General features: G+C 46.4%; 1 protein-coding gene across 1 annotated transcript; it reads right to left on the bottom strand.

The window, feature by feature from the left end:
- Nucleotides 1-8,255: 8,255 nt before the first annotated feature.
- On the bottom strand, nt 8,256-92,127 carry SYT17 (synaptotagmin 17). The gene is made up of 8 exons (XM_040257043.1): nt 91,849-92,127; nt 88,274-88,291; nt 87,497-87,645; nt 81,157-81,305; nt 77,400-78,019; nt 41,192-41,312; nt 39,340-39,495; nt 8,256-9,692 (listed from the first exon to the last, which is right to left on the bottom strand). Exons 1-8 carry the CDS (start codon nt 91,861-91,863, stop codon nt 9,496-9,498), a joined length of 1,425 nt encoding a protein of 474 aa, XP_040112977.1. The 5' UTR covers nt 91,864-92,127; the 3' UTR covers nt 8,256-9,495.
- Between the last annotated feature and the right edge of the window lie 52,052 nt (nt 92,128-144,179).

Consider the following 144,179-nt stretch of genomic DNA (forward strand, 5'->3'; position numbering starts at 1 on the left):
GTATTAGTTCTATTTTAATAGAGACAGAAATAGTATCTATGCCATAGAGTTATTGTGAGGATTAAATAATTCCATATATAAAAAGTGCTTAAAACAGTGCCTGGCATATAGTGAGGGCTACACAAGCATCAGTTGTTGTTATTGGTATTATTAATAGTTTTAAAACAATGTTTGGAAAGCACCCTCCTGGTAGAGGTGACAGGCAAGATCCTCTGCCTTGAAGGGATTAAAGGACTCAGGACTCTTCCTACCCCAGAGTCAGCACCCTGACTTCCCTATTGAGTTGAAGCCCAGTATCCTTCAAGTGGGACACTGGGAGGCCACATGCCTGCGTCTGATGGGTCCCAATCCCAGGAGATCCAGAAAATTTGCAGAGCTGAGTGTCATTAGGCCAGGCGCCAGGGAGGTCACTAGAGGGACCCCTATGTCCTCCTCTGTGCCCAACGCTATGGCACAGCAGCAAGTCTGAAAGCTCCCTGGGAACAGCTATCACAGCCAAGGTGAGGGTGGGTAGCTCAGATGCCAAATCCCTAACAAAAACATCATTTTCAGATCTTCTTATAGTGCCAGGCATTTTCCTCACATTATCTCATCTTCCTTGCATAGAGGGGGCCATTGTGGCCACTGTTTTCTAAAGGCAACCAAGGCTCAGAGAGGTCAAGAAACTTGTGCCAGGTCACCCAGCTTTCAAGATGCAATGCTGGGCTTTATCACCAGGTCTCTTTGGGTCTGGCCCTAGGACAATGTCCATCAGCTGGAGGGAGAGGAGCTGGAGGGGGGCTGTCAGGAAGCTCTGCTTGGCCCCCCAACATTCCTCGGGTCAGGCAGGCCTGCAGCCTAGTCAGTGAGGCCTCAGTGACAACTCAAGTATTTGCAGACGTCCTCCTCTCCACCTGCTCCCGGCCCTGGCCCCAGTACTCACCTGGGCTGATGTTGATGTCCGTCTGCGGAAAGGCCTGCGCGGAGAGAAGGGTTAGGACGGACACGATCAACAGCCCCCACTTCTGCATCCTGGGCCCCGAGAAAGCCACCTCCCGGCTTGAGCAGGGGAAAGAGGCCCTGCCGGGTCCGATGGTTCTCCCGCTCGGAACTCAGGAGGACTGGGTAGAGAGACCCCAGTCTCCGCCCTCTCCCCTCCCCTCCTTCTCCCACCTCCCTCCTTCCCACACACCGAGGTCAGCTCAGAGTGACAGCCCGAAGGCTGCCCCTGGCCGGCCCGCTTCGGAGAACTAAGAGGAAGCACAGTCCTGCTTCCAAGCCACGAGTGACCTTGGGCCTGGGTTTGCATCCCTTGGGACAATAGCAACATACACATCCCAGCCTGGAACAGGAGACAAAGCATCTTGGTACCCTCGGACAAAGTGAAAATATAAACTAGCATCTAGAGCTGAGGTCTCCTGGGGCAACTCACCCCTGGATGTGATTTGTTGGGTCCGTGCTGCGTGGGCAGCGCTAGTTGTAAAGAACCCGCCTGCCAATGCAGGAGACATAAGAGACGAGATTTGATCCCTGGGTCGGGAAGGAAGATCCCCTGGAGGAGGGCATGGCAACCCTCTCCAGTATTCTTGTCTGGAGAATCCCATGGACAGAGGAGCCTGGTGGGCTATAGTCCATGGGGTTGCAAAGGGCGGGACACGACTGGATCGACTTAGCATGCACACATGTGTGGTGTTTTAAAATTTCTAAAAATTTGTTGTCGGGGTATACAATCAGGAGATTTTAAGTGTAAGTCCAGATTTCTGCACTTTGTTGAGAATCTGAAGATCTGACAAGACTTAAGCCTCATTTGCTCACGGAACAATTTCGAGGAAGTCGCTTTAGTTGTGTCTGACTCTTCGTGACCCCATGGGCTGCAGCCCACCAGGCTCCTCTGTCCGTGGGATTTTCCAAGCAAGAGTACTGGAGCGGGTTGCCATTGCCTTCCCCACAATGGACATGAGTTTGAGTAAACTCTGGGAGTTGGTGCTGGACAGGGAGGGCTGGAGTGCTGCAGTCCATGGGGTCTCAAAGAGTGGGACATGACTGAGCGACTGAACTGAACTGAACTGAGAGAGGGCGCCCCTTTCAGGCAGGGCCTCAGCACTTGGGCTCAGCCAGTCCCCACCTCGTCTGTGCCTGAGCCCTGGATTCCCCACAGTGAGGAGGAAGGCCAGGCGTGGCAACTCCTCCCCGGTCTTTCAGAGGATAAAGAAGGCACTGGTAGAAGGTTCTTGATGTAGAGGAAGTGTTCAACAAAGAGAAGCAAATGTTATTGTTAGTGTACTGTTCTAGTGTGTTCAAACTTAAATGATGGTGTTTCATTGGAATCTTGTTGCATGAAAGTGAAAGTGAAGTCACTCAGTCGTGTCCGACTCTTTGCGACCCCATAGACTGTAGCCTACCAGGCTCCTCTATCCATGGGATTTTCCAGGCAATAGTACTGGAGTGGATTGCCATTTCCTTCTCCAGGGGATCTTCCCAACCCAGGGCTTGAACCCAGGTCTCCCGCATTGTAGACAGACGCTTTACCGTCTGAGCCACCAGGGAAGTCACACATTTATGAATTGATACCTCTAAAAATCGGAGTCTTCCTGTATCCTCAGGCAAGTCACTCTGCCTCTCTGAGCCTCTCTTTCCTCCTTTATAAAATAGAGGATAATAACAGTACCTGAAAGTGTTAGTTGCTCAGTCGTGTCTGACTCCTTGCCACCCTATGGACTGTAGCCCCCAGGCTCCCCGTCCATGGGATTATCCAGGCAAAAATACTGGAGTGGGTTGCCATTTTCTTCTCCAGGGCATCTTCCCGACCCAGAGATCGAACCCAGGTCTCCTGCACTGCAGGCAGATAATCTTGACTGTCTGAGCCACCAGGGAAGCCCCCAATAACAGTGCCTACCTCACCAAGTTTAAATGTAATCATTTGTCTGAAATACTCAGCATAGAAGCTGGCAAATAGCAGGTGTTGAACGCATGACAGCAAATTTTGCTGTGATTGTCATTGATCCTGTGCAGGTCTTTACCTGGCCTTCTTTGAACTCTCCCCCCTTTCTCTCCTGAAATGCTCAGCCAGGTGCCCTGACACTTCGTGTGGCTGGCATTCACGGGGCACAAACGTGTCCCAATCACTCACTTTCTTTCTGCAACACCCGGCTGTGCCTGCGAGGAATAACTTAACTCATGCCCACATAGCGTGCTTTGCCAGCCCACGCAGGGCTGAAAGCCTGCCAAGGCCTGACTCACGCTAGGAGCACAGCCCAGGCCCGTTTTCAGCCACAGCAGAACTCTTGTCTACCCCTGTCTCCAAGCTTTGTGGGGGTGTGCCCTGGAGCATGCACATTTATTCATTTATAAATGACATGTTTATTATATGTGACATGTACATACAACTTACTGTACTGATATACCCTGTTATAAAACAGCCCTCCCTGAAATTGACTTATTTTAAAAGTTGATACAAAGACATAAACACGGAAGACAGTTGGGATGCTTTCTCCCCACTCTCCATCATCTGGTGTGCTGACTGTCCTTCGGGGCCCCTGTTGTCGTGTCAAACACGCTCTGTGTGAATGCACCAGGTGGACAAGGAGGGTCATTAGACACAGGCCACTGGAAATGCTTTTGAAAAGTGGAGAGTCCTTTGATTTGGCAAATAAACCTCCTAAATGATCCATGTTGATAATATGTGGTGGCTGGAGATTTTGGTAAATGGGATCATGACCCTGCTCATGGAAGGAAACACGACAAGTATTTGTGACATGCTCAGCCCAGCATGTGGTTCATGGACGCACAGCGGCGGCATCTCCTGGGAGCTCATTAAAAGTGCGTAATCTCAGGCCCCAGCCCTGACCTGCTGAATTGGAACCTGCATTTTGACTAGATCCCTGAGGAGTCATATGTACATTCACGTTACCTTGCTCTAGACAGGGGCAAACAAACTTTCTTAAAAATTCCATTTTTTAAGAAGTATGAAGAATTCTTTTAAGAAGAATATATTTAAGGTGTACAACATGATGATGTGATATATATATATATATATATATATATATAGTGAAATGATACAGCAAACTAATTAACATATCATCTCCTTTTGTGTGTGCTGAGTGCACCTGAAATCTACTCTTTGCAAATTTCCAGCATTCAGTACTGTGTTGTTAATTATAACTATCATGCTGTACCTTTGATTTCTAGACTTATTCATCCTACATAACTGCAACTTAATTTTTTTTTGTAAAGAGCCAGATAGTAGTGGCTTTGCAAGCCACAACTCTGAATCTTAGGAATGAGCCTGACTGGGTTCCAGTAAAACTTTATTTACAAAAAAGAACAGTGGGCTAGATTTGGCCTGTAGGCCATAGTTTGCACCCCCCACTCCAAACATATAGGATCTTTGCTGCCATTTGGAGGTGGCAATGGCAGCCCACTCCAGGACTCTTACCTGGAAAATCCCATGGACGGAGGAGCCTGGTGGGCTGCAGTCCATGGTGTCGCTGAGAGTCGAATATGACTGAGTGACTTCACTTTCACTTTTCACTTTCATGAATTGGAGAAGGAAATGGCAACCCACTCCATTGTTCTTGCCTGGAGAATCCCAGGGATGGGGGAGCCTGGTGGGCTGCCGTCTATGGGGTCGCACAGAATTGGACACGACTGAAGTGACTTAGCAGCAGCAGCAGCAGAGGTCTCTTTGTAACACAAAATATATTTTCTGGTTTCTTAAAGACATTACTCTCCCGTCGACCCTAAACATGCACACATACACCCATTGTGCTCACGGTGGCCTGCGGGTTCAGCAAAGATCTATTTCTTTCTCCCTATCATCTACCTGTCATCTCCTTTAATTTCTTACCTTTTAAAAATTGTCATTTATTTACTAGTAAGTAAAATAAATTTCCCTGCCCCCCACCACCATTATAAAAGGGACAATAGAGGCTAGTTTATTTCATACTTTCCAATTCAGGCATATCTGTATCTGTGTTCAAATTTCAGACCTGCTTCTGTGTGACCGCACACTGATTATTTAATCCCTTTTAACTTTGGTTTCCTCATCTGAAAAATGGGAACAAATCGATACCTTCCCTCACACAAGTGCTTAGAACAATGCCTGACACTTAAGCGCTCGATATATGTTAAACTACCGTGAGATCACTATAGGACCTTCAAAAACGCTGAATTTGAAGGTATAAAATTGTAGCAAAATGACTTCCCAAAAGATAACCCCTGCGACCTTCAGGGCAATGTCTTCCAGTCTTTTTTCTAGGCATAAGTTTAAATTTTTTGCTTAGTGGTGCTCATTCCTAATTATTTTAAATGGTATTTTTGACCCTGAAAAAAAGGAAAGCGATCCCATTGGCAGTGGAAGACAGGCCACCCAGAAAGGAAAGGAATCAGGAGGCGTGGATGTCTGTGACACCTGTGCTTCACTGTTCTGTCTATAATCAGCAAACACTGCCCAATGCATGTCCCATAGGAACAGCCAGCACGTGCGGTGTGTTAAGACCTTGCCGGCATTATCCTGGCTCATCCTCATACGACCTGCAGGCTCGTGGGGTAGAAACTGTCATCCTATCTTCAGATGAGTCAGTCCAGCACAGTGATCAGCCACACCGACTCTGAGTTAAATGTGTTAAGGCTGCTGCAACAAAGGTCCAGAGATGGGGTGGCTCAAATAGCCCAGCTTCACTGCCCCTCAGTTCTGGAGGCCAGAAGTCCCAAGTCCAGGTGTTGGCAGAAGCGGTTCCTGGGAAGACGCTGTCCCCGGCCTGGGTCTCCCGGCCTCTCTCCTTGACTTGTAGATGCCGCTTTCTCCCCACGTCTCCGTACATCGTCTTCCCTCAGTGCGTGTCTGTCTCTGTGTCCTCACCTCCCCTTAATATAAGGACACCAGTTGTATTGGATCAGGGCCCACTCTGATGACTTCATTTAACCTGAATCACCTTTAAGGAGCCCCATCTCTCAACACAGTCACACGCTGAGGTCGTGGGGTGGGGGGGTTAAGGTTTCAGTACACGAGCTTGCGGGAGATACAGTTTAGCTCACATCAGGCTCTAGAGTCAGCCAGGCCTTGCCTGGCATTCTAGCTCCACTGCTTACTCACCACTTAATCTCATGAAGCCTCAGCTTCCTCATTTATAAGAGGGAACTAACAACATCTCCCATGTGGGTTGCTGCGGGAGGATGAAATGAGACCCTTAGCACTTGGCCTGGTGCTTGGTCAGCCCTCTGGTTATTGGGAACGAGGGTAGCAGGTGCTGGGGATGCCCCACTTGCAACCCTCAGTTACCCGAGTGCCCACGAGGCTGCTATGGGCTGGACCACCCATGGGGACAGCTCACCTGCTCGAGCACACCCTCCTTCTCTGCCCGGGAAGTTCTCTATGCTACCCAAGTTGGCTCAGCCCAACAGGACAGTGCTAAAGTGTCCAACACTGAATGCCAACGGGGGAACCCCTCAGGCCCTGAGCAATAAGATGCAGTAGTTAAAAAGTCCAGTCCCCCTGTAGCAGTCACTCTCAAATGTATTCTATTAATATCTGGGTCCCCACCATGACTGAGCCCTAGCTGCCCACAATGCCAGTTAAAGCAGGCTTTGATGGTCTTCTTCCTTCCCTTGACTTATCCATCCGTTTATGATTTCTGGGGTCACCTCCCAAATAAGCCATCACACCCAAGACAATCCTAAAGGAAACCAGTCCTGAATATTCATTGGAAGGACTGATGCTGAAGCTGAAACTCCAATACTTTGGTCACTTTATGGGAAGAGCTGCCTCGTTTGAAAAGACCCTGATGCTGAGGAAGATAGAAAGTGGGAGAAGGGCACAACAGAGGACGAGATGGTTGGATGGCATCACCGACTCGATGGACATGAGTCTGAGTAAGCTCCCGGAACTGGTGATGGACACTGAAGCCTGGAGTGCTGCAGTCCATGGGGTGGCAAAGAGTTGGACATGACTGAGCGACTGAACTGCACTGAACTGAACCCAAGTCCTTGCCTCAACATCAGCTTCGAAAGTGCCCCATGTAAGATAATGAGGAACCTGGGGCCCAGAGCAGCTCTAAGACTTGATGAGGGTGCAGGCAGGGAGTGCTGGGCCTGGGGTCTGAACCGTGGCTTCTCCGGCTCCAAAGCCAATCACCATGTAACCTCATCTCTAGGCCTGTCTTCCCTCATCCTGTTTATTCTCTCATATTTCTCTCCCCTTCTGTGCAACCATGGGCAGGAAGCCGTTTTATAAAGAAGGAAAAGCTTCTCCTTTTCTCTCCTTAGAAACATAACCTAAGGCAACCTCCCTGTCTTTCCCCCTTGACCTTCACGCCACCTCCACTCCAGAGCGGAAGGCACCAGAGGACCCAGGAGGGGAACCTGGAAAGCCCAGTGCGGCCAGGAGTGGACCCATCTCAGCCCACGAGGTTTACCTAGGTCAAGCCCCTTTTACTGGGCACGGCCAATAGAAAGCTAAGTAGCCGTGGCTCTTGTCCTGAACAAGTGAACAGTTTTATAGGAAAAAACTCTTCCTTTCCTCACCTGGAAAATGGGGATAATAATAGCTCCTTTGTCAAGAGGTTGTTGTGAGAATTAAATAAGGCTGTGCTGGCATTGGGCTTAGCATGCAGTAAGGCCTCAATTAGAGGCAGTTGTTGTTACAAAAGTTAAACAGAAATAAAAGCTTCTTGTGGGGAGGACAGGAAGGAGCTATCATTTCTGTCTTGGCGATTGAAGCTGGGTCTTAATGATGAGTATGAGTTGAAATCATTAAGCTGCTGGTAACCATGATGCTCCCTGAACGGGGAGAGCCTGTCCAGGAGACAGAGTGATAAACAAAGCCCTGATTACTTCATTTGAGCCCCTGGATCCAGCTATGCCTAAAGCCAGGACTTCCTCTGCGGCTTAAACAATTGGGTGTTAAGTTCCCATTGCTTGCAACAGGAGGGACCTAACATAAATCGTTGTCTTCTTTTATACAAGTTCTCCTGTCAGTTGTCAGATGAATATACCTTAACGTGTTAACTGTTCTTTCTGCCTCATCCACACACAAGTCTTACCAACAATGTCCAGCATGACTGGCTGTCTGGTTGCACCCATTGTGGCCCTCGAGTGTTCCAGCTGAGACCCTAGGTATCATGGGGCAGGGACAAGCCATCCCTGTGCCTGGTCTGAATTCTGGACCCATGAGATCTGTGAGCATGATAAACACCAGTGTTTTGAGTTTTTATACAGAGACAGTAACTGAAATACCCTCCTACCCTCCATGCCCGTGTTCATGAAAAAGATAACTCAAATGCATGGCACAAATAAATAATCTTTAATTTCAATAAACAATTCTCCATTATACCAGACAATACGCTGTGAGAAAAGATACAGAAGCATCCAACAGAGAGAGAGAGAGAGAGATCTATTCTAACTACACTAATTTCTTAGCACGAGAGAAATGACTTTGGTTCACACACAAAACACAGTGAGACCCTCAGAGTGTGACAAGGAGGGAGACTCGGGTGGGGGCATGGTGGCCTTTTTATTCCATGTCCTCTGCAGGTCTTCTGGGAGTTACAATCACCATGATTCGGTCAAAAAATGTTTCGTCTGCTCTATCATATTCTATTAACTTGCTATTCACACACGCTACTGTTACTGAAGGTGGGGTCTTGACACACAGGAGGGTGGTGGGTGAAACTTCACTGATGGGCAAGGCAGACAGAAAGAGTGCTCAGGCCTGAGGTCCCGGCCAGCACCTTGCTCACCAAGGGGACACACAGGCACACACACACACACGCTTACCTGAGGGCACACACACCAGAACATCCACACACATACCCACGGGGAGTCCCCAGGGAGAAGCTAACACAAGGACGGCTTCAGTGAAGCCAGGAGAGGCTTCTGACACTGGACTATTTTTTGTTGCCGTTTGGTTTCTTCAAATAGTCTAATCTATGTATCACACCCACAAAGAGAAGACAAAGTACTTACACGATGGGGCAAAGGTAGCAGGTTTGAGGAACCTCTGGGAACAGCAGACTGTTCAGGAGTCACCTAGTGGGTGCGCGTTTTGGGTTTGGCGGGGTCAGGCCTCCCAACACTGGCCAAAGTGAAAGTGAAGTGAAAGTGTCAGTCACTCAGTCGTGTCCGACTCTGAGACACTGGCCAGACTCTTGGAAAACTTCATCTCAGTGGAGGCTGGCACCCTCGGGGAGGTCTTTTCTCTGGCCTGAGGGTTGAAAGAGCATTTTGGGGCAGAAGGATCCACAAGAGCAAGCACTGCCCGTAAGTCTCAGGGGAGAGCCCGCTCAGCTCGTGGCTGATGGATGGATGGGGCTTCTGGAAAGTTCTCAGGCCTCGCTCCTCAAGGGCGGCCAGTGTGTGATCAATAGTCAGCGTCCTCTTGGTTCTGAGAGGAGTTGGGTGTGCATGGGTGTGTGTGTGTGGCGTGTGTGTGTGGATGGAACGGTATACACATATGGCATTTTTTTGGTCCTAAGTTTTCTTCCTTGTTTCCACGGACGACAGCTGCCGTCCCCGCGGCGCTCAGGTCACCTCCAGCGAGGCAGGGGACACGCGGTCGCACTCGGCCCGGGACCGCAGGCTGTGCCACTGCTCCACGGCCGTGCGGTGGGCGCTGAGCATCCGCCGCCAGTGGTTCGATTCCGAGGGGCCGGAGGAGTACTGGCCGATGACGATCCTCCCGATGAAGTCGTTGCTGCTCTTCACGTTGTGGCCGAACACTAACCAGAGGGGCAGGGCAGAGGTGTTAGTCTCCATACGCCTCGACAGCGGGCGCGAGTCCTTGTTTTCGGGACACTGTTTCTTTTAACCCCTGAGAATCCCCGATTCCCTCCTCATCCTCCCATAAGTCCTTTGGCTGCAGCTTTTGACCTCTGACCCGGCAGCCTCACCGCGCTGCCCTCAGGGCACAACAGCCGGGTAGTCCCGGTGGACCCGCCCAGTCATCACTGGAGTCCAGCTGAGTGCTTGAACCGGGTTCTGAAGGCCGCACTGCTGACTCCAGGGCCTGGATAGTTCTCTGTGGGGGCAGCCTGTGTGCTGTAGGCTGTCCAGCAGCACTTCAGGCCTCTACCACCAGGTGCCATTTGCACCCCCAGCCCAGCGGTCACAATCCCCAAATCTCCACACAGGGCCCAGTATCTCTAGGGGGTCAGTTCACCCCAGATAAGGACCACCTGGTTAAGCTGTAGGTCCTGAGAACAGACATCCTAGGTGAATCCTAGGGCTTCCTTCATAGCTCAGTTGGTAAAGAGTCTGCCTGCAATACAGGAGACCCTGGTTCGATTCCTGGGTCGGGAAGAGCCTTTGGAGAAGGGATAGGCTACCCACTCCAGTATTCTTGGGCTTCCCTTGTGGCTCAGCTGGTAAAGAATTCGCCTGCAATGTGGGAGACCTGGGTTCGATCCTTGGGTTGGGAAGATCCCCTGGAGAAGTTTGGAAAGGCTACCCACTCCAGTACTCTGGCCTGGAGAATTCCATGGACTATACAGTCCATGGGGTCGCAAAGAGTGAATCCTGGCTCTGTCATTCGACAGCTCTGGGACCCCTGAGATAAGCAAAGGAGCCCCTCTGACACTAAGTTTCCTCCTCGGTTACACGGGAATCTAACTACCTTAGGAGCCTGCAGTGAGATTCTGGCACTTAATGTTGTTCAGTTGCTAAGTTGTGTCCGACTCTCCATGGACTGTAGCACGCCCGACTTCCCTGTCTTTCACTGTCTCCCAGAGTTTGCTCAAATTCATGTTCATTGAGTAGGTGATGCTTTCTAACCATCTCATCCTCTGCCACCCTCTTCTTAGTAAGTGCAGCCTTGACACTTAATAAGTGCTCACCAAACACTACACTGCTCTTTCAATCCTCAATTTCTACCTGTTGACCTTTATGAAAGAGACAGGCTGCAGAGGCAAGGTTCCTGAGAGGAAGGGCTCTGGCAATTTCTTCTCCGTTTATTGTACTGTATGTCCCTTCGGAAGGCTGTTAATTCCCATGCAAGCTTAATTCGTGTCTTTCAAGCCTAATGAGATAGCTTGATTTATCTTCCCAGCCGAGTTCTGCCTAATTCCTTATCTGCATGTGGGGAGTCAGGGCATGCCATCTCGCTGACGGGAAAGCAGGCTGTGTTTGTCTGTGTTATAAATGAAAGACTACAGAATGGGGACTATCAAAGATTCACCCAGCGTGAGCAGAGCACAGGCGAGCAGATCCCAGAAGGGGTGCCCGTTATCAAACAAACCAGCTAAAATATGCAACCCAAAACAGACACTGAATGCTAACAAATCTCTGTTCTCCTCTGTGGGATTCACATCAAGAATTCCAAGTGACAAAAATAAGGGGAAACGAAGAAAAGTGGAAAAACAAAAACTCTATCCATTGTTTTAAGCCCCAAAAGACCAAGAGTTGAACTGGGCTAAGTGACATCTCTATCAACAGTGTCCCATACCTATCAGCTCCATGAACAAAAATTGGACCATGTTCATTTTTCGAACATCTGATAAAGTGGTCACTATGCATAGGTAGACCTTATTTATAGGGAAACCCCTTACAGAAGAGAAAAATTAGGACTAGAATCTTTGCTTAATAGAGGAAATTGCTGAGAAGCTCTCTGATGCATCTGAAAAAACAAACAAGCACAACTTTTTTGAATAGGCAACATGCACGACTCTTGAATCACACCTTGTAGGGAATGGAAGGTTAAACTTTCATCAAATGAAAACGAGTTACCAGAGTCTCTTTCCCTGTAGGCCTCACATCTAAAGCAAGATATCAGGAGACCATTTCAGGCCCCATTTGGACTTTTTCCCTGGGGATAAAATGTTCTATCTTCCTCTGCCTCTCCAAAACTCAAGAATGAAAATGGAGAAACAGCCTAGCGGTTTTGCTTCTTTGGGAAGTGGTTTTAAGAAAAGAAATCTCAAATGTTCTCAGGTATTGTTGGTGAAAGAGGAAGCAGTTTCATCTTTTGGGCAGAGTATCTGCTCAAAATAAGAATGTCATTGCTTAAGACCCAGCAATTCTACCTCCAGAGATCTGTCCCATAGAATTACCTGCATGAAGGGACAAAGATACACATAAAAGAATTATCCACCGTAGCAGGGACTGACAAACTGGAGCCCTCAAGCCAAACCTGGTCTGTACCTGTTTTTTGTAAATAAAGTTTTACTAGAACCCAGTCAAATCCATCTGTTCCCACAATGCCTGCAGCTGCTTTTGTGCTATAGCAGCAGAGCTGAGTAGCTCCAAGAGGGACTGTGTGGCCTTTAAAGCTGAAAACATTTACTACCTGGTCCTTTACAAAGACATTTGCCAACCCCTCCTCTAGAACATCATTTATGAGCATGAAAAATGGAAACAACAGAAACACTTCATGAGCAAGTGTAACTGAGGCTGTTGATATCCTGTCCACCCTGGAGGCTACCCCTAGCCTTTGTTGCTAGCATCCTACCATGAGTGCCTGCTGCTCTCTGCCTGGGACATGCCAGTGTATGCTGACCACGTGACTTTCGTAGGGGCCTTGGGCCACACAAGAGCAACTTGACCTCAGAAAAGGCTGGGGACTAGGGTCAGCCACCCGGACTGTCAGCCATGCTTGCACGACTGACCCCTAAGCCAAATTCTAGACACAAAGCCTTCAGTGAGCTTCCCTGGTTGGTGATCCTCCGAGCATGTTGCCGCATGTCGTTATTGGGAGAATGAAATGCTGTCCACGTGACATTTGTAGCTCATGCCTGGTCTCTCCTGGACTCTGCCTTTTGCTGGTTTGAGTCTGTATCTTTTCACTGCTATGAACTGTATCCATGAGTATAACAGCTTTTCCAGGTTCTGTGAGTCCTGGAGGATCAGTGAGCGTGACAGTGCTCCTGCCTCCCAAGCTCCAGTTACCCACTCATGGATCATCCTTCACTGGCCTGCCTCCCTTTCTGGTCTCACTTGCCCAATCTCTTATCAGTATTTCCTAGGATCACCTTCCTAGTAGCCTGCTTGCACCCAAGTCTTGTCTTAGGATCAGCTTTGGGAGCACCCAGACGAAGACTGGAGAGGACTAATTAAATAATTTCTGATGTGACAATACCATGGAAACCAGCACCATGGTTAAAAATGAGACAGACCTATATATACAAGATGGAAACGTCTCCAAGACATATTGCTAGGAGACAAAATCTAGTTGCAAAACAGTATATGTAAACACAATCTCTTTTTGCTTTAAAAAAAAAAAAAAGTGATACTGGGTTGGCCAAAAAGTTCATTCGGCTTTTTCCATAAGATCATATGGAAAAACCCAAATGAATATTTTGGTCAACCCAATATATAGATTAGAATATCTGGAAGACTATTCACAAAATTGTTAAGAGCAGCTCTCTCTAGGGAGGGGAAACGGAACTTTCTACTTTCTGTTATATAAGAATGTACAGTTGAGCTTCTAACAAGAATATATAATTTTTGGGAAAAAAAAAAACAAAGGAAAAAAATAAGCCTCTATTAGAGAATCTACATCAAAATCAGCAGAAGGGGCAGAAGTACGAACGGAAATCTGATAGCCTACGCTTCTTATCCCAACGTGCAAAGTAACTTGGCTTGGTGACTCATCCAGCTCTTGAAGGGTGGTCGCTCTTCAGCGATTCAGCCTTTCTGAAGGGAAGCAGTCATTGCTACGGCCATCTGAGCTAATTGGCAGGCTTCGGGACTTGCAAATCACTTGGAAAAGTTACGGCAATCTTAACAGTCTTTTAAAAGCCAAACATTTAAAATGCAAATTGTAATACCCTGAATAAAACTAATGACTTCTATCATAAACGTTGCCTGGGAGAACATGAAGTTTGCCATCTCTATCAATTCCAGGGATTGTGTTGGTAGAGAGCATAGGGAATGACACTGGATATTGACTGAATCCAGAGAGCGGCTCAGAGACAGGAGGCTAGATATCCCTGCCCCCCTCCACTCTGTACATAAGGAAGCCAAGTCACTGAGCGAGCTGGTGGTAACATGCAGTATTTGCGGCAAAAACAACAACAAAAAAACCCTGTATACGAAGTGAATTCCTCATAACTAGATCCCTATATTTCTCCTTTTCAAAAACAATAATATCTAGGAATTTTATTGTGAGGCACCCCAAATATCCCCACTGACTGTCATGGGGACTCATTTTACTGCCATCATTAGTATATATCTGCACAATGTATATGCTCTAATTTATCCTCATCATCTGGAGGGATTTTCCGAACAACCTGAATAATCCAGAGAGTAACAGAAAGGCACAGTTGTCAACAAGGACCATTGTATAGCACAGGGAACTATACTCAATATCTTGTAATAACCTATAATGGAAAATAATCGAAAAGAATGTGTGTGTATGTGTATAACTGAATCACTTTGCTGTACACTTGAACTTAACACAACACTGTAAATTAACTATATTCAACTTTTTAAAAGTTATAGATGTCACAATGTCTAAGCACAAAACCTATGTAGAGGGGGCCTCAAGTTTTCTCTTAGATCTTATTTACTCTTCATGAATTTAGACATAATTCAAATATACTTGGTCATCTGCTTTCCCCATCTGGAGTAATTTTAATCAATTTAGCGGACCATGACTACCAGACAGATACCAGAACTTAAAAAAATACAGTAGTACAGTCCATTCTAAAGGAGATCAGTCCTGGATGTTCATTGGAAGGACTGATGCTAAAGCTGAAACTCCAATACTTTGGCCACCTCATGCGAAGAGTTGACTCAACGGAAAAGACTCTGATGCTGGGAGGGATTGGGGGCAGGAGGAGAAGGGGACGACAGAGGATGAGATGGCTGGATGGCATCACCAATTCAATGGACATGAGTTTGAGCAAGCTTCGGGAGCTGGTGATGGACAGGGAAGCCTGGCGTGCTGCAGTCCATGGTGTTGCAAAGAGCTGGACACGATGGAAAAAACAACAACAACAAATATTCCACTGTATATATGTGCTACATCTTCCTTACCCATTCCTCTGTTGATGGACATTTAGGCTGCTTCCATGTCTTGGCTATTGTAAACAGAGCTGCAGTGAACACTGGGGTGCATGTATCCTTTCAGATCATGCTTTTCTCTGACATATGCCCAGGAGTATGGTAGCTCTGTCTTTAGTTTTTTAAGAAATCTTCATACTGTTCTCCATAGTGGCTGTACCAATTTACACTCCCACCAACAGTGTAGGAGGGTTCCCTTCTCTCCAAATCCTCTCCAGCATTTATAATTTGTGGCTTTTTTTAATGTTAGCCACTCTCGCTTGTGTGGGGTGATATCTCATTGTAGTTCTGATTTGCATTTCTCTAATAATTAGCGATGTTAACATTTTTTTCATGTGCCTATCGGTCATCAGTATCTCTTCTTTGGAGAAATATCTGTTTAGGTCTTCTGCCCACTTTCTGAGTGGGTTATTTGTTTTAATAATGTTAAGCATCACATGATCGTTTGTTTTTATAATTTAAGATTCTGATTCCGTAAGAAGGCTCAGTGTCTGGGTTAATGGGTCAAATGAAGTATAGTTTTCTATCAAACAGTTAAAACTTTAAAGCCTTTTTAAAAGTGTAAGTGGAAAGCGTTTGTGAAGTAGAAAATTTACTCAAACCCCTTTACTTCTCCTCTCTGCCTGATTACAGGAGGGTACCAGCTGTGCCAGGAACACGCTCTGAGCTGTCACACTGCTCTCCCTCCAACCTCAACAGACCTCAAACACCCTGACAGCCACAGTCTCTGAGCATCGCCCTCGGTGTGGACCAGTGAGTCACCGAAGTCCATCTCTCTCTACCCTCAGATGCAGAGTAGACACAACCGGCATGTTACACTTTCTGGAATTTTTGTCTACAGAATCACCAACATATGTGCCTCTGTGGTGCCAGTCACCACGGCCATGCAGCTAAGGAAGTCCCAACTGGCAAAACCAAAGCAGGATGAGAGGCTCAGGCTTTGAAGGAGTGTGGAGAGTACCACTTCTCTACTAAGCACCTCCTATGCATATGGCCCAGGGCTAAGCACATCACATGGATTAACTCACTTAATCTTCACACCGACCCTCTAGAGTGCACTTCCCACCCTTTGCACTGCTGACATTTGGGGCCAGATCACTCTCTGTGATGGGGGCTGTTCTGAGTACTGCAGGATGCCCTGTAGTGCCCCAGCCTCTGCCCACTGGACACCACTAACAGTCCTCTCCCAGCTGTGACAACCCAAAGCAACTCCAGACTCAGCCAAACATAATCCACCCCCTCCCCTTCCACTGAGAACCACTGCTCTAAGGCAGCTGCTGTCATCGGTCCATTTTACAGTTGGGGAGACAGAGGCCCAGAGGTGCAGGGAGATTCCTGCTCCAGTCAACATCTAGGTGCCCCGAGTGAGTCAGAGGCAAGATGAGGCTTGCACATGTTGATATTCGCTGTAAAAACGATTTTGTTCTTTCCTGAAAGAGCTAAACTCTTGGTTGCTAATTTAGTTTGCCAAGGCAGACGGTTCTGGAAGGGAAGCTAGATGACTTAAGAGTGTGGGTGTGATAAACACTGCAAATGGAAAAAAAAAAAATCTTGATCTTTTACCAGCAGGAGCAGACTTGGCTGCTCCCCACTTTGCATGCTTGGTTCACAAGGTGATGTCCCCATAAGCAGGGAGGGCCCCACTCATGGAACCCCACCTCTTGGATGCTGAGTGGAGCTGCTCCCCCATTTTTGAAAAAACTGCACTAAGCGACCAAAAACCCATCCTTGCTGTTCCACAGTCCTCCCAAACTCTTCACTGAAGAGGGATCCCCACGCTTCATCAGGCTGATGTGACTTAGCTCTTGGGGGAACCCAAAGCAGTCTTCATGTCCCTGCCTCCTCTCTTTCCCCCTCCCCACAGGTCAGCACTGACACCCCACAAATGTGGTACCCATTCAACTTCTGCAAAACCTCCTCAAACTTCAGTTGGTCCCCTGCGTTTGTGGACATGGAGGCTGAGCGTACCCCACCATTTAGTATAAGGGGCCTGAGCATCCACAGAGTTTGGGATTGGAAGTGAGCCTGGAGCCAACAGTCTGCAAATACCTCTTTTTTTCTTCTCCCTGAGACCTAGAAGCTGTTTCAGGTTTTTCTTTAAAACCAGGTAGATCATTCTTTTCCGGGGCCTTGGTTTCTCCATTTACACAATAAGTAGGGGTTAGGGTCCCGTTTAGCTTTGAGATGTCTTTGGTTCGAAGACGTTTCATCCATGACTTAAGAATGATGTTTTTTACCCTTTCTTGGCTCATTCTGTGATTCACAGCAGCTGCTCGGACAGAACTTTCTCTCCGTGTTTTCCCTTCTAACAGTCAGCATGACAATTTAGATAACAGTATTACAATAATTTAAAATCAGCAACGCTGAATCCTGACTTCTTTTTACTAGGCACTGAGTAAATATCAATACCTTACCAACATTTCTGACTTAACACCACCATCCTGTTAGGGAAGGTGCTATTTACACCCCTGTCTTACAGATGGGGAATTAGAGGTTCGCAGGGCTTAGGAAACCTCCAAGCATGGGCACAGAGGGAAGTGAAACTCAAAGCTCATTTCTTCTCCTCCCATCTCAGAAAGAAGAGACGTCTCACCCATTCCTCCCTTCCACGGACCCTGACACAAGACAAACACAAGATAAGGAGTGAAAATATTCACAACAGGTCCTCAAGCCAGCATGTCAAGGCCAGAGGTGCTGAGAGTCAGAATGGCCCTAAATCCCCTCATGATGGTGCCTGGTTGGAGACCTTCACACCACCTCTCTGAGGCCCAGCAGGGCCAGGTTCACCTCCAACATCTGAATGGATGGCTGCTTCTTCAGCGGCGCAGCAGCCAAGGGAGTTGTCTCATGTTTAGGGACTGTTGAAAAGTATAATAGCAGTTAATGCTTATATAGAGCTTATCATGTGCTAACCCTGTTCTACAGACTATTGATACACTAAATTATTTTGTCCACACAACTCTAAAGGAGAGGACTATTATTATCTGCTTGGGTCTAGAGGTCACACACTGGCATCATGGCTTGCCTCCCAGAAGATGGACCTGGAGAAAGCCTTAAGCAGGCTTGGGTCATGTGGGTGAAAAATTCTGGGATAACAGTACTCTGAATTGATCTAGAAAGGGAGATGTAGACACCAGGTGGGGACATTTCCTGGACTCCCTAGACTCCTTGCCTTCAGACCTGTCACCCCATTTAAAGTACAAGGCCTAGGAGAAAGGCTCCTCTTGCCCAGGTGTGCAGGCGATGCTGGCTTAAAGTGTTGGATTCCTTTAATGCAGCGGTTCTCAGATGAGGCCAATTCTGTCCCCCAAATTTGGCACTGTCAAGAGACAACTGGTTGTCACAAGTAGGGGTGAGGGGTAGCCACTGGCATCTAGAGGGTAGAAGCCAGGGATCCGACAATGCACAGGACAACCCCCTAGCAAAGAATTGTGGCCAGAAGCTGGCCCCAAATGCCAACAAGTGCAGGGGTTAAGAAACTCTGCCTTAAGGGAAAAGCATGTGTTTGGGGTTTCCTTTCTTTAAGACCGAATCCATTGACATCAAAGGAAAGTCACTGAGACCCAAGAAGCTACAAAGATCTGCAGGGAAAGAGAGCTGGGAGGGGAGATGGAGGGAGAGAAGCCACCTCATTGAGCTCAGGAGGGTTTGGGAGCTCAGCAGAGAAGAAATTTCAGAGTAAATTCAGGGAAAGAGGAAACTCAGGTGAAGGGGGAAGGTGCTGCTGAGAGTGTCGCCATGGCTTGTGAATCAGATCGTCCTCCTTTCCCAAGAGAAAGAAGTCAAGGTTGAGATTTGTTTGACAATTCCTTCAGACCACGGTCAGACCACTTCTTCGTGCCTATGTGGAAACTGAGCCATGTGGAGCCCGAATTTACAGGGACAACATATGGGCTGGAGAATCACATTCTGATCTGTGTGTGAATCACACCGTCTAGGAGGAAGCATTTAAAAGTGTGACTATAATGTAATGTGCTTGTTTTTACATGAACAACCAAAACTTACACATCTGAATGAGGATTATCTTTGTACATTTGTCTCAGAGATGCTGGCCCTGCTTTGGGAGAAAATGTTCACGGCAAACTGTCTTCTGAGCTGGTTACGAGACACCTGTTAAAGCTTTAGAAGATGCCCCCTTGTCTTCTAAAATAATTGAGGAAATAAAGGAGAAATACCATGAACATGATAATCACTTGGAAGACTTTTAAAGAGACCAGTGCCTGGGCCTCACCCCAAGAAATTCTGTTGACTGGTTCAGGAGTGGGAGACTGGATGCCAGTGTCCTAGAACTGCTCCCCAGAGGATTCTCACGTGTGGTCAGGTTAGACACTCTGCATCAGAAGCAGATCAAAATATCCATTGGATTGGTAGCTGAACTGGGGAAAAAAATCCCACATGTTTGGTGTCAGAAATGTGAGTATGGAAAGAAAAGACAAATTTTTATTTTCACTGTGTTCCAATAAAACTTTATTTATAAAAACAGGAAGTGGGCCAGATTTGACCCAGGGGCTGTGATTTACCTATCCCTGATCTATATGAGGCAGTGATGCTCAAAGTATGGTCCCCAGACCAGCAGCTTCATCATCACCTGGAGCCTGTTAAAAATGCAAGTTCTCAGGCCCCATCATGGATCTACTGAATCAGACCCTTGTCCTATATAATTTTTCTTATTTCCCAACAGGCATTCTTCCTTAACCTGCAATGTGGGTCAATGCTGCATGTGTCTTGAATCCTAGAGCAAGACAAGGTATCAAATCCTAGTGACAGATGGAGGCCCAGGTGGGATCCAGCCAGCATGACCGTGATAGAGCTGGGGGTGAACTCAGGGTCTGATGACCTTCTGGGTCTCTACTCTTAACTTCTCTTGGCACTTACAACATCCCAAATTATGCTTTGAAAGCCATGACACTAATTTGAATGGGCACATTCGTTTTTTTGCCACACCCTGGCATATGGGATCTTAAGTTTTCTGACCAGGGATCAAACACACTCCCCCTACATTGGAAGCACAGAGTCTTAATCACTGGACCACCAGGGAAGTCCTATGGGCACATTCTAGTATGTTTAAATATCTCTCTACTTTCAGAATAGATACATAAATTGTTGTATAGTTGCACACTGAAATACTATATTAAAAATGTGATGAAAAACTACAAGTACACATAATTATATGAATAAACTTCATAAGGATAATGTTGAGTGAAAGAAGTGGTATGATTCCATTTCCATAAAGGTCAAAAAGAAGCAAAATGAATGTATGGTAAGAGAAGTCATCACAGTGGTTCCCCTGGGGGAGGAAGCCGTAACTGAAAGGGGCCCAAGAAAATTTCTGGGAACATTCTCTTTCTTGATCTGAGTGCCAGTCACATGGGTGTGTTCATTTTATAAAAATTCATGAATTGTATGCTTAAGACTGATGCACTTTTTATATATGTATATTACACTGCAACAAAAAGTCAATTTTAAAAAACACAAAATGGGACTAACGTCTATAAGTGACCTTGAAATGCATGAAAGAAAATGAATCAAGAGACAGAGAGATGGAGGTATGTGATGATAAAGCAAGCAGAAATCTAGGTGGTGGGAATATGGGTGTTGACTGAAACATTCTTTAAAAAATTTTAAAGTTCCTTAACAAAATGTTGAGATTTAAACAAAGAACTCAGGGACTTTCCTGGTGGTCCAGTGGCTTAAGACTCCATGCTCCCGATGCAGGGAGCCTGGGTTTGATCCCAGGTCAGGGAACTAACTAAGACCTGGTACAGCCAAACAAATTCAAAAATTAATGAAAGAATTGAAAAAAAAAAAAACAAACCCAAACACATAAACAGCTCAACTGTCCTACTTTTATATTTCATAGCCTTTACTTGCTTCTTTATAGCACAGAAATATCAACTCCCAGGTCTGGATGACCACGTGGTTCGTAGGCTGGTCACAGGGCCCCTGGATCCTGCAGCAGGAAGGCAGCGTGGTGACTCACTGGGAACACAGACGGGAGCAGGACAAGACTCCCTGGGAGGCGGTGAAGACCCCCAGTGGGTCCTGCCAGCTTGTCCCAAAGACCACAGTAACCAGACCCCACTCTGCCAGAAACACTGTCCTGTACCTGAACTGAGGGGTCTCACCCCTTGAGGATCTGTCCACTCACACCACCAAATAAAATTCAGGTCGACTTTGGACCACTGACCACAGAGCACACCCCTGCCTTCAGTGTCTTCCTCCTTCCACATGAAAAGCTGATCCACACCATGAGTCACTAGGGAACTGCAAATTAAAATCACAGCCACTTGTTTCATTCAAAAAAATCACCTACGTAGAATAAAACCCATCCATTTTAAGCATATCAAGTTTTCTCCCTGGCACTTAACATCATTTCTACTTGGCATAATTCAGCCATTTTGTCTACTGCCTGTTTTTGTTTACAACATTAGAACATTCACCTGGTGAAACTTGAATTTTTGTCTGATACGTTCTTTGTTGCAAGTACAGCACCTGGCTCATAAGAGAGACTCCATGAATATTTGCTGAATGAATATATACATTAATATGGAAAATGTCCAAGATATATTATGTGAAAAGAGCAAGTTGCAGAAAAATATATTTTATATTCTGGATGCTAACAACAGAGGATGGAGATCTATACACACACACACGTGCACACATACACACACACACACACACATACACACACACACACATACGTAGGTGCACACATTCCTGGAAAGAAAGCTACAGTAAATTGTTGAGTTGTGACCTTTAAGTAGGGGGACTGAGGGATTTTTATTTTTTCTTCTACTCTCTCCTGTATGTTTGTATTATATACACATATGTATTATACATACATATATGTATATACATTTATACATACATAACAACATAAAAAACCTCCTGTATTGGCAAGGGAGAAAGGGAAAGATATACCCAAATGAATGCAGAGTTCCAGAGAAGAAAGGATAAGAAGGCCTTCTTAAATGAATGATGCAAAGAAATACAAGAAAATAATAGAATGGGAAAGACTAGAGATCTCTTCAAGAAAATTGGAGCTTTCAAGGGAGTATTTCATGTAAGGATGGGCATGATAAAGGACAGAAATGATAAGGACCTAGCAGAAGCAGAAGAGGTTAAGAAGAGGTGGCAAGAATACACAGAAGAACTATGCAGGAAGGTCTTAAAGACCCAGATAATCACAATGGTGCGGTCACTCACCTAGAGCCAGACATCCTAGAGTGCGAAGTCAAGTGGGCCTTAGGAAGCATTTTGACAAACAAAGCTATTGGAGGTGACAGAATTCTAGCTGAACTATTTCAAATCCTAAAAGATGATGCTGTTAAAGTGCTGTAGTTAATATGTCAGTAAATTTGGAAAACTCAGCAATGGCCACAGGACTGGAAAAGGTCAGTTTTCATTCCAATCCCAAAGAAAGTCCAGACTACCATACAACTGCGCTCATTTCACATGCTAGCAAGGTGTGCTCAAAATCCTTCAAGCTGGGCTAAAACAGTATATGAATAGAGAACTTCCAGATGTACAAGCTGGGTTTAGAAAAGGCAAGGGAACCAGAGATAAAATTGCCAACAGTCATTGGATCATGGAGAAAGCAGGAATTTCTAGAAAAATAGCTACTTCTGCTTCATTGACCACACTAAAGCCTTTGACTGTGTGGATCATAACAAATTCTTAAAGAGATGGGAATACCAGACACCTTACCTGCCTCCTGAGAAACCTGTATGTAAGACAAGAAGCAACAGTTAGAACCAGACATGGGACAAGTGACTGGTTCAGAATTGGGAAAGGAGTTAAGACATTGTATATTGTTACTCTGCTTATTTAACGTATATGCAGAGTATATCATAAGAAATGCTGGGCTGGATGAATTACAAGCTAGAATCAAGATTGCCCAGAGACATATCAACAACCTCAGATATGCAGATAAAAGCACTCTAATGGCAGAAAAGTGAAGAAGAACTAAACAGCTTCTTGATGAAGGTGAAAGAAGAGAGTGAAAAAGCTGGCTTGAAACTCAACGTTCAAAAAACTAAGATCATGGCCTCTGGCCCCATCACTTCATGGCAAATAGAAGGGGAAAAGTGGAAGCAGTGACAGAGTTTCCTTTCTTGGGCTCCAAAATCAGTGCAGATGGTAACTGCAGCCATGAAATTAAAAGAGGCTTGATACTTGGAAGGAAAGCTATGACAAACCTAGACAGTGTATTAAGAAGCAGAGACATCACCTTACCAACAAAGGTCTGTGTAGTCAAAGCTATGGCTTTTCCAGTAGTCATGTACGGATGTGAGAGTTGGACCATAAAGAAGGCTGAGTGCTGAAGAATTGATGCTTTTGAATTGTGGTGCTGGAGAAGACTGGAGAGTTCCTTGGACTGCACAGAGATCAAATCAGTCAATCCTAAAGGAAATCAACTCTGAATATTCATTGGAAGGACTAATGCTGAAGCTGAAGCTCTAATACTTTGGCCACCTGATACGAAGAGCTAATTCACTGGAAAAGACCCTGATATTGGGAAAGACTGAAGACAGAAGGAGAAGGGGGCAGCAGGAGATGAGACAGTGAGATAGCATCACTGACTCAATAGACATGACTTTGAGCAAACTCCAGGATATAAAGGAGCCTGGCATACTGCAGTCCATGGGGTCGCAAGGAGTTGTACTTGACTTAGTGATTGAACAACAACCGACAGCATTCCACGTCCCGTGTGACCCTGTCCCATCACCATACGAGGGTGACAGGGACCCATAAGCCACAATGTGGGGTGGAGTAGAGGCCAGAGTGAAAAGTACTGCACTCATCTCCCCAGGAGGGTCACCGGGCCCTGCCTCCCACTGAGTCAGGCCACAACACCTGTGACATGGGACTTGTTTGCAGAGTGAGATATTTCTGTCTGACCCAGTGTTGATGGGCAGAAACAGGAAAGCCGTTTGCAATTGCACAGATGAGCACGAATTCAGCCAACATGCTCTGCCTCGGAACTCTTCACACTCAGATGGCTAAAGCAAAACCTCGAAGAATGATGAGAGGCCACAACGCCATAAGGAGAGGAAACATGCCCTGAACAGGTGCATTACAGGAGCGGACCAGCTCCGAGTCCATGCCGACCTGCCCTTCACAGTTCCTGGAGGCCACAACCCCACCCACAAACCCCAAGGAGACCAGCAGAGTCACTGCCCCCCCACTCAGCGTGTCCCAGCCTCAGCACCCTGATGTCCTCCTCTGTTCTGTGCACTGTAGGATGTTGAGCAGAATCCACGGCCTCTGCCTCCTAGATGCCAATAGCTTCCCCCAAGTTGTGACCACCAAAACTGCCTCTGGACAGCGCCAGATGTCCCCTCAGTGACAAAAATTAGCTCAGCTGAGAACCACCAGTCTAACTGCTTTTCTAAGTCAGTAGGTGCCCAGGGCTAGCCAGCCAAAATGGATTTGGTGAATTCAGTGCAAGAACTGCTCTTATTAGGCTGAATTCCCCAAACCCGGAGCTTGGTGGTAGGGGATCTCCTGCTGACACTGGCCATGAACCCAGAAGTAACACGTGCTTAGGGAGGCAGAGGAGCAAGCTGGTTCAGGGTCTGGCTCGCTCTGTGCTTTGCCTCTTGGGTGCCTGTGGCAGAGATAGCCGTGTGGTCTCCAAAGCCTTTTCTTCCTGGACAAGCAACTGGACTACATTTCCCAGCCTCCTCTGCAGGGAGCTGCAGCCAAAAGAGTCTGAGTGGAAGCGGAAGTGATAGTTGTAACTTCAAGGTTCGCCTCATAAAAACTTCCCATGCAAAGCGCAATCCTCAACTCTCTCTCCCCCAACCACCAGCTGGAGATGAAACCCTCCAAGGCCTGAGAAGATGGCAGAGCCACAAGATGGAGGGGTCTGGGGTGCTGAATCACTGCATGGAAGGCCACAGGGAAGAAGACCCACAAAGGACTTGCAAGCAAGAAGTAAGGACCACAAAACCTTGGCGGCTGATCTATTGCAGCTGTTACCCTTAAGTAATAATGGCACCTTTTAAAGAGCGGGTCACTTGAGCTCTCCAAGCTTCAGTTTCCTCCTCTGTAAAATGTGGATAACACCAGTACCTTCCTCATTTGGTTGTTGTGAAGACCAACTGAGAGAGCATTTGGGACAGTGCCTGGAGCACAGTAAGCCTTGATGTGTGCGTGCTCAGTCATGTCCGATTCTTTGCAATCCCATGGACTGCAGCCTGCCAGGCTCCTCTGTTCATGGGGGTTTCCCAGGCAAGAATACCACTGGGTTGCCATGCCCTGCTCCAGGGGATATTCCCAATCCAGGGATCGAACCCAGGTCTCCCGTGGCTCCTGCACTGGCAGGTGGATTCTTTACCACTGAGCCACCTGGGAAGCCCGAGCCTAATGATTAGCGCGGAGAAGAACCACAGCTGAACTCTTGCCCCTCGCATTATCCCTTCCATGAATTCTTTTCCAAGTCACACTCAGTTACACTCCAGATCACTGGAGAATGATCGGCCCCATCTTCAAACACCTTAGGGACACTTTGGCATTTTAGGGACAATTCTTGGGCTTCCCTTGTGGCTCAGCTGGTAAAGAATCTGCCTGTAATGCCAGAGACCTGGGTTCAATCCCTGGGTTGGGAAGATCCCTGGGAGAAGAGAAAGGCTAACCACTCCCGTATCCTGGCCTGGAGAATTCCATGGACTGTATAGTCCATGGGGTCACAAAGAGTTGGACACGACTGAGTGACTTTCACTTTCACTTTTCTCGTAATGAGGCTAGGGATCCTCGTTTTATCACATGGTTGTCCAGGCATTTCTTAAGCATCTTGGCCCCTCTGTACCAAAGGGGCCACTGAGAAGTCAACGCAACCCTGAACAAATATGGAAGAGAACCCCACCCATGAACTATCCACAGCATGTCTCTCCTCTGCTTCTCCAGCCCCAACAAAACGAGGCAGAATAAAATCTGAAAGCAGACACATAACGGGATCTTTGGCACCAAGCCAATGGACACCCTTCCTGGATGTCTGTAACTTGGGATCCTAAGGGGAGTGGCTGAGAGTTAAGCCCCAGACACCCCTCCCCACCCTGCTGCTCCTCTTCTCCAGCCAGTGTAGACACCAGCTCCTGGAGACAGAGGGAAGGCTGAGCCTTTCCGCCTACTCTGCCTATTCTTCACCCACTTGTGTGCTTTTTTTTCTCCCGGTAAATCATGTCCTTGCCTAAGGCCATCTCTAGACATAATTGCCATTACAAGTCAACTACATTCTGTCCTGATTTAATGCAGCGGGTGGGGGTCAGGCAGACACCCAGGGAGGCAGTTTTCATGTCAACTTACAAACAGGGAAAGAAAATTACACCCACCATGCATCTGCTGTGTGCCAAGTGTCCTGCACTGGTGTCAGCTCACCCATCCTCCGTGAAGGCAGGAGCCATATCTGCCTTGCCCACCTCTGAGTCTCCAGTGCTGCACAGCCTTGGGCGTCCGGGAGGTGGTCAGTAAGTACTCATCCCCTAAGCCCCCTCCCTCGGCCTCTACTTACCACTGCCATCACTGCATGAGTTACCCCCCTCATTAATGTGCTCTGGTCACTTTACCTTCCTTCTTTTCTTTGAACAAGGTCAATGTTACCCCAGGGCCTTTGCATATGCCATTTCTTCTGCCTAGCATGTCTCTCTCTCCCATCTCTGCAGGGCTGGTCCTCTCTCAGCTTCCCTGGTGGGACTCTGTAGCTCCCAAAACAGGGGGTCTGGGTTCGATTCCTGGTCAGGGAGCTAGATCCCACATGGCACAACTAAAGATCCTGCGTGCTGCAACCAAGACCCAGCTCAGCCAACTAAATAAATATTTAAAAAATAATAATAAAGTAATGCTCCAGGTCCCCTCTGTTGCCTTCCTTTACTCTTCTTTCGGTGTGTGTTTGTTTCTTGTTTATCTCACCCCAACTAGGATGCCAGCCATGAAAGGATGGATTATTTCTATCTTTCTGTTATTTCTCTAGCAACTAAGCAGAGCACTGCAGCACAGGAGGGGCTTGATAAATATTTGAGGCTGTAGAACCCGGCAGTGGAGAGCCCAGATTCTGGATCCAGACAACCTGAGTCTGAATGCTGGCTCCAGGGTCTTGAACCCGGTCCCCATCCTATCAATCAGTCTCCTCACTAACCTGATAACGACACCCACATCACAGTGTTTCCGTGAGGATTAAATAAGTTAATTCATGTGAAAACAGTTGGAGTAGCTCCTGGCATATAGGAGATGCTATATGTGCTATTATCCTTGTTAAAAACTGAATGAACAGGGTTGGGGAGGGGAGGGGTGAGAAAGAAGGCAGTCAAAAGGTATAAACTTCCAGTTGTAAGATAAGTAAGTACTGGGCATGTAACGTACGTGATGACTATAGTTAACACAGTATGATACACAGGAAAGTTAAGAGTTCTCATCACAGGGGGAAATTTTTTTCTTTTATAAAATTGTATCTATAGGAGATGATAGATGTTAGAAACCTATTGTGATCATTTCACAATTTATATGTAAATCAAACCATCCTGCTGTACGTCTTAAACATGCGCACTGATGTATGTCAATTACTTCCCAATAAAACTGGGGAAAAAAAAGAAATTCAAAATAAGAAACCAGGGGGGAAAATGAACAACTCCAAGATAGTTTCCATACGTGTCTGGAAAATGAAGAATGGCAGCTCAAAGATATTAAAAGTGATACAGCGACCAAACTCTGGAATCTGGTTTTCTGATTTTGAAGACACAGCAAATAGCTCTGGAAATACCACTACAGCAAAGGCTTTCCTTGAAATATAGTGAGAGACAGCTTGTGCTCTGCAGGCCCTGGCATTTTAAAGGTTAAGCCTTCTCCAGCTGACTGGAAGCTCTGGGTTGGCAGGGCCAGGACAAGACAATGGACAGAAGGGATGTCTGAAAGGATACTCTCGATTTCTGCCTTTATTCCACACACAAGCCCGCCCCCTCTCCCAGTTGCTGGCCTCGGCTGCCGAGCCTGACTGCTTGCAGCCAGCAGTGAGGTACAGGCGAGGCCGAACCTGGCCTCCACTGGCTCCCCTTTCTCACTCCATGTAGCTCAGGCCCTGAGGGACACGGACGACTGGATAAATCCCCAGCCTCCTGATGGTAGCCCTCATGGGGACTTGTCTGGAATGAGGCTTCATCCAAAGGCACCAAAATCATTAAACAGCCATGCAAGTGGAATAAAGGTCCCCAGGAACTCAGGCAGCTGGCTTGGTCTTCAAAGGCTGCCACTGCAACTCAAAATGAATGTTTAAGATCCAGCCAAGTTATACCCCCTGAGTGGACGCTGGTAGCTTCAAGGAGCTCTCTGGAGAAGAGGTGAGGTCAGAGTGCTGCTGAGGGCTCCATGTCCTGCCAGGGGAGCCCCACTATGACAGGTCTTCATCCCCACCTCCTGATGACTTGGCCTCTACCCATGTGCAAGGTCAAAGCCACAATCCACAGAACCCCCACCAAGCACTGTGCCAAGCATGTTGCAAACACGATTTCCTTTTGTCCCTGCAACACCCTGTGAGCTGGCAGCTGAGATCCACAAATAAGGAAATCCTAGTTCAGAGTCAAGTAGCTTGCCAAGATAGAGAATTGTCCTTTACATCTAATCCGCTGGCATGTTTTGTTTTCTCTGCCAATGTAATTACATCCCATGGCATCATTTCTCTGAAACCCTTCTGCCACCTCCCTGGCCCAAGCCACCTTCACCTCTCCCCTGGATCATCAGCATACAGCCTCACACATGGACTTTTCACTCCCCTACCAGCTCCTGACAGCCCATTCTCGACTCAACAGCTGTAATGAAACTTTAGAACATTATCCAAATCCTATCATTTCCGGGTCAACACCCCCCCCGCCCCGCCCCCGCCCAAAAGTGTCGCAAAGCACCTGGAAAAAGTTGCAAGCTTCTGGCCCTACAGGTTCTATTTTATCTGTCCCCTCCTGCTTCTCCAGTACTCTTGCCTGGAAAATCCCATGGACGGAGGAGCCTGGAAGGCTGCAGTCCATGGGGTCTCTGAGGGTCGGACATGACTGACCGACTTCACTTTCACTTTTCACTTTGTAGCACTGGAGAAGGAAATGGCAACCCACCCCAGTGTTCTTGCCTGGAGAATCCCAGGGACGGGGGAGCCTGGTAGGCTGCCGTCTATGGGGTCGCACAGAGTCGGACACGACTGAAGTGACTTAGCAGCAGCAGCAGCTCCTGCTTCTCCATGTATTGGAGTAATGTGGGAGAACAGAGGAGGGTCTTCTTGCTATTTGAACTGTGGTCCTCATGCCAGCACTGATGCCATGCAACGTATTAGAAATATAGATGCTCAAATCCTATCTCAGATTGATTGGGAATCTGCATTTTAACGAGATTCCCCCAGGTGACTCATACGCACATAAGTGTATGCTGAAGAGTCAGTTGGAATCAAACAGACTGAGTGGGAAGCTTGGCTCAGCCACTCACCAGCTGGGTGACTTGGCACAAGCGACTAGTTACTGTGCAATGAAGAATTCACTTACCGAAAGCGAGGTCTGGTCTACACCCTTGGCTCCCGGGAGGTGATCTCCAAGACCCTGGAATGTCCGGCAGGCATGCCTTTGTGTGCCTGGGGGCTCTGGCCGTGGGACTAACAATGTGATTTATGAAGGGAGCTTTGAGTCACTCAGTTCAGTTCAGACCCCCGATGACTGAGGCCCAAGCTGGACCTCCAGGCGGCACTGGAGACAGAAGGTCGGCCACTGGACAGAGTGTGATCAAGCCCCAGTTAAAACGGTAGGTATCAAAGGCTCCTTGGTTGGCAATACAATGCACACTGTCACCCCCTTGTGACCAGGCGGAGGTACTGCCACCCATGACTCCACAGGAAGAGGATGACAGGACCCTCTGGACTCTGCCCTGAGCATCTCTTTCCTCAGTTCAGGTCAGTCGCTCAGTCGTGTCCGACTCTTTGCGACCTCATGATGTGCAGCCTGCCAGGCCTCCCTGTCCATCACCAACTCCCGGAGTCTACCCAAACCCATGTCCATCGAGTCAGTGGACGGATTTTAATTTGCATCCTTCAGCTATCATAAAACTAGTCATAAGTAGTGCTTTCCTGAGTCCTGTGTGTCATTCTGGTAAATTAATAAACCTGAGTCTGGTCACAGGGCTTGTGAATTTGTAGCCAACTGGCCTGAAGTGAAGGTGGTTCTGAGGATCCCTGAGCTGGGTGTCTGAATCGAGGACAGCCTTGTGGGGATGCTCTCTCAGTCTTTGCAGTTGATTCAACTCATCGCATTTCCCTTCTGTGAGCTTCAGTTTCCCCAAGCCATCAGAGAGATCATACCTTATATGGTGTTGAAAGATAAGTGAGATATAGGAGGCTCACGATAACGACAAATATTACTGTTCCCATTGTTCAGACAAGAAAACTGAGGCTCGGAGAGGTAAAGCAACTTGCCTGCAGTCACACAGAGTGTGAAGCTAGATCTAGCTGACCTTGTCCACATGGAATACTGTCTACTCATGACGTGTTGATGCTTTCTGGGAAGCGAAGGACAGTACTGGTTCTGTTGAGCTGGAGTCATTCACCCCCATCCCAATGCTCCCCACTGTTTCTCTTCTCTCCTGAGATTCATGTGAGATGAGTATTAGACTTTTTAATATTTCTCCATAGGTCTTTTTTTTCTATTCTTTCCCTCTGCCCTGCCACCACTCAGAGAATTTTTTATTCTCTGTTGTTCAGATTGCCTAATTTTTCCTGGTCTTGCTTCAGGTTCACAAACTCTTCCCTCTGTTGTTTCCATTCTGCTATTGAGTCCATCCAATGAATATTTTATTTCAGTTATTGTACTTTTCAGCTCTAAATTTTCCATTTGGTTCTTTTTTATACCTTCTCTTCTTGTACCTGCTGGTCTGCTGATCTTCTCTATCTTATCGTTCTTTTCAAGATGGTTCACCCTTACTTTCTGAAGCATGGTTATAATAGCTGTTTTAATGTCTTTGTCTGATAATTGCAACATCTGGGTCATCTTGTGGTTAATGTTTGTTGATTATATTAACTCTAGGAATTTGTCAAATTTTGCTCGGTCTTCATACATCAGGTAATTTGGGATTGCAACCTGGGTATTTCAAATCTTATGACAGTATAGGTGTTGTCCCAATTCTACTGAACATGTTGATCTGTTTTACTTGTAGCAGGCAACTGATCACAGGCTAGGCTCAGAGTACAAGTTCTAACCTGCCTTCATGTGCCATTACTCCAGTGACAGGCCAGTTTTCAAAGCCTTTGCAGTGTTATTACTACCTGCCTATCACCTGCATCCCCCAGGGGCCAGCTCAGGACCTGGGTGGTGGTCTACCCTGCGGTTCTGGGCTCAGTCTCTGACACACTGTGTGGAGTCATCTCTGCTCCTGCACAGCCTGAGGATGAGTTTAGGAGTTCACACACAAGCTCACTGGATCCCTTCTGGAGCTGTATCCTCTCTTCACCTTTCCCATTCTGGCTCCCAGGGATCCACTTTCAAGGCCCTCTGGCTAGAAAGCCGAGGCTCTAGTTTCCCCACTCTGCTGCTCACTGCCCATGACCAGGTCTGGATGGAGCCAAGTGCCCACTGCCAGCTCCTCACACGCTTCCACCCCCAAGGTACTGCAGGCAGCACAAGCTGGCCTGGTTCTGGAGCTAAGTCCACACAGCTTTAGTGTCCAGCCCTGGCTCCCGGACACTGTAGCTTCTGGCAGATGTGGGATACTGGTGTGTAGGTGAGGAGTCAGATGCTGGGCTGAGCGGCTAACCTCAAAAATGTCAGTGTTTTGATTCTCATGCACTTTGCAATGATTAGAACAGCAGATATGAATTTCCAAGTGGTCATTTCTGGATGGAAAGGTCCACAAGCTGACCTGTGTTTAATTCCCATAATAGGAATGACGTGCTGGATTTTACACAAGAGAAAGCTGGGATTCAAAGAGGTGGAGTAATTTTCTTGAAGTCACACAGCTGGTTCTAGTAGGGCCAAGGTTCAAACCCAAGTCTGGGTCATTCCAGGGTCCACTCACCATCATCATCATAATCAATCTGGTATTTACTGAGCAACAACTATGTACAAGGCATTGCCCAAAGCTTTTTACCTGAATTGTTGAGACTGGAATAAACAGAGGAGGAACCTGAGGCTCAGAAGAGAGATCTCAATCGCCCAAGGTCACACGCACTTGCTGAGTGGTAAAGGTGACATCTGAACCAAACTGCACACTTCAATCCATACTCTGAGCAACCATCTCTCTAGGAGGCAGAGATGGGCCTGCTGCCCAGTGAGTAGGTCTGGGAGGGGAGAAGTCAGAGCATGCAGGAGGCTGCAGAGAGGAGGCAGAGCATAGGTGGGCCAAGGCCAGATGTTGAGGAACATCTGTACCCTGGAACATATCCACAGCATCTTGATCTCAAGGGGGTTTCTGGCTCTCAAGGAATGGCTATGCCCCTCTCAGACTGGCTAGCTCTCCTCTCCTCCACTGGAAAACCACTGCCCCACGTCCCAAACCCTGACACCTTTCCAGCATGTCCTCTGATGCCCATTCAACTCTGAGGTCTTTCCAGGCAAGAGGGTGGCACATTGTGCTCCAGACCTCCCTCCTCATTCTCCTCCACGCCTCTCCACCCGTCTCATCTCACCAGCAGATTCAATTAACCAATTTGATGCTACAGCTGCAGAAAGCCAAGCAATTATGGAAAACAGACCAGGTGCCTTGGAACTCACTATCAGAGAGGGGTCTGGGAGGCCTCCAAGCAGATAGCGGGATGGGGAGGGAGGCAGAACAGGAAGGCAAATGCTTGCCAGTCCAGACTGCACAAGAGATCCACTTGGGGAGCTTTGAAAGATACACCCACCCCATCCAAGATACAGGGGCTCTGGCTGATGTGGTTGCTCTGGGGCCTGGGCATCAGGATATTTTTAAGACCCCATGTAATATTAACGTACAGATGGGGTTAGAAAATCTAATGATGTGCAGAGGTTAGGATCACTACTGGAGAGTTTGATTCTTTCTAACACAGGCAGAAAGACGGTCACTCACCCTAATGCACTTCCTGGGTCTCTATGGATCTGCTCCCCAAAGTGTGGTCTGCAGACCTCAGCATGTGCATCACTTGGGTGCTGTCAGAAATGCAGAATCCCAGGCCCCACCCCAGACAGAGCCAGAATCTGCATTTTAACAAACCCCTGCTGAATGCCTGTGCATGTGAAAGTTTGAGGTACCAAGTTTTCTAGTTCTCACTACAGACGCTGAGAGTTGGTAAAAAGCTAGGAGTGTCAGTCATTGCCTCGTTTCCCTTCCCGGGTGCTGTGCAGCTGCTCAGCGCTGGTTATCACTGAAGGCTCCCTTTCTAAGCCTATGCACAGGTCAATTCCTGTAGCAGCTGCCTTGAGAAACTCTAGCAGGTTTGGGGGGTCAGCAGGGCACGGGTCTTCCCTGCTGACCGCTGGCAGCCCATGAGCACCAGGCTGCAGTGTGAAGTCAGGCTCGGTTTCTCCTCCAGCCCTGCCGGACCTCGCCTCCCTCCCTACACCCTACAGTTCCCAGCCCCCACATCGCCTCCTCTCACTCCCCAGACGGACTCGGGTACTCTGCAACAGGCCCTGCTCTCCGCCTCATAACCCTCAGACCAATTCACAATGAGTTTGTTACTGCTGTGGCATTTGATTAATGTCCCTCTGCTAGAAGTAAGCTCCGTGAGAACGTGTGTCATGAACACCTGGTGGTCTACTGAGTAAGGAGCATCTAGCTGCAGAGGATGAGATGGTTGGATGGCATCACCGACTCAGTGGACATGAATTTGAGCAAACTCCAGGAGATAGTGAAAGGCAGGGAAGCCTGGCATGCTGCAGTCCAGGGGTCACAAAGAGTCGGACATGACATTCCGACTGAACAACAGCACACGGTATTTGCTCAAAAAAAAGTCATTCAGTGGGGACTGATGCCTGGTTGGCTCCTGGCCCAGGGAGCTGGACCCTGCCGGTCCCCAGCTCTGGCATCAGAGGCTACCTGTAGGCAGGGGTCCCTACCGCTGCCCCCAGGTGCTGGGAACCTTTTCTAAGCTAACTGCCTCTTGACTGCAGTCACCAGATGAGGTCGAGCTTTGAATGATTTTCAGAAGGCCGGGTCAGAGGATCAGGACATGAAACTTCAGTTACTTCTAATCTAGCAAGCGCCCCCAAACTTCACCTCCAAGCAGACAGACGGTCTTCTTCTGGAAGTGACTGGAAGAGGAGAAAATACCCCACCCAGGTAAGTCTCAGTCTACAAAATAAGTGCTTCCTTCCCTTTTTGAGATTTCCACAGAATCTCAGACTCCAAACTGACAAAGTGGCTAGAACAAAGTATTTATTTATATATAATAACCCATCTTCTTTCAGAAGCTTTAAGACGGCATCTAGCTGCATAAATTTGGTGTCTGTCTAATAGTAATAATAGTAGCCAATACTTAAGGAGCACCTTCTCTGAGCTGAGCACCATTCTAAGCCTTCATATGTATTAATTCATTTTGGGCTTGACCACAGTCTACTGAAGTCAGGACCACTGTCCCCATTTTACAGATGAGGAAGCTGAGGCAAAGAGAAGCTGAGTGAACCCTGGGAATCTTGCTCAAGGATCTGGCCCCTAACCACTGTTCTTAACCCTTCAGAGAGGACAGTCTGCGAGGGTCCGGCCTCAGCCTCCAGGAACTACTCAGAATCCCTGGGGTTCTACAGAGCTTAAGCTGCATTTCTTCTCTTTCTCTTGCTTTTTAAAATTGTGGTAAAATGCATGTAACATAAAATGTACCATTTTAACCACTTTAAGGTATGCGTGCATGCACAGTTGTTTCAGTCAAGTCTCTCTGCACCCCTATGGATCGCAGCCCAGCAGCCTCTGCTGTCCATGGGATTCTCCAGGCAAGAATACTGGAGTGGGTTGCCATGCCCTCCTCCAGGGGTTCTTCTTGACCCAGGGACTGAACTCGCCTCTCCTGCGTCTCCTGCACTGCTGGCGGACTTTTCACTGCTGAGCCATCCAGGAAGCCCCAAGGTATACAGTGGCATTAAGACAATCCACACGGTGCAGCCATCACCACCATCCATCTCCAGAATCTTTACATGCTCCCAGACTAAAATTCTCTACCCATTAAACGCTAACTTTCCATTCTCCCCTCCCCTCCACCCCTGATAACCTATGCTGCTTTCTGTCTCTTATCAGTTTGATTACTCCAAGTACCTCATATAAGGGGAATGATACAGTATTTGTCCTTTTGTATCTGGCTTATTACTTAGCATAATGTCCTCTAGGCTCATCCATGTTGGAGCATGTATCAGTTTCCCTTCTTGTAAGGCTGAGCAACATGCCATTGTATGTATACACCAGGTTCTGTTTATCCATCTATGCACCCATCAGTGGACACTTAGGTTGGCCACTCCTCAACCCCCACCCCTCCTCCTCTGCTCTTTTTAGCTGTTGTGAATAAGGCTGCTATGAACACGAGTGTGCAAATGTCTTGAATTCTGCTTTCAATTCTTTTGGGCATATACCCAGAAGCAGAAATGCTAGATCATATGGCAATTCTATTTTTAATTTTTCAAAGAGCTGTTATCAAGCTACATTTCTTTTTTTCTTTCCTTTCTTTTTAGCTCCTACTTCCAGTAACAGCCCAATAACCTCAGTGGCCAACTCCACTTTACTTTCTAGAAGGTCTCTGGACCGCATGCTGTTGTCTCAGGACTCAAAAAGCCATTTCCCCCCTCTTTTCTTTTAAACTTCAGCTGCAAAAATTACCTGATTGAAAACTGCTGAAGAACCTCATCCCACACAGTAACGAACTGCTCAGAAAGCCCAGCCCACCAGCTAATTACAGGCTTTTACCAGGATTCTCGGCAAATGCTTAAATTGCAGATCAACCTTCTCTTTGTGAGGAAGTGTTTGGAAACATGCTAATGGGCTGCGTTTCAGATCCTTAGCCTGGAGGTGACAGCTCTTTCCCCAGCTGATAAATAAAGCAAGTTAGAACCTCATGGATTTGAATTCCGGAGAGTCACAGTTTTGCTGAGATAGCTCCCAGCTCAATCCACATTTCTCTATTATTCCAGCCAGTGGTCTTTCTGCAAATGCCACCCCAGCGGGGATTTTCACTCAAAGCTGTGTGTGGTTCGGAACCCTGACTGAGCATTAGAACTATCTGGGGTGCTTTAAAATACAGATATTTCTAAAGAGCCCAGGACCCCAGCTCTGTGGTGGGATCTGGCCACTGGCAGCAGGTGAAAACTCCCAGCTGATTCCAAAGCAAAGCCAGGCTTGAGACTCCCTCGCTTAGGGGGACACTGAAGTCTGCAATCCTTCCTACTCTACAAAGAATATTTTCAATGGGCTTTTAACCTGAAAAATCTGAGCTAAGGCCTTTAAAGGAGAGAAGCAGGTCTTCCACAAATGGAGAGTACAGGCCTTGTCTGATGGCCACAGATGACAACAGCCCCCTGAAGCTGGGGTTGGGGGGTGTCAAAACAGGGATGCAGGGTGTGAGCTGGGGTGGGGGATGGGAGTGCCGCTACAGTTTGAGACTTCAGCTGTGTGGGCTTCACATATGGGATCTAAAGTGGCACAAAAAATAAGTAAACTCAGAACTGTATGCAATATTTTCTGTCCTTCTGTGTATTTTTCCGGGGAGGGTCCTCCAGAGTTCGTACACGGGCTCTGATGCTCTGTCACACACTTCCATCCCTGCTCCTTGGCTTTTTTTATCATAGTCTGCCACATGATGCTGTATGATGCAGTTATTAAAAATAAGGACTTAGATCCATCCATATCTGCATTGATCTGGAGGGACTGAACACATTCACTGCTCCTGAAACAGGAGCAAGTGTCAGAATGATGGCCACAGAATGGTCCAGAAACCTCCACAAGAGAGCAGGGATTGCTAAATACACAGTTTTGGAATTAATGAATATCTCTTTAAAAGAACTGACTCTTCCATATGTGGATGACATTTGTGTGAACAAGGAGAAAAGTGCGGAGTGGGACATACCAGGGCATTAAAGGTGGTGACTTCAGGGAGAAGGGCCTGGAAGGAGGTGAGGAAGAGAGTATAATTTCCTGAGGGCTGAGGGCTTGCTCTGTGCTTGACAGAGTGCTCAGCACTGATTATGAATGGATCTCTTTTAATCTAGGTAACAGTCCTTTGAGGTCTCCTTGTGTGGTTTCCCTGTTTTACAGACCAGAGAACTGAAGCACACAGATCTTGCCCAAGGCCATAAAGTTAGGACCCAGGCTATGCAGTGAACCCCTCTGTTCTTCTGATTCTCCATTCATACACTTCTTTTAGTTGTATCACTCACAAGCATGTGATACTTTGGTCATAAAATTTTAAGTAAAATATAAAAGTGTCAGGACTTTCCACATGGGCTCTCTCAATGCCCCCTCCCCCAATCCCTTCCTGATCTAAACATGCAATAAGTCCTTTATTCTCAGGAGGGAGGTAGGATTCGTATTCCATGCTTGGATCCAGTCTTGGTTCAATATGGCTCCCACTGCCTGCTCGCCACCTTTAAGGAGTCAATGGAATCCCTGTCTTCTATCTTGACCTGAAACACTGTGGAGAGCGGGGTCCCTGTCTGTTGGTAACTCAATCTGGACAGAAGCCATCACCGGTTCTATCAGAAATCATTACCTCTGCTAGGGCAGGCGGCCCTGATTGGATGCAGACTCTCGGGGTGACAGGTCTTGACAAATCCCAGACCAGCCTGCCTGGAGGGGTCTTGGAACACGGAATATCTGCAATTTTGTGGATGAGAAGCAATAAGGTTTCAGTGCAAGGACTGCATGCACGATTTTTCAGTTATGGCCTGCTTTCTTGGGAGACCCTAAGCCAAGGATTCTAGACTGGATCTAAACAGATGATGGTTTCCAATTACTCTGGAGCAAGACTCCTCAAACTATGAGGTCAGATCCCTAATGCCATCATGACCTTAGTGCTTGAGGAAATGCAGATCCCTTGATCTTAGGAGCTAGCACGATCAGAGCTTGAAGCCTGTCTACCAGCTGGAGCCCCTGGGTTGATTGCTCCTGTTTTAAGCCTCAGCCCCTTGCCCTGTAAATTGATGAGGATGATGTTGACTCGACAGGGTAGACTATGATGAATATTAGCAACAATACAGGTGAAGTCTGTGAAAAGGACATAGGAAATAGTAACCATTATTTCTATTCAATCTATGTGGTGGTGGTGGATGAGGGCAGTTTCTAAATGGCTTCAGTGATCCTTACCTCCCAGTACCCACACCCTTGTATAATCCCCTCCTCTTGAATGTGAGCTGGACCTAGTGAGTTGCTTCCAATGAGTGGAATATGGCAAAAGTGATAGGTTGTCACCTCTAAGACTAGGTTACAAAAGGACTATAGCTTCCCTCTTGCTCATCCTCTCTTACCCCCTCATTTGCCCACTTTAAGCCAGTTGCCATATTGTAAGTTGCCCTATGAAGCAGACCATGTGGTATGTAATTGGGCAAGGTCACTGGCCAACATCCAGGAAGGACCTGAGGCCCCAAGTCAACATTCTGCAGGGAACTGAATCCTGCAAATAACTATGTGAAGAAGATTGAAAACAGATCCACCCAATCTTCAGGTGAGTCTTCAGATGAGACTGCAGTCCCAGCCAATACCTTAACTGCAGCCTTGTCAGAGAACCTCAGCTGGAAGCACCGAGCAAAGCTATGCCTGGATTCTTGACCCAGCAAATGTGAGATAATAAATATTGATTGTTTTGAACCACTAAAGTTTGGGGTGATTTTGTAGCAATAGATAACCAATACATCCTAAAACAGTAGATTAAATTATACTTTGGAAACAATAGATTCAGCCAGAGTGTGGCACCTGAAGTCTTTACTTAAATGCCATGTCCTCTGGGAAGCCTTTCAAAATCCTCCTCTCTGAGTTAGGTGATCATATTTTCTTATGTTTCCCTATTAGACCATAAGCTACTTGAATCATCGTATCATCAAACTCACATAGTACTTAGGATTATCTCAAAGTCATAAGTCACTTCATCTTCACAACAAACCTATGAAACAAGTACTATTATTGCCCACCTTTTGTAGATAACAGAAACTGAAACTCAGAGAGGCTAAGTAACTTGCCTAAGACTTTAATAATTATGTGGAACTGCCAGGAAATCTGGCTTCAAAATTTGCATTTGTAATGATTATAGTTTGTGGTTCTATAAATCTTTTCCAAATTCACAAATGGCGAGTTCAAACCCAGGCAGTTAAATACCAGACATGAAGTTCTTAAATATCACCCTCTTGAGATCACCTTCTATCCCTAGGACAATACGTTGAATATGTCTCACCTGTAGTTCTCAATGTCTGGAACACTACCTACCTGTAAACACTAGGCTGGCATTTTCCAGTTCTTCTTGGGGAACTTTGAAGCTGAAAGATTCATTGTAAAAGGGATCGATTGTGCCTCTTAAGAAGGATGTCTTCTTTGTTTTCACAAGCTTGAGTCCATGTACCAGCTGAATTTTCACAAATGGGTCTGAGAATAGAGTGTTGGAGATCATGAAACCCAATCCATCCATTTACCTAACTTTGCAACCATTTGACCCAGTAACCTGCCCATTCTTTCATCTTTTATCAGTCCATCCATTCCAGGTTCCCACTCCTTTCATTCATCCATTTCCCCATCTATCCACATATTTTTTTTCTTTTTCCCATCCAGCTTCTTCTCTGCTCACCCTTTTCTCTCTTTCTCTAAGCCATGCAAGATTTACTGAGCTCCCCGCATGTGTCAGGCATTGTGTTCATTTTACAGATGAAGAAACCGAGAACTCAAATAGGAAATGATTTGCGTTAAGATAAAGCTAGCGGAAGAATAGCTAGACCCAGAGCCTGTCCTAGTTTTTCTGCCCTTAGAAGCCCATCACCATGTCATGAGCCCAAAGCCCATACAGGGGAAAACAGAGATGGCAGAATTATAACTATTATTCTTAGATCACTTTACAGCTTACAGAGAAATTCATGTACATTATCTAATTTTATGTTCGTCTAAACTACCCAACGAGATAAATACTGTTATCTCAATTTTTCAGACAGAGAATTGAGCTTTATAGAGGTTAAGTAACTTCCCCAAGGCCACATCATTTATAAGAAGTAGAACTAAGATTTGGTTCCAGGCAGTTTTACTCAGGAGCCCTTAATCATCCTATCATATTGACTCTCCCACTGTGGTGAATCGGAAACTCTCCAGCTTTAATACCATTCCCTCCACTGGCCCCTTCAAAATCTGTTTTTAATATGTGGTTTTTGAGAATACAAGTTGTCTTCTAAATTCAGCTGTCACTTTATAGCAAAAGTAATTTATTTTAGCTATTGCACTTAGAAAAGACTATATTTCCACCACTGAGCTGGAGAGATCCCAGCAACCATGACTACTTTCATGATAATATTCTTTGCTTTCATGGGAAAGCTACATGAGGAGGGAATGTAATCTGTTCTATTTCATTAAAAGTCACGTTCAGATTGGTGTGTTATAGACACTTGAAATACAGCAGTGTTTTTGGAGCTGGGATTTATAAAGATGTATGCTACACTTGAAATGAGCTAGAAAAAGAACCCCAGAGGGTGTCCACTGGTCTCATGGATTAGAAAGCATCGTCAGTGTACACTACGGCCACTTGGATCATGGTATCTCCACGGGCATAGCATCTGGAAGGTGAAAGTGAAAGTGACTCACCCATGTACCACTCTTTGTGACCCCATGGACTATGCAGTCCATGGAATGAATTCTCCAGGCCAGAATACTGGAGTGGGTAGCCATTCCCTTCTTCAGGGGATCTTCCAGACCCAGGAATCGAACTGGGGTATGCCGCATTGCAAGCAGATTCTATACCAGCTGAGCTACCAGGGAAGCATAGCACCTGGACAGGCAAGTAACTTCCTCCAGGCCGCATGTGTACAAGGAGGATCTAGATTTCAATAGTTATCACACCTGGTCTCGATCAAACCCCCACTTCAAATGGAATGATATCATTTACCTGCCTCATCCTAAGAGACATCTGATCATTTATTTTAATCTCTTGAACTAACAGACTAGATCTGGTTACTATTTTATCTTCAGAAGGTCCTATTAATTAACAGCATCCAAGATGCAGAAAAAGAAAATCAGGTCCCTTGTGTCAAACAAACATAGATGCCTTGTTAAAGCAATGGCAGAAGGAGGGGCCACACTGTACCTGAACCTTGGCTCACATCTGTCTGAAGAAGTTGCTTGGCTCGAATGACGTCAACATTCAGCCTCCCAGCACTCGGGAGATAATTCAGTGACAGAAGCAGCTCCCCGAGTTCTACCTCATTCTGTGGAGAAAGGATAGAATCAGGAAGTTGCATTTTTCTTGTATTTCTTTTGCACCTCTCATGCAGGAAATTGATTCCAGCAGCTCGCAAATGGACTTCTATGGGTGGATCAGCTGACAGAGGGTACATCTTTTTCTGACCTCTTTTAGCCTCTTCCCCCAATTATTTTCTTCCATCCATCTCAGAAAGTTTGTTCTGCTTTTAGAATATTTAAGGGCAGCAACAACATAGTAAGAACAAAGGCATCAATAATGATAATAAATAAATGCCACATGCCAAGTACTGTGCTGAGTACTTTACATGAAATTATTAGTTCAATCTTCACAGTTAACAGAAGAGGAAGCTGAGGCTTGGAGGAGACAGAGGCTCAGAAACATGTCCCAGGTCACACAGCTAGAAAGCAGTAGTGCTGACACTTGGACCTAGGGAGGCTGATTCCAGACTGTCTGACCACTGTGCTATTCTGCCTCCCAGCAGGATACCGGGGAGGCAGACCAGCCTGCAGGGAAACCATCCTGCAGGTTCTCATATTGTTTTGAAGTAATTCCCAGACATTATATTATTTTATCTGTAATATTTTACCAGTTGAGAAATCTGTTCTCAACCTGCAGGCTGAGCCCACAAAAAGCCTGTGCTTCTAGCCTCACCACAGCAAGCTCGGACTGGGACATCACTTGTTGAAGAGTATCCGTTCCTTTGCTGTTAATACAACCAAACTGTGGGAAGCTGTGGGAAGTTCATATACGCACCCAGTGCATGACTCCCTCCTTCCAACAGTACCAAGAAACAAGAGGCCCCTATCTCTTTATCCCTGTAAACATTTTTTTAATTGTAGAAAATTTCAAATACAAGTTAAATAGTCCAGTTTAATTAATCTCCATAGACCCATCACCCAATTATACCAGTTATCAACACGTTGCAACACGTTTCATCTTGTCTTAGTCCATACAGGCTGCAGTAATAACAAAATACCACAGACTGGGGAGCTTACAAACAACAGGAGTTTCTCTCTCACAGTTCTGGACACTGATAGATCAGGGTGCCTGCGTGGTTGGGTGAGGGCCCTCTTCAGGGTGGCAGACTCCTTAGCAGAGGGCTGGGAAGCTCTCTGGAGTTTTAATAAGGGCACTAATCCCATCCATGCGGGGCTCCACCTTCATGACCTAATCACTCCCCAAAGGCTGAGCATTCTAACACCATTACATTTCATGTTAGGATTCCAACATGTGAACTTCCCAGGGGCTGGGGGGAGTGGACCACAGACATTCAGACCACAGCACATCTATACTCTGACTTGTAAAAAACTTTAGCTGCATATTTTAAACCAAGTCCCAGACATGATGCTATTTTATCTTTTAGAGTGCTTTTCTGATAAGGACATTAAGACAAAGATTTTGAACTTCCATCGTGATTCAGTGGTTGAGAATTTGCCTGCTCATGCAGGGGACACGGGTTCGATCCCTAGTCCAGGAGGAGTCCACATGCCTCAAAGCAACTAAGCCCGAGCACCACAACTACTGAAGCCTGCACCCTAGAGCCTGGGCTCTGCAACAAAAGACATCACAATGAAAAGCCCGTGCACCGCAATGGAGAGTAGCCCCCGTTTGTCTAAACTAGAGAAAGCCCACGAGCAGCAACGAGGACCCAGCACAGCCAGAAATAAATAAAAACCCAAGAATTTTTAGTATGGGAAATTTCCAATCACATTTAAAAGAAAACAGAAGCACATAAGGGGCTTCCTCATAGCACCATCACTCCACTTCAACAATTCCATCAGATGGCCAATATTGATTCATCTAAATCCTCATCCAACTTCTCATCTTATTCTGAAGTAATTCCCAAACATCACATATTTTATCTGTAATATTCTAGCATGTATCTCTCAATGATGAGATTGATCTGTCTATCCATCCCCCCACCCTTTGTCCACCCACATACTCACTCACCCATAATCTCTATCTCTTTTGGTGTCAGTCATTTGAACAAGTCAATACCAAGTGGCAGCTCTAGAACAATGCTTGGTACACGCAGATACTCAATAAACATTTGTTGACTGGATGAAGAGTCAAACCAAGATATTTCTGAACCCACTGAGTTAGTCACCAAACATGAAACAACCTTGGAAATCAACTCAGAGGATGCTGATTGGCAGCCTGTAGATATGTTTTGTTTCGTTCACATCATGTTTAAAGAGATAATTTGGAGAAGGCAATGGCACCCCACTCCAGTACTCTTGCCTGGAAAATCCCATGGACGGAGGAGCCTGGTGGGCTGCAGTCCTTGGAGTCGCAAAGAGTCGGACACGACTGAGCGACTTCACTTTCATTTTTCACTTTCATGCATTGGAGAAGGAAATGGCAACCCACTCCAGTGTTCTTGCCTGGAGAACCCCAGGGCTGGGGGAGCCTGGTGGGCTGCCGTCTATGGGGTCGGACACGACTGAAGCGACTTAGCAGCAGCAGCAAACAGATAATAACTTGCTAACATTTATAAAATTCAAGAATCAAGATTTTTCACACACAAAAGCCTAGATTTCTTGCCTTTCTTGAAAAACAGGAAGGTCTGGCAAGGCTGAGCCCACATCCCCACCTGGCATCACCTGGGCACAATGCAGTGCCCTCCAGACGGGATCTGTCTCTTCACGTCACAAGGTTCCCACTTGTCTTCCTTCACCCTTTACATTCTTGCTGTCCAGCTCTGGGCACACAAGCTTGCAAATTTCTCAAGAAAGAAATGGCCAACTCAGTGTCTTGAGGAATCAGAGACGTTCAGAGCCCTTTACACATTTGCTAAGGGTTTCCTTCTTGTTCTCGAAGGCCTGGAATATGTATTTGTCCTCAGGCAAGGAGAGCTGTGCATTATGCTGGTGCCCAGGCCAGGGAGAAGCCATTCGGAAGTCCTGTGGGCTTGGTTTCTCCCAGGTTTGTAAGTCAGAGTGATGCCTTCCCTGCTTCTAAAATGAACCAGAATCTCATCTCATAATGCAACTGTATACACAGGGATCAGGATTTGTAATTCAGTCAGCTGAGCTGCATAAACAGGACAAAAAAAAAAAAAAAGATTCAACCAATCTAGTCATCGAGGGTAGTTTAGAGATGGGCTCAACTGAAGAACAATTTAGGATGGCAAGAAATTAGCCTATATACACAGACCAGTGGTTCTCAACTGGGGACAATTTTGGCCCCAGGGCACGTTTGCCAATGACTGAAGACATCTTGGGTTGTCACAGCTACGATGGGGGATGCTCCTGGTACCCTCCTTTGTAGAATACCCATATCTAGTGGACAGCCACCACCCCAAACAAAGAATGACCCAACCTCAAATGGCAACAGTGCTGAGGTTGAGAAATGCTGAATAGACAAGAGAAAGGGAGACAGCAGTCTCCTTTGTATTAACAAAAAGAGTAAATATTCTTTCACCCAACAGTTCCATTTCCAGCAACCTACCCTACAGACATCGTCACGCAAAATGTGTCAGGATGTGAGCACACAAGGGTAATGAGTACTTATCATGGCTTCCATTGATTGCCTGTGGGCCTACTATGTGCCTGGACTGGAATGAGAGATGATGCCTGCGTCATGGAATATACATTCTAGAAGTGGAGACGGTAAACTAAAAAAAAAGTCAGGAATGAGGTGATTTCAGGTGATAATTCTGAGTACTAGGAAGAAAACTCCAGCAGGACAAGGGAGAGGCAGGGCCTTTCTGGGGAAGATGATATTCTCTATCTTGATTGTGGTAGTTGTTTCACAGGTGCACTTGCCCCCAAATCAATAAACAATATATTTAAAATGTATGTGTTTACGGCATATGGGTTTCCCTGGTAAAGAATCTGCCTGCAGTGCAGGAGGCTGGGGTTCAGTCCCTGGGTTAGAAAGATTCCCTGGAGAAGGAAACGGCGACCTATTCTAGTATTCTAGCCTGGAGACCTGCATGCACAGGGGAGCCTGGTGGGTTACAGTCCATGGTGCCACAAAGAACTGGACACAACTGAGTAACTAACACTTCCACTTTTCATTTATTGTATATACATTATACCTCAGTAAAGTAGGGGGCAGAAATCTAAAGCAAGCACGCCGAGCAGAATATTAGCCCTTGTCAAGTCTGGGAGATGAGCAGGTGGGTATTGTTGTATTGTTGTCTGTTAGAAATATTTCATTTAAAAACACAGATAAAAATAAATAGTAAAAAAGAAAGCAAGAAAATCAGGCAGAGATGGTGACTGATGGGGCACACACGGGGGCTGCCACGTCAGCCAGGGTGGTTGGCGGGCAAGGCCTCTCTGTGAGGCGAGACTGTTCAGTTCAGTTCAGTCGCTCAGTCATGTCTGACTCTTTGCGACCCCATGAACCACAGCACACCAGGCCTCCCTGTCTATCACCAACTTCGGGAGTTTACTCAAGCTCATGTACATCGAGTCGGTGATGCCATCCAGCCATCTCATCCTCTGTCCTCCCCTTCTCCTCCCGCCTTCAACCCTTCCTAGCATCAGGGTCTTTTCCAGTGAGTCAACTCTTCGCATGAGGTGGCTAAAGTACTGGAGTTTCAGCTTTAACATCAGTCCTTCCAATGAACACCCAGGACTGATTTCCTTTAGGATGGACTGGTTGGATCTCCTTGCAGTCCAAGGGACTCTCAAAAGTCTTCTCCAACACCACAGTTCAAAACCATCAATTCTTCGGCGCTCAGCTTTCTTTCTAGTCCAACTCTCAGATCCATACATGACCACTGGAAAAACCATAGCCTTGACTAGACGGACCTTTGTTGACAAAGTAATGTCTCCGCTTTTTAATATGCTGTCTAGGTTGGTCATAACTGTCCTTCCAAGCAGTAAGCGTCTTATAATTTCATGGCTACAATCACCATCTGCAGTGATTTTGGAGCCCCCAAAAATAAAGTCAGCCACTCTTTCCACTGAGGGGAGATTGGAGGCATGTTAAATGCAGAGGGGGACGCACCAGGCAGAGAGAAGAACAAGTGAAAAGAGGGAGGAATAAAGCCAGTGGGTCTGAGGGTGAGAGGAGGTGGATTCTGGAAGGGTCCATGGAGCCAGAGAAAGCTGCCCTGTGGCTGACCCAGTGGGAGCCTGCTCATGGCCCAGCTGCCAGTGCAAAGAGATGGATGAAGAGTGTGGGACCCGAGGCCAGTTCCCAGCCCTCAGCTCCTAAGAGGCCCTCAAGCCCTCTCTAAGTAGAGTGCTTCCTGGAGAGGGCTGCTCGCCTCCTCCCTGGGGCCATTGACTGAACCCTCAACAAGGCAGTTTTCTGGTGTCATCACCTTTCTGAAAAGGTTGTTTTTCATCTAAAGGAAAAAAAAGTGAAGCTCTTTTAGCCTTCACTCCATTAGTAGGATACAAGCTGGCAGCCCTCTCCCGTGCCCCCCACCCCCACCCTACCCAAGCACATCAAGGTTTTCATGCTGTTTTTCCAGGAAAGCAGGTCCATTGATCTAGCTGTTCTTTCTCTCTGTCTCAGGAGTGATCAACTTGCAAGACAGTTGTCTGGAATTCGGGGAACAGTTGGTAGAAATAAAAAAGGAGACTGAGCAATATCAAAGGCTTGATTTATTTAACAAACATTTATTCAACAGTTACTGGGGCCTGGGCCTGGGAAGTCATGAACATGGTAATTAGAGCAAACCTTTATGAAGAAAGCACCCTGGGCCAGGCATTGATCCTGGCAGGCTAAGGCTCAATCTCATTTCTTCCCCTAATAGCCTAGAGATTTCCCTCTTGCAGATGAAGCGGTTATAGCTGAGGGACACCAATGAGGAAGGACAGGAAGCAAGCTCAGTCCCTGTATTAACTCTTACGTTGTGTTGCTGCTAACTGAAGCATGATCCCAGCCATCAACAAGTCAGTCGGCTGGGGAAGACTAGGGAGAATATGAAAAAAAGAAAAAAAAAAGAAAAGAATAAGTGTTGGCACAGATGTGGAGAAACTGGAACCCTTGTACACTGCTGCTGGGCATGTAAAATGCCATAGCCACTCTTCTACGAAGCAGTTTGGCCATTCCATGAAACATACAGATATCGTATGACCCAGCAATTTCACTCCTAGGTATATACCCAAGAGAACAGAAAAATGTGCACATGAATTTCACAGTTGCACCATTCACAGTAGCGGGAAACAGCCCAAATGTCCATCAATGGATGAATGGATTAACAAACTATGATTCATTCAATGGTGTTGTTCAGTTATGAAAATGAATGAAGTAGTGATACGTGCTTCAGTATTGTGTAGTAGGGCCTCAAAAACATGATGCTAGGTGAAAGAAGCCAGACACAAAATCACATACGTTGTGGTTCCATTTATGAGATACCCAGAATCAGTAAATCCATAGAGACAAAAATCAGATTAGTGGTTGCCAGGATCTGGGAGGAGGGGAAGATGGGAGTGACTGCTTAGTGGGTACAGAGTCTCCCCAGGAGATAGAAATGTTTTGGAAACGCGATGGTCTTACAACATCGAGAATGTACTAAGTGTCACTGGAATGTATACTTTCGGATGGTTAAACTGATGTTATGTGAATTTTACCTCAATTAAAAAATATAATATGTCCTAAGTGTTAATAAGCCATATGAACCAGACCAAGTACAAGACTGAAGCACAATCCACTCTGGGAAGGGGCGTGATCAGGGAAGGCTTCTTTACTCAGGACGCATTTGAGTTAATCCCTAACAGACAGGTAGGATGTGTTGATTCAGCTGATCAAGGCAGTCACTTCAAAATACATACAAAATACATACAAAGTTCTATATATGTCATCACATTGTATACCTTAAAGTACAGTGTTATATGTCAATTATATCTCAATAAACTTAGAAAAAAAGAAAGGGAAGTAGGATTTTGTCCATCAAATGATGCAGGAAGGGGCACCCCTTGCAGATAAAACAGAATGAAGGAATCCTTCACTGCAGCCCTGGCACCCTTTGCTGCTCCGGTCCTGAACAATCTTGATGTTACTAACACAAACTCCCGAGTTGTTGCTATTGTTTAGTTGTTAAGTCGTGTTCAACTCTTTTGTGACCCCATGGACTGTAGCCCACCAGGCTCCTCTGTCCTTGGATTTCCAAGTAACTTGCTATTAATAACAAAGTAGCCAAAGAGGATTAATAATTTATATTTCTCAAATAAATTAGTGAGGATTCTCTTTACAAATAGGGGCTTCCCGGGTGGCTCAGTGGGTAAAGAATCCACCTGCAATGCAGCAGCACAGAAGATGAGGGTTTGCTCCCTGGGTTTGGAAGCTCCCTGGAGAAGGAAACAGCAACCCACTCCAGCATTTTTGCCTAGGAACCCTCATGGACTGAGGAGCCTGGCGGGCTACAGCCCATGGGGTCACAGAGTCAGACACGACTAAAGCAAATGAGCATTTGTTAGTGCTCACTGCAGGTAATATTATCTTCACTCATTTGCATTCTTGGTTTTTGTTTGTCTGGTTTTTAAGCGGGAAAGACAATGGTGGCTGAAGAGGTGTGCTTTGAGCCCCTACAAGTGGGGGATGCCCCCCATCTCCACTCCAAGTAAAAAAAGACAGAAATATGTTTTTTGGCAAGAATTTGCTATTTCAGAAGTTATCCTGAAGTGCCCCTTGCGGGGAATTTAGACCACTGCTGGGATAAACAGTTGAGAATAACCATCTTGAACAACAAATGATGAGAGGCTCTATCATTATCTCAAGGTCAAGCCTTAACCCAGCTCTGAAAGTGGGGGCCTCTGCCTGTGACTGTGCCCACATATGGACAACACATACTGAACATCAAGCCCAAGGGCGGTTCTTGGAGGGTTCCTGGAGCCAGTGTCCCCTTAGTCTCTCTTCCCTAGAAGAAGAAGTACCTGGTGCTAAATTTAAAAGCTGAACAGCACAGCTGGTAAGGAGCTCAGAACATGGCCAAAGAAAAAGCAGGACCACCTACTTCAGTAGCTCCCCAACCTGACCCCCGCTCTGAAGGGTCATGGAATTTATAGTAATCTTTATGGACACCCATGACATACTGACTCATTAAACTTTCATCAATCTTGGGCAATTATGGCTTCCCTGCAACCTAATTCTGCCGCCTCCACAATCCCCCGAGACACTGGCAGTGTCTGGAGACATTTTTGGTTATCACAATTGGGGAAGGGGTTGCTACTGACACCTAGTGGGTGGAGGCCAGCAGTGCTGCTAAATATCCTACAAAACAGGACACCTCCCCCCTCCCCCAACCCTACAAACACACACACACACACAACACAGATTGATCTGGCCCAAAATGTCAATAGTGCTGAGGCTGAAAAATCGTAATAAAACCTACGAACCTTGTACTGGTTCAGATTCTTCTCTTATACATGATTCTAGCCTGAACAAATGTTCACAGCAACTAAAGACTTTGAATTTTACTCGAACGACTAGGAGGAAAGTCCATTCACTGTCTCCGCTGAACGTGTCTTGGGTAGTCTCTCCAGACTGGAAGACGCCACAGCACCAGCTGTAAGTCAAAGATCAAACTACAATTCCCATCCTTTTCTTCACTGCAAGCAGAAACCCAAGCACCAGACACAAACTCCTTCTGGGAGATGTGTTCAACCAGCCCAAGGAGAATGGATTGCTTACTTTGAGGGGATCTCCAATGCTATGAAGTCTTCTTTCTCCAACTCAAATTTCATCTGATAAGGTTGGCATGTCAGAGCTGGAAGAACTGGATTCAGTACTCTAGGTTTATAAAAGAAAACAGAGCCAGGCCTTTCTCTCACTTCCCTGCTTAATACCCTCCATCACTCTTAGAGTGAAATTCAAAATCCTTAGCCTAGTCTTCAACATGATTTGTCAGCCTTGGCACTACTGCCATTTGGGGAAGGATCATTCTGTGTTGCTCTCCAATACTTTGGCCACCATATGCAAAAAGCCGTCTCACTGGAAAAGACCCTGATGCTGGGAAAGACTGAGAGCAGGAGGAGAAGAGGGCAACAGAGGATGAGATAGTTGGATGGCATCATTGACTCAATGGACACTGAGTGTGAGCAAACTCCAGGAGATGGTGAAGGACAGGGAAGTCTGGCATGCGGCATCCATGAGGTCGCAAAGAGTTGGACACAACTTAGTGACTCAACAACAACAACGTTCTGTGTTGTGGGGCTGTCCTGGCCACTGTAGGATGTTTATCAGCATCCTTGGTCCCCACCCTTGGTCCCCACCCATCCTTGCCCCCACTGATGCCAGCAGCACACCACCCCTAACTGTGACAACCTGGAATGTCTCTGCTGCTGCTACTGCTAAGTCGCTTCAGTCGTGTCTGATTCTGTGCAACCCCATGGACTGCAGCCACCCAGGTTCCTCCATCCATGGGATTTTCCAGGCAAGAGTACTGCAGTGGGGTGCCATTGCCTTCTCCTGTAACTGCATAGTGATACACCAATTCAACTTACTGCTATGGGGGAAAAACACCATTTAATGAGACATGAAGACAAAGCAAAGACCCGACTAAGGGCACACACACCGTGGATCAAAAGACGGCCATGACCAGAGCAAGTGGGGGGGCGGGGGAGGGGAGATGGATGGGAAACTACAGCCTCAGGGGCGGGGGAGGGGTCTGGATTGATGACGACTAAGCAGACAACATCATGAGAAACACTGCACTGGAAGAAACACTGGAATCAAGATTGCCAGGAGAAATATCAATAACCTCAGATATGCAGATGACACCACTCTTATGGCAGAAAGTGAATAAGAACTAAAAAGCCTCTTGATGCAAGTGAAAGAGGAGAGCGAAAAAGTTGACTTAAAGCTCAACATTCAGAAAATGAAGATCATGGCATCCGGTCCCATCACTTCATGGGAAATAGATGAACAGTGGAAACAGTGTCAGACTTTATTTTTGGGGGCTCCAAGATCACCGCAGATGGTGACTGTACCTGTGAAATTAAAAGACGCTTACTCCTTGGAAGAAAAGTTATGACCAACCTAGATAGCATATTCAAAAGCAGAGACATTACTTTGCCGACTAAGGTCCGTCTAGTCAAGGCTATGGTTTTTCCAGTAGTCATGTATGGATGTGAGAGTTGGACTGTGAAGAAGGCTGAGGGCAAAGAATTGATGCTTTTGAACTGTGGTGTTGGAGAAGACTCTTGAGAGTCCCTTGGACTGCAAGGAGATCCAACCAGTCCATTCTGAAGGAGATCAACCCTGGGATTTCTTTGGAAGGAATGATGCTAAAGCTGAAACTCCAGTACTTTGGCCACCTCATGCGAAGGGTTGACTCATTGGAAAAGACTTTGATGCTGGGAGGGATTGGGGGCAGGAGAAAAAGGGGACAACAGAGGATGAGATGGCTGGATGGCATCACTGACTTGATGGACTCGAGTCTGAGTGAACTCTGGGAGTTGGTGATGGACAGGGAGGCCTGGCGTGCTGCGATTCATGGGGTTGAAAGAGTTGGGCACGACTGAGCGACTGAACTGAACTGAAGCAGACAACAGGATGAGACAGGAAATCAAAACCAATGATGAATGTCTCTAGACGTTGCCAAAGGTTCCCTCAGGGCAAAATCACCCAGTTGAGAACCACTTATCTACTGCTAAGTCACCTCAGTCGTGTCCAACTCTGCGCGACCCCATAGATGGCAGCCCACCAGGCTCCCCTGTCCCTGAGATTCTCCAGGCAAGAACACTGGAGTGGTTTGCCATTTCCTTCTCCAACGCATGAAAGTGAAAAGTGAAAGCGAAGTCGCTCAGTCGTGTCCGACTCTCAGCAACTCCATGGACTGTAGCTCATCTAAATAATCCGACCCCTGCTTCCATCTTAGACCTCATCCAGCTGCCACAACTGCCTCTGCTCTATTCCTTGAAAACACAAGGCCATTCCTACACCAAGGCTTGCTGTTCCCTCAGCCTGGGAATCTCAACTCAAATGTCACCTCCTGCTCTAGGCTTTCCGTGACCACCCAGTGGACAAGAGCCCCGCGCCCCCATCACTTTCTACCACGTCACCTTGTTCTCTTTCCTTCATGGTGCTCGTCCATGTCCATCTCGCCACCACTATCTGCAGAGCACCAGGAAGAACTTGAGGCCAGAGGCCATGAGACCCAGCTATCTGGCCCCAAGGGGGAGGCCCCCTGCACCACGTCCCGGACAAGAGGGGTCATCGTCACAATCGTAGGGTCTGTCACCAGCCCTACCCAAGAAAACTGAAGCTGACATGGGAGAAGGACCTGAGTGACTGGCACCACACCTGCCTTCTCCCGATTCAAGGCAACGTCACAAATAGGTCTCATTTCCTTTTTAAAGGGCCCGATGAACTTCATTCGGTTGAACCACGTGGGGTGGGCTTAGGAAAACGGAAATAGTCCGTCTGTAAATTACTCAAATGAATCCAGAAGCCACCCTGCCAGTCCCCCAGCAGCCCTGCTTTCCACCCAGAGAAAAACTCTGCCTGCCTGCAACCTCTGAACACAGCTAAGTCTTCATCAATAAAAGGGAAATCAAAGAAAACCATTTGGGACAAAAGACACTTTCTGGGAAAAAACAGCAGGCTCTCCTCCTGACAGACATCCTTTGAAGTGCTTTGAGGGCACCCTTGCTCTCACTCACCTAGCAGAGGGTTTCAGATGTGTGCACACACTTTTAATGATGCCCAAACACAGCTGCTGTGTGCTCATGCCTTTGTTCCCATGAGTCAGGAGAAACCTTTTGTCTCTTAATTTACTGCACGAATAATATTAAATTAGGAATGGATTTTTTTTTAAAGCAAAATTCAGCCACAATCCCAGCACATTACACATTTCATCAAAAGCTTTCTTTTCTCCACCACCACCCTTTCAGATTCTTCTTCCAGTCCCTGTCAATAATCAAAACAATATTTGCATAGCTGCATTGACAACACAGGTGAATTCTGAAATATCGTCCCTGGCCTTTTTAAGACTTAAATAGACACACACGTTTTCCAAGTTACTACCCAGACATCACAAATATCTTTGGTAATGTCTACTTAGAATATTCCATTAGGCTGAAACACTGTAATTTACTTTAACCACTTTCTATTGCTAGGTACTTAGGTTATTTTTAACGACCTAAAATAGGGCATTTTGGCACTTTTCCTCTTTTAGACTGCATCCCTCTAATAAAACCCAAGGGTGATATCACTGGGTCAAAGAATATATTAAACCATGAAAAACGTCCAGATATTTGTCTGCTGTTCAGTATGAACCACCAGACCGTTTGTCAAAAGGGCTGAACTAACTTCACAGCCACTAGGAAAGGGAGAAGGCAGAAGTGTCTCCACAGCATCACCAGCACCGGTATTAACATGTGACGGTAGGGTGTGGGATCAGTGTGGCTGCCAAAACAATTTTTGTTTGTGTTTCTTTGATTGAACATCTAGCCACATACTGAATTACATTTCCTCCTCTGCGTGGAAACACTGAGTTTCTTTCTGTGTGAGTTCAATGCTCCTCCTTGCTATGCTCATGGCATGGCCGACCACACACATTTTACACTGGATTGTATCTGTTACTGTCAAGCTTCCTAATTATTCCTGTCCAAGGGATATCTTATGATGGATTCGGTTTGTAGTTCTCTGCCTGCTAAAAGGACCGAGCATCTTTTCATGTTCATCAGCTATTCATCTTTTTTCCTCTTCTCTGAAGACTCTGTTCAATTCTTTTGGCCCATTTTTCTATTGGCCACCTACTGATTTATAAGAAGGCCTTCAAATATTTGGAAAACTCAGCAGTGGCCACAGGACTGGAAAAGGTCAGCTTTCATTCCAATCCCAAAGAAAGGCAATGACAAAGAATGCTCAAACTACCGCACAATTACACTCATCTCACATGCTTGCAAAGTAATGCTCAAAATTCTCCAAGCCAGACTTCAACAGTATGTGAACCACGAACTTCCAGATGTTCAAGCTGGATTTAGAAAAGGCAGAGGAACCAGAGATCAAATTGCCAACGTCCATTGGATCATAGAAAAAGCAAGAGTTCCAAAAAAACATCTACTTCTGCTTTATTGACTACGCCAAAGCCTTTGACTGTGTGGATCACAACAAACTGTGGAATATTCTTAAAGAGATGGGAATACAGACCACCTGACCTGCCTCCTGAGAAATCTGTATGCAGGTCAAGAAGTAACAGTTAGAATTGGACTTGAAACAATGGACTGGTTCCAAATTGGGAAAGGAGTATGTCAAGTCTATATATTGTCACCCTGCTTATTTAGCTTCTATGCAGAGTGCATCATGTGAAATGCCAGGCTGGATGAAGCACAAGCTGGAATCAAGATTGCCGGGAGAAATATCAATAACCTCAGGTGTGCAGATGACACCACCCTTTTGGCAGAAAGCAAGAGGAACTAAAGAGCTTCTTGATGAAAGTGAAAGAGGAGAGTGAAAAAGCTGGCTTAAAGCTCAACATTCAGAAAACTAAGATCATGGCATCTGGTCCCATCACTTCATGGCAAATAGATGGAGAAACAATGGAAACAGTGAGAGACTATTTTCTTGGGCTCCAAAATCACTGCAGATGGTGACTGCAGCCATGAAATTAAAAGACACTTGTTCTTTGGAAGAAAAGCTATGACCAACCTAGACAGCGTATTCAAAAGCAGAGACATTACTTTGCCGACAAAGGTCGGTCTAGTCAAAGCTATAGTTTTTCCTGTAGTCATGTACGGATATGAGAGTTTAATGATAAAAAAAGCTGAGCGCTGAAGAACTGATGCTTTTGAACTGTGGTGTTGGAGAAGACTCTTGAGAGTCCCTTGGACTGCAAGGAGATCAAACCAGTCAATCGTAAAGGAAATCAATCCTGAGTATTCATTGGAAGGACTGATGCTGAAACTGAAGCTCCAATACTTTGTTCACCTGATGAGAAGAACTGACTCATTGGAAAAGACCCTGATCCTGAGAAAGACTGAAGGCAGGAGGAAAAGGGGACGATAGAGGATGAGATGGTTGGATGGCATCACCGATTCAATGGACATGAGTTTGAACAAGCTCCTGGAGTTGGTGATGGACAGGGAGGCCTGGTGTGCTGCAGTCCATGGGGTCGCAGAGTCAGACAGGACTGAGTGATTGAACTGAACCTCAAATATTATGACTATAAAATTATTCACCAGTTATGGGTTAAACTGTGTCCTTTCCCAAATTCATATGCTTAAGTTCCACTTCTGAGAGCCTGAGAATGTGATATTATTTGAGAATAAAGTGCGAAAGTGTTAGTCTCTCAGCCATGTCCAACTCTTTGTAACCCTATGAACTGTACCCTGCCATGCTCCTCCATCCATGGAACTCTCCAGGCAAGAATACTGGAGTTGGTGGCCATTCCCTTCTCCAGAGGATCCTCCCAACCCAGAAAGTGAACCCAGGTCTCTTGCATTGTAGGCAGATTCTTTACCATCTGAGTCACAAGAGGAGAACATGGTCACTGCAGAAGTCATTAGTTAAGATGAAGTCGTACAGCAGAAGGGTGGGCCTTTAACCCAATATGACTGGTGTTCTTACAAGGAGGGGAAAGTCTGGACACTGATATGCACACAGGAAGAAGGCCACGATTCTCAAGGAACTACCATGAGCCAGGAGAGAGATCCTTCCTAGAACCTTCAGAGGGAGTGACTCTGTTGGTCTCTGGATCTTGAGAACTGTGCTCTGGTAAATTTCCATTGTTTAAGCCAGCGCGTGGTACTTTGTTAAAACAGCCTTAGCCAACTAATGCACGTTTATAGCTCTCCCAGTTTGTGGTTTGTTTTTAAATTTTTTTCTACCACGTTTTCTGATGAGTAGAAGTTCACAGCTTTAAAGTGGCAGAATGTACACCTGTGGTGGATTCATGTCAATCTATGCCAAAACCAATACAGAATTGTAAAGTAAAAATTAAAAATAAATAAATAAATTAATTAAAAAATAAAAATAAAGTGGCAGAATGCAGTCACCCTTTTCCTCTATGGTTTACACTCTAGGATCTTTTCAGATATGCTTTGCTCTACTTAGGTCATAAAGATACTTTCCTTTTTCCCTTCTACAACTTGAAGTTTGGCTTTTCAAAAAGTAAGTTCTTAGACCACCTGGTCTTGGCTTTGGTGTGTGGTGTGAGGTAAGGCTCTGTTTTCATTTCTGAGGGAGTGCCCCTCTTTCCCCCATCTCTCTTCCTATCAGGCTGTAAGTTCTTCGAAGGTAGTGATTTTTTGTTACCTCCAGCCATCTCCTCAGGTACAGAACAGACCCTGGGTGAATGCGAGCCAAGAGAAACATCTGTTTATATCCTGTGTGTGAAGCTAAACCTTTCAGGGAAGATGGGAGAGAGGCTTAATCTCTTGATGTCTGAAGAATTTAAGGCTCAATGGCCATGCAAATTAGTAACCTACTTCAGATCCATTCAAGTATCTTAAAAGAATGAGATACTGACTCTCTTCCAAATTGGGCCCCCAGTGAGCATCTTGTAGCAGGGACAGCTGTTCTAGCAGAGATGGTTCCAGAATATATAACACTATCAACCCAAACCTGAATGGCAGGCATGAGGCTACCCACTGTCTATAATGAAGGACCAACAGTGGACAGTTAGGGAGAACCGCCTCTAGTGGAAGCAGCTGGAGCAGCCAGGATACTTACAAGGAAGTGGCTAAGGGAGGACCTCCGAGTCAGCAGGGTCCAGCCCCTAGACTTTTCTGCTGTGAGCTCATCCCACTTCTGCATAGAAAGCCCCCCTTCGGCTTCTCTGCATCTTAGTCACCTGATTAGACTACCCCTTACCCAACTATCCAGTCCACAGGTACTTAAAGTGTCTACCACATGTCGGGCACAGGGCAAGCATACAGTAGGTGCTCAGTAACGATCTGTTGATTGGGCAGTCATGCTAGACACAGAGGACACAGCAGTAAGCAAGACATCAAGGTCACTGTAATGTAGTTGCTGATAGTAAACATCCTTCAATGAATTATTATGTAGAACTAATTCATTACAAGATGATTTTATTAGCAGTGTGGTGTGTGCCATGAAGAATAACAAGGTGCAGTGGGAACCAATCTTCCTAAAACTCTCTGGCAGAAGTAGATAGAGGGCCAAGGGGGCAGGCCCACTGAATAGTGGAGAAGGCCAGCATGGGCAAGTAAAGGGGGTCCAGGGGAGGGCTGGGGCTGGGGCAAAAACAGGTCAGCTCATGCCTTGCAGCCAGGTAACGAGTCTGGACTTATTCCAAGAAATAGGGAGCCACTGGAGGCTTTAGACAGTCACCGAATTAAACATGGATTTAAAAAAGATCTCTCTGGGGCGCTTCCCTGGTGATCCCAGTGGTTAAGACTCCATACTTTCACTGCAGGGCCTGGGTCCACATGCCCCATGGCGCAGTCAAAAAATAAAATAAAATAGAAGTTCTCTCTGGCTGCACTTCCTTCCTCTTCCAACTGAAGCTGTCTCTCCTTCTGACTCCCCTTTCCACTCATGTTGTAATTAGTTACTTCTCTGCATCTTGGTAACAAACTCTCTTATGAGCCTATGTTACTTTTCATCTGCTATCATTTCTCCAGGGCAAGACCACACCTTCTATGTTCTCACTTACTTCTCTTTCCTACTCCAAGTATTTGGAGGTAGGAGGGTTGTTACACGTTGAACTGTATCCCTCAAAAAGATCATGGAACCAAATCTCCCTCAAGGCTTCCAGAAGAAATATGACTCTGCCGACACCTTGACTTTGGACTTCTAGCCTCCAGAACTGGGAGAGAACACATTCCTCTTGTTCTAAGCCACACGATCTGCTGTCATTTGTCACAGCAGCCACAGGAAACTGATGCCATGGTACGCTAAGCAGGCCTGAGTCACAGCCCTACATCCCAATGCCAGCTCCATCGCAGGCCTACTGTGTGACCTTGGACATGCTGCCGAACCCCTCTGAGCCTCATTTCCTTTCCTCCTGGGGAAAACGGGGGACAAAGCACAAAGTTCTAGGGGAGACCAGCTCTTTTTTTTCTTTTTCGTATAAACTTTCTTTTTTCTTTTTTTTAAGAGAAATCAACCTGATGGAGTTAATCAGTCACTCCAATAAATTCTCATTTGAAATGTATTTTGAGTAACTGACATAAGCTTATGATCATTAAATTTCAATCTAGCTTGTTTTGGCTGTTTAAGTTCTTACAAATTGTCCTTATATTTTTAACCTTGATGACTCACATCTTTTATTTTTATTTTTTAAAGTTTCTATTCGAGTATAGAGACCAGCTCTTCTTACACTTCTGTTGCCATGCATGACAGGGCTCTCGCCTACCTTCCCTCCCAGTCTAGCTTCTGTCTCCTGGTCTCCATCATTCCGAATCCTTTTCCCTTGCCTACAAATGCAGTTTTTCCAAGAATTCAACTTGTGGTCCCCTTTCTTCTCACATTATATACACAGTGTTTCTTATATAAGAATACTGTTGATGCCTAGGGTTTCAACCATCATACTTTCCATGTGTCCCAAACATGCTGATTTCTTTTGAGCTCTAGTCTTGCCTAAGCCTTATATGTTTTCTTTCCTCCTTCTCCTTTTCTTTCTCCCTTACTTGATCCTCTTCCATAAATGCTTTTATTGAACATTTATTATGTACCAGGCACTGGAGAACCAGCAGTGAACAAGACAGAAAAAAAAAAAAGTCCCCATCCTCTTGATCTTCACATTGTAGAAGAAAGAGACAGTAAAGAAACCAGCTTGCAATGTTTGCTAGTGGGAGGTACTGTGAAGAAAAATAAAGCTGCCTAAGGGGATAGAAAGTGACAGGGCTGCCCCTAAAGAGGGAAGTCAAGGATGGCCTGTCCGAGATGGTGACACTGAGGCCAGAACTGAATGAAGACAGGAGAGAGCTATGCAGGTATCTGGAGGGACAGCATTCCAAGCAGAGACAGCAAGTGCAAAGGCCCTGAGGCAGGATCATGCTGGTGTGCTTGAGAAACCCAACAAAGTTGGTATGGCTGAAGCAGAGTGAAGGAGGCCACCAACGGGGTAAAAATGTTGGAGGGAGAAGGGATTGGGTCTTGTTTACATTTTTATCTTCAATGAGATGGGAAACCACTGGAAAGTTAGAAGCAGGAGAAAGACCTAAGCTGATACTCATTTTACTACCTTCCCCTGCTCTGTTGAGAATATATTGAGAGAGGCAAAGAGATGAAGCAGACAAACCCATAAGGAGTTATGATAACCCGGGTGAGAGGCGATGGTGGCTTGGACCAGCTGGTCAGAGTGGAGGGGACTGGAGTGGTGGGTAGGGCTGGCATGGTTTGCTGATGGGTATAAGATAAGACTTCTAGGTTTGACAGTAAATGGTGATATCACGGATGGATATGGAGAACATGTAGGCAGAGCAATTTAGTTCAATCCTGAATGTGTTCTGAGTGAGGCACCAGCCACCATCCAGGCAGGGGACAGGCCTAGGCTTATAACGTTCCATGTTTCCATAGCCAATATCCTCAGAAGCATCACTGAGGATGCTTATAAAACACAGGTTTGTGGGGCCTCCTCAAACCTACTTGACCACATTCTTCAGAGGAGGAGACTGGGAATTCATATTTTAAACAAATGCCCAAGGAAACATGATAATATGGGTATTTCTAGTGATGGGATCAGACCTAAATCAAATCTTTTATGATTATACAGTGGAGGCAACAGATCGATTCAAGGGATTAGATCTGGTAGACAGAGTACCTGAAGAAATATGGACAGAGGTTCATAAATTGTACAGGAGGCGGTGACCAAAACCATCCCAAAGGAAAAGAAATGCAAGAAGGCAAAGTGGTTGTCTATTGAGGCTTTACAAATAGCTGAGGAAATAAGAGAAGCAAAAAGCAAGAGAGAAAGGAAAAGATATACCCAACTGAAAGCAGAGTTTCAGAGAACAGCAAGGAGAGATAAGAAGGCTTTTTAAATAACAATGCAAAGAAATAGAAGAAAATGACAGAAAGGGAAAGACTAGAGATCTCTTCAAGAAAACTGGAGTATCAGGGAATATTACATGCAAGGATGGGCATAGTAAAGGACAGAAACAGAAGCAGAAGAGATTAAAAAGAGGTAGCAAGAATACACAGAAGAACTTCACAAAAAAAGGCCCTAATGACCAGGATAACCACAAAGGCATGATCACTCACCCAGAGTCAGATTTCCTGGAGTGTGAAGTCAAGTGGGCCTTAGGAAGTATTAGTATGTACAAATCTAGTGGAGGTGATGGAATTCCAGCTGAGCTATTTCAAATCCTAAAAGATGATTCTGTTAAAGTGCTGAGCTTAATATGTCAGCAAATTTGGAAAACTCAGCAGTAGTCACAGAACTGGAAAAGGTCAGTTTTCATTCCAATCCCAAAGAAGGGCAATGCCAAAGAATGTTCAATTTACTATACAATTGCACTTATTTCACGTTACTAAGGTTATGCTCAAAATTCTTCAAGATAGGCTTTAGTATGTAAACTGAGAACTTTTAGACGTACAAGCTGGGTTTAGAAAAGGCAGAGGAACTAGAAATCAAATTGCTAACACTCGCTGGATCATAGAGAAAGCAAGGGAATTCCAGAAAAACATCTACTTCTGCTTCACTGACTATGCTAAAGCCTTTGACTGTGTGGATCACAACAAACTGGAAAATTCTTCAAGAGATGGGAACACCAGACCACCTTATCTGTCTCCTGAGAAATCTGTATGCAGGTCAAGAAGCAACAGTTAGAACCGGACATGGAAGAGCAGATTGGTTCAAAATTGGGAAAGGAATATGTCAAGGCTATAAATTGTCTTCCTGTTTATTTAACTTATATGCAGAGTGCATCATGAGAAATGCCAGGCTGGATGAATCACAGGCTGGAATCAAGCCAGGAAAAATATCAACAACCTCAGATATGCAGATGATACCACCTTAAAGGCAGAAAGTGAAGAGGAACTTAAGAGCCTCCTGATATGGATAAAAGAGGAGAGTGAAAAAGCTGGCTTAAAACTCAGCATTCAAAAAACTAAGATCATGGCATCCAGTTCCATCATTTCATGGCAAATAGATGAGGAAAACTGGAAGCAGTGACAGATTTTCTTCTCTTGTTCTTCAGAATCACTGCAGATGGTGCCTGCAGCCATGAAATTAAAAGATGCTTGCTCCTTGGAAGAAAAGCTATGACAAACCTAGACAGAATATTAAAAAGCAGAGGCATTACTTTGCCAACAAAGCTGTGTATAGTCTAAGCTATGGTTTTTCCAGTAGTTATATATGGATGTGACAGTTGGACATTAAAGTAGGCTGAACACTGAAGAATTCATGTTTTTGAATTGTGGTGCTGGAAAAGACTCTTGAGAGTCCCTTGGACAGCAAGATTAAACCAGTCAATCCTAAAGGAAATCAAACCTGAGTATTCATTGGAAGGACTGATGCTGAAGGCCAATACTTTGGCCATCTGATGCGAAGAACTGACTCATCTGAAAAGACTCTGATACTGGGAAAGATTGAAGGCGGGAGGAGAAGAGGATCACAGAGAATGAGATGGTTGGACGGCATCACTGACTCAATGGACATGAGTTTGAACAAACTCCAGGAGAGACTGAAGGACTAGGAAGCCTGCGTGCTGCAGTCCACAGGGTCACAAAGAGCTGGACAGGACTTAGCAGCTGAACAACATCAACAATGGAGTAACAGAAAATGAACGCCGGGTAACAGGCTATGAGCTGGTGAGTGGTTGTCTAACAATAGTTAAGAGTCTATCTGAGTTTTGCAGAAAGTGAAAACGTGGTCCTGGATGACAAGGCTTGAGTCCTTGGATCCAGTTGTGCCTGAAGCTCAGGAAACTTCCGGGGGTCTTAGTTCCCTGAGCCAGAATCTCTCCTCTCATCTCCTGTAAAGGACACCTGAGTTGGGATTGTGTCCCTGGCGGTCCAAAGGGTCTCAACACACTTCACTAATGTCACAGCAGGCAAGTCCCAGCCCCCATTCCTGCCAGAAGATGAGGGGTGGCCGGTCTCTCTGTGCTACAGATAAGCAGCCTCCGTTCGCATTGTGTTGCCAACCAGAAACCAATTTCCCATATCATGCAAGCTTGAAGTGCAGGTTGCATGGTCACCTGGACCATCCAGGGGTAGTCAGGGCCACAGTGGGCCTGCTGCTGAAGGAGACCTCTGCCATGGGCCTTGAGAACATGGGAGGGGCCAACGAGAGAGCCCTGGATGGTGGGAGTCAGAGCTAATCTCCAGTGGGTTCCCCCCACTGGGATGTGCAGCCTTTCCTCCAGCTGTGTTTGCAAGCTGATCTGACCTTCAGCCTCCACAAACCGGCCTGTCTGCCTGGTTTAACTCCTAGGCCAGTACAGAGCCAAAAGAGCTGGAGTTATCAGCATAGGCAGAAATGCTTCAGGAAGTGAATCGTGTGTCCCATCTCTCCTTCTCCCCGCCAGCACTGGGATGACACACGTCTTGAGGCCAACGCCAGGAGTAACTTTCCAGATCAAACAGGACCATGCCTTCAGTGGGTGGCTGAGCAGCCCCTTATATCCAACGGCGCAGTACAGCTGCCTTCTGTATCCATGGCTTCTCATCCACAGGTTCAACCAAGTGGATCTGGATTCGGAATTCGTGTGTATGGAGAGTTGTCTGTATGATGAGGGAGTCTTAAAGGCAGGGACCAGGTCTCACTCACATTGGTAGCCCTAGAACCTGCCATCTGGATGTGTTCAACTAACTGGGAGAGTCATGGAAATTTTCAGCCTCTCCCTCTTTGAACAGAGCCCCAGCATCCTTGCTAATCCTCTCTGAGGCTCACCACCAGATGCCTGGACCACCCACCCTGCTGGCCACTCAGAGCAAGAGCCTCATCTTCTCACCGCCAGCTGGAGAGGATGGATTGCTTGATTGGCAACAGTTGCTTTAATTTCCTTGGTCAATCTGAGTTGCAGTCCTTCGGCTGGGAAGGTTTTAGCACAATCTTCATGGTAACAATGGACAGCGACATTCACTCAGCGTTAACCAGCAGTAAGTGCCAATTAACCGAGGCCCTGCCGTGTGTGGGCCTGGGTAGGCAGCACAGGCATTATCACATGCCACAACCTCTGAGCGCAGGGTTGCTGTTCCTGCCATTTTCCAAAAATGGAAAGGTAAACCTCAGTGAGACAGGGTGGCGGCCAAGAGCAGATGCTGGCATCAACATGGAGCCTCCTTTCTTCACTCACTGCATGGCCTTGGGCAAGTCACTCATATTTTCTGTCTTACTTTCTTTAACTGTTAAATGGGAATACTGAGAGTCTCTGGTGGTGGTTTTCAAACTTACATGGAAAGCCCTAGAATGGTATCTGGTCTATGGGAAGCACTCAGGTGGAGTCAACAATTTCATTACCAGTGACCCTGAGTAACTGCCCAATGTAACCCCACTGGAAGTGGTGGGAATGACTCCAGCCTGAAGATTCTGGGGACTGCAGGGTCATGCTCTTGACCACAACATGGCACCACTGTATACATGCGTCAGGCTCTGTGGTTTGAATCTCATGTGAACTAGCTTTATGGCTGCCCATTAAAACATAGAAGTATTACTATGATCAGTGGTATGCTGGTAAATGTTTAGTTCTTTGGGGAGGGGAGTATGAGGGGGGAGGTTCTGATTAAAATACTACAGTATTTGTCAATTTCATACATAATAGTTGATTTTCAATCTACCAACATGAAGTCAGCTGGCTTGTGAAATTCCTGAAAATTCCTCTACAAGCCAGTGCAGACTAGTTCCAGCATACCACACAATCCCCATTTTATAGACAAAGAAACTGAGGCTTAGAAATGATAAGTTAACTTTCCCAGGCCCCTATCTGTGGAAGGTGGCAAAGCTAGGACTTGAACCCAGGTCTGTATGACTTTATAGCCGGTGCTCTTAGCCACCATCCCTTCTCTTGTGGGGTAAAGCAGTATGTGCTGGTGGTAAGACCTCCCGCCTGGTGATCAGGTAACCTAACTCTAGTCTCCTTTCTGTCACTGAGGGCTGTGTGACCTTGGACAAGTCACTTAACCTCTCTGTGCTGCAGTTTTCTCATCTATAAACTAGGACTGGTTCAAACCATCTCTGGCTCCCCTTCTAGTTCACATTATAACTAGGAATCAAAAGCTTGTGTTAAGGCCTGAAATGTAACCTACATTTCTCTTTCAGGAGGAAGAAACAAGAAGGACCACATAGATAGAAACTTCTAGTTAATGCTACCTTGTAAGGCTCTGGACTGAGTCCAGCCCTGGCTACACAGTGTTGCCAAAAAACAGCTGTTCACCAAACCTGGGCAGGAAACCCTTTTAACACACACACAGAGGCCAGGATTATGCCAAGAGAATCAAGACTGACAACAGCTCCAGACAAGTTAAAGACGGATTCTCATTAAAAACCTGACATCTGCTTTGTTGAGGGCCTTGCCTGTTAAGGTATCAGGCGGTGTGTGTGGGTATACGCTCAGTCGTGTCTGAGTCTTTGCAACCCCATGGACTGTTGCCCACCAGGTTTCTCTGTCCATGGGATTCTCCAGGCAAGAACACTAGGGTGGGTTGCCATGCCCTCTTCCAGGGGATCTTTCCAACCCAGGGATCAAACTCTCATCTTTTATGTCTCCCGCACTGGCAGATGGGTTCTTTACCATAAGCACCATCTGGGAAGCCCCATCAGGGGATGAATGATCACCAAATACAGTATGCAACCAGGGGAGGCTGGGGCATGCATGGCCCCCAAGCAGATTCCAGCTACTAGGCCCAATCAACACATGACTCTGGGTGCTTCAAATCATCACCATTTTTGCTATTAAAAGATGTCCTAAATTGGCTGGAGCATGGTTAAGACCAAAGTAAATTATACACTGAAACACCAATTGGATTCTATGGCCAGTTCCTCACAGCTCAATCTCAATTGCTTCCCAACCTCTTCTCCCTCTTTTTTGGCCTCCTCCCTCCTCAGTTCCCTCTCCCAACCTTCTGGTGCCTGAGTTCCTGTCACTACTATTCACTGCAATAATATATGCCAGGTGCTTTGCCAGCCAGATCTTGGTTTATTAAGAGGCAACGTAGTAAAGTAGCTAAGAGCACAGCCTCTGAAGTGAACCAGCACGGGTTCAAATCCCATTTCTGTGGCCTTGGGCATGTTCCTTCATACATGCCTCAGTTTCCACATCCATAAAATGGGATGATGATAATAGTGACTACAACAGAAGCTTTAGCACTGTGCCTAGCACATGGTGAGTGCTCTGTAAGTCAACTCAAATTACTCTTATCTTCACATTACTCCCCCAACTCCCCTCGCAGTAGAATTATCATCCCTAATTTACTGGTGAGGAGTAGGACCCAAGTTTATGCAGCTGGTAAATGGTGAAGCCAGGACCGTAACCAGGTCAGTCTAATTCAAAAGCTAATACTCTTTACACAACGATATTTGTTCAATTAAAAAAACACCTATCAAGTTCCTTCAAGTTCCTTCCTATCAAGTTCCTTCTAAAAAGATACAAAGAGTGAATCACAAAAGCTGATGTCACAGAGGGTCTGGCCAAGCCTTTAGCTGTACATGGACAGAATGCGGTGGGGGGTGGGTGGACTTTGCCTATTGACCACAGAGCTGGCTGCCCGGGCCCAAAGCTGGGGACCAAAGAGAGGCAATAACGGGGCCAGCATCAGCTGGACCCAGTGCCTCCCTTTGGGATTTGTAAGAGGCAGAGACTGGGTCCCGCAGTTTTCAAAACCATCCCCCTTCCCCACCTCTATGAGCAGAGGGGAGACACTGGCCAGGTGGGAAGGGCTGGTGACTGTCCCTGCCCACCCACTCAAAACAGAGAGAGATGGCTGCCTGGAGGGTCACTTCCAAAGGTCAGGTGCCTCCTCAAGGAGGGGAGACCAGAGCCTTTTTCTCCACGGGTATCTGCTTAGTCAGCGGTCTTGCTCACCTGCTTCACACCTTCCCACCCAGGGAAAAGGAGAATGGAGAGGGAAGGGGGAACGTGGAAGACCCTACACTCGGAGCCCTCAACATGACAAGGTCAAGTGTGGTGATACTGTGGGTGCACCACAGCCCTCAGCCCTGGCCAGCCCTCAGACTCTCTGCTCATGGAGTCTCTGGATGCCAGGGTCCTCTTGAGACTGAGTTCCCCCTAAAACTGAGTTCCTCTGCTGAGTTTATAATTAGCCTCTCTCTCCAAAACTTTACTTCCTTTCTTTTCCTGAACCTGCTCCCCTCAAGATTGTGGAGCATCAAAGCAAAGGGGGGACTGAAACCACACAGAAGACCCTGTGTCCTTGTCCTTTGAAGTCAAAGTCTCTTGCTTAGCTCTACCAGGCCTCCCCTGAGTCTCTAATGACTGGCTCAGAAGTTGATGATTAGGAGACTGAAGATGTAGAAACAAAGAATAGCTACTGGACTCAGAAACTGGTAACAATTTAGACTATAAATCCACAGATCAAAAAACCCCCCGATTCCCTGAAAGATATGTATCAGAGAAAGACTTGACATATTCCTAAGTTGTTTTTACTGGAAGTAGACCTCTCCCCCTAGTAGATGGAAAAAGCTGACTGCAAGAACACAGATCCTAGACTGGTTGAAACCAGAAGGCCTGATGATGCTTGAAACTTCACCTTGATGCCAACCTACCTGAGAATCGTGCACAAGCTGATTATGTACCCTGAAGCCCCCTCCTTCACAACGCCTTTAAAACTTCTTCCCTGAAATTCATTGGGAAGTTTGGGTCTATTGAACATGAGCTGCCCATTCTCCTTGCTTGGTGTCCTGAAATAAAGGCTGTACTTTCCTTCACCATAACCTGATGTTAGTAGACTGGCTTTACTGCTTGAGGGCAAGTGGACCCTAGTTTGGTTCAATGACACACTCTCCTTGGGTATATGGGTTCCTGGAAGCATCCTTCAACCTGAGTCTGTTGGGCGCTGGTGAACATATGCTCCACCACCCTCACCCCAGGGGCAACCTATACCGAGAACCCAGGAGGATCATGATCCAGATGCCCATAGTGGTAACTTGCCTGATAACACTGGCTTTTCCTGACAAGACCCCTCAAATAAAATACTTGCACTTAAAATCTCGGTCTCAGGGTCTACTTCTAGGGAACCCAACCTAGCCAAGAGATGACTCTCGTAGGGGCAGTGAGCCCCAGAGAAGGTAGCTGGGATTGGACCATCTGACCCATGCCTACCCTCCAGGGCTGCCCTTCTAGAGAAGGGACCCCAACAGTAAGAGGCCATGGGAGACACTCCCAGGGCTAGGAGTCTACCCACTGCCAGGACCTTCCAAACAGCTGACAAGTGCCTGCTACCAGGGCCAGCTCTTGAACCCCAGCCTGCCAAGGTCCTTCAGTAGGGACATTGGTCAGAGAAGAGGCAACAATAACAAAGAGAAAACTGTGGCCGTGGTTGCAAAGTAAGGAGACAGTCATGCTCCTTCTCTGAAACCACAGTCCTTCTCACTTCCAGGCCTCCAAGGGCTGTGATGAGCCAGCCTCCACTGTGCATGAGGAGGGTAGGGTGAGGGGAGCCAGGCCCCTGAGAATGCTCCCTGGGACTTCTGGAACTTTACACAAGTACTGCCCAACTGGCAGGTAAGCCCGGGGCAACTTGCAGCCACTTTTGCTTCCCCAGGGGAAGCGCCTTCCTGAGAAGAAAGACAACAGAGGGCGGCAGGCTGAGGAACATTCCAGCTGAGGGCTCCCAGGACAACCAGACCCCTCAGACTCGGTGGTAGCTGGAGCTCACACAACCAGACGTTCGTCTTTGGCAGAAGGAAGTTTGAGACAGGGTTCTGTCAGTTGTAACCAAGATTTGGGGCCACATAAGAAAGTAAATTTATTTACTTCAGAGTCATGCAATTTTGCTTCTATTGCTCAACTGAAACAGAAGTCCCCACACTAATATTTCTCTTGGTTACCAAATCAGACTGTCCTTTGGCCACTTCCAAAGATCCAATCAGTTTGGTGCCCCTAAGGACGGCCACCAGCTCACTCCTTAGACTCTGAAGGCACTTAAGAGGTTCCAAGCAAACAGAATTTTTTTAAGAAAGAAGCAAGATACATACTGAGATAAAAATCTGGGTATACTTATGAGGAATACAGTCTTATCACATTCAAGTTACGCTTATCAAGTTAAGTCAGTTTTGAAAGTCCTCAGCCAGGATTTTCCCCTTTATTAGATTAATTTGTAGTGGTCATGCATGTGGGCTTGGAGTGAGTCTCAGGTTCAAGTCCATACCACAGCTGTGCAATTTTGGGTAAGTTTCTCAACCTCCCTGAGGCTCAGAAAAGTGAAAGTGAGTCACTCAGCCATGTCCAACTCTTTGTGACCCCATGGACTATACAGTCCATGGAATTCGCCAGGCCAGAATGCTGGAGTGGGTAGCCTCTCCCTTCTCCAGGGGATCTTCCCAACCCAGGGAACGATTGCAGGCAGATTCTTTACCAGCTGAGCCATAAGGGAAGCCCTCCTGAGGCTCAGGGTCCCCAACTATAACATGCAGGTGCCAATGGCATCTATCTGGAGGGGTATCATAAGAGTCACACTGAGCCCAGGGTCTGGCACGTGGTGAGAACCAGAACACAATTATTGCTACAATCTCTGACTTTTCTAAGCTCCAATACTTTGGCCACCTAATGAAACTGATTTATTGGAAAAGATCCTGATGCCGGGAAAGACAGAAGGCAGGAGGAGAAAAGGACGACAGAGGATGAGATGGCTGGATGGCATCACCAACTCGATAGACACGAATTTGAGCAAGGTCTGGGAGTTGGCGATGGACAGGGAAGCCTAGCGTGCTGCAGTTCATGGGGCTGCAAAGAGTCAGACACGACTGAGTGACTGAACTGAACTGAACTGAACTGACTTTTCTACAGCAAAGGAAACACACACAGGCTTCACTTCCAAGGCCACGGGGCTCTGAGTTATAGGCATCGAAGCTCTAAGAGGGGTTCCTTTGGATAAAACAAGTCTCATATTAAAGTAGTTTTCAAAACATAAATATCCAGCAGCCAGGTGTGCAAATATCACTTTTCACTAAGCACATTTTCTTCTAGGCTCAAAGCAAATACTCTTCCTCAGCAGGCAATCTGGCTTTCTAATAAAAGATACCACACCCCACACGAGTCAGAATTATCTCCCAAGAATGTTTAAGAGCACAACCACCCTGAGCCTGCTCGAATGGCTCCATAAAATACAATGGTAACAGCAGCCAGACTGGCTCATTAAACCATCATAGCAGCTGACCAGCGAGACCACACCTCAGACGTGTCTGTCCAGCTCTAATAGCCAAGCCCTTTCTGCCTTCCACCGGCCACCCAAGTGCTTCCCAGAATGAGGTCCACAGTTCACCTGCATCAGAATCTCCCAGCACGTTCCCTCAAGAGCAGGTTCACTCAAGTCTTAGGAAACTGGAATCTGGGAGGCTGAGATCTGGGAGCCCCATGGCCACAGCTCCTGACTGTTTCTGATTGCTGGTGAAGACAATGGTGGCATCCCCTGTTTGAAAATCCCCCCTCTGCTTGAAAGCCCTCAGGAACAGCACCCCTGAAACTGGAGTATAAAGTCTAAGGGCTGGCTCTGAGCATCAAAGACTTTGCCTTCAAATCATCTCCCAAGCCGGCCACTTGTCTACTCCTCCTCCTACCCGGGTCTAGCCAGCACCACCTCCCGCCTGGAAGCCTGCAGCATATTACTCCTCACTGGTGTTCCCCAACATTTTCTTATGAACTTTATCAAATACAGAGAAGCTAAAATAACTATACTATGGAAATGTTTAACTACATCACCAAGACCCTAAAATGAACAGTTATTAAAGTTAATTCTGCAAATCATATTTTAAAAGCATGCTGTAACTGCTTTACTGCATATCTATTGATCTTTTTTGAGTGCATTTTAAGTTAAGTTGCAGGCACTAGGGCCCTGAACACTTCAGCAGGCACATCATCAACCAAAAATGCAATGTATATGGCTCTTTCATTTTCCAGGTAAAATTTATATGCAACAAGTGTAAAACCCTTAAGTGACGAGTTCGAAAGCACATACACCTATGTATCCAATGTCCCGACACTATGAGTCCAGAAATTTCCGTTTGGCTCCTTTCCAGTCAATCCCCTTCTCCATTCACAACCACCGTTTCAATTTTTCACCATAGATTAATTTTGTGATTCTTTTTTTTTTTAAATTTTGTGATTCTTAAACTTTATATATATGTAACTTTATAGAGTTCTTAAACTTTATATATATGCAAGTCATGCTTTCTTGGGTCTGGCTTCTGTTTTGCATAATGGTTGTCAGCAGGATGTTCTACTTAGCATAATGTTTGCGACATTCATCCATGCTGTGTGTATCAATACCTGTGTGTGTCCTTTTTCCTTTATTGCTGAATAATGTTTCATTATATGAATAAACAATAAATTTGTTATCCCTTACTCTGTTGATGAGCACCTGGGCAATTTCTAGTTTGGGGCTATCTATCACATATAGAGGAGAAGGCAATGGCACCCCACTCCAGTACTCTTGCCTGGAAAATCCCATGGACGGAGGAGCCTGGTAGGCTGCAGTCCATGAGGTCGTGAAGAGTTGGACATGACTGAGCAACTTCACTTTCACTTTTCACTTTCATGCATTGGAGAAGGCAATGGCACCCCACTCCAGTGTTCTTGCCTGGAGAATCTCAGGGACGGGGGAGCCTGGTGGGCTGCCGTCTATGGGGTCGCACAGAGTCGGACACGACTGAAGCGACTTAGCAGCAGCAGCAGCAGCAGCAGCATCACATATAGAGTTTTTTTGAATGTGCATGTACAAGTTTTTGTGTAGACGTTACATTTTCATTTCTCTTCGGAGTGGCACTGCTGGTTCATGGGGTAGATTTGTTTAGTTTTACAAGCAACTACTAGAATTTCTTCCTAAGGGGTCACGTCACATGATACGCCCACGACACCGTCTGAGAGTTCCAGTGGCTCCACGTGCTCGCCAACATTGGGTGTTGTCAGTCTTTGTGATTTTAGTCATTCTGATAGGTGTGGTCTCACTAAGGGTTTAACCTGCATGTCTCTAATGGATAATGACATTGAGCACTTTTCCATGTGCTTTTAGATCGTTTTCATGTGTCTTCTGCGAAACATCTGTTCAAAACTATCACCCATTTAAAAACTGAATTCTGTCTTTTATTTATGAGTCATTGGAGTAGTTTATATATTTTGTAAATAAGTATAGTGTCTCCCCCAGTGACAGTTTTCTCCAGGCAGCCTGGCTGGGTCACCTCTCCTTCTCAAAACACTCCAGGGAATAAACACTCCACACCCTTAGGAACAAAATCCAAGTCTTTACCTCAGCCTACAAGGCCAACGTGATGTGACCTTTTTTCCCAGTTCAACCTCACTTCCTGATGCTCTCCCCTCACTCACTCTCTAGCCTCACACCCTGCCTCAGAGCCTTTGCACTTTCTGTACTCACTGTTTAAATGCTCTTCCCTGAACATCCCCCAGGCTCACTCCCTCAATCCTCCTGGCTCTCTACTTAAATGCCATCTCCTCACCCTCCTGGAACAGCTTCCCCACTCTCACCACCTGGCCACCCCTCTCCAGCCCCTAATCCTGCTTTATTTTTCCTTTTGGCAGAGACAGTGCCAAGAGGCATGATGTGTTAACTCATTTGCTCACTGCCCACCTCTGTCCACTAGAACATAAGCTCCCTGAGGTCAGCGGCTTTGTTTTGCTTGCTGCAGAGAACCAGTCTAATGTCTTGGTTATGACATATCATTTTTTAAGCCAAAGGGCCTCAGTTCTACTACTGAGCATGGACAAATCACTTAACCTTTCTCTGCCTTAAGGGGCTGAGAGAACTTACTGAGGTCTGGGAGACCCAGAGCCTATTTTCCCCCTTTGTAAAATGAACGCTTGTGAGATAAACAAGTGAGCATGTGTAGAACACTGCTTAGCTCATAGTAGACACTCACGAGTGTAGAGTGAAATTAGCAGCCCCAGTCCCTAGAAAATGACAAGCAAATACTCATTGACTACATATATGGATGGTTTATATACGTGCAATACTTTTACTGCATATTTATAAGGTACAGTCTATTTATAATTTTCCTTAATTTGAGAGGCTTTCACAGTCAGAAGTTAATTTCTCTTGAGAAGAGTTTACATTCTGAGAGATGCACTGCAAGGGAGGGGGAGTAGGTACCATGTCTCCACTTGACATGAGCAAACCGAGATTCACGAGGTTACATGACGCCAATCCCAGTGGAACTAGTGAAAGGGCTGGAACAAGAACGCTGGTTCCTCCTAAAGCTCTGTGAGTTTCCAGCATGTCCACAGGGCCTCTGTTCTCTCCAGCTCCCTCCTCCTTCCTTCCCCAAACAACACGATCTCTAGAGAAATGAATATCCTTCATCCTGAATTTTTTTTTCTGACTTAAAAAAACCTTAAAGAAATAACTGCATATCCATGTTCACAGGAGCATTAATCACAATAACCAAAAGGTGGAAACAACCAAGCTTCCATCAATGGATGTATGAACAAACAATATGTGATCTACTCACACAATGGAATACTACCCAGCCTTCAAAAGGAAATCCTGCCACAGGCGACAACAGGGATGAACCCTGCAAACATTATGCTATGTGAAATAAACCAGCCTCAAATAGAAAATATTGTGTCATTTCACTTATAGGAAGTACCCAGAGTAGTCAAACAGGAAGTTGAGTAGTGGCTGCCAGGGGCTGGGGCCAGCAGGGTGTGGGGAGCTGCTGTTTAATGAAGACACAGCTTTATTTTGTGAGATGAAGAGAGTTTGGATATGAATGGGGATGGTGTGTATATACTCAATACCAATGAACTGTACACTTAAAAATGGATAAGATGGTTAATTTCAGGTTACGTGTGTTTTGTCACAATTATTAACAATTTTTTTAAAAACAGTTGAGACTACATGGATTTCACCTCTAAATGGCCAAAGCATCAATTCATTTCAACCCACTCAGATGAGAGAATTTCTCTCGGCGTCCATTTTAACTTCGTACCACATCAATCATCCCACACACTTCATATTCCCTATGTCTTCATTTCCACTATCTTTTGAGCCAACCTTCTCAATGAGGCCCAGTCTGCAGTAGTTCCATTAGCTGCTGATTTCCTGAATGCCAAGATCAAAGACACACTCATGTCTTGTGTCAAAGGCACAAAACAGCTGAGACATTCTGCCATGAGCCAAAGGATGCCTACATGCTGATCCTACAACCAGCAACCCATGTCCGCATGGGGTCCCCACGGTGGAGACTGTAGGACTAACAGATCCTAGGAGTCACTCTGACACACAAACTGTGAAGTCAGGCTGAAAACGAGAAACTGCTTCCACCCCACACACAGCTGCATCCTCGGAGCGCTTTGTTGAAGACAGATGCCTGCCTCCAGTGGACATCAGCGGTGACGGCCATGTGACCGCCTGGGCACACTGTGTGTGGATTTTATTTTCTGTCTCCAATGCAGGCCTATTTTGCCTGATGTGGATTTTTGTTCAAAACCAGTATCTCCTTTACCACATTTGGAATGACAAGCAAAGCAGTTCCCTGGAGCTCTGCCCTGTGGCCTAACCCTGACCACTGTCTCTCCCTGGAAAACCCTCCTTGCCCAACAGGGAACAGCCCAGCTCCCATCTCACCTTTTCATGGGAGACCGTGTTCTGTCCTCCACCCTCCACCCTCTCCTTCACCACACAGCAGGCTTTCTCATGCTCGGCACTATGGACCGTCTGAGGCTAGATCTTCTGTGTTGTGGGGTCTGTCTTGTGTACTGTAGGCAGTTTAGCAGCATTCCGAATCTCTACCCACCAGAACTATCCCATCCACCAAACCCCAGATTTCTCCCAGCACTGCCAAATGTCCTGGGACTAAAACTATCCCTGTTTAGAACCACTGTTTCAAAGAAACAGAGGCTTCAGGGAGGCCCAGGGCTGCCCGGCTAAAAATCAGATTTCCCATCTGGTCCCCACCAAAGACCTGTGATCAGGGCTGGCTGGCTCCCTTATCTAAAGGAAGAAACGCTGCAGTGAAGTCCAGGATCCAGAGTTCCCCTCCCAACCACACACCAGGCAGAGGCTCAGCCTCGCTCGGTGGTCATCCTCATCTAGGCCCCTTCACAGCCTGCCTTGCAGGGTTTTCTCCTGCATCCCCTTTGTGGGTTGAATTGTGTCCCCTAAAGGTGACCTGACATCCCAGCCCCCAGGACCTCAGAATGTGACCTTCTTTCCAGATATGATTAGATGAGGTCATCCTGGAACAGGGTGGCCCCTAATCCAACTGATGTCCTTATAAGAAAAGACCCAGAAACACACATAGAGAAGGCCATGGGAGGAGGGAGGCCGAGATCAGTGATGCAGCTATAATCCAAGATTGCCAACAACCACTAGAAGCTGGAAAGAGGCAAGAAGGATCCCCTCCAGGCTTCAGAGGATGCACGGCCCCGCCAGCACCTTGATCTTGGACTCAAAATCTCCAAATTGTAAAACAATAAACTACAGTTTTAAGCCACCCAATTTGTGGTGCTTTGTCACAACAACCCTAAGGAAACTAAGCCACCTCGAAATTCTATCTCAAGCTCTGCTTCTAGACACCCCAACAGACAGCTGATGTGCCCACTCAAAGAGCATATACTCCAGAGCAAGCTTGAGATGAGTCTAGACTCTCGCCTCAATTTCCACAAGCCTCTCATTACATGAGAAGGAAGAAGAAGAAGGAAGGGAGGAAAGAGGGAGGGAGGGAAGAAGGAAATTCCCTTTGGGGATTCTTCCATCCTCCACTCATTCAGTAAATACTGCTGAGTACCATCAGCTGCTCATCACCGTTCCAGGAGCAGGGGAGAAAGAGGAGAACAAAACAGACAAAAGTTACTGCCCTCGCGGGGTTCACATACCAGCAGGGGAGACAGACCATAAAATGCCCAGTCTATGGGATGGCAAGTGCCATGGAGAAAAGCAAAACAGGAGAAGGGGACGGGGCGTGCCCAGGGCAGGGGTGAGGCGGCGGGTGCTCCACAGCCCAGTTTCAGTTCAGGCAGAGAGCAGCACGCCTGGGCGCCTTCTCTTCTCTGCCCCAGCCCTTCTGGGAGGTTTGGGGAGCCCACCTAGCCTCTGGGCAAGGGCGGAGTCCACGCCCACCCCAGTGCCAGAACGGCACCCTTCAGAACCACCCCTGGCTTTGACGTCCCTCCTTCTCTGACTCCTCCTCAACCCTTCCTCTTGCTTCCTGGGATCACCTCCTAAATTAACGACCTGCACCCACCCCCAGACCCTGGCCCCAGCTTTCAGGAACCACACCAGGGCAGGTGCACCCGGAACTTTCCATTTCAGCCAAGATAACACTTCAGCCAAGACCTAGAGGAGCCAACCTGTGGGCATGTCCAGACCCTCCCCCTCCAGGGCTCTGCCCTGACACAAAGAGTGGAATCTGGAATTTATCGTGTTTGGTGGGTCTCCCTCTGTCCACATAATTTTCTTGACAGTTGAAAACCTCGATTTCAAATATCGAGGAGGATATACGACATGATCCCATATATCCTGATTGTGTGATGGGAAGGCAAACTTAGGATTATAGCAGACACTAACTACCTTCTCCCGACCGTGATCATTCCTGCCTACATGAATCTGCCAGCTCTTGTACATATTTTGCATCTGTGGATGTCAAGGGGCTCTGTACCCGCCAATGTCACAAGCCAGAAATACCAGGAAATGAACCTCCTCACCCCCCAGCCCTCGTTCAGTGACTGACAGGAGGTGGTGTATTAACACCCCAGCTCCCTCGCCTCTTGGGATGAAAGGCTCTTAGACCTATGTCCGACATTGGCTCCTGGTTCCTCTAATAGGTTTCTGCTCCAGTCACCACAGTGGTGGCTGGCCTGATATCTGCATCTTTTAAGTGACATTCCTACCTGCTCTTGGTATTTCCTCTGGTGTCACCTCCCTATTAAATGACTTCCTTGCCTGAGAGTCTTCTTTTTCTTGGGGAATCCAAACTAAGAGAGTGATAGCTTTGAAGATGTGTATATACATGCATACAATGTAGCAGCCCCTCTAGTCCTCATGTTTAACACGTGCAGCCCAAATGTGATGCCGGATGATCAAATCCCTGGACAGCAGAGCTCAGCTTTAGAAGCACCTTGGTGTATTCGATGCAAAGTAATCCTACTTGCATTACAAGGATCACTGTCTGACATGGATGGTCTTGACCAGCCTCCAACTGGATCATTTTCCCCTGGACTCCCCCGACATCTTTCCACCCACAGTGAGTGCACTGCTATCCTCCAGCCACAGAATGCCCCAGAAAGGGACCCTAAAGCCCACTGGGGAGAGGGCTTGGTCCATGGGTAGCTCCCCAGGCAGCCTACTGCGTGTCACTGGGCTGGAAGAGGGAAGGAAGCTAATCTTACAATTCACCTGAAAAGCAATCATCCATCATCCCGGTCTTCAGCTCTCATCTTATTTTTCCCAGATCAATTTCTGAAAGTCAAAATGACAGATAGCTTCATACGCTGGACAACAATTCTTCTTAGTAAATAACCCAGCATCAATGACAAAAAGTTCCCAGGGTAGTGCTGGTTACCTGAATCCATACATGTGATATAATTTCATAGAATTACACACACACACACACACACACACATGTGCATGCACACGCACACAGAAGACGCTGGTGAAGGGACTTCCCTGGTAGTCCAGTGGCTAGGACTCCACACTCCCAATGCAGGGGACCTGGGTTTGACTCTGGCCAGGAAACTAGATCCCACACGCCACAACTAAAGATCCTACATGATGCAACAAGGATTCACGATCTTGTGTGCCGCAACCAACACCCAATGCAGCCAAATAAATAAATAAACATTTAAAAAAAAACTGGTAAAAATTGCATAAGGTCTAGTTTAGCTACCAATAGCAGTTTCTTGGTATCCTAGTGTACACAGATCGTATGAGATTTACCATCCAGGAAGCTGGATGAAGAACACACAGGACTCCCTGTACTGTTCTTGCAACTTCTTGGGAGTCAAAAAATTATTTCAAAATCAAAAGTTTTAAAAATGCAAAAAAAAACCCAAACAAACAAAACTTAAATTCTGAGATTAAAAAAATAATAATCGTTTTTTACAAAGCTCCCAGCAGGAGACACTGCCAACCCACCCCTTACCTGAGAACTGGGAATCAGTGCCTTCCACCAGTGACCGCCCTTCACCAGGTCGACCTCACACAAAGGCACAGCCACCTTGCCGATGACGCAGTGGCGTGAGAACTTATCGAAGTCCAGCACGGTCAGGAGCAGGGTCCTCCTCTGAGCCTCCAGGAAGGGGATCTCGAAGGTGTAGCGCTCCTCGAACACGGGCTTCTGGGTCTTACGTTTGACTCCGGTCTGCTTGGAGTTCTTCTGGTCCGGCAGGAGGCAGATCTTGACGTAGGGGTTGGAGTGCGCCATGTCCTGGCGCGCGCCGTCGTGGGAGATGGGGGGCGGCAGGTCCCTGGCCTCGATCACACGCACAGTCAGGTGGTTGTGCAGCAGGTCGTACTGCGTGCTGAAGTGCAGCATGCCCAGCTGGTACTTGGACAGGATCTCCGCGTCTGTCAGGAAGTCCACGTCGTCGCTGTTGGAATCGAGGGAGTACAGGCGGGGCTCGAACTTCCTGAAGTAATCATCTGGCGTATAGGTCCGTCTGAGCACCGAGGGCTGGATGGGCTCTTTCTTGGCACTGAGAACGCCGAACTCGATGGGCTTAATATCAATCAGTGGAGAGCTGGGCCGTCTGGACTCGAGACCTACACACCCAGCAGAAATAACAATTACCACAAAGTACTGGACTGGATCTGGGCCGATGTGTGAGATTAAGGACCTTTCGTAGATTCTCACATTGTTTGCTCTGCTTCATAATGCTCTTTCCATATGCTCTCCACTCCGAAAATCCTCTTATTTACTCTATGAGAGGAAGGGCAGCGGCACAAACATCCCCATCTCCACGACAGCTAATTGCCAGGCACTGCTCTAAATGGCCTGCATACATGGAGAAGGGAATGGTGAATTCCATGGACAGAGAAGCCTGGCGGGCTACAGTCCATGGGCTTGCAAAGAGCCAGACACGACTGAGCGACTAACACTTTCACACTCACAACCTTCACAAGGCATTAGCCAGTGACTATTACCTTCACCGACTCCATGCACATGAGTTTGAGTGAACTCGGGGAGATGGTGATGGACAGGGAGGCCTGGTGTGCTGCGATTCACGGGGTCGCAAAGAGTCGGACATGACTGAGAAACTGAACTGAACTGAACTGATTACCTTCACTTTACAGATGAGGAAACAGAAACTCTAAGTAACTCACCAAAGGGCACACAACTGGTAGGAGGAGGAACCAGGATCCAAGCCCCACCTATCTGGCCCCAGGGTCCGACTCTAACCATTCCCCAATACGGCCTCCGCTTTCACAGAGTGGGCTCTGGGGCCAGCGTCTGGGTCAGATTCCAACCCAGCTACTTCCTCGTGAACCACATGACTCCCTAGTAACGAGCCAAGTGACTCCAGGCCCATTTTACACACTTGGTTTTCCCATCTGTAACATGGAGCCAATCATAGCAACCACATCAAAGATGGTGGTGAAAAAATGCACGGAGAGAGCCCAGCACAGAACGTGCCTGTGGTGAGAGGCACTGAATGGTAACTATTATTCACCTTCAAGGGTCACATTCACAGCTCGTCACTTTCGGGGTGCCTCTCCCCTCCCCATTAAGCAGAAGAGTTCACGGCTCCCAGGTTCATTGTTGCCATCTTTGCTCATCTCTCTATTCTAGCAATAACCTCATGGCACTCTTTTCTCTTTTAAAGCACTTGAGGTGTGACTGACACACAAAAAGTTGTCCATATTCAATCTACACAACTTGATGGCTTTGATGATAAGTATGCACCCGTGAATCCATCCCCACAATCTATGCCATCAACTATCCATCACTTTCAAAAGCTTCCTCCTGGCTTCTTTATTTACTTACTTTTGTGTGTCTGTTAAGAACATAAGATCTACTCTCTTAGCAAATGCTTAGGTACTCCACATAGTACTGCTAATTTTACACACTCTGCTGGAGTGGATTTCTAGAACTTACTCATCTGGCATAGGTGAAACCAACACCTGCCTGGTTCAAGCTCCCTGGGTAACCATGTCCTACTCTGCAGATGCTTAGGAGTCTGACTATGAGATTCCCCGTATTGTTGGGAAAATTACATAGTATTTGTTCTTTCGTGGCATCTTGTTGATTGCCCAAATACCTGCCTGTTGGCTATAACCATGAGCCCTTGCCAGTGCATGGTTGCACCCTGATAACTGTGCTAAACGCGGTCATCTCTGTATAGAGCTGGAAGTAAGATTTAGGGATCATCTAGACCAGCGCTATCCAAGAGAAAATAAAACGTGAACCAGATACAGACATACAAGGCCACAGTGCAGTTCAATCACTCAGTCATGTCCGACTCTTTGTGACCCCATGGCCTGCAGCATGCCAGGCTTCCCTGTCCATCATCAACTCCCGAAGCGTGCTCAAACTCATGTCCATCGAAGCCCACAAAGGTAACTTAAAATTTTCTTGTAGCCACAATTATGTATAAGTACAAAGAAGCAGGTAAAATTAATTTTTATATTTTATTTAAACCAATATATCCAAAATATAATCATTTCAACATGTAATAAATATAAAAACATTTTAGTGAGACATTCTAAATTCTCTCCAGTGGGTATGTAACACGTATAGTACATCTCAATTCAGCTACATGCCTGTGGTGGCCACTGTATTGGACAGCAGGCTGCCCAGGGCAGACAGGCCCTCTTATTCTACAGATGAAAAGACGGAGGCTACAGAAACCAGACACCCATTCTGTTTCACTATTTCAAGCTCTTGAAATTTACTTCTTTCTTCTTCCCCATCCACTCCCAGAAAAGATCAGAGATCTCAATCATTTCCAGCTGAGTGGATTAGTTTCATGAATTTAAGCCTTTTCCCTCTGTTAAGTGAATTTCAGACACCAGCTGCATGAGACAGAGGAGACACACTTGGCTAGTAACAAGAGGCTGGGAGACTCTAGGCTTTATCACCCTTTCTCTTCCCTACCCAAATCACACCCTCTGGTCTACACCCCGGCTACAGTGTGTGTGTGTGTGCTGAGTGGCCCACTCTAGAGTTGGCCAAGGGTCAAATTCAACCCAGAGATACATTCTGTTTGGGTTGAAAAGTAAGGAAGTTTCATATAAAAACCCAGACTGCCAGTTTCTCTTTAGAAAGGTCAGGTAATACAATCCCACATGGCTACAGCTGAGCAGCAGCTGCTCCCCTTCAATAAGACACTGGCTTCCCAACTGGCCCCAGTCCCCACCCTGCCCTAGTGCCAGGTCAAGAGTCGGCTGCCATTTGTCACTCACGAGGGTGATATTTATCTCCCTCCAGCCCTTGGCACTTAGCCACTGACACAATCCACCTGGGCCCTCAAGTCACTTGAATTTGCAGGCCCTGCTGTGTAACATGGTAACTAACACTTGCCTTTCGGGTCCGAAATGATATATGCTGACAACGTTACCAACTGAGCCAATTCAATGAAACTTGTGATCAGTATAAACAAAAATCAATCAAAATGATTGCTTCTGCCTGAACTTGGCAGAAATCAGGTACGATGCCCTCCTCTGTCACACTGCTGTCACCTCTTTGTCATCCTGTCTCCTGGACTGTCACACCACTCTCCACTCCTCCCCCAGAAGCAACCCTGTCCTTCATGTCTCTCCCTGGGGGTGCTGTTGAGCATCTGGGAACGCCAGCTCTTTCCCTTTACCCTGGGGGCCCAGATAACAGGGTTGTACTTCATGGACCCCGAGAGGCAGCTGACTTGAGCCAGGACCCCGACAGTCAGAGCAGAGAGGCTTACTTGAAATCCTCCGGGTCAGGCTGTGTGTAGACTTAGATGTGTCTGAGGATGAGCATCTCCGATCTGGGGAGTTGGTCCGTGGGGTCAGCGGGACGTCACTGGCTGTGTGCACAGAGTCCCCGTCCTTGTCACTGCTCCGGCTGGCCAACCTGTAGGAGGGAAGAGGTCTCAGGGTCTGTCAGAGAATCCCCAGGGACTGGCACCTCTGTCCCGTGGGGGACAGACCAAGGATGAAATTGCTCTCAGGCCCAGTCTATGCAACTTGGAATAATGCAAATTTGAAATAAATTCCCAATAGCCCTTAATTCTCAATAATGTCTTGCTTTTTGCACAAAATGTGATGTGAAGTAAAAGACTATTTCCCAATTAGAACAATCTGCTAAGAATTTGCATAATTTCAAAGCTGAGGCTGGGGCAGGGATATGTAAACTTATTTAGGATATTGCCACACAGGCACCACCTGACTAAACCAAGATCAGTTCAGTTCAGTCGCTCAGTCATGTCTGACTCTTTGCAACCCCATGGACTGCAGCACACCAGGCCTCCCTGTCCATTACCAACTCCTGGAATTCACTCAAACTCATATCCATTGAGTTGGTGATGCCATCAAGATGGGACCTCTCAGTCTTCAGTCTGGAAGGAACCACATGGCTGTTTAAATGCATTAGAACTTCTGCAAGTAGTTTTCGGTAAGAATTATCTTGTTATTTCAACAGTCACTATGTCTATAACATCTTGAAAAAATATCCTGTAACAATGTCACTCAAAGGTTCTTGGGACTTTCCTGGTGGTCCAGCAGCTAAGACTCTGAGCTACAAAATGGCCCTGAGAATCCATGATTTAAGAACAACAGTTCAATGCATAGAAACACCAGTAAATAGCAGCATCCACAACTCAATGTTCTCCTAATAAAGATTAGAAATGCTGGAAAAATAGAAAGTACACTCTTTGTGGGTTGGGGTACAAAGTAGTACTTAAGGGCTGGCTCAAGGCAAGTCTCTCTCTCTCCCTCCATCTCCCTGTCTGTAAAATGGGACTAACAATAGCACCTGCCTTACATGGTTACTTTGAAGATCGAGCTAACATATATAAAATGATTAGAACAGTGTTTGGTATGTTCTAGGTAGATGCTTAATACCTTTCAGCTGATGTTAGCAATATTATAGCAGAGGTGGCTTTAAGATCCTCCAGTACTCACACAGCTAGTGAGGATGCTGGGAGTGGGGGTGAGGGGAGAGAGCCGGCAAAGTGGCCGTGAGATTGATGCTGTTGATAACGAGCCCCTCAGCCATCACAGCCACAGACCAATACCTTCCAAAACTGCATCCCCCAAGTTGACATTTAAACCTGCAGAGAAACCAATCTCGAAAAATGCAACTTTCAAGTTCTGGGAGGTCAGACGCATCCTGTGCATGACATGAAATGGATCTGATGTTCTTCCAAAGCTAGGGCCACAGCTGGGACAAGCAGGCATGTTACGGGGGCAATGCCCAGTGCCTCCCACTCCTGGTCAAGAATAGGAGAACGCAGCAGATGAAACGGGGCCGGCGGAGGGATGGAAGGGAGACAGGATCACACTAGATCAATCTTTCTCTCCCGTAAAGGAAAGCAGCTGCATCTCCCCAGGAAGGCAGCAAAAACGTGTGACAGCCACTGGGGCCCTCCACCTGCATGGCCTGTTTCCTGGCTGTCACACCTCATGGCAGCCGCTGCCTCCAGCTGCAAACTTCCATTAGTCTTCAAGGGTCAGCTTAAATGCCATTGCTTCCTGAAGCCTTGGCTGCCTCCTCCCAGACATAGGACCAGGGTATACCTGGGCTACCCCTGCCTCCTCTGCCACCACCAAACCTCCAGGCCCTCTGTCCCTTCTACCTGGAATGCTCGTCCTGCCCCATCACCGGTCTCGTTCCTCCTTATCATTCAGATCTCAGCTACAATAGCACCTCCTCAGAGAGGATCCACCAGTCCAGTCGCCTCCTCCCAGCCCGTCTCCCCTTACCGCTGCACCTTTTTTTTGGCCCCCTCCAGCACATACCTCTTTAAGTGTGGCCTGCCTGCTTCTCCTCTGCATCTGACACTAAGCCAGAGGCCCATGCGGGCAGAGGCAGTGTCTTCTTCGTTCACCACGGCCCTCCTAGCACAGCACCTGGCACGTGTGGGGTGCTCTGATTTATTTTTTCAGTGAATGAATGAATACACATTTCTGGTGGCTTTTATCTGACTTATCTTGAGTCACAATCACCGGAGGGCACGACTTGTCTCCCCTCCCATAACAGCCTACAAATCTTAATGTTGGCATCTGCCTTATTAGGATCAAAGGTAGCAGTAGCTACTGAGCACCTACTGTGTGCCAGGCACTGTGCTAAATGCTCTATCTGAACTGTCATTTCAGGCTTGAAACAATCCAGGAGTTAGCTGTTATGAACCCCCCTACCCCTTTTACAGACAGGGAAATGGAGAGTCCTGGTCAGGCGGCAGGAGGGAAGAATGGATCTGCACCACTGAATGGCAGAACCCCAGTGGAGTCCAGCAGTACCAGACTCCGGACTACACGCCCCACGCTACCAAGCTGGGCATCCCCTAGGAGGCCTGGAAGAACCCTGCACATAGTAGGTACTCAACACATGCTTCTCGAACAAAGAAATAACCTAATTCACTCTTCAGTGGGGGTCTTTCTGGCACTGCCACAGAAGGAGCCAGTCGGATGGTACCATATGGTGAGTTGGTTTTCCTGACTCTCATCAGCCCAGTCCAGCCCAGGAAAGCTGCAGGTCCCACATGTCAAAAGCATATGTGACACTTGATGGTGTGTCCCCTCCGGTCACACAGGCAAAGACCCAGCTCACCTGCCAGTTGCCACCCCACAGAGAGGCACATTCTGTGGTTCCTGCCTCAAATGGCACGGTAGGAGTGGTACTGCAAAGCCTGTATGCTTGACATTTCTGCTCCCTGCCTGTTTGATAACATGCAACTGCCCGCTTGGTAAATAAATCCGGGGAAAGCACAAGCTGTAACTTCTCTTTCTGGAGGATTTAACCTGCCTCCTCTTTACAGATTTCTCTTAACATTTGGTATGATGTTGACTATCAAAAATGTCCTCAGTGCTATCCAGGGTTCAAGGAAGACCTGGGTCACCTTGGGAAGCACACAGGTCATGTACAGCTGTTCAGACGGTGCACTGCACAAGTCTAGGTGGTCTCGCTCATCATGACCACCATGTGAAGGATGCCCCCGGAAGCTATGTGGTGAGTTGGCTGCTGGAAGTTTCCAGCTCACTTCTCTGCTTGTAGCATAACCAAAATAAGTGTCTTCCCTGAGCATGCCATCCCAGAAAGAACCCCCTGCTTGCACAAAGGGTCAGCGACCTGAGCAAAACGCAACTGTCCTCCAGCTTAGTAGCCATACATCTGTAACTCTCAACATCTGAGGCAAACAGGCTGTGATTTTCAGTGTCTATCAGAGGTCTCCTCTGGTTCAGAGGAAAATCCAAATTCCTTAATCTGGCATTTGAGACCCCACACAACCTGAACTTGCAGGCTCATTTTGTCTGATTCCCCCAACTCTTCCGAGATGCAGTGTCCCATCTGTGGTGTTTGTCTACCCCGGATCCAGTCACAGCATCCAAACTGTTTATTACCCAGGTCAGCAAACTTGGGGCCCACTGCCTGATTTTGTAGAAGTGTTATTGGAGCATAGCCACGCCCATTCACTAGTGAATTGCCTATGGTTGCTTTCGCACTAAAACGATGGAAGTGAGTGGCTGCAATAAAAACTAGTCCATGAGGCTAAATTACTTACTCTCTGGCCCCTTATAGGAAAAGTCTGCCAACTCCTGTTCAACTAGCTTAGTTCATGTGTTTCAGGAGGAATAACCCTTTCCCTGGTTTCAGGTCAGGAAACCCAGACATTATCCCAGCGCTTTTTCCTCCAAGCAAAAGAGACTGGATCAAGTGATTGGCATGTGACCCAAACCAGAGCAATGAGAGCCTTTCCTGATATTTTGCTGCTGTCACACATAATGCAAAGGAAAAAGAAGGCTTAAGAATGAGGCCAATACAGAAGAAACAGAAAGAGAGAGAGAGAGAGCACATACACGCACACCCATGACATCATCTGAGCCCCTGGATCCAGTCATGCCTGAAGCCATTTTCCCAGAACTTTTCCATAACAAAATTCTATGCAGAACTGTCACATGTGTGTGCAGGATGTGAATACACAACTAATTTATTTACCTGCTTTATCTCCAATAGTGAAGTGAAAGAAAGTGAAAGTCACTCTGTCGTGTCCGACTCTTTGCAATCCCATGACCATGGGATTCTCCAGGCCAGCATACTGGAGTGGGTAGCCGTTTCCTTCTCCAGGGGATCTTCCCAACCCAGGGACTGAACCCAGGTCTCCTGCATTGCACATGGATTGGATTCTTTACCAGCTGAGCCATAAGGGAAGTCCAAGAATACTGGAGTGGGTAACCTATCCCTTCTCCGGCAGATCTTCCCGACCCAGGAATCAAACTGGGGTCTCCTGCACTGCAGGAGGATTCTTTACCAGCTGAGCTACCAGGGAAGCCCTTATCTTCTATACCAGATATTAAATCCCCTGAGCATGGGAACAGGACTCCATCTAGTCTTGTGCCTCCCGTAGTGCTTGGTACACAGGGCAGCCTCAAGAAATAACTACCAAAAAAACTGAGCTTAACTTTCCAAAAGCATAATTGACACTTTCAGGACTCAATTTCTGCCTTCAGGTTAATCAGCTAGGCAATCACTATTTTTTGGAATGAAAAAAGACAGATAATTGCCGTGCCATCACAGAGCTGGAATTCTTCTGAGCATGGCTTTAAAGACACCAGATGGGCTGAGCCAACCTCCATCACTAGAAAATGGGAACAATTCCTTCATTAATGAGCTGGTTTCACCAAACATCTCAACTCTGTGCACAACTGCAGGATTCAGGCTACAACCTGTGAGTCAGGGAAGGTTCCTTCACATAGTTGTTACATCAATTTAAAGAATCTCTCAATAACTTGATAATGATAGAGATGAATACTTACTACTGTGCTAAGCATGTTACATGCATATGTCACTATTATTAACAGCAACCCTATAAAATAAGTGCTATTACTTCCCCTACTTTACAGATGAGGAAACCCAGACCAAAATAGGGTAAAAAGAATCACTTATGTTTATGATTGCCAACAAGGTATTTTTCCATAAACTTATTCATGCAATCATAGCAACAACTCTATAAGATAAATACTGTTTTATCATCCCCATTTGACAGATGGGAAATCAAGGCACAGAGAGATCAAGCAAATTGCCTGAGGTCACAGAACTGGAAAAAATTAGAAGTAGGATTTGAACTCACAGATTGTGACCCAGAGCCATTCTGCTATGAAAATATTTGATACTTGCTTCTCAAAAAAAAATTAGAGGATTGAGGCATGACCCCCAAGGAAAAGATGGGGTGCCAGAGGCTTCTGGAATCTTAGCCCAAGGATTTACCTGAGACAGCACAGGATCCCCACTGAGGCTCCAGCTGAGGGCCCTCACACCATCTTCCTGCCTCCCTGGGCATCCTTCTCTGCATCATGGGAAGCTGTACTGGACGATTCCCAGGCCCTGGCCCTCTAGATTCAACCCAGACTCTGGCCACGCTCCCCTCCCAGCCACGGAGAGGTGGCCCAGACACGTGGCTGAAAAGCTTCAAAACTGCATTCCCAAAATATCTGAGCGACTGGCAGATGGAGATGTTGTATGCAGGCGCGGGAGGAGAACGAATTGGAAATAAAATGAAAGATGCCAGAGAGAGCATAAACAGTGTTGGAGGACACGATGGAGCCTGGAGGTGTGTTCTGCTTCCCTGTTACTGAAGTTCTTGCTCATATCAGCAAAGAGGCACTTGTTTGTTCATGTCATCCACACCAAATACTCACTGAGTGTTTAGCATGGGCCAGGTGCTAGGATGGTTCTCATACTGACTTGGATGGAAAACCTTTAGGATCTGGACATCCCTTGAAGAACAGAGATGCTCACAGATCTCTTTTTCCACTTGGAACGACACTCAACATGATTAAAAGCGCCCACATGCTTAGCATTACACTGTTCGTATCTCAGAAGGCCGGTTGTGAAAACCAGCTGAACCGAAGCCCCACCCCAAGCTGGTCTCACCAGCTTGCCAAACGCAATGAGGCACACAGTACAAGCCATCAGCGACTAAAAGGTCAATGGAAACTCAGCCTTTCCCCCCTCCATACCCCTAGATGTCCCAGACCCCTCGCAGAAACAGAGAAAAGAAAGGTCTTAAGGTGGCTTTCTAGGAAGTTCGGAGCAGTTTTACTTACAGCCAGGGAGGAGTCTGGGCAGGGAAAGGTCCCAGAATCTCAACTTCATCCTCACTCGACTGGCAGCAGCTGGACTCATAGCACTTCTGACAGCAGTGGCGGCAAGTCCATCTGCAGAGCAGCAGGTCGGAGAGTCTAGAAAGGAAACCCTGAGGCCATGGGGGGCAGTGGGCAGAGGAGAGATGGGAAGGGGAGGAAGAAGAGGAAAAACACCCACAGTTACAAGCAGCCGATCCCTGATGAGAAATAACGACATTCAGGAGGTCTGTCTCCACGGCTGATCTCTTAGAACAAACTGTTTTCCATTCCTATTTACCAACTGCAGGTACAAAGATGGCAAACACCGACCGGCTCGAGCCATTAATAGCAAGCAAAACGTTTGCAGGTATTTTCCTTTGTATATGAATGTCTTTCTTGACATGTGGGTGGTTTATTCAACATCGTGAGGGCTATGCAATATGTTCGCAAAACAGTGATTATTACTCTGTCTTCTTGAAAGCAAAGCACAAATATTTTTTGTAATAATTTCATGACATTAAAGTAAGCAGAGATAATCAAATGGAATAGTAGAGGGTGGGAAGGGAAACCTAGTCTCATTAACTAGTATCTTTTCACCAGGATCTCCCTTCCCTAGAATGGCATCGAAACCGAGCTGTTATCAACATCCGGTTGTTGTTTAATATTCAGCATCCCCACAGCCCCACGAAAGGCTCCAAAATGAAAAGCAAGCATTTCTTGATTAGAAGCCAGACCAAACAAATCACTGAATTCACTCACCTCGTTTAAAGGTTCCAACTGCCCTTTTAGAGATCCACGTGAAGCCAAGGGGCACGGGGGGCGAGGGATGACAGAGAGAGAGACAAGACCAGTTTAGCAATATTCCTGCAACTCAAAAAAAAAAAAAAAAAAAAAAACAAGCCTTGCTTCTTTCCACTTACCATCCTGGGAAGGGAGCTGACCTCCTAACAAGGTGCTGCTACCTTCAGGGCTGCTGGTAGCCTCCTGGCTAACCAACACCAAATAAATGGGAAACTTTAGCATTTCGATTTGATTTGCACCATATGCTGTTATGAATCAGAGCGGGTGGATAGATAGTCATGCTATCCAATGCAGCCACACTTCAGGAGAGGAGCAAACCTTCCTATACAGAAATAGCCATGAAGCCAACCCAGAAGGACATGATTAGCTAACTTGCAGGCAGGCACAGCATGGATGTCACTTGGCTCCCCCGCCCTCCCAGAGGCCCTACCTTCCAATTCTGCTCCAATGGTGGGGAGCTTCATATGACCACCCACAAATAGACGGAGCGGAAAAGAAAGCCATAGTCTGGTCCCCGGGAAGAAGGGAGGGGCTCCCTTCCATCTTCAGCCCCACCCCCCACCCCAGCTTCTTCTCACTGGTTCCCAAGAGACAGGCTCCCCCCACCTCCTTTCTGGGAAGGGTCTTCACAGTTTTCCAAAAGGCCAAGTAAACCAGATAGGTTAGGAGGAGTCTCCCATGGAACTCAGAACTTTGAGTCAAGGAGAAAGCTAATCATTGTTCTCAATTCTTTTGCAAGGTGAAGATCTTAATTTGGTACCCCTATATGTAACATCTTTTTAATAGCTGCAAATCCCACCCCTGCCTTCCTTTTTAAACAGACAGCAGACCCCAGCTCAGGGCCTTGCAGACAGACTAGCTAGCTAGAATCCAAGAATGTGGCATTATTCTCATTGTATTTTTCCTATTGCCTTGAGTTTCTATCAGGTGACCCTGGTTTTCTATTATGGTAGTGACATGACGTTTCCTTTTCATATTAAAGTTAAAATAAAGCACAAGTCCATTTATAGAAAAGAAATTAAGTAAATAACATCACAGGTGGTACTTAGCTCATGAAAAACTCAAAATCCTTGAAGTGATAAGGGATTTACTACAGTTTGGCGGGAAAAAGTCTTGGACACCAATCACAAGGTGCAGGGGGAGGGACAAAACTGAGAAAAGAGGTACTTGTCCTGGCCTCATCAGTGGCCAGTCATGTGACTCAGGCAAGTCGGGAGTCTGAACCTCAGTTACCTCTTTTTCCTTTAATGGAAGGGCTAAGCTAGGACACTATGAAAAGGCTCTGTGCTGCCTAGTATCTGCATGCTTTCTGTGGCTTATGAGAACCAGACAGTTTGTCAAGTCCAATTGGATCCTGCCAGGTACCAGGGACTGTCCTGGCTGACAGAGTGGTGAGGCGAAGAAAGCAGCAAACAGCTATGCCCTCATAGGGCTTACATGAGAAAGTACTTTAACATGCTTATGGTAAAGTGCAGGGTTAAAGGGATGCTTTTTCACAACGATCCAGGCTCACAGGAAGGCATTTCCTGGGTATATAGTGATCAAAAGAGAACCATTTCTAAAACCATGATGAGCAGAGGCAAGGCTACCTCAGGGGTCCCGTCTAGGTGCAAGGTGAGTGTTAGGGGGCAGAGAAACCAAGGAAGACGAAGAGGAAAGGGGAGATGCACTGAGGCTCCCAAGCGTGCTGAGCCTTTGGGCCTCAGGCTCACGTGTTTGACCCAATGGAGAATGGATTCAATCCAGAAAAAAAAAAAGGAGGAAGGAAAGTCCAGCTATTCTAGAACAGGGGGTGCAAGCTATGACTCAAAGACCCAAATTCAGCCTGCAGCCTGATCGTCTATGGCCCTCCAGCTAAGAAGCGTTTGTATATTTTTAATTGGTTGAAAAAACGTTAAAGATGAATACTTCTTGACTCGTACAAAGTATATGAAATTCAGTTTCAGTGTCCACAAATAAAGTTTTATTTAAACATAGCCATGCCCATTCATTTACTAGTGTCTCTGTGTAGTGCCATAATCAAAAAGTGAAGTGTTGTGACACAGACCACTCAGCCCTCGAAGAAAAACAAACATTTACTATGTAGGCCTTTACAGAAAAAGTTAAACACCTTGTTCTAGAAGAAAAGTCAACATCACCGGGCCATCCTCATACCAGATGCTTAACAAATCCCTCACCAATCCCCATCCCACCCCCGGCCAGGCCTCACCACAACCTCTAAGCCCCTGAGTAGCCTTGGCAAGTCACTTCATTACTCATTACTCTTCATTACTGTGCGAAAGATAGTCATTAAGAACCGTAGAAGCCCGTTCTAACGTGGTTCATGTCCCAGTGCGTGGTCCCTGATGGGCAGGGACCATGCTGCTTTCTCAGCTGTGTTCCCAGTGCCCACACATATTACGTGTCACCCAAGTGTTTGCTGAACCTGTTCAGTGGCCACTCCCCGCAACAACATCCCCACAGTAGGTGAACAGTAAATGTGACCTTCATTGAACTTGAAAAGATGACCTAAGGATTCCATGAAAGGGAAGTCAGTGGAGCGATTCTAAGCCAGGAGAGGGATGGGGCGGCTATGGGCGGACGGCAGGGCAGAGTTCCTGGCAGGTGGAAAAGACTAAGGACAGGAGGAGGGGGGTGTGGGAGCCAAAGGGGGGAGGTACCAGAAGCCCCTCCAGGGGTGGGCGAGGGCAGAAGCGAGCCCAGAGGCACCGGTCTGCCTCTGGGGAGGTAGAATGTAGGAGCCCGTCGGTATCACTGCCAGAGGCAAAGGACCCAGTGCCAGAAACAAGCAGCTCAGCGGGTCTGACCGCATGACCTTGGCGCTGACCCGTCGCTGCTTCCCCCTCCTACGGAGAAGACAGGTCTCTTAGTCAAACATGCCCTCCTCAGGAAAAGGTGCCTGGAAATTATTTCAGCCTAAGGATTCTTGTGGGGTGTCCCCAAGATGAAGGGAGGGAGGGTCCACAACTCCCGAGGCAATGCCCAAAGTAATCGGCTGCCCCCAAACACCACCAGCGCGCCTCCGGGGTGTCCCCCACCTCTCAGCACCCAGTGCCCGGGAGAGACGATGTCCTTGTCCCTCCTGGCCGGAACAGCTGCCTCCGGCTCGCTCCGCCGGCCAATTAGCCAGAGCCGTCACCAAGGCAACGACAGCTGGCGGGCCGGGCGGCTGGCGCGCCCCGGGCCGCCCTCCCCGCGGCCCCTCCCCTGGGGTGGGGTGCCCGAGGGACCGGGTGGGGGAAAGGGGGAAGAAAAGTCCGCCCCACCCCCATTCCTTCCCCAGGAGGCGAGGGCGCGCGTGCAGAGAGTCCACTTGGGGCCCTTCATCCCGGGGTGTGGGGGGTCCCCAGCCTCTCCTCCTGGGGCGCACCCCCGCTGCTGCACAGGTTGCCTTGCGCTCAGGCACCCTTTTTCTCGAGGCAAGTTTGTGGCAGCCCAGCCTCGTGCCCTCCCTTCCGCGCGCTCACAGTCGGAGGGGGCGCGGCACCCCCCCACCCCCCACCGCGGACCTGGCCCCCCGGCCTCAGCCCTACCTGGATGTACGCCATTTTCGCCCGCGCGCACTCACTCCGGCCCGGGCATGGCGCCGCCACGGCCACTTTGCCCTCGCCAACCGGAGAGAGGGGAGAAAGCAAAGGGGGAAAGGAAGAAAAAGGCAGCCGGGTGGCCCCAGACGTGACTGGCGTGGCTGATGAGCGGCGCCCGCCCCTCCGCCGGCCGCCCCGTCCTTGCCTTCCCCTGCGTTCCGGCTCCGGGAATCGGGGCCGCCTCCCAGGTTGGGAGAGCTCGGGCGCCCAGGGCCCCCGCCTCGGCCTCCCTCGCCGTCCCGCTCTCCCCCCGAGGCGCTCCCCAGGCGGGATTAAAGCCGGGGCGCCTGGGGAGGGAGCCCGGGGCAGCCGCGGGGACTGCAGCGACCCCAGCGCAGGCGGGGCCGGAGACGCTGGGGCCCGGGCGCGCCAGAGGCGGGGGAGGGGACCGGGACGGGCAAGGAGGTGGGAGGGGGCGGTGCGCGGGTCAGCCCATCCGGTCGGCACCGGGGCTGGCACCTACCGAGAGCAGGGCCCCCGGGGCGGCCGTGGAGCTGAAAGGGCACGGTCCAGCCCGCCGCAGAGTCTGGAGCCGGGAGGGTCCTCCCCATCCAGCCCTTTGCTAGACCGGGTTGGAAAAACTTTATTCCCGCCCCACCTGACGCGCCTAGAACTGTTGCGGTGAGGAATGCAGAGGCCAAGCGAATGGAAGCCTCAAGTTAAGATGGGGCCTTGGGCGCCCCGAGGGAGATGCACTGGTGAGGGCGGCAGGGGCGCGCGGAGAGACCCGAGCGTCCCTTTACCCTAAACCTGCTCGACTTGCGCCCTGGGCGCAACAGGTCTGGCGCGGGGCGGCCCAGCAGCGCCACCCAGCGTCGCGCCCTCCGTCCTGCGCGTCTCTGCCCGCTGGAAGCTCCGCGCCAGCGAGCGTGCGCCCCCGGGCGTGTCCACGCGCCAGCCTGCCTGCCCACGTGGCTGGGCGCCCTGGGCCTGGAGGCTTCCGCCAAACCGGTCCTCCCACCCCAAGGCCACAGAGCTGGGGCTGGCTCTCCACTGCGGTATCTGAGGTGGAACATTGCCCTCCGCAAGTTCTCTTTTTTAAATGTCCAGACATCTTCAGTTGCCAGTTTACCAACCATTTAACCTTCCAGCGACTCTATCTTTTCATCAATAAAAACAGCATAAAATCTCTGCCCTGCCTATCCTCCAGGACTGTTTTTGTGGGAGTAAATGAGGAAATGAACGTGGAGGTTATGAACAAAAGGTGTAATACACCTATGTGTAAATATTTCGTGTAAATATCTAGTATACATATACATTTCTAAGTGTGATATTTCATTTGTAGCACATGGCATGTAACATATGTCGAGTGCTTATAATTTCGCAGGCATCTCGCTCAAGCGTTTCGTCTTGTCCTCCACTGCCTTGCTCATTCCTGTATGTCTGGCAGAGTGCTAGCATGCATGGATGCTCAGTCAAATCCTCTGACCATGGGATTTTCCAGGCAAGAATCCTGGAGTGGGCTGCCATTCCCTCCTCCAAGGGATCTTCCAGACCCAGGGATTGAACCAGGTCTCTTGCGTCTCCTGCCCTGGCAGGTGGATTCTTTACCACTGAACCCACCTAGGAAGCCCAGCAGAGTGCTTGACTCCTCTTACCTTTCCGAGGGGGGCACTGCAGCTCTCCCCAGTTTACAGATGCTGAAATTGAGATGCACAGAGGGAATGTCACTACCAAAGCAGGACAGCTGGCAGCTGGTGGCATTGGCATTTGAATCCACGTGGTCTGCACTCGTAAAACTTGGTGTGTATCCACGATGTTTCTTTTGCAGTGATGGGAAGTGATGCTTGGTGAGGAGAGGGCTTCACAGAGGAGGGGTTCCTCCTGGGATGGGTGCTCCCCCCGGGGTACTTAAGGGAAGCGGAGGAGTTTCCCAAGTGTTCCCGCGAGGAACAGCTAAGCTGTTTGAGACTGTGCCAGTCTCAAACCTTTTAACCTTTAAACCTTTTAAAACCTTTCACAACAAATTCAATCTTTTAATTCTCTGATAGGCTTGAGGTGGGTACTGTTACTGTTCCACTCTTTTAGATGAGAAAAAAAAAAAAAAGGAGGCACAAAGCAGTGAAGCTGCCCAGGGGCTGTACATACAGCATCAAGAAGCTGTAATTCAAACCTAGACTCCCTAAACCCAAATCCTTTCCTAGCCACTGCTGGTTATTGGGAGGAGGGGGATGAAATCCTTAGGGCTAGTTTCATACTTTAATCTGTAAAAATTTAAAGCTGTCTCAGAATATCAAACACCCCTCCTCCAATGAAGAAGCTTATTTGAAATGGGGATAAGAGAACACACCCCTGGAATTACATCAATAAAACACTTTCATGTATATCAAGCCCCTGGCAGGCAATGGGTACATAATAAATGCTTGTTGAATAAATACATGGATGGTATTATTAGCTTAATGTGGGTGCCTCCAACTCATTCACATATGTTCTTGTATAATCCTCACCAGAGCCCTACGAAGTAGGTACTGTCATCAACCCATTTTACAAGTGAAGAAGTTGAAGTTCTAGAAGGGAAGGGAGTCACCCAAAGTAATCAGGGAGAATGTGACAGAGCCAGGAGAAAAGTGCAGATTTGGTTGACTGGAAAGGTCCAACTCTTTAGGGCTGCACCATCCTGCTTCCAGTGCAAGAAGAAACAAACAAATGGGTCCTGCGTCATTCATCAGGGGAGTGTCAGAAGTCACTTCAGGGTCCCCAGCTCTGTGAGCCTCTCCCTGCCCTGGAGAGGACCCGCAGTCCAGCTTTGAGGTGTAGCCTGGACTCAGACCAAGGCTGCGCCTGTTTGGACAAAGCAGCTGGCACTTTCACGGATCTCAGTAGAGAAGCCCCAGGCCAGGACAAATGTGTGGAATCACATGTGACCTGTGGTGTGATAAAGGGAAGTCCAGGGGCTGTCAGGGTACCAAGTAGCAGTGGCCCCAACTAATGCGGTGAGAGTCAGAGAAAGCTTCTTGAGGTGTGACCTTAAGTGTGAAGTGTTAGTCACTCAGTTGTGTCCAACTCTTTGACTCCATGAACTATAGTCCACCAGGCTCCTCTGTCCATGGAATTCTCCAGGCAAGAATACTGGAGTGAGTGCCATTTCCTTCTCCAGGGGATCTTTCTGACCCAGGGATCGAACCTGGGTCTCCTGCATTGCAGGCAGACTCTTTACCATCTGAGGGTGATCTTAAGCTGAATCCCAAAGAACTGAAAATGGAGAGATTATTCTAGACCTCAGAGGTGCTTAATTGGGGTGGGGGAGTCCATAAACTTATAGAAAGGCATAAAGTTACATCTGCATAGTCACTTTAAAGTGAAAGTCACTCAGTCATCCCTGACTCTTTGTGACCCCATGCACTATACAGTCCATGGAATTCTCCAGGCCAGAATACTGGAGTGGGTAGCCTTTCCCTTCTCCAGGGGATCTTCCCAACCCAGGGATCAAACCCAGGTCTCCCACATTGCAGGTGGATTCTTTACCAGCTGAGCCATAAGGCAAGCCCAAGAATACTGGAGTGGGTAGCCTATCCCTTCTCCAGAGGATCTTTACAACCCAGGAATCGAACTGGGGTTTCCTGAATTTCAGGCAGATTCTTTACCAGCTAAGCTACCAGGGAAGCCCTACCTGGGACTTTATCACCAACAGAAATCATGTATATTCCTATCACATTACAGTTGTTGCAAATAACTTGACATTTCATTGACACTCTTTACTGTTTGAAAATTACACCCATTATTGGGCCTCCATGCTAGATCTTTCTGTTTAATGCATTAAAAACACATGTGGTGTGCTTTGTTGCTCAGTTGTGTCTGACTCTTTGCGACCCTATTGACTATAGCCCGCCAGGCACCTCTGTCCATGGGGATTCTCCAGGCAAGAAAACTGGAGTGGTTTGCCATGCCCTCCTCCAGGGATCAAACCCAGGTCTCCAGCACTGCAGGTGGATTCTTTACCATCTGAGCCACCAGGGAAGCCCAAGAATACTGGAGTAGGTGAAGTGAAGTGAATCGAAGTTGCTCCGTCATGTCCGACTGTTTGCAGCCCCGTGGGCTGTAGCCTGCCAGGTTCCTCCATCCATGGGATTTTCCAGGCAAGAATACTGGAGTGGGTTGCCATTTCCTTCTCCAGGGGATCTTCCCAACCCAGGGATCGAACCCGGGTCTTCTGCACTGCAGGCAGACTCTTTACCATCTGAGCCACCAGGGAAACCCAAGAATACTGGAGTGGGTAGCCTGTCCCTTTTCCAGGAAATCGAACCAAGGTCTCTTGCATTGCAGGTGGCTTCTTTACCAGCTGAGCTACCAGGGAAGCCTCAAGAAGCACATATATTACCATATTTAAATTTAAATTTGGTTTTAATATTTTGATAAATGTATATCAGTATAATTTCACTATAATCCTATATATCCTACTCTATGTTGAAAGACATTATTCCAAGGTGGGGTCTATAGGCTTCAAAAGACTGGCAGGATGTCCGTGGCAGAGAAAGGATTAAGAAGCCCTGGATGTTGCTTAGAGGTCAGAGGGCAACTCCAAGTAGCTCTTTAGCTAAAGTGAGGGGAGGGAGGTGTCAGGTGAGATTTAACAAGTAGGAGGGGCCCGATGTCTGGTAGCCTTGTAAGTTACCCAGTAGAAGATCAGTAGGGTGAGGTTGAGAAAGATTTTGGCATGTGTGTGTGTGTGTGTGTGTGCGCGCGTGTGTGCAAAGCCTGAAGGCAAAGAGACTGATGCAGCAAACCAGGTAAGAAGCAGTGTGAGTCTAAACCAAGGTTGTGGCAATGTATCAATGCCTGAAAGTGATTAGACAATGATAAGAGTGTGGAAGGCAGGAGAGGCTGGAGGAGGGCAGGTTTACCAGGAGAGGAATTCAGGTTTTGTGTTTGAATATGTTGAACCTCAGATATGCATTGTCTAGGGTTCCTGAAAGAAACCCAGTTCAATTCAACTTGAGCTAAAAAGAACTTATGGGCTCGTTAACTTGGAAGGCCAAGGGCAAATCCCAGTCATGGCTGGATTTAGGGCTGCAATGAAATCACTTTCTCTCCATATCTCACCTCTTCACAGCTTCTCTTGGAACACTGGATTTTTTGCCCCCTGAAGTAGGCTTGATTCACACGGCAGAAAAATGGCTACTAATGCCTTGAGCTTATATTTTGACAGTTTATGCTTCAAAGGGAAGAGAGACTTTGTATGCAATCTTAGGGGAAAACTCGAATTGGTCCTGCTTAGGTCACGTGCCTACTTCCGGATCAAGCACCGTGTCCAGAGGATCCAGTACTGTGTCTGAGTCAGCCTGGATCAGGTGACCAGATTTATGTGTGGGTATCATGAACCAGCATGACCTCACAAGGACCCAGAGAGGAGGAGAAGCAGTTCTCTAAGAAAGATTCCGGGAGACAAAACAACAACAAAAACACCCATAATGATATGCAGTGGAACACTAAGATGGAGATGCCAACGGGCAGGAGATGCCAATGGTTCATGTTCAGCCCCTCCTAACACAGAAGGACAGAAGTGAAGATCAGGAGATGAGGCTTCAGTCACCTCCTGGTGGCACTCCTGGGCTCATCTCTATCTACAGGGTCTAAAAGTAACCTGGCCTCTCGCCTTCTTCCCTCAGAGACCCAGCCCTGGATGGCAGAGGCAGGCACATAATAATGATTTTCTCTTTATGATCCCTAAGAAGGTAGTGAGAGGTGGCACTGCAAACCACAGACCTCAGGATACCTATTATAATCAAAAGGACCAGAAAAAAAGCAGTCGGTGGCATCCATATGGGTAACACACATTCTGGTTAGGTGACTTTCTATTTCTGCCCTACGGGCTGACGGCATTGTCTCCCAAGTCAGCTTTAATTATACAGCTTCCAGAACATGCCATTTAGCACCACCCCTGGGCAGTGTTTCTGAACACCGTGGAAATAAGAAGTCTCTGGGTTAATTAAACAGCTGGTGTGGAAATAGGAAGGGCGGCCCAAGGGCTGACATCCCAGAGTAACCCTCTGAGGAACCCTGCGTAGGAGTCAGACCTCTTTCATCCCCATCTTCATCAAGGGCAGTATGGTCTGAAAGCTTTGAGTCCAACTTCACCCACAAAATAACTGTGTGGCCTCAGGCAAGCCATTTAATCCCTGGGGAACCTTAGTTCTCCTCGCCTGCAGAATGGGTATAATGCTTCTCTCCCAGGGAAGATAGTAGATGAGGCCAATGAGAAAAATGCATATGAAACACTAGCACATAATTCAAAACTAGTGGCTTCTTTCCCCCAGAACATATGCCTAATCTGCCACCATGGTGCCTTTTCCTGCTTTACAGTTGGAAGGGAAGAGCGTGTTAGGGAGGAGGCAGGGATAACTTGGAGGTTAAAGTCCTCACCTCTGGGGACAGTTGGACCTGGGTCTAAGTCATGCCACCTGCCATTTAGCAGCTGTGTGATTTCACACCTTCTGAGCACCTCCACTCCCTCCTCTGTGAATGGGATGCTAAGAGTCACTATTTCCTGGAGATGAGGATTCTACAGGCCACCTTCTATTCATTCCTTAGTACAGTGCCTGCCACCAAGGAAGGTCTCAAGAAATGCTATTACTACTTTTTACTTTCAAAATATATACACACCACACAAAATATATACACACCACACAGATAGTCACTCTATTATTACTAGTCGCTGTACTAGACATTTTGTTTACCCTGAACCATTGTCCTTTTCTGTTCATGGCCAAGAAAGGGGAGAGAGGGAGCCGGATCACACATTAGGACATTCATTCTCAAACCTGACTGCACAGAAGAGTAGGGGAGTGGCTGTCTTGTTAATTTCCCCATTCTTAGACTCCTCACCGAAATTCTGGTGCAGTGGGGTCTGGGAAATGTGCATTTCCTAACAAGCCTCCTAGGGTACGCTGATGCAGATGGTCCAAAGATTGACCTTGACCTCTGCACACTAGAGCATTATCTTTATGAAGGTCACACACTTCCACTGAGGAAGATGATCACCATCAGCCAGGCTACCCTGGGAGCGTTGTTACATTGGCTTCAAAGGATCAGGGTGGGAGGTTGCATGGAGGCCTGATGGTGCCCATAAGTCCTGAAGATGTTTGACTCACCAGTGATGCTTGACCTCCAGCTGATCCCTGCATCCCACTGAACATCTCCTTATCTTGCCTGCTGTCTGCTGGCATCACTTCTCAGGCTCTTGCTCAGATGAAGGAGTCTGAAGGTCTAGCCTTTAAAACCCCGCTGAAGCCCTCACCCTGTATCACCTCCAGCCCCTACACGGGTTCAAGAATTTCTACCACATACCGTCCTAACTGAGGCTGGTAGCTATAGTCAGCCCAACCCTCTCGGCCCCGTGATTCAGAGAAGGGTAGATAATTATTTAGCCTTCAAGAAGGAAAATCTGAGGGCGATTTAATAATGGGCTGCAAACATATGAAGAGTTATTAGCAGGGAGCTGGTGACCACCTCTTCCGTCTCTCCGCTGTGACTGGGAGACACAGAGATGGGATTTAACTACAGAAATGAAACAGGACGCCAGGGTAAGCATGAACCTACATCACTGATGTGATTTCAAGGGGCAGCGTATAAAATCTACCTTCCTGGAATTTATGGCAGGGAAGGAGCTTGGGATCTGATGTGTCATCTCCCTCCCAGAGGCTGTGAGCCGTGTCAAGACAGGGATTTTATCTTACTTGGCCCTGGGCCCCGGCGCTGGGCACATGTAGACCAGCGGTTCTAAAGAAGGGCCCCTGGCCCGGCAGCAACAGCATCATCTGGGCTCTTGCTACAATTGCAGAATCGCAGACCCCACCCCCATCTACTAAATCAGAAACTCGGGGAGTTAGGGGGACCAGCAAGCTGTAGTTCAACAACCGCTCCAGGTGATTCTGGCGCCACTGCTCTGCATTCCACTCATCTGGGGCTCTTGTTAAATACGGTTTCTGACGCAGTTGGTCTGGGGTGGGGCCTGAATTCTGCATTGCTAGTGAGCTTTGGTGGGCTTCCCTGGTGACTCAGCGGTAAGGACCCTGCCTGCCAATGCGGGAGACCCAGGTTCGATCCCTGGGTTGGGAAGACTCCCTGGAGAAGGAAATGGCAACCTGATCCAGTATTCCTTCCTGGGAAGTTCCATGGACAGAGGAGCCTGGTGGGCTACAGTCCACGGGGTTGTGAGAGTCGGACACGCCTGAACGACTGAACAAGGACAATGCAATGAGCTTTAAGTGATGCCGATGTTATTAGTCCCTGGACCAAAGTTTTGAGTATTGAGGATCCAGGACAATGCCAGTTCACGTCATTGCTCTGCTTCAAATCCTCCAGTGACTCCCTTCTCATTTAAAGTAAAGTCAAGAGTTCCCATGTAACCTGGCCCCCATTATCTACCCTGCTGTGCTCATCTCTGTTCCTCTACCCTTTTCTCACTATGCTTTAGCCACACTAGCCTCCTTGCTGTTCCTTGAACACCCCAGCAAGCTCCCACCCAGGACTTTTGTATTTTTTCCTTCTGCCTGTAACACTCCTCCACCTGGGCTCCACCGTGGCTCACTCTTTCACCTCTATGACAGGGAGCTTCTCGGATGGCCCACTGTTACTCTGCCTCCTGCTGTTGACACTTTCTTCTCATCTCCTAACCACTGAGTGTGAGTGGGATCTATCATAGGCCTGGAGTTGCCAATTCTGTGATTAGGTTACATAAAGCAGTAATTTCTACCTTGGTAGCATGGCACCCCACTCCAGTTCTCTTGCCTGGAAAATCCCATGGACGGGGGAGGCTGGAGGGCTGCAGTCCATGGGGTCACTGAGGGTCGGATACGACTAAGCAACTTCACTTTCACTTTTCACTTTCATGCATTGGAGAAGGAACTGGCAACCCACTCCAGCATTCTTGCCTGGAGAATCCCAGGGACAGGGGAGCCTAGTGGGCTGCCGTCTATGGGGTCGCACAGAGTCGGACACGACTGAAGTGACTTAGCAGCAGGAGCAGAAGCAGCAGACACTTTCCCTTGCTGGCTTTGATGACAAAAGTTCCCATGTGAGGACTAACACTGAAGCTCCAATAATTTGCCCACCTGATATGAAGAGCCTACTCATTGGAAAAGACCCTGATACTGGCAAAGACTGAGGGCAGGAGAAGGGGACAGGAAAAGAGGATGAGATGGTTGGATGTGGCTTCATTGACTCAATGGACATGAATTTGAGCAAACTCCAGAAGATAGTGAAGAACAGGGAAGCCTGATGTGCTGCAGTCCATGGGGTCACAAAGTGTCAGACAAAATTAAGCAACTGAACAATGACAACAACCTATGTCAGAGAGACCCACATGACAAGGAAATAAGGGGTGATTAGGAAGGAATTGAGGCCCTCAGTCCAATTCCCAAGAGGAACTGAAGTTCTGACAACAACCATGTGAACTTTGAAGCAGATCCTTCCCCGGCTGCGCTTTTGAGTGAGACCCCCAACCCCATTAGACATTTTGATTAAAGCCTTGTAAGAGACCCTGAAGCAGAGGGTCCAGCTAAGCCATGCTCAGCCCCCTGACACACAGAAACTGTGAGATTCAGAATAAATGTTGTTTGAAAGCAGCTTAAGGCTGTGGTAATTTGTTAGCATTAGATACATTCAGGTTTGGCTCAGATGTCTCCATTTCAGTTGAATCTTCCTGACTTTCCTCTTTATAATAGCAACCTCCACCTTCTGCCAAGAACACCCTATCCCTTTTCACCACTTAATTTTCCCCCATAATACATATCACCATGTGATAGAGCTTATATTTTTCATATTTTTGTGGCCTGTCTCTCCCACTGCAAGTAAGCTTTCTGATCTCAGAGTTTGTTTTTTTTTGTTTGTTTTCTGTCTTTTTCTCCCATACCTGATCCCTGTATCCCCAGTACCTAGAGTAGTGCCGAGCATGTAGAAAGCACTCAGTAATATTGTTGAATGAATGAATGAATTCAGCTGACTGTCTTCCTCCACACAGGAAGTTTTTCACTATAGCAACCCGGTGAAAAAGGAGGTTTTTCCAGACATCTGTATACAGTAGTCCTCCCTTATCTGCAGTTTCAGTTACAGGGGTCAACTGTGTTTCAAAATTATTAAGTGAAAAATTCCAGAAGTAAACTATCCATCTGTTTTCAATTGCGTGCTCTTCCGAGAAGCATGGTGGAATCTTGTGCCGTCACACTCTGTCCTCCTGGGCCAAGAACCATCCCTTTGTCCAGCATCTCCTACCACTGGTCACTTAGTGGCAGCTCAGTTATCAGTTGGACTGTTGCTGTATATCAGTGCTTGTGTTCCAGTAACTCTTCTTTTACTTAATAATAATCCCCAAAGCCCCTTTCAAGTCCCCAAGCCCTGTTGTGATGAATAGGCTTGCATAACTCAGTGAAGCTATGAACCATGCCATGCAGGGTCAGCCAAAATAGATCATAGTGAAGAGTTCTGACAAAATATGGTCCACTGGAGGAGGAAGTGGCAACCCCCTCCAGTATTCTTGCCTGGAGAACCCCAAAAACAGTAGGAAAAGGCAAAAAGATATGACGCCAGAAGATGAGCCCCCCAGGTTGGAAGGTGTCCAGTATGCTACTGGGGAAGAACGGAGGGCAATTACTAATAAGTCCAGAAAGAATGAAGTAGCTGAGCCAAAGTAGAAACAAAGCTCAGCTATGGATGTGTCTGGTGGTGAGAGTAAAGCCTGATGCTATAAAGAACAATATTGCATAGGCACCTTGAATTTTAGGTCCACGAATCAATTTTAGGTCCACGATATAGTCAAGCAGGAGATGGTAAGGTTGAATATCAACATTTTAGGAATCCGTGAACTAAAGTGGATAGGAATGTGTGAATTTAATTCAGATGACCATTATATCTACTACTGTGGGCAAGAATCCCTTAGAAGAAATGGGGTAGCCCTCATCATCAACAAGAGTCTGAAATGTGAAATGTAGTACTTGGGTGCCATCTCAAAAACAACAGAATCATTTCAGTTCCTTTCCAAGGCAAACCATTCAACATCCCAGTAATCCAAGTCTATGCTCCAGCCACTGATGTCAAAGAAGCTGAAGTTGGCCTTGGAGTACAAAATGAAGCAGGGCAAAGGCTAAGAGAGTTTTGTCAAGAGAACACGCTGGTCACAGTAAACACCATTTTCAAACAACACAAAGGATGACTCTACACATGGACCTCACCACATGGTCAATACCGAAATCAGATTATGTCTTTGCAGCTGAAGATGGAGAAGTTCTGTATAGTCAGTAAAATGCAAGACCTGGAGCTGACTATAGCTCAGACCATGAACTCCTTATTGCAAAATATTGGCTTAAATCGAAGAAAGTAGGGAAAACCACAAGATCATTCAGGTATGACCTAAGTCAAATATCTTCTGATTATATAGTGGAGGGGAAGAATAGATTCAAGGGGTTAGATCTGGTAGACAGAGTGCCTGAAGAGGTTTGGACAGAGTTTTATAACATTGTACAGGGGGCAGTGACCAAAACCATCCCAAAGTAAGAGAAATACAAGAATGCTAAGTGGTTGTCATGAGATGGTTGGATGGCCTCACCGACTTGATGACCGTGAGTCTGAGCAAGCTCTGGAAGTTAGTGATGGACAGGGAAACCTGGCGGGCTGCAGTCCATTGGGTTGCAAAGAGTTGGACACTACTGACTGACTGAACTGAACTGATACCCAAATGAATACACAGTTCCAGAGAATAGCAAGAAGTGACGAGAAGGTCTTCTTAAATGAACAGTGCAAATAAATACAGGAAAATGATAGAATGGGAATGACTAGAGAGCTCTTCAAGAAAATTAGAGATACCAAGGAAACATTTCATGCAAAGATGGGCATAATAAAGGACAGAAACAGCAAGGACCTCACAGAAGCGGAAAATATTTAGAAGAAGTGGCAAGAATATATAGAAGAACTGTACAAAAAAGGTCTTAATGACCTGAATAACCACAATGGTGTGGTCACTCCCCTAGAGCCAGACATCCTGGAGTGTGAAGCCAAGTGGGCCTTAAGAAGCATTACTATGAACAAAGCTAGAGGAGGCAATGGAATTCCAGCTGAGCGATTTCAAATCCTAAAAACTGATGCTGTGAAAGTGCTACAAATTAAGAAAACTCAGCAGTGGCTATAGGACTGGAAAAGGTCAGTTTTCATTCCAATCCCAAAGAAGGGCAATGCCAAAGAATATTCAATCTACTGTAAAATTGCATTCATTTCACGTGCTAGCAAGGTCATGCTCAAAATTCTTCAAGCTAGGCTTCAACAGTTTGTGAACCAAGAACTTTTAGATGTACAAACTGGTTTCAAAGAGGGAGCAGAATCAGAAATCAAATTGCCAACGTCTGTTGAATCATAGAAAAAGCAAGAGAATTTCTGAAAAATATCTACTGCTGCTTCATTGACTGCACTAAAGCCTTTGATTGTGTGGATCACAACAAACTGGAAAATTCTTAAAGAGACAGGAATAACAGAAGACATTATCTGTCTCCTGAAAAACCTGTATACAGGTCAAGAAGCAACAGTTAGAACTGGATATGGGAAAACAGACTGGCTCCAAATTGGAAAAGAAGTACATCAAGGCTGTATATTGTCACCCTGCTTATTTAACTTATATGCAGAGTACATCATGCAAAATGCCGGGCTGGATGAATCACAAGCTGGAATCAAGATTGCTGAGAGAAATACCAATAATGTCAAATATGCAGATGATATCACTCTAGTGGCAGAAAGTGAAAAGGAATTAAAGAGCCTCTTGGTGAGAGTGAAAGAGGAGAGTGAAAAAGCTGACTTAAATCTCGATATTTAAAATATTAAGATCATGGCATCCGGTCCCATGTTTTTTGGAAGTTAGTTCTAGAAAGTCCTGTAGGTCTTCATAGAATCATTCAGCTTCAGCTTTTTCAGCATTACTGGTTGAGACATAGACTTGGATTACTGTGCATTTGAATGGTTTGTCTTAGAAACGAACAGAGATCATTCTGCCATTTTTGAGACTTCATTCAAGTACTGCATTTTGGACTTTTTGTTGACTATCAGGGCTACTCCATTTCTTCTAAGGGATTCGTGCCCACAGTAGTAGATATAATTAAAAAAAAAAAAGATGTTCTTTTCATTATAGGGGACTGGAATGCAAAAGTAGGAAGTCAAGAGATACCTGGAGCAACATTCTATACCTTGAAGTACAGAATGAAGCAGGGCAAAGGTTAAAAGAATTTTGCCAAGAGAATGCACTGGTTATAGCAAACATCCTCTTCTAACAACACAAGAGATGACTCTACACATGGACATCACCAGATGGTCAATGCTGAAATTAGATTGATTATATTCTTTGCAGCCGAAGATGGAAAAGCTGTATACAGTCAGCAAAAACAAGACTGGGAGCTGACTGTGGCTTGGATCATGAACTCCTTATTGCAAAATTCAGACTTAAATTGGAGAAAATAGGGAAAACCACTAGACCATTCATGTATGACCTAAATCAAATCCCTTACAATTATACAGTGGAAGTGAGAAATAGATTCAAGGGATTAGACCTGATAGACAGAGTGCCTGAAGAACTATGGACAGAGGTTTGTGACATTGTACAGTAGGCAGTGATCAAGACCATCCCCAAGGAAAAGAAACGCAAAAAAGGTGAAATGGTTGTCTGATTGAGGCCTTACACATAGCTGAGAAAAGAAGAGAAGCTAAAGGCAAAGGAGAAAAGGAAAGATATAAGCATCTGAATGCAGAATTCCAAAGAATAGCAAGGAGAGATAAGAAAGCCTTTCTCAGTGATCAATGCAAAGAAATAGAGAAAAACAACAGAATGGGAAAGACTAGAGATCTCTTCAAGAAAATTAGAGATACCAAGGGAACATTTCATGCAAAGATGGACTCGATAAAGGACAGAAATTGTATGACCTAACAGAAGCAGAAGAGATTAAGAAGAGGTGGCAAGAATACACAGAACTATACAAAAAAGATCTTCATGACCCAGGTTACCAGGATGGTGTGATCACTGACCTAGAGCCAGATATCCTGGAATGTGAAGTCAAGTGGGCCTTAGGAAGCATCACTATGAACAAAGCTAGTGGAGGTGATGGAATTCCAGCTGAGCTATTTCAAATCCTAAAAGATGATGCTGTGAAAGTGCTGCACTCAATATCCCAGCAAATTTGGAAAACACAGCAGTGGCCACAGGACTGGAAAATGTCAGTTTTCATTCCAATCCCGAAGAAAGGCCATGCCAAAGAATGTTCAAAATACCACACAATTGCACTCATCTCATATGCTAGCAAAGTAATGCTCAAAATTCTCCAAGCCAGGCTTCAACAGTACATGAACCGTGAACTTCCAGATGTTCAAGCTGGGTTTAGAAAAGGCAGAGGAACCAGATATCAAATTGCCAACATCCGTTGGATTATCGAAAAAGCAAGAGAGTTCCAGAAAAGGATCTACTTCTGCTTTATTGACTGTGTGGATCACAACAAACTGTGGAAAATTCTTCAAGAGATGGGAATACCAGACCACCTGACCTGCCCTCTTGAGAAATCTGTATGCAGATTAAGAAGCAACAGTCAGAACCGAACATGTAACAATAGACTGGTTCCAAATCAGGAAAAGAGTAGATCAAGGCTGTATATTGTCATCAGGCTTATTTAACTTCTGTGCACAATACATCATGTGAAATGCTGGGCTGGATGAAGCACAAGCTGGAATCAAGATTTCTGGGAGAAATATCAATAACCTCAGATATGCAGATGACACCACCCTGATGGCAGAAAGCAAAGAAGAATTAAAGAGCCTCTTGATGAAAGTGAAAGAGGAGAGTGAAAAAGTTGGCTTAAAATTCAGCATTCAGAAAACTAAAATCGTGGCATCTGGTCCCATCACTTCATGGCAAATAGATGGGGAAACAATGGAAACAGTGAGAGACTTTATTTTGGGAGGGCTTCAAAATCACTACAGGTGGTGACTGCAGCCATGAAATTAAAAGACACTTTCTCCTTGGAAGAAAACCTATGACCAACCTTGACAGCATATTACAAAGTAAAGACATTACTTTGCTGACAAAAGTCTGTCTAGTCAAAGGTATAGTTTTTCTAGTAGTCATATATGGATGTGACAGTTGGACATTAAAGAAGACTGAACACCAAAGAATTCATGTTTTTGAATTGTGGTGCTGGAGAAGACTTTTGAGAGTCCCTTGGATCAAGGAGATCAAATCAGTCAATCCTAAGGGAAATCAACCCTGAATGTTGGAAGGACTGTTGCTGAAACTGAAACTCCAATACTTTGGCCACCTAATGAGAAGAGCTGGCTCATTGGAAAAGACCCTGATGCTGGGAAAGATTGAAGGCAGGAGGAGAACAGGATGACAGAGGATGAGATGGTTGGATGGCATCACTGACTCTAAGGACATGAGTTTGAGCAAGCTTCAGGAGTTGATAATGGACAGGGAAGCCTGGCGTGCAGTCCATGGTGTTGCAAAGAGTCAGACACCACTGAGCAACTGAACTGAACTGATCCGGTCCCATCACTTCATGGCAAATGGATGTGGAAGCAGTGACAGATTTTCTTTGGTTGGGCTACTGAATCACTGCGGACAATGACTGCAGGCATGAAATTCAAGGACACTTGCTCCTTGGAAGGAAAGATATGACAAACTTAGACAGCTTAAAAAGCAAAGACATCACATTGCTGACAAAGATCTGTATAGTCAGAGCTATGTTTTTCTAGTAGTCATGTATGGATGTGAGAGTTGGACCAGAAGGCTGAGTGCTGAAGAACTTATGCTTTTGAACTGTGTTGCTGGAGAAGACTCTTGAGAGTCCCTTGATCTTGAGAGATCAAATTAGTCAATCCATGGTGTTGGAGAAGACTCTTGAGAGTCCCTTGGACTGCAAGGAAATCCAACAAGTCCATTCTGAAGGAGATCAGCCCTGGGATTTCTTTCGAAGGAATGATGCTAAAGCTGAAACTCCAGTATTTTGGCCACCTCATGCGAAGAGTTGACTCATTGGAAAAGACTCTGATGCTGGGAGGGATTGGGGTCAGGAGGAGAAGGGGACGACAGAGGATGAGATGGCTGGATGGCATCACTGACTCAATGGGCGTGAGTCTGAGTGAACTCCGGGAGTTGGTGATGGACAGGGAGGCCTGGTGTGCTGCGATTCATGGGGTCACAAAGAGTCGGACACGACTGAGGGACTGAACTGAACTGAACTGAACTGAAAGAAAATCAACCCTGATTATTCATTGCAAGAACTGTTGCTGAAGATGAAGCTCCAACACTTTGGCCATCTGATTCAAAGTGCCAACTCATCAGAAAAGACTCTAATGTTGGGAAAGATTGAGGGCAAAAAGAGAAGGCAGAGGATGAGATGGTTAGATAGCATCACTGATTCAAACAAAATGAATTTGTGCAAACTCTGGGAGATTTGGTGGACAGGGGAGCCTGGAGTGCTGCAGTCCACAAAGAGTTTCCATAGTCGCAAAGAGTTGGACATGACTTAGCAAGTGGACAACAACCTCAAATCCCCAAAAAACAATTCATGATGTTGGCGACTGGGATATACCAAAGAGCAGCTGTAAGTGCTTCATTTAAGAGGAAAGGCGAAAGTCCTTGACTTAACAAGAGAAGAAAAAAAATCGTATGGCTAGATTGCTAAGATCCACAGTAAGAATGAATCTTCTCTCCGTGAAATTGTAAAGAAGGAAACAGAAATCCACTAGTTTTGCTGTTGTACCCCAAACGAAAAAAGTTATGCCACAATGCGTAATAGGTGCTTAACTCAGGTGGAAAAGGCATTATATTTGTACAATATGATTTTTGAGAGAGAGTAACCACATTCACGTGACTCATTATACTGTATTGTTAAACTTTTGTTTCATTAAGACTGTTATTAATCTCTTACTGTGCCTAAATCATAAATTACTTATCATATGTACGCATAGGAAAAACAGTATACAAAGGGTTTGGTGCTATCTGTGGTTTCAGGGGAATGTACCCCCACCCTGCACAAGAGGGGACTAGTGTGTGTTGATCCAGGAAAGGACTAATTGGACCCAGCTGGCTTTGGTCCCACCTTGTTGAGGGTAACACGGCAAAATCTCCTGTACGGTGCCTAAGACCTTCTGACATCTCAGGCACCGCGTTATCAGTCAGCCTCTTCAGAAGCAGGGGATCATAACGCTCTGCCCATCATTGTCGAGCAAGGCTCACCCAGAGGCCTGGGTACGTTCTCTTCCAAAAGAGAGAGCTTGCGTCTCTGAGGTGAGGAAGGAGAGCTCGCATGGTCTACAGAGCTCTTGTCCTGCACGAAAACTTGTAGGTGAACATTCAGAGCAGCGCTCTTCATAATTGCCCCAAAGTGGGAACACTCCGAATGCCACTTAGTGGCTGAATGGAGAAGTAAAGTGAGGGTTAGCCATTTGATGGCTAGCCTTATGGCAATAAAAAGAAAGAGCAAACGACAACATGGATCACCTCAAAAACGTTTTACTAAGGGAAAGAAGCCAGACAAAAATGACCATGTACTGCCTGACTCCATTCATATGAGATGTCCAGACAGGCCACACCTGCAGAGACAGGAGGGCGATTAGAGGCTGCCTGGGGCCGGTGGTGGGGATGGAAAATGAACGCAGATGAGGGAGGCATGCGGGGCAGAAGTGATGGAAATGTTCTCAAACCATATTGTGATGGTAGTTACATGACTCAGTGAATTCCTAGAAATCACTGAATTTATCCTTAAAAATGAATGGATTTTATGGCATGTCCATCAACAAAGCTTTTTTTTCTGAACTGCATCTGCACGTGGTCTTAGCTGCTCCTTGGCATGTGGGGTCTTCGTTCCCCGAGTGGGGATGGAACTCATGTGCCCTGTATTGAAAGGTGGACTCTCAACCACTGGACCACCAGGGAAGTCCCGGCAAAGCTCTTCTTAAAAAGAAAATAAAATGAAAAGCCCTTGAAAAAAATCTTTTTTTTTGGTTCAATCTCTGAAGGACCTCCTCTCAACTTCTCGTTGAGAATTACACTTCCCTCACTTTTTAGATGACTGTTTCTCTGAAAGGTCAGTGAAAATCCTCCCAAGGGTGTCCTAAGTCATATAAATGAAAATAATAAATAATCAGGCCTTGTTTCTGCCCTGAGCCAATAAAAAGGTCATAACATTGAGACCCTTTGAAGTGGTTTTCTGGTCACATGTGCAGACCTCTGTCCGCTGACCCTGTCCCTGGGTGAACTGCGCCAGCTCTGGGGATCTGTGCGTATCGAGCAACTGAAGAATCCAGATTCACGTGGGAAGAGGAACAGCACAGTAAAGTCTTGCATTGTGATTACAGGAGATTGATGAGAAAGAGTGAAATACTCTGATTAGTTTGTCTCTGTGACCTGCAATTTCCATCTCAATGCAATCAGAGGACAGAGGTACCTTCGACTTTGGCAGCAAGTGCAGATACCAGGGGGATGTAGCCCTAGGTCTGGCCCAACCTGGGTCCAGTGCCCACGCCTGCCCTGGGGACAGCTCGCCTTGAAAGGCAGCCCACTGAAAACACAAGGAAAAGAGAAGGGAAGTTCCCACAAAGGAAATAAAGATGGTGAGAAGGTGGAAACACCAGATAGCCATTGTATTCCTCCCATGCGCAGAAAAATTGTAATAGAGCAAGATGTCCTCTGGGCAGGGGAAGCCAGTGCGGACTTCAGAGAGTACAGGTCTGACAGCTACTCACAGGGAAATGCCCTCCTGGTTATATTCAGATCCACCTCGATCAGGGGCAGCTAGATTTTCCTAAGACCCAGCCCCATATGTGTCCAGGTCCTCTTTCTCCATTCAAGGGACTTACAAGTGTTGAGGATTCTGGGATAGCCCGTGGTCCAGAGATGATGGTCTCTGGATGATCCACACCGCCAGTGTGAAAACAGAAGCTCTCATTAAAGCATATATATGAAAAAATAGAACAGGGTGGGACGAACTGAGAAAGTATATACACTATAAAATAGACAGCTAGTGGGAGGCTGCTACAGAACACGGGGAGCCCGGCCCTAGTTATGACCGATTCCTGATATTGTAGGGCAGAAACCAGCACAACATTGTAAAGCTGTTATCGTCGGATTAAAAATTTAAAAAACAAATAAAATAAAATTGAGAGGCCAGAAGGGGGCGCTCTCAGGTACTGCTGCTCCGTCTCAATTGCCTGCCCCACAGGAAGAAGGCACCTTGCTCTCTGCAACAGGAGACGTCAAGGAAGAATTTCTCCTTGCTCAGCAACAGCCCAGCCAGTGAGAAGTGTTGCGGCTCAGCTAATGAAAAGCCATCACCGCCCTGAACTCCTGAAAGTGAAAGTGTGAGTCGTGTCCAGCTCTTTGCAACCCCATGGACTGTGGCCCGCCAGGCTCCTCTGTCCATGGGACTCTCCAGGCAAGGATACTGGAGTGGGTTGCCAGAACTACTTTCCCCCCAGTGAATTTTACTTAGAACAGCCCCTTCCAACTCCCGCCGTCCCCCTTTCCCCTTATTTTGTTTTTTGGACATGCTTATGGTTTACCAAAGATTGCATGTCCCCAGTCACAGTTCTTTGCTGTTCCCAGATAAAGTCACTTTGCTGGCAAAATAACTTGCTGTTTTAATATTTAATCTCAAAGATTTTCAAGGTACACAGCAGGCAGCTCAGTGTCTACGGAGTCCCTTCCACCTTTACAGTTGTGCAGGACTGGCTATGTATATACTTTTCAGCGCTCAGTGCGAAATGAAAATGAGGGGCCCTTTGACCAAAAATATTAACAGTTTTAAGACAATGACCAGCAGAACATGAACGCAAGCACTGGGTCTTTCTGAGCATGGGATCTGTTCCACTGCCACTAAAGCTGGCCCTGTCCTTATGACCTAAATGTCTTCTTCCTTGTCCTGCTTAGAAGACTCCAGTACTGCCCCACCCCACGAGTCCCACTCCTCCCAGTCACTTGTGACCCCCCTCCTCCTTCACCCCAGCCTCACTGTTATCTAGTATTGAAAACATATTAAAAAACCAATAAAAACAAAACCAAAAATCCCACCTCCTCAGCAAGTTTAAATCCAAGTATCTCTGAGGCTAGAGAGCTCTGCCAAGAAAAAGAGTTTTGCATGTTGAGAACCTCTAAGTGTGCGTGTCTGACAGTGCTCTTCTTCATCCTTGCCCAGAAACGGCCCTAGCATTTTTCGTGGGCCTCAGGTTGAAGATGAGTAGCTGCCTGGATGGAATCCCAATCAGCAGGGCTGTCACCACTGGGTGATGTTTAATAACTACTTCCAGGCTTCCCTGGTGGCTCAGCGGTAAAGAATCCGCTTGCCAATGCAAGAGACAAGGGTTCGATCCCTGATCCAGGAAGATCCCACATGTAGCAGAGCAATTAAGCCCATGCACCAAAACTGTTCACTGTCTGGGGGACCACCTTCTGCATTCCTGACCGCCAGAGCCATAGACCTCCCTGATGAGATCAGAGGCCCCATCACAGTCTCAGAGTGGATGATGTCTGACACATAAGCCTACACACCCATTGTCTGGGGGTATATGATCAGGCCACCCAAGATGGCCACTCTCCTGTTCTCCTTACATCCCCTGCTCAATCAGTCCCTGCTTCACCCACACCCCCACTCATAGGACTGACTTTCCCTCTTAACCATGGAGCCTAATCAGAAGATGCCAGCATCCTTGCTCTGACCCCAGTGTGTAATCGTTCTGATCTTCAGATGAGAGCTGTCTCCACTATGATAGTCAGTCAAAGAGGCGCGCCTCTCTGCTGGTTTCCCTGGCAACTGATGAGCCAAGCTGATTCCAGTTCCCTCTATAATGGTAACCACCTCCCTCCCCTCCACTGCCCCCATAGCAAAGGCTGCTGCTACGTCCTGACCACTGTGCACCAGAGATGGTGGGGGGGTCACTCCAGGCCCTTGCTTCAGACCTGTATGATCCCCCATCCATTAAACCACTGAGGCCTCTGTCACTGACTCTGGGCACTTTCTTCAGTCTTGCGGCTGAGCAAGAACAGTAATGTTCAGTCCGTAACCCGAGGCTTTTCCCTGGATCCAGCAAGACCCGGAGATTGTCCCTGCCACTAAGGGGCCCTCCCTCTCTAAAGAAAATGCTGCTGACTGAGTGAGTAATCAAATAGTTCCTGACAGGGCTGGTCTGCTTAATCCCAGACCTGCTCTCACTCTGTCAGTTCAGCCAGTTTCTCAGAGAGGCACGTGCACCCACCTATCGCCCCACCTTGCTCAGGCATGTCTGAGCCTCCCAGCAAACCCCTTATCCAAGTCTTCTGAGGATCAAACTCTTTCTTGCCTCAGACAAATTTTCATTTGTCAAAACCTGTTTTTGCAATTATAAAACATTTTTTAAATTGAAGTATCATTGACTTGGGCTTCTCAGCTGGCGCTAGTGGTAAAGAACTCACCTGCCAATGCAGGAGAAGATAAGAGACTTGGGTTCAATCCCTGGGTCGGGAAGATCCCCTGGAAGAGGGCATAGCAACCCACTCCAGTGTTCTTGCCTGGAGAATCCCATGGACAGAGGAGGCTGGCGGGCTACAGTCCATACCATCCCAAAGAGTTGGACATGACTAAAGTAACTAAGCAGGCACCCACGCATAATTGACTTACAATGCTGCAGCTGTGGGACCTCAGTTTAGAAGGGGTCTCACCTCCCCTCTTGGGTTTGTGTGGGGCCTGGGGTTACAGTGAGCGCTGACCCTGCACTTGAACTGCCCTTGAACTTTGGATGCTAAAGTGCCTCCCTTGCTTAGCTCTAGTCTTAGCCCTGCTTCGCTCATCAGCCTCTCTTCTTGCTGCTGTCTGCTGAGGAGTAGCCCATATACACTCGCCTGGACTGTGCTGTTTCCTAGATTTTGTGCTGGAACCAATGTCTGCGAGTTCTGCTTCTGTTTCCATCATCCTGTCCCTGTGATTGCATCTTTACAATCCCAAGCTTTGTCAACCACAGTGACCGCTGTAGCCCCAAGGTTGGGGGGGTGGGGGCGGGTGTTGTAAACCTTTGGAATGGAGGGAGTTTCTGCAGTGGTCCAGACCCTGGGAGGCCACCCTCAAGTTCACCTTCACCCCAGATCCTCCTCAATCTTTGTCAATCTACCATTCCGGAGCCACCTTGAATTCGATTCCCTGTACCAAAGCAGGTTTCTTTTCGGAGACTTAGGATCTCCCTAGGCTGTGTCATGGAAAGCTGGTTCCTCTCAGATCTCCCAGAGCCTTTCTGGAGACCTCAGCAACTCACTGGTCTTTGCCACTTCTTCCAGGAAGTGAGGAGTGAGGACTCTCTGTTCTCTTAGCTCACTTCCTCTCTCTCTGTTCCTTCCTCCTCCCAGGGGATCCTACTTCCCCATTCTGGCTGGTAGGAATCTTCTTTCATCATTACCTCATAGTTCTTTTCTTCCTGTGGTCCCAGACCAGCAGCAGCAGCAGCAGCATCTAGGAACTTGTAAAAAGCAAAACAAAACAAAGCAAGTGATGAAGACCCAGTCCAAACCTTCTAAATCATAAACTCTGAGAGTGGGACCCAGCAATCTATATTTTAATAAGCCCTCCAGGGAATCCTGTTGCATGCTCAAGTCTGAGAACTGCTACTTTAGGGTCTAAATCAATAGTTCTCCATCCTGGTTGTATTAGGATCTCTAAGCCCCATCTTCAGGCCAACTAAATCCCAGGCCCATAAAAAGACCAGATCAAAATCAGCCCAGCCCGGTCTAAATCAACAGAACTGCCCATCTGACCCACAAACAATAGTAACAGGTGTCAGCATTAACAATGGGTCTTGTTTTAGGCAACTAGGTTTGGGAGTAGTTCGTTATGCAGCAGTAGCTAACTGACACACAGAACATTGTGAACTTCCGGTGGAAAGGTGATTGATCGCCTTACTTCCCCTAATCCATCCCTCATTTCTGTTCCACATCTATTTTCCTAGCTGCCCCAGTCACTGGGATGATACCTTATCCTAGACCCCAATTTGGACCTCCCCACTGACCCTGCCCCAGTCGCAACAAAGCAATCAATCAGGACCAGATGGAGGCTCCAAAATAAGACACACTTAATTTTATATTTGCTACTAGCCACTTTCCTACTTTAAGTTTTTTTTTTTTTTTTTTGGCTGTGCTGGGTCTTTGTTGTGGCATGTGGGGCATTGTGGCACACAGGCTTGTTCATTGTGGCACACAGGCTTGTTCATTGTGGCACTTGGGCTTAGTTGCAAGTGAGAGTTCCCCAACCAGAGACTGAACCTGTGTCTCTTGCACTGGAAGGTAGATTCTTCCCTCTGGACCACCAGGGAAGTCCCTAGCCACATTTTCTAAAATGGTAAAAAGAAACAGTGGAATTAATTTTAATAATGTATCTTGTTACATATTGTCTTATACAGTTCCTTTAACCCAGTGTATCCAAAATGTTGTCATTTCAACATGTGGCACTAGGCACATTGCAAATGTTGACTAGCCACACACAGCTAGTGTTTTGGACAGAGCATGCTGACCCCTACTCATGTCCCTTCCAGAACAACAGTGGCAGCAGGAATGAGTAAGAAGCAGAGGGAGTAGAGAGAGCAGAGCCTCCACCAATCCCACGTCACTCTGAATCTTGACCAAAGAAAAATTGTGCCCAGCACATTGCCACGTGCAAGACATCTGCTCATCTATCCCCCTGCCCTACACTTCTTCCCATTCTGCCCAACAGCTCACATGTCCCCATCTCCGTGAAGCCTTCCTTGAATGCCCATAGCTCTAACTTCAGAATTCTAAAACAGTTCTTTAAGACATACAAATGGCCAACAGGGACATGAAAATTACACTCAACATTGCTAATGATCAGAGAAATGCAAATCAAAACTACAATGAGGTGCAACCTCACACCGGTCAGAATGGTGATCATTAAAAAGTCTGGAGCTGGAGCAGAGCCAGAATGCAAATTGGTGCAGCCACTATGGAGAACATTATGGAGGTTCCTCAAAAATCTGAAAATAGAGTTGCCATATGAACTAGCAGTCCCATTCCTGGGCATATATCCAGTTAAAACTATCATTTAAAAAGATACATGTACCCATATGTTCATAGTAGCACTATTCACAATAGCCAAGACCTGGAAACAACCTAAACATCCATCCACAGATGAACAGATAAAGAAGACGTGGTACAAATATATAATGGAATACTATTCAGCCATTAAAAAGAATGAACTAATGCTATTTGCAGCAACATGTATGGACCTAGACATGATCATACTAAGTGAAGTAAGCCAGACAAAGACAAATACCACACAATGTTATGTGGAATCTAAAATATGACACAAATTAACTTATCTCTGAAACAGAAACAGACTCACAGACATAGAAAACAAGACTTGTGGTTGCTAAGGGAAAGAGTGGTAGTAGAGGGATGGATTGGGAGTTTGGGATTAGCAGATGCAGACTGTTATATATAGAACGGATAAACTACAAGGGCCTACTGTATAACACAGGGAACTATACTCATGATTCTGTGATAAACCATAATGAAAAAGATTATATATATGTATATATATGTATAACTGAATCATTTTGCTCTATAGCAGAAATTAATGCAACATAATAAATCAACTATATTTCAATAAAATGATTTTAAAATTAAGAATTCTGCAAAATGCACAGAAAATTAATTAAAGAATTCCTAATCGCCTTTCCCAATAACAGCTACAATTTAGCAAGCACTTTGTTGTTACTCAGTTGCTCAGTCATGTCTGACTCTTTGCGACCCCATGGACTGCAGCATGCCAGGCTTCCCTGTCCTTCACTATCACCCAGAGTTTGCCCAAACTCATATCCATTGAGTCAATGATGCCATCCAACCATCTCATCCTCTGTCATTCCCTTCTCCAGCCCTCAATCTTCCCCAGCATCAGGGTGTTACCCAGTGAGTCAGCTCTTTGCATCAAGGTGGCCAAAATATTGAAGCTTCAGCATCAGTCCTTCCAATGAATATTCAGGACTGATTTCCTTTAGGATTGACTAGTTTGATCTCCCTGCTGTCCAAGGGACTCTCAAGAGTCTTCTCCAGCACCACAGTACAAAAATATCAGTTAATCAGTGCTCAGCTTTCTTTATGGCCCAACTCTCACATCCATACACATTGCTGGAAAAACCATAGCTTTGACTAGACGGACATTTGTTGGCAAAGTAACATCTCTGCTTTGTAATATACCATCTAGGTTTGTCATAGCTTTTCTTCCAAGGAGCAAGTGTCTTTTAATTTCATGGCTGCAGTCAGTGTCCGCAGTGATTTTGGAGCCCAAGAAAATAAAATCTGTCACTGTTTCTACTTTTCCCCATCTATTTGCCATGAAGTGATGGGATTGGATGCCATGACCTTAAGTTTTTGAGTGCTGAGTTTTAAGCCAGCTTTTTCACCCTCCACTTTCACCTTCATCGAGAAGCTCTTTTAGTTCCTCTTTGCTTTCTGTGCTTATTGTGTACCAGGTACTGGGCTGAGCACTTAACCTGAATTATATCATTTGATGCTGACACGATACCCTGAGTAGGAATTATCATCTTCATACAGAAGAGGAAACTGAGGTTCAGGGAGCTAAAGGAACTTCCCCAAACTCACTCAGCTAGTAAGTGGAGGAGTCAGGATTTGAATCCATTTGAATTAGGCTCCAGACACGATGCTTCAAGTGCCTGGCCCCTTGCTAATCAAAGTGTGGTCTTTAGATTGGCAGCAGCAATAGCATCACCTGGGGACCTGTGAGAAATGCAGATCTCAGGCTCTTTCCCAAATCTACTTCTCAGAGTCTGCATTTTCCCGAAGAACCCAGGTAGTTGTGAATGTTAAATTATGAGAGGCGCTGGCCAAAGCTAGTCAGTATTTTAGTTTCTTGTCGTTATGTCTGTTTCATCCCTAGGCCACCAGCCCTGCAAGGACAAAACTGCACCTCTTCCACTTTTGTTTCCTGAACACCTGTTACAGAACTTGGCGCAGGAAACTGCTGGGACCACCTACTTTCTATCAAGTAGAGTGTGCATGCTCAGTCATGTCCAACTCTTTGTGACCCCTTGGATTAGCCTGCCAGGCTCCTCTGTCCGTGGGATTTTTCAGGGAAGAATGCTGGGAGTGGGTTGCCATTTCCTTCTCCAAGGGATCTTTCTCACCCAAGGACTGAACTCACATCTCCTGTCTTCCAGGTGGATGCTTAAGCCACCTGGGCTGGCTACTTCCTTTTTTTTTTTTTTCCTTCAAATCCCGCCCAGGGAAAAAGAGCAAGAATCCACATCACATGGCCGATTTACAGCATCTACTTGTATCCTCAACAATAGGCTGTTCCACTTTAAAAAGCATGACAATGCCCTGAGGTCCCTGGTTGCGGAGCTAACCACACCCCACCCCACCCCCACCCCCACCAAAGGTGTTGGAAGGCAAGACTCAGCTATGTCACTCGGATGTTTGCTTTTGAGGAAAGTAGTTTTTCAGAGTGGAACCCATTCCACTCCTTTTGGAAGTGAAAATCTTTGGAGACTCCTCAGCAGAGGTAGTCCCGGGATTTTTATGGATGGAGGGGAGTTAGGATGCTGTTGGAAAGGAGGTTTGACGGTGAGGATGTTGAATAGCACAGTGGATTAAGAAAATGTCAGCTGCCCATATTAAAGAGTGGTGGACGGAGGGAAACTGAAGGATGGGGAAAACGAAACTCCCCCCAGTACACACACACACACACACACACACGCATATAATGCTGTCCCCTGGGAACCACCAATGGTATTTGGGTCTTAGGAATGGAAACCACAAACCACTGGAAAGATAGCTATTTGGGATTCAGGGTTGACCTCAAATCAATCTAGCAGGATTTTAGGATATTAACATATCAGAACTGGGACATGGCAAAAGATAAGTGTTTCAGAAATATTTCTTAAAAATTCAGCAGTGTTTGTGAAACTCGGCCTCTGTTTACCAATGCTGAATAGTAACGCGGAGACAGAGTTTAGGATGAAGTAGAAAAGAACAGCTTTATCGCTTTGCCAAGCAAAGGGGGCCACCGTGGGCTAATGCCCTCAAAACTCTGTGTCCCCTCCTGGAGGGAGTAGTGAAGAGGGTATTACAGTGTTCAAGGGGCAGATGTGATCAGTTCGTGGACATTCTTCTGATTGGTTAGTGGTGAGGTCATCAGGAGTCAGCATTGTCAACCTTCTGTTTCCAACTGGTCTGGAGTCTACGTGCTTGTGGGCAACACACAGTTAACTTATTGCACCTGGTGGGGGTTTCAGTATCTAGAAAACAGCTCAAAGGACATGGCTCAGAATATTATCTATTGCTCTTGAGGGAGAACTAAAGGTCCTTGACTTGGTTTAATGGCTAAAGTATTATTATTTTTTGTCTTGCTTGACAGTTTTCCTTTCTTTCTGCATTTTCTCGCTTCTCTGATTGAAGTTTTTCTTTGACTCAAGTTTTCCTACAGACAAAACACAGGCAGTGAACATGAGTGGGGGTATATTCTGGGAAGGCCTCATAGGGTCCTACCTGGTCACAGTAAGAATTAGCCTGAGTTGAGATTTTGCTGATCTTTTAGATGCTACAGAGCCCAGGGATCCAGGAAAGCCTAAATCTTCCCCCTGTCAATCTCCTTTTACCACCCCTCTTCTCCTCCCCCTCCCTCTCAGAGTTACTTAGGGAGCTGCTGTGAAAGTGTTAGTCGCTCAGTCATGTTCAACTCTGCAACACCATGGACTGTATCCCGAGAGGCCCCTCTGTCCACAGAATTCTCCAGGCAAGAATACTGGAGTCGGTAGCCATTCCCTTCTCCAGGGGATCTTCCCAACCCAGGGACTGTACCCGGGTCTCCCACAATGCAGGCAGATTCTTTAGTTTTTGAGCCACTAGGGAAAGCCCAGCACTTGTTTACTATAGAGAGTCACAAGCACTTTATTAATAGTTGAACATAGACCTAATAATCATCAATGTAAAATTTCCTTTAAATATGGCACAAATAAACCTACCTGCAAAAGAGAAACAGACTCACAGACATAGAAGAATAGACATGTGATGGTCAAGCTAGGGGAGACTGGAGAGGGAGAGGGATGGACAGAGAGTCTGGGGTTGGTAGATGCAAACTACCACATTTCAAATGGATAAGCAACAAGGTCCTACCGTGCAGCATAGGAAATTATATCCAATCACTTGGGATAAACCATAATGCAAAAGAAAATTTAAAAGAATGTATATATGTGTATAGCACTTTGCTATACAGCAGAAATTACATAACATTGAAATTAACTATATACTTCAATTTAAAAAAAAAAGAATGAAAAATTTCCTTCTAAAATTTAGAGCACTCAGTTTAAGCTCTAGAATAAAATGGGTGTCTTAATCCCCTACCTCCATTCATGAATATAAATCTTGGAGCTGGCTCAGCCTCAGGGAGCCGGGGTAGAGCAGAAGTGCAGCCGTTGCCCCCCAGTGACCTCTCCCGCTAGTGACACATGGTCCAGGGAGTCCGGGATTCTCGGGGAGCTGGCTAGCATCTTCCCCTCACAGAGGGGCTAAAAGGGTAATGGGCAGTAGGGCCAGGCAAGAAGTCTGAAGACTGCTTTCTGAAATGAAGTGAAAGTTGCTCAGTCGTGTCCTACTCTTTGTGATCCCACAGGCTATACAGTCCATGGCATTCTCCAGGCCAGAATATTGGAGTGGGTAGCCTTTCCCTTCTCCAAGGGATCTTCCCAACCCAGGGATCGAACCCAAGTCTCCTTCATTGCAGGCGGATTCTTTACCAGCTGAGCCACAAGGGAAACCTGTCCTCTGAAGACTTAAATAAATCAATAACCTCTTAGGCACCAACCCCCTTCACTTTGCATGGGAAAACCAAGATCCCCAAAGGAAAAGTGGCTAGCCCAGGGTCAGACAACAAGACCCCTGGCACAGCTGGAGTGAGAGCTTGGGTTTCTGATTTCTGATTCAGAGCTTGGCAGATGGATTCTCCTCCCAGCTGGCCACAGCCTCCGAGACCTATCAAGTCTGTGAAAGAATGAAAGGGGCTCAAGTGTCATCAGATCCCCTGGAAATGAACGCTGCCCTCTCCTTGGCCAAAACAGGATCATACAGATACCCCTGGGTGCAAAGGAGTCTGGGACAGCAGGACGTAGCATTTCCTGATTGATTTAGTGATCCATAGTCTAAGGTGAGCCCACTCCTACCTGGAACAAATTCAGAGTAGGCAAAAAAGTAGAAGGATGGATAACTTGTAGGTAACCTTGTCCATATTACAAATGAATAGCTTAATATTAGAGAAGTATTCATAAACTGACTTGCCGAAGGTCACAACAAATTAATGATCAAATTACATTTCTCCCTTGATTCCCGAGTCTGAGCTCTTAGTTGCAATGGGATACTGACTTTCAGAAAGAAAGCAAAAATAATGAGACTCTTTAAAAATTTGAGATTCTAATCACCTTTAAATCATGTCAGTTCAAAGTTACCTGAAATTTACACACATTTTTCATTCAAAGCAACAGGAGACCATTTTTTCCTCACGATGAAAGGATGCAGGACAATGGAACCGCACACCTCCAGGAGGCGCTATTCATGGGGCCTGCGTCATTAACACTCTAAGTTGTGCAGTGCCCAGCCTGCCCAGCCACAGATGTTTAATGTTGCTAAGTTCAATCTGGGCTCCAATTTCCTCATCTGTAAATTAAGCTGGTCATTCTAGAATGATTGTGAGGCCCCTTCTGAGACCTTATGATACTGTGACAAACCATGTGCAGTCACACGGGAGAATAAAAAACAGGCCAATACACGAAGGGGTCTGATGCTTTCCCGGGAGGCCTTCCTGGTGCTTTGCCAAATGGTAGTGCAGAGACGTTTCTGACTTCCCCATATTGCCCATAATACAGCCTTTTGGTTGTAAAACACCCTCATCGACAACCCGGAACTCTCTGGAGTTTAACTTACCAGAAACAAAGTAAGTCCCTACAGTCACATGAAAGAGATGCCTCTTCCCTGTCAGAACAGCAGTGAGTAGGATGCTGATTCCTGAAGGAATGGTGCCCACTATGAATTGACATAACCTTTCTCCCTCATTTCTGTCTAGTCCCCGAAGGGACAAGCCCTCTTATTACATTTTCTCAGCCTGGAGTTTAGCTCCACAGGCAACCTCCTGTGATTTGTTTATCTGAAGGGTATTGTTTCTTCTAAAAATCTAGCTAGGATCTTTTTTAAAGGGTTCAGCCTGGGTGTGAAGGAATTAAGTATGACTCAGAGTGTGTGCTTTCCAAAGCCAGGTGAAAAGTTAGGTGATCATTCATTTGATTTATTCATGTATTTATTCAGTCCACAAGCCCTGACAACGCACCTTTCATTGTGCCAACCTCTGCTGGGAGTTCAGGCAAGTGGATAAAAGTGAATAATTTGTCTCCACCTCGGCACTGTTTAGCCATGTATGACAAGTACTCCGCTTAAAGGAAAGTAATTTAAACGCGTGGCGCATAATGCCACGGATCCACCAAGTGGTCTTTTTGTTCCCTCTTTTTGGACGGATAAAGGAAGTTAACATTTCACAGTCTCTCTGCAGCTAAGAGAGGCAATGTAATTCTTTCTATCCAAAACACATAACAGAAATGACCAGTGTCATTTCTGGTGCAACTAGAAGCAGGGTGCAACCTTCCATTCTCTGGTTCTCTGGCCTGGGGTCCAAGAAGGCAGAGGTGGAGGTCTGAATGTCAGTCACCTCCTCTGTGAGTGACAGAATGGAGGAGAGCTACACCCCTGCTTCCTCTATGCAAATTCATACACGAAACAGGAATGAGAAAGAAACACGTTCGTTTTCTTAAGCTACTGAGATTCAGGGATTCACTTATTACCCCTACATAACTTAGCCTCACTTGACTAATTTGAAATCTAAACTTTTAAACCAGTTAAACTGGTGGTGAGGGACTTGGGGAGAACAATGACATACCTCGTTTATTGGGTAAATGTTTACAGAGCACAGATTATATGCCACATACGGTGTCATGGTTCCAAAAACAAGTAAAGGATTGTCTCTGTCCTCACAGGGCTCATGATTTGATCATAATCATAACTTCACAGTTGTTCAATTGCTCAGTCACGTCCGACTCTTTGCAACCCCATGGACTGCAGCACGCCAGGCTTCCCTGTCCATCACCAACTCCTGGAGCTTGCTCAAACTCATGTCCATTGAGTCGATGATACCATCCAGCTATCTCATCCTCTGTTGTCCCCTTCTCCTCCTGCCTTCCATCTTTCCCAGCATCAGGGTCTTTCCTAAGGAGCCAGTTCTTCACATCAGGTGGCCAAAGTATTGAAGCTTGAGCTTCAGCATCAGGCCTTCCAATGAATATTTGGATTGATTTCCTTTAGGATTGACTGGTTTGATCTCCTTGCTGTCCAAGGGACTCTCAAGAGTCTTCTGCAACACCACAGTTGAAAAGTATCAACTCTTCAGCACTCAGCCTTCTTAATGGTCCAACTCTCACATCCGTACATGACTACTGGGAAAACCATAGCTTGGACTAGACGGATTTTGTTGGCAAAGTGATGTTTCTGCTTTTCAATATGTTGTCTAGGTTTGTCATAGCTTTCCTTCCAAGGAGCACATAGTAATATCTCAATAAATAATATTATTACTATTAATATAATTAAAGCTCAGATGTAAAGAGATTCACTCATGCAAGGTACTCCCATCAGCATGCCCAGATTGTAACCAAATGAAAATGTATGAGGAAGTAATCTGTGCTTGAGATTATGTTCTTCTTTTAAAGAAAAAAATATTTATTTATTTGGCTGAGCCTGGTCTTAGCTGCGGCATGCAGGATCTTTAGTTGTGGCATGTTGGATTTAGTTTCCTGACCAGGGATCAAACCTGGACCCCAAGCCTTGGTGGGGGGGAGTCTTAGCCACTGGACCACCAGGGAAGTCCCCTATCCTTCTCTTTGCTGTGCTTCTCCTGTACACATTTTGTCAGCCTGTGAAAACTTAATCATTTTTTTAAAATCATAGAAAGTTGCCCTTATATAAGAAAAGGCAGATAAACACACTCAACCTCAATTCCAAAAACATGCAACTTTAAAAGAAAACCAGAGTTATTAAATATGATGTGTTACACTCGATTGGATCCTGGAACAGAAAAGGAACATCTGTGGAAAACTCGGTAAAATCTGAATAAAGTCTGGAGGTTAGTGAATACCACTGTGCCAATGTGAACTTTTCAGTTTTGACAAATGCACTATGGTTTTGGAAAATTTAATACTGGGGAGCTAGGTGAAGGGTATACTGGAACTTTCTATGCTGTCTTTGTAGCTTTCCATAAATATAAAATTATTACAAAATATTTTTTAAGACAAGTGATGTTTCCCCAGGTTTGTATTTTACAGGTGATAAAAGTGAGGTGAGTCTGTGAGTAGGGTAGCCAGAAAAAAAAATGCAGGAAGCTCAGCTAAACTTTAATTTTAGAAAAACATTGATTTTTAGTATAAATAAGCCCCAAACATTGCATGGGGCAATAAATACATTTTTTTAAAGTATTCATTATTCATCTGAAATTCAAATTCACCTGAATTTTTATTTGCTAAATCTGGCAATGATATCCAGATGTAACATTGATGAAGATGTAGAAATAAACCTTATTATTAAAATGTGCGTGCGTGTTCAGTTGTGTCTAACTCTTTGCAACTCCATCCCAAGGACTATAGCCCGCCAGGTTCCTCTGTCCATGGGCTTCTCCAGGCAAGACACTGGAGTGGGTTGTCATTTCCTTCTCCAATTATTTAAAAAGATAGCACATAAACTGTAGATTCTAACACATGATTATTAAGATGAAAAAGTATTCTTCCTTGTTTCATTGTCTGATTTTAATTATAACAGTGAGGTATTATGGTGATTAAAGGAGTTAGTGAAAGAAAGATTGGAAGGAGGAAGGAAGGAAAGAAGCAAGAAAGAGACAAGAATGGATGAATAAATAAGTTAATGAGGGAGTGAGTGGATTGAATGGGTAGTATGTGTCCCCAGATTCCAAAAGCAAAAAGTTTATAGATGTTAAAAATATGGTGGGCTTTCTAAAATATTTAATACCTGCAATCCACTTTATAAATTGGGAGAGATTGGGATGAATCAGGAGTCACAGTTCTATTTACAATGGCACCAATGATCCAACAGTTTACTCAAGAAGGAAAAAGAAGAGCTTCTCTGGTGGTCCAGTGGTTTAGAATTCACCTGCCAATGCAGGGGACAAAGGTTCGATTCCCGGTCCGGGAAGATTCCACAGGTCACAGAACAACCAAGCCCCACCACAACTAGTGAAGCCCCTGCACCCTAGAGTCCACGCTTTGCAAAGAAAGAAGGCACTGCAATGAGAAGACCGCACACCGAAACTAGAGAAGGCTCGCATGCAGCAACCAAGACCCAGCACAGCCGAGAAAAGAGAAATTAAAAATACGAAAGGAAAATAAATCAGGAGCTTGGTGAAAACTTTTCTGAAAATGGTACTTCAAGGAACCTGTGTACCCTTCTCCTCAGAAAAGGAGAGAGTGCCTTGCTTATGATTTTTATTCTCCAAAATTTAAAATAAAAATTTCTGAGCATACCAAGAAGCCTAAAGAAGTTTACAGTGATCGCATAAACTCAGCCTTTAGTATTTTATCCATGTGCTTCATCTTGAACCTGTCCATCTCACTTTCCATCTCTTAATCCATCATGAGTGCTGTTGATGCATTTCAGAGGATTTGCAGATATCAGTTCACTTCTTCCTAAAGACTTTTCAGCAAGACTATCATTCCCCAGAATCCAGTATTTGTGTATAGGTAAAATTTCAAATGGTAGTTTGCATAGATCTTAAGTACACCCCTTAATGGGTTTTGACAAAGGTACACAGCTGTGTAACCCCAACCCCTACTGAGATACAGAACATTTCCATCACCCTAGAAAGTGCCTTTATGTGCCTGCTGTTCTCATCCATGCTGAACTTCCACCTTTGTAAAAATATCTAAATGAGTAAAATTAAAGGCAAGTACATATAATTCTTGGAGAAGGCAATGGCACCCCACTCCAGTACTCTTGCCTGGAAAATCCCATGGGCGAGGGAGCCTAGTGGGCTGCAGTCCATGGGGTCACGAAGAGTCGGACACGACTGAGCAACTTCACTGTCACTTTTCACTTTCATGCATTGGAGAAGGAAATGGTAACCCTCTCCAGTGTTCTTGCCTGGAGAATCCCAGGGACGGGGGAGCCTGGTGGGCTGCCATCTATGGGGTCACACAGAATCGGACATGACTGAAGTGACTTAGCAGCAGCAGCAGCATATAATTCTAGAAGAGCAGCTCAAAGTGCTGCAGGCCATGGATGGCAAGCCAGGAGGATAAGGAGTGCACCTTACAGAACAACTTCTGTGAATAAGGCACTGCGAATGTAGCAGTGAACCAAACAGATAAAAAAAAAAAATCCCTGCCTTCATTATGTTTATATCTAAGTGTGTAGGGGACGGGTGGTGGCAATAGAAATAAACAAATACATGGGTTTCCAGATAGTGGTAAGTGCTGCAGAGAACAATGAAGCAGAAAAGGGAACTGATGGTGTGAAGCAAAGGGATGAGGAGCTGCAATTTTAAAGAGGGTAGTCAGGAAACCTCGCTGAATGACAGCTAAGCAGAGACCTGCAGGCGGCAAGGTGTGGAGGAAAGTATGATGAGGGACTATGTGAATGCGTTACTCTGCTGGGGCCTCCACAACAAAATCCCAGAGACTGGGGGTCTTAAGCAACAAACGTTTTGTTCTGAAAGTTCTGGAAGTCCAAGGTCATAGTGTCAGCAGGTTCCTCCTAAGGCCTCTCTCTTTAGCTTGCAGATGGCCACCTTCCGCCTGTGCCCTTGCGTGGTCCCCTCTCCATCCGTGTGTTTCTGTGTCCTCATCTTCTTTCCCTGTAAGGACACCAGTCATATTGTATTAGACTCCCCCTCACCCCGCATCTGATCTCATTTCACCTTCATTCTCTATTTAAAGGTCCTCTCTCCAAATGGCAGACACATTCTGATGTACTGGGCGTTAGGAACTTCAACTCAGTTCAGCCATAACACTGAGTGAATGAATGGACCGGTCTACTGCTTTGCTTCTGGGTAGGAGAATAAAGACGCATGAAGACTGCAGGAACGGGGGACAAGGAACAAGCATCCACATTAGGAGCAGAGCCAAGGATTTGACATGTGTTGTTTTTCAAATCCCTCTTGGCCAATTCAAAATGTGCTTTTTTCTGGCTCTGGCTCCTAACTATTTCCAGAAGTGGTTTTTATTAACTGCTGGCCTGCAGCAGGAAGTGGTAGAGGAAAACCCCGACCTTGGAACCAGAATAACTGGGTTCTGTATCCACTCTACTGAGGGACCTTGAAGAAGCCACTTAACCCTCTCCTTCGCTTCATCTATGCAATGGGGATGAGAACCTGGCCCCTTCACAGAACTGCCAGAGAGGTGAAGTGAGGCAGTCGGAGGGCAGACGAGGGTGTGTGGCAATAATGCTTAGTAAACAGGGAAATGTAATACAAATAAAAGCAGAGGTATTACTGCGAGGCTTGCAGTGAAAACCACTGCAGATAGCTCAGAGCTGGGGCCTCCTGGTCATTTCAAGGGGAGTTTATTAAACTGTAGCCCTTGTCCGGGTTGCTTCCACTTCAGTCCCCAGGGCAATTAGATAGCTGGGGGAGTGCAGGCCAGGGAAAAAAAGGCTTATAAAATTGAAAAGAGAGGTTGACCCCATCTCAGGCCCAGAACTGGCCATTTCTGCCTCACCAAGGATTCTTTATACACGTATATAAAGTTGTAGATGTTTAATGTATACAACGTGATGTGTTTGGAGACAAGTATGTACCTGTGAAACCATCATCACTATCAATGCCATAAATGTATTCATCTCCTCCAAAAGTTCCTCCTGCCCCTTTGTTTGTTTCTCTTTACCGGTTAAGAGCACTTAACATAAGATCTATATTATATAACACTGTTAGTCATCAGCCCTATGTTGTACAGTAGATCTCCAGAACTTTATTTTGCATAGCTGAAGCCCTTGGCCCACCAGCCGCCGGGCCCTGGCAACCACCATTCTACTCTCTGCTTCGATGAATTTGACTATGTCTAAGTCCACTTATGAATGAGATCATGGTGTATTTGACTTTCTGTGGTCTGGCTTATTACACTCAGCATAATATCCTCAAGTTTCATCCATGTGGTTATATATGATAACCTTTCCTTCTTTTTTATAAGGCTAAATAGTAGTCCATCATATGTGTATACCACATTTTCTTTATCATCAAGGACTCTTGGTATCAAAAGTTGATAATAATGAGCACCCACCCTCCTTGCCGCACTTAGTACTAAATCCCCCCCAGGCATCAATTCATGGAATCCAGACAATACTTCCTGAGGCTGGGGCTATTATTTACCTATTTTTTAGATGAAGAAACTGAGGCTCAATGGAGTTAAGTAATTGCCCAGATCATGTGGCTATTTTTTTTAATTTTATTTATTTCTGGTTGCGACGGATTTTAGTTGCCATGCTAGGGCCCAGCTGCCCTGCAACATGTGGAATCTTAGATGCCCAACCAGAGATCAAACCCATGTCCCCCAGCCAGGAGATGGGCTCCCAACAACTGGACCACCAGGGGAGTCCCTTACGATGCTGTTAAGAGGCAGAACTGAACCCAAATCAACTTCTACCTACATCCCATTACAATTACACAAAATGTGCTAAGGATATTTAAGGCATCTCACTTCTGCTTGAATTCCAGCTCTGACACTTCCCAGCCATGTGACTTTGGACAAGTTATTTATCTTCCAGAGGACACCCTGCCCACCTGTCACCTCCAGGGTTGGCCAAATGCGAGTTGAGGGTCGTTCCTTAGCTTCTTGTAGCCTCAGTTCCTTTAGCGTAAAATAAGGGCGATAACAGCTCATTTCCCCAGTGAAAAGCACCTAGCCCAGTACCTGGCAGCAATCATTTTGTGATAGCAACAATGGTGCATCCACACCAAATGGGGAGAAGGAAGAAGAGCAAAGATAGAAACACAGACAGGAAGAATAAATTTAAATTGTTCACATCCAGCCTGTTTAGAACTTAGGATCAAAAAATAATTATCTCAGCTAAAGATGTGTCATTTTCCTTTGATTCAGTTCAGTTCAATCGCTCAGTCGTGACCGACTCTTTGCAACCCCCATGGACTGCAGCATGCCAGGCTTCCCCGTCTGTCACCAAATCCCAGAGTTTGCTCAGACTCACCTGCATCTAGTTGGTGATGCCATTCAACCATCTCATCCTCTGTCATCCCCTTCTCCTGCCTTCAACCTTTCCCAGCATCAGAGTCTTTTCAAATGAGTCAGTTCTTTGCATCAGGTAGCCAAAGTATTGTAGTTTCAGCTTCAGTATCAGTCATTATAATGAGTATTCAGGACTGAATTCCTTTACAATTGAATTGTTTAATCTCCTTGCAGTCCAAGGGACTCTCAAGAGTCTTGTCCAACACCACAGTTCAAAAGCATCAACTCTTCGAAACTCAGCTTTCTTTATAGTCCACCTCTCACATCCATATATGACTACTGGAAAAACCATAACTGATTTGATGGACCTTTGTCGGCAAAGTAATGTCTCTGCTTTTTATTGTGCTGTCTAGGTTGGTCATAGCTTTTCTTCCAAGGAACAAGTGTCTTTTAAGTTCATGGCTGCAGTCACCATCTGCACTGATTTTGGAGCCCAAGAAAATAAGGTCCGTCACTCTTTCCATTGTTTCCCCATCTATTTACCATGAAGTGATGGGACCCTATGCCATGATCTTAGTTTTTTGAATGTTGAGTTTCAAGCCAGCTTTTTCACTCTCCTCTTTCACTTTCATCAAGAGGGTCTTTAGTTCCTCTTACTTTTCACCATAAGGGTGGTGTCATCTGCATATCTGAGGTGGTTGATATTTCTCCCAGCAATCTTAATTGCAGCTTGTGCTTCATCCAGCCTGGCATTTAGCACAATGTACTCTGCATATAAGTTAAATAAGCAGGGTGACAATATATAGACTTGACATACTCCTTTCCCAAATTGGAACCAGTCTGTTGTTCCATGTCTGGTTCTAATTGTTGCTTCCTGACCTGCATATAGGTTTCTCAGGTCAGGTGATCTGGTATTCCCATCTCTTGAAGAATTTTCCACAGTTTGTTGTGATCCACACAGTCAAGGCTTTGGCGTAGTCAATAAAGCAGAAGTAGGTGCTTTTCTGGAACTCTCTTGCTTTTTCGATGATCCAATGGATGTTGGCAACTTGATTTCTGGTTCCTCTGCCTTCCAGCTTGAACATCTGGAAGTTCTTGGTTCACGTACTGTTGAACCCTGGCTTGGAGAGCATTGGAAGCCTGGCTGGTTTTGAGCATTTCTTTGCTAGCGTATAAGATGAGTGCAATTGTGTGGTAGTTTGAACATTCTTTGCCATTCCCTTTTTGGGGGATTGGAATGAAAACTGACCTTTTCCAGTCCTATGACCACTGCTGAGTTTTCCAAATTTGTTGGCATATTGAGTGCAGCGCCTTCACAACATCATCTTTTAGGATTTGAAATAGCTCAACTGGAATTCCATCACTTTCACTAGCTTTGTTTGTAGTGATGCTTAAAGGCCACTTGATTTTGCATTCCAGGATGTCTGGCTCTAGGTAAGTGATCACACCGTCATGGTTATCTGGGTCGTGAAGCTCTTTTTTGTACAGTTCTTCTGTGTGTTCTTGCCACCTCTTCTTAATCTCTACTGCTTCTGTTAGATCCATACCATTTCTTTCCTTCATTGTGCCCATCTTTGCATGAAATATTCCCTTGGTTTCTCTAATTCTCCTGAAGAGATCTCTAGTGTTTTCCATTTTATTGTGGGTGTGACTGGTGATGGAAGTAAGGTTCGATGCTGTAAAGAACAACATTGCAGAGGAACTTTGAATATTAGGTCCTTGAGTCAAGGTAAACAGGAGATGGCAAGAGTGAACATCAATATTTCAGGAGTCACTGAACTAAAATGGACGGGAATCAGCGAATTTAACTCAGATGACCATTATATCTACTACTGTGGGCAAGAATCCCTTAGAAGAAATGAAGTAGACTTCATAGTCAACAAAACAGTTGAAATGCAGTATTTGGGTGCAATCTCAAAATAACAGAATGTCTCTGTTTCCAAGGCAAACCATTCAATATCACAGTAATCCAAATCTATGCCCCAACCACTAATGCCAAAGAAGCTGAAGTTGAACAGTTCTATGATGACCTACAATGCCTTGTAGAATTAGCACCAAAAAAAAGATGTCCTTTTCATCATACGGGACTGGAATGCAAAAGTAGGAAGTCAATACCTAGAATAACAGGCAAGTTTGTTCTTGGAGTACAAAACGAAGAAAGGCAAAGGCTAACAGAGTTTTGGCAAGAGAACACACTGGTCATAGCAACACCCTCTTCCAACAACACAAGAGACGACTCTACACATGGACATCACCAGATGGTCAATACCAAAATCAGATTGGTTATATTCTTTGCAGCCAAAGATGGAGAAGCTCTATACAGTCAGCAAAAACAAGACCAGGATCTGACTGTAGCTCAGATCATGAACTCCTTATTGCAAAATTCCCTTGATAAGAAAACAAGAAATTGTGTGATGTGTGTGTTTCCCTCTTTGCTTTGGCTACCAGAAAATTCAGAGCTAAATCCCATTCTTATTAACAGTAACCAGATAGAATAGAATCTAGGCTTAGTCTTCCTTTATGCTATATGCATTAAACATTTTTTGTTCTATTAACTTTATTGTCCTATAACATTTACTGTCAAAAAATTTGTTAATCCAGCTGCTTGAAAAGTAGGTAAAAATAATCAAGACATTTAATATAGTTATTATGAAAATGAAATTCATATTATAAATGAAATCAGTCCTGAATATTCATTGGAAGGACTGATGCTGAAGCTGAAGCTCCAATACTTTGGCCACTTGCTGCGAAGAACTGAGTCATTGGAAAAGACCCTGATGCTGGGAAAGATTGAAGGCAGGAGAAGGGGACGACAGAGGATGAGATGGTTGGATGGCATCACCAACTCAATGGACATGAGTTTGAGTAAGCTTCAGGAGTTGGTGATGGACAGGGAAGTTTGGCATGCTGCAGTCCATGGGGTCGCAAAGAGTCAGACACGACTGGGTGACTGAACTGAACTGAATATAGTTACAGGTTAAGGCTATGCATTTGAAATCAAAGCATTATCTATTACTTGAATTTTAGACAAAGATAAAAGGCACTGAGAAGCCAGAGATTAATTTAGAAGTAGAATTAGTTCAGATGAAGCATTTATGGGAAAAACAATTTGTAAATGATTCCCAGAGAAGGTCAATCCTATTTGCAGGCAGAGAGGAGGGTCAGTTCTCAGTCCCCTGGGCCACCCGGGCTGGCACTCAGCTTTTCCAGATCCCACTTCTCGGAGGAGCAGAGGCCTGCCCTATTTCCCACACTGTTAGGGGTTTCCTCTTGATCTTTCCAGATCGTGAGTCCACTTGCACAAGATGTGAATCCATGGCAGAAGCCAAAATGACTTACATTTCTGTCAGTTCAGTGTCAAACATGCTGGGAGCAAGGAAATTTATATTTAGATGGGAAGAAGGAACTTTATATTTAAATTAAATTTTGATTGTGTTCCCATTGTACAGAGTCTCCAGAAAAAGTGAACATGTGTGTGTGAGAAAGAGTGGGTATTTGCATTCAAACATGATATTCTCTCAAATTGACAAATGGTTGTCATTTCTGGCATTGGTATATTGGCCAAAAGATTGGAAACAATGTTAAGTTAATCAGTGGGACCTGGTAAAATGACCTGCCCATGGAATGACAGAGGAAGATGCATGTTTAATAAAGAATGAACACACAGCCACTTTGGGAACTAGTTTGGCAATGTCCGATTAAGATGGACTCACAGCAACTCAGGATTTCCTCAACTTCAGTCACTATCAGAATAAAATTCAAAGTTCTCAGCCTGGCCTATGACAGGTTTTTCTCACCATGAGCACTGTTGACCCTTTCGGCCGAATATTCTCTGTGTGTGGTGGTGGGGGAGCTGTTTGGTGAGTGCTAGGATATTTATGGGCATTCCTGGGCCCCACCCAAAAATGCCAACATCACCCCCAGCCCCAGAAGTCGTGATAGCCAAAAATATCTTCAGACATTGTCAAAATATTGCATGGATAAATCTCACAAACAAAAACATACATACACACAAAGAGTACATATGGGGAATTTCCTGGCGATTCAGTGATTAGGACTTCATGGTTCCCACTGCAGGGTCATGAGTTTAATCTCTGGTCCGGGATGTAAAATCTCGCATGCTGGGTGGTAGAGCCAAAAAAAGATAACATATTATTATAAACCTATTTTAGTTGGGAGAAGGAAGACGCAGGCAAGGGGCTTCTGGGATGAGGCTAACAGTCTGGTTTTGGATTGAAGTACTGACTACTTGGGTGTTTTAAACTCTGAAAACTCATCATGTTGTGCACTTTTTCATTATTATAATTCAATAAAAATGTTTTTTAAAAAATGAGGCACATCTACATGGCTTGATATGGAAAACTCTCCAATATACATGGTTATTGGGGAAAAAAAGTTGACTACGAATGTTGTAATTCCATTTATAAAGTATTTCCAGAAGCGCAGGAAACACACACACTCCTGATGGGAGTGTGAGTTGTTAACCACTTCAGAGCGCCCTCACTAGAAACGCTGAAGCTGCCCACACTCCACGACTCAGCACCTCTGGACCTCAGGGTGTGCTCTAGAGAAACTCCTGCCCATTGTCCAAGGAGACTCAGACAGGGAATGTTCACCGTGTGAGGACTGAGCCTCAGACGGTTAAGGAACTTGCTGAAGATCACACCGCTTGTGAATCAGAAAGCCAGGATCTGATCCCAGGTGGTTGAGGGCTGCTAGGCGCTCTAACTCTCCAGCACTGCTGCTGTTCCTGCGAGTGGATGAAGGGTCCTGGCTAAGTGTCCTCAGGCAGAGCTACAGGTATTCACAGGAGGCAGGCTTCGCAGTGAGGAGGTGAGCACAGCATCATTACGCAGGCTGCCAGCCCATCCCCACCCCCCAGAAGTCTATTTCCTTCCCAGGCTGGGGTTCCAGCACAAAATGCCCCCCTTTTATCATCCCCTCCTTGGAGGTGCCAGCCTTGGGGGAAAGAGGAGAGAAAGGAAAAGCCCCTCTCTCCTCTGTGCTGTGGGTTAACCTGGAATGGCCCTCCCACAAGGGGCCTGGCAGCCCTGCCCGCAGCCCCAGCCAACCCAGGAGTAACGGCAGATGGCCCCGAGCTGGCGGATCCCACTGCCTGGTGGCAGGAAGCCAACGATGGCTCTTGCCTTTGGGAAGGGAGAAGCTGTGAGCTGACTGAAGAGATCAAAGGCGGCTCCGTTCTTTTCAGCTGAAATGAGCTGCTAACACTTTTAAAGAGAGAAGATAAGTAAACATGGGAAAATACCCCTGGGTGAAAAAGGAGTCACACTGGAGAAACTCCTGCTAGAATCTGAGGTATTCTCCTGCTTTCTCTTCTCCTGATATGCGATCATCCATAAGAATGAGAGGCTTCCCAGGTGGTGCGGTGGTAAAGAATCCATTTCCCAAAGCAGGAGATGAAAGAGACACAGGATTAATCCCTGGATCTGGAAGACTCTCTGGAGGAGGGCATGGCAACCCACCCAGTATTCTTGCCTGGGAAACCCCATGGACAGAGGAGACCGGTGGGCTACAGCCCAAAAGGTCACAAAGAGTCAGGCACCACTGAGTGCACACGCAGCATCAGAAAGTCAAATTCTTTCCCACACGGATGGTGGTGTTGAAGACGCTAATTCATGATATAAGTGCTTTACATCTGGTAATTCGTCCAATCCTCCCACTTCCCAAAAGCCCAAGAAGGAGGTTCAGTTGTTAGCCCAGATGTGCCACTGAGGAAACGAAGGCCTTGATCAGAGACAAGTCCCAGCTCCAGGCCAAACTATTTCCAACTCAGCTGATGTCAGAATCCTAAGTTGGAAGTCTGCTTCCTGCCATTGTCTCCGACACTTTGACCTCGAGGCAGGAGATGATGTCATGGGAACGGCTGTTTTGGTGGAAAGGGACAGGCAAGGCTGGGGGAAGGGCCCCCTACGGCAGCCCTTCTCTCCCCTCCTGGTGGCTCATGGGAGTGTTCAAAGATCTTCCTCACATGCTTCTGTGTTATTTGAACTTTTTACAGTGAGCATATATTATTTCTATGATCAAAAATAAACAAGAATTCTATTTTCATTTTGAAAAAAACAACCCAGCGCCAGGGCACTGTTTTCGATCCCCAGGGTCAGCTTCCGACCTATGTGGATCACTTGCTCATTCGCTTGGCTCTCTGTGAAAACAATCTAACAGACTGGGAGCCGCTTTCTACTTCCTCCAACTGCAGACTGCTCTGAAGTGAGAACACTAGCTGCTTCCGAGACTCAACGAGTGAGTCACAAACTAAGAACTATCCAGCACCGAGCCGAATGAGCTCCAAGTACCTAATGAGCTCAATAAATGGCCCCTCCATTATCATTCATGAGTCTTAACTATGGTCCATGCCAAATACCTTGCTTGTCTACTTGGTTGAGAGACAGGTTCTCACTTCACAGATGAGGAAACTGAGGTTCCGAGAGACAAAGGGACGTTCCCAAAGCACTGAAATCAAACCACATTGCACCTTCTGCCTGGCACATCTTTTCATCAAGTCTGAATTCAGTCCAGTGTCACTTTCCTGAGTGGTACCTCTACGAGGGGCTGATTCTCAGCTACCTGGCCGAGGGCTCTTTGCCCCTGGCTCCACATTTGAATCATCTGGGAAGCTTTTTAAAAATCCTGTTTCCTAGCTGTTTCTGTATCAATGACATCAGAATCTTCAAGGGTATAAAAGTAACTTGGGGGTATGATAGAGTATAATTAACACGCCACCCACTCCAGTATCCTGGCCTGGAGAATTCCATGGACTGTATAGTCCATGGGGTCACAAAGAGTCGGCCATGACTGAGCGACTTTCACTTTCACTTTCAGATGGTTTCAACATACAGCTAAGATGACCTCCCTGTGGCTCAGGTGGTAAAGAATCTGCCTACAATGCGGGAGACTTGGGTTCGATCCCTGGGTCGGGAAGATCCCCTGGAGAAGGGAATGGCTACCCACTCCAGTATCCTGGCCTGGAGAATCCCATGGACAGAAGAGCCAGCAGGCTACAGTCCATGGGGCCGCAGAGTTGGACATAACTGAGCAACTAATAATGAGATTGAGAACTGGCGTTTTAGAGGGATTCATTCACCTGTCTTAACTCTCTTGTAAAAAGGACCAAAGTAGGTTGAATAATTGTTCAGTTTGCCTGGGACCGAGGGTGTTCCAGTGACATGGGGCTTTCAGAGCTAAAACTTTCAAAGCCCTGGGCAAACTGAGATGTGTTGATTACTTTGGCCAAAGCCAGGTCCCACTGGTGGTAAAACCAAATGTCTCCAGGTATTAAGCCATCTAAATGCGTGAAATTGCCTGTGACGGGCAGTAGGAGATGGTTTGAGAGCAAACAAATGAAGAGAGTGTGTCTGGCTGAGACCCTACACGTACTAAGTGATGCTGCACTATCAGACCAGACCCACTTGTTTTAAACTTCCAACAGGCAACCTTCAGCTTCTACTCTGGAGCCATCAGAACCATTGTGTATCTGCAGTAGAGTCTGGTGTGATCTCGGGTGGTCTTGGCCTGCAGCGGCTTGAAGCAGGGTTTTGGTTCCCAGCCAAACACTGAAGTCTAGGCCACGGTGAGAGGGCTGAATCCTAGCCACTAGACCACCAGGGACGGTGGCCAGTGACAAGGTCCTGGCCTGTCAACTGTGTAGAAATGAATTTCCACATAGAGAGGGAAAGTAGAGAAGAAAGAAGAAAGTGTTAGTTGCTCAGTCGTGTCCAACTGTTTGCAATCCCATGGACTGCAGCCTGCCAGGCTCCTCTGTCCATCACCAACTCCCTGATGTGTCTCTAAAACATCCCTGGTGTCTGACTCATAAGATTTGAAGAACTTTTCTATTCTATCTTCTCTGGACAACCACTAATAAAAATCAATTCTGAGGCAACAAAGATGTCCTGAAGTAGGTGAATCAGCTGTGGTACATCCAGATGAAATATTTTTCCACACTAAAAGGAAATGAGCCATCAAGTCATGAAAAGACTTGGAGGAAACTTGAGTTCACTTCAGTCGCTCAGTCGTGTCCGACTCTGCGGACCCATGAATCGCAGCATGCCAGACCTCCCTGTCCATCACCAACTCCCAGAGTTTACCCAAACTCATGTCCATTGAGTTGGTGATGCCATCCAGCCATCTCATCCTCTGTCGTCCCCTTCTCCTCCTGCCCCCAATCCCTCATCCCTCCCAGCATCAGAGTCTTTTCCAATGAGTCAACTCTTCACATGAGGTGGCCAAAGTACTGGAGTTTCAGCTTCAGCATCAGTCCTTCCAATGAATACCCAGAACTGATCTCCTTGCAGTCCAAGGGACTCTCAAGAGTCTTCTCCAACACCACAGTTCAAAAGCATCAATTCTTCGGCGCTCAGCCTTCTTCACAGTCCAACTCTCACATCCATACATGACCACTGGAAAAACCATAGCCTTGACTAGATGGACCTTTGTTGGCAAAGTAATGTCTCTGCTTTTGAATATACTATCCAGGTTGGTCATAACTTTCCTTCCAAGGAGTAGGCATCTTTTAATTTCATGGCTGCAATCACCATCTGCAGTGATTTTGGAGCCCCCCAAAATAAAGTCTGACACTGTTTCCACTGTTTCCCCATCTATTTCCCATGAAGTGGTGGGACCAGATGCCATGATCTTCGTTTTCTGAATGTTGAGCTTTAAGCCAACTTTTCCACTCTCCTCTTTCACTTTCATCAAGAGGGTTTTGAGTTCCTCTTTACTTTCTGCCATAAGGGTGGTGTCATCTGCATATCTGAGGTTATTGATATTTCTCCCAGCAATCTTGATTCCAGCTTGTGCTTCTTTCAGCCCAGCGTTTCTCATGATGTACTCTGCATAGAAGTTAAATAAGCAGGGTGACAATATACAGCCTTGACATACTCCTTTTCCTATTTGGAAACAGTCTGTTGGTCCATGTCCAGTTCTAACTGTTGCTTCCTGACCTGAATACAGGTTTCTCAAGAGGCAGGTCAGGTGGTCTGGTATTCCCATCTCTTTCAGAATTTTCCATAGTTTATTGTGATTCACACAGTCAAAGGCTTTGGCATAGTCAATAAAGCAGAAATGGATGTTTTTTTTGGAACTCTCTTGCTTTTTCGATGATCCATCGGATGTTGGCAATTTGATCTTTGGTTCCTCTGCCTTTTCTAAAACCAGCTTGAACATCTGGGAGGAAACTTAGGGGCATATTATTAATATAACATGGGAAAAGTCAATAAGAAAAGGCTATATACTGTATGATTCCAGCTATAAGACATTCTGGAAAAGGCAAAATATGGAGACAGTAAAAAGATCAGGTGTGGGGGAGGGGAGGGTGATGAACAGGTGGACCACAGAGGAACTTCAGGGCAATGGACATACTCTGTATGCTACAGAATGGTGGGTACACAGCATTAGGCATTTGTCCAAATCCAAAGGATGTACAACCCAAGAGTGAACCCTGATGTAGAGTTTGGGTAATAATGATGTGTCAGTGTAAGTTATGAGAGGGAATATTCCCTGCCATATGGTTAAACAAGGATGTCACAGCCATCCTTGATTCTGGCGCCCCAAATGTGAATTTTGAGCCCAGGAAGAACAATAGCTGCTATCTGGCAGCCATGGCGCTGCCACCACAAGCTGAGCCACTCCCTACGATGAACAAGGAACTAAGGATGTGAATAATCAAACCACAGATGCTGGCCCTACGTAGCTGTTCAGTTCAGTCCAGTTCAGTCGCTCAGTCATGTTTGACTCTCTGCGGCCCCATGAGTCACAGCACGCCAGGCCTCCCTGTCCATCACCAACTCCCAGAGTTTACCCAAACTCATGTCCATCGAGTTGGTGATGCCATCCAACCATCTCATCCTCTGTCGTCCCCTTCTCCTCCTGCCTTCAATCTTTCCCAGCACCAGGGTCTTTTCAAATGAGTAGCTGAGATGCATATAAAAGGAATGATTTCAGTAAGCCCAGACACTTGCATCTTCCCATGCATAGAAAGGTGCTAAATTCTTTGAAATATCTGGTTTTCCTTAATTAACAATAATCTTCCGATGTTCAGACTATCTGTCCCTTGCTGCAACTTCTGCATAACCTGACTCCTCCCCCCACCTCCTCGGAACAGTTCTCTCAGGATCACTTGAGATGCTGCCTCCCGGGCCTGAAGTCCTGAAAATTCCCACCAAATAAAACATAACTCTCAATCTCTAGGTTGTGACAATTTTTGAAGTTGACGAAGTCCATCAATGGTAACAAATGTACCATCTGGTGAGGGATGTTGATGATGAGGGGGCAGTGGGTACATGGGAATCTCTCTATACCATTCAGTCAATTTTGTTGTGTTCTAAAAGAACAAAGTATTTAAAAAAAAACAACAACACTGAACAAGTGCTTCCAACGCATTCACTCATCAGGCACCACTGAACCCCAGTGTCTGACCCAGCTGCATGCTGGGAGGTCAGGGTGTGCTGCAGGGAAGGGGGTATGGCTTCTGCTGTGTGACCCCAGGCTATGTACTTTGCTTTCCTGTTTCTCAGTGATTTCCTCCACATCGAACATCAGCTTGAGGCAGCTGGGTCTCAAGTCCTATGGCCACTGCAAGTAGGGCTGGGGACCGAAGGTCCCAGGCCCATAGGCCTTGCAGTGGTGGTAGAGAGAGATTTTGCACAATGGTGGGAAGGCACAGGGCTTTCTGGCATGCGGACAATACCCTGTGCAGAAACGGGGAGGAAAAGGTCCTCCGAATTACTGAAGGAAGTTACTATGGTCAGTGGAGAGGGAGGAAACTGTGTGTGTGTGTGTGTGTGTGTACGGGCATGTGGATAGGCGTGATTATGTAAGTGAGAGTGGGGGATGGAATCTGTGACGGGGTGTGTGTGCCAGGAGTGTGTGTATATGAATGTCTGCGTGCAAATGTGAATGTGTGTATATGAATTTGCACAAGAATTTGGTGTTGATAATTAGAATGTTTCCTGCCATATCAATAAACATGGATGTCATAGTTGTCACAGTGGAATCAATGATTCCAGCCCTCTGATGTGAGTTTCTGAGTCCTAAGGGCACTCAGGAAGGGGAAGAATACCTACGATCCACTCCCTACAGTGAGCCCCAAGGGAGCTCAGGAAGTGAAGAACACAGGATACTGGCCCCGGATAGCTAAGTGTGAAAGGAATGATCTCAGTGAGCCCAGACTCTTGCATCTTCCCATACATATAAAAGCGCTAAATTCCTTAACTTGTGATGTCTGTTTTTCTTAATTAACAATAATCTTTTGATGTTCAGACTACCTGCCCTTTGTTACAAAACTTCTGTATAACCTGGCTTCTCCCGTTGCCTCAGAGCATTTCTCTCAGGGTTACTTGGCATACTGTCTCCCTGGCTTGAAGTTCTAAAAATTCCCACCAGATAAAACACAACTCAACTTATAGGCTGTGATCATTTTTCAAGTCGACAGTCTATATGAGGATGTAATTGTGTGCACGTACATGAACTGGGGATGTATGTGGTGGATATATGTTTGACGTGTGACTACGTATGCACCTCCATATTTGTGTGAGTGGGCATGTATGAGGGTGTGTTATGAGCTGGGTGTTGGTGGGCAAGTTACTTAACCTATCTGTGCTTCAGTTTCCCTATGTCTAAAATGAAGATAAGTAATGTTAGGACCAAACGGAAGCCAGGACAGACACTCAGGGGCAAGCTAGGCCTGAGAAAAGCCGAGGCTCTGGGAACTCCCGCAGGCAGTGTAGCTCGACCAATCAGAAAAATCCCCATAGCCCCCGCCTGCGCCAGACCCGAGCCAATCCAGATAGGGATGCGAGGTTTAAAAGTCCCGCGCGCGCGCGCGCGCGCGCATGGTTTAACCAATCAGCTATGCTGTTACAGAAACAAAGAACCGTCTGTATAAGAGTATATGTGATTCAGAGCTCAGGGCCTTTGTCAGATTCCACTGTGCTGGATGAAACCTAGGCCCTGGCTCCAGCTAGTAATAAACCCCTTTATGCTTTTGCATTGCTGTGGACGTCTTATTCTCTCAGTTTTGGGGACTCGGACTCTGGGCATAACAGTAATTACTGTGGTGGGTAGAAGGTGGCCACAAACTGTTTACTACCCCTGCCATTGACAGGTGGAGTCCACGTCACTTCCCTTGAACTGGGCTGGACCTATGATTTGTTCTGACCTATGGAATCGGGGCCATACCAGATCTGCAGTTCTGCATTTGCACACACAGAACTCTTCCTCTCAGAGTCCAGTAGCCTAATCATGAGAAGCTAGAGCCAAACAGTGAAGCCACATAGAAGGAAACTGAGGCACGCCCATCCAGTGGATGGGCCTGGATGGCCCTGTGGTCCCAATTGATGTTACAAGGAGCTGAACTGAACCTGAGAAGTGAGGCAGCAGTGAGCAGTGGCATGAAGCAAGATCTTAATTCCCTGCCCAGGAATTGCACCTGGGTAGCCTGGATGGAAACCAGGAATCCTAGCCTCCAGACCAGCAAGGGCTAGAGGCTTTAGAAGCTAATTTTCCCTGGATCTTTGCCCCTGTGAAAAATGCATCTATCACAGAGGCGGAAACTGTAAATGCAGGTACAAAGTTTATTATTAGACATAGTACAACAAGTGGGAGAGCACACAGAGAAACAGTTTAGTTGAGATAGAAGCAAGGCAGGGATGCACACCCATTGAGAAAAGGTGTAGGTGTCCCTCCTAGTGAGGAGGAGCGCAGGAGGAGCGCAGTAAAGCGCGGTTAAGTCATTTATATAGGTCAGTCGTTCCCAGTCTTTGTCTCCTTTCAGGCCAATTATCTGGTTTCTTTTTCCACACCTGACCTACCCTAGGGCCCTCTCCTAAGATGGGCACACACCTCTCAGCCAAGATGGATCTCGAAGTGAAGGCTTCTGGGAGGAGCAAGACTCATTATGGCCTGGAGTTATCCCCTGACTTGACTCTGAGAAGCCTTTCTGTGCCTGTGTAGTGTCTCCCTTATCCTTTACTCAGTCAGGGTTTTTGCCTCTCTTTGTCCTTGCCATGATTATTCTCTTGAGATGTTCTTAAGAGACAAAGACTGGCTATTTACCCTGTTTCTGTTGTTACTTCCAACAGGGGGCTGGTTGTGAATTCCTCAACCGGAGTCCACGTATCACTTGCCTCAGGAAATGCAAAGAGGAGGCTGACTGATTGTAAATGTCCAACCTGGAGCCCAGTCTATCTCCTACCTCAGAAGGACTCTGCGGGGCCCTCGTGGGTACAACCTCTTCCACTTCTTGTTTGTAGAAAAAGCTTCAGTCTCTTAGGCTTTCCCTGGGTTCCAAAGAGCGAACTGGAGCAGTTAATGATCAGAGAAGGGAGGACAATACGGTCACAGGATTCCTTGTTCCTCCTGAAGAGGTGTAGGTAACAGTCTGATGCATATCTTCGACTTGTTCTACAGAAACTAAGATACCTCCCACCAGCCTGAAGGATGGTGACTGCATGCTGACCACAAGCATGCAGACCCCAGACTGGTTGGAGCCAGAAGGTCCTAAAACACTTCCCTGTTACCTCACTACCAATCAATCAGAAGAAAGTCCACCAGCTGATCACGTATTCTGCAACCTTCACTCCTAATACTGTCTTTAAAAACCCTCATCTGAAAGCTGTTGAGGAGCTTTGGACTTTGAGCACAAACTGCCCATTCTCTTCTCTTGATATGTTGCAATAAGCGTTGCACTTTCCTTCACTACAGCCTGGTGTGGCTTTGCTGTGCTGTGGACCCGAGTTCAGTTCCATAACAGAACTCCCAGCAGAGCTCAGTTAACAACAGACTCCTGAGAGATAATAATGGTAGTGGCTATTTTTAAACCACTTAGTTTTAGGGTGGTTAGTTATGCAGCAGTAGATAAATTTACTTCATAGAGTTTTCAAACACTTAGAACATGGGATCAGCAAACTTTCCTGTGAAGGGCCAGGGAGTAAATATTTTAGATTTGGGGGCCATATAGTCACTGTCAAAACTACTCAGCACTGCTGCTGGGCGCAAAAGCAACCGAGACAGTGACCAGGGTGGCTATGTTCTGATAAAACTTTATTTATACAAACAAGCTGGATTTGGCCCACGGGGGCAGAAAACTGCCTAGATATACAGTATATGATATAAAAGTGTCAGCTATGAGTACATGTGTGTAAGGTCAAGTGTGCATGTCTGTGGTACATGTGAAGCATGATATAAAAGTATATGATATAAAGGTATACTTTGTATGTCTGTGTAGCTGTAACAGCTGATGCTTCAACGACTGCTTCCCACCCCTCCTTCCTGCTTCTATTATGAGGAGAAAGGGGACCATGGGAGAAAATCAAGAGAACAGAGAGAGCTGGCCGGTCCCATCATTTGCATCTGGGCTGAGTTTGGAGGGAAGCCATCGTGGCTGGGCTACTGTAGGGCGGAGTCCAGGGCTTCCTGTTGGCGGAAAGAAAAATGAAGTCAGTCCCCTGGGGGCGGGGCGGGGCGGCGGGGGAGCTGCGGTAAAAATGAAAAAGGAACTCCAGAGCTTTAAGGAGGGGCTGGGGGGTGGTTGTGGGGAGAAAGCTATCCCTCTCTTGCAGCGGGTGGCTTTTCCAGGCAACTTGTAAACATCTGCCTGCTGGTTTCATTTTGATCCCCCACCGTGGGACTCCAGAGGGGCTACTTCCTGCATGACTAACCTCCTTGGCTCAGTTTGCCGGTGGCCAGAAATGCATCAAGTGTTAGCTTGGGAGCCAGCAGATGTGGGTTCAAATCCCCGTCTTCATTTACTTACCAAGTGGCATCGGGGCGTTCAGCCTTCCTTACTCGTATAATGGGGATGCTATTAGCATCACCTCCTAGGACTGTTTGCAACGATCAAATGAGGATTCTGTGCATCTAGCCTTTGACAAGGAGCTTTCCACACAGTAAATGCTCTATAAGGTGACACTCTGAGACAGACCCCATGGGTTCCAGTGCTGGGCTCCAAGATTTGCAGTTTGTCTTCCCTAATCCCCACCAGGGCTGCCTTAAACTCCTGATTTACGGAGTCATAGAAACCTGTTTCTTTCCTTCAAAATTGCTAC

The sequence above is a fragment of the Oryx dammah genome, unplaced genomic scaffold (genome assembly GCF_014754425.2).
Source record: "Oryx dammah isolate SB20612 unplaced genomic scaffold, SCBI_Odam_1.1 HiC_scaffold_2, whole genome shotgun sequence".
Lineage (NCBI taxonomy): Eukaryota > Metazoa > Chordata > Mammalia > Artiodactyla > Bovidae > Oryx > Oryx dammah.

Bases quoted from the DNA above. Each gene is read 5' to 3' on its own strand.
- SYT17 (XM_040257043.1), bottom strand. The intron at 81,306-87,496 runs GTAAGTAAAACT...TCCCTCCTACAG, and splicing joins GCCCAGACTCCTCCCTGGCT to GTTGGCCAGCCGGAGCAGTG. The intron at 9,693-39,339 runs GTAGGTAGTGTT...CCCTCTGGTTAG, and splicing joins TGCCAGCCTAGTGTTTACAG to TGTTCGGCCACAACGTGAAG.